The sequence below is a fragment of the Pecten maximus genome, chromosome 16 (genome assembly GCF_902652985.1).
Source record: "Pecten maximus chromosome 16, xPecMax1.1, whole genome shotgun sequence".
In the NCBI taxonomy this organism is placed as follows: domain Eukaryota; kingdom Metazoa; phylum Mollusca; class Bivalvia; order Pectinida; family Pectinidae; genus Pecten; species Pecten maximus.
This window is the reverse complement of record NC_047030.1, coordinates 22,301,759-22,445,937: the sequence shown is the minus strand read 5'-3', so window position 1 is coordinate 22,445,937 and position 144,179 is coordinate 22,301,759. Positions and strand designations below refer to the sequence as shown.

The 144,179-nt window shown below is 35.8% G+C and overlaps 8 protein-coding genes and 1 long non-coding RNA gene across 15 annotated transcripts in view; 2 read left to right on the top strand and 7 right to left on the bottom strand.

The window, feature by feature from the left end:
* The first annotated feature begins 43,326 nt into the window (after positions 1-43,326).
* Positions 43,327-48,354, top strand: LOC117345032. Of its 5 annotated transcripts, none has more exons than XM_033907960.1 (6): positions 43,327-43,509; positions 43,983-44,136; positions 44,531-44,684; positions 45,756-45,912; positions 46,212-46,308; positions 46,687-48,354. In XM_033907960.1, the coding sequence occupies exons 4-6, from the start codon at positions 45,803-45,805 to the stop codon at positions 47,335-47,337; spliced, it is 858 nt and encodes a 285-aa protein (XP_033763851.1). In that variant the 5' UTR covers positions 43,327-43,509; positions 43,983-44,136; positions 44,531-44,684; positions 45,756-45,802; the 3' UTR covers positions 47,338-48,354. The 5 variants fall into 5 exon arrangements, with proteins under 5 accessions (XP_033763851.1, XP_033763850.1, XP_033763848.1 ...); XM_033907959.1 differs by having other exon boundaries at positions 44,515-44,684; XM_033907957.1 differs by having other exon boundaries at positions 43,983-44,143; positions 44,515-44,684.
* LOC117344701 lies at positions 47,497-49,732 on the bottom strand. The gene is made up of 3 exons (XM_033907529.1): positions 49,528-49,732; positions 47,685-48,716; positions 47,497-47,504 (listed from the first exon to the last, which is right to left on the bottom strand). Exons 1-3 carry the CDS (start codon positions 49,730-49,732, stop codon positions 47,497-47,499), a joined length of 1,245 nt encoding a protein of 414 aa, XP_033763420.1.
* Positions 49,733-52,611: 2,879 nt separating this feature from the next.
* On the bottom strand, positions 52,612-84,164 carry LOC117344700 (solute carrier family 12 member 9-like). Its single transcript, XM_033907528.1, has 7 exons — positions 83,687-84,164; positions 62,273-62,407; positions 60,269-60,403; positions 59,659-59,813; positions 58,475-58,643; positions 56,666-56,673; positions 52,612-56,003 (listed from the first exon to the last, which is right to left on the bottom strand). The coding sequence occupies exons 1-7, from the start codon at positions 83,994-83,996 to the stop codon at positions 54,993-54,995; spliced, it is 1,923 nt and encodes a 640-aa protein (XP_033763419.1). The 5' UTR covers positions 83,997-84,164; the 3' UTR covers positions 52,612-54,992.
* Positions 84,165-93,164: 9,000 nt separating this feature from the next.
* LOC117345031 (gamma-aminobutyric acid receptor-associated protein) lies at positions 93,165-98,545 on the bottom strand. The gene is made up of 3 exons (XM_033907956.1): positions 98,354-98,545; positions 96,663-96,860; positions 93,165-95,208 (listed from the first exon to the last, which is right to left on the bottom strand). The coding sequence occupies exons 1-3, from the start codon at positions 98,441-98,443 to the stop codon at positions 95,143-95,145; spliced, it is 354 nt and encodes a 117-aa protein (XP_033763847.1). The 5' UTR covers positions 98,444-98,545; the 3' UTR covers positions 93,165-95,142.
* A 4,418-nt stretch (positions 98,546-102,963) lies between these two features.
* Positions 102,964-103,280, bottom strand: LOC117345030. Its single transcript, XR_004536325.1, has 2 exons — positions 103,205-103,280; positions 102,964-103,039 (listed from the first exon to the last, which is right to left on the bottom strand). It is a non-coding gene; the product is annotated as an uncharacterized LOC117345030 (long non-coding RNA).
* A 1,363-nt stretch (positions 103,281-104,643) lies between these two features.
* On the top strand, positions 104,644-113,470 carry LOC117345029. Its single transcript, XM_033907955.1, has 3 exons — positions 104,644-104,895; positions 110,038-110,214; positions 110,661-113,470. Exons 1-3 carry the CDS (start codon positions 104,835-104,837, stop codon positions 110,909-110,911), a joined length of 489 nt encoding a protein of 162 aa, XP_033763846.1. The 5' UTR covers positions 104,644-104,834; the 3' UTR covers positions 110,912-113,470.
* A 3,487-nt stretch (positions 113,471-116,957) lies between these two features.
* Positions 116,958-120,798, bottom strand: LOC117345028 (PCNA-associated factor-like). Its single transcript, XM_033907953.1, has 4 exons — positions 120,612-120,798; positions 119,521-119,601; positions 118,882-119,053; positions 116,958-118,356 (listed from the first exon to the last, which is right to left on the bottom strand). Exons 1-4 carry the CDS (start codon positions 120,655-120,657, stop codon positions 118,311-118,313), a joined length of 345 nt encoding a protein of 114 aa, XP_033763844.1. The 5' UTR covers positions 120,658-120,798; the 3' UTR covers positions 116,958-118,310.
* A 13,030-nt stretch (positions 120,799-133,828) lies between these two features.
* On the bottom strand, positions 133,829-138,141 carry LOC117344570. The gene is made up of 2 exons (XM_033907363.1): positions 137,736-138,141; positions 133,829-135,623 (listed from the first exon to the last, which is right to left on the bottom strand). Exon 2 carries the CDS (start codon positions 135,298-135,300, stop codon positions 134,122-134,124), a length of 1,179 nt encoding a protein of 392 aa, XP_033763254.1. The 5' UTR covers positions 135,301-135,623; positions 137,736-138,141; the 3' UTR covers positions 133,829-134,121.
* A 3,790-nt stretch (positions 138,142-141,931) lies between these two features.
* Positions 141,932-144,179, bottom strand: part of LOC117344880 (beta,beta-carotene 15,15'-dioxygenase-like) — a 44,158-nt gene continuing 41,910 nt past the window's right edge. For all 3 annotated transcript variants that reach the window (XM_033907744.1, XM_033907745.1, XM_033907743.1), the window contains one exon: positions 141,932-144,179. This exon is cut by the window's right edge and continues 983 nt beyond it. The gene's annotated coding sequence lies outside the window, so the exon portion shown is untranslated.

The following is a 144,179-nucleotide window of genomic DNA, read 5'->3' as shown; positions in this document are numbered from 1 at the left end:
ACAATAACACATATATTATGGGAATGTGACCATGTATCCAATCTTATTGAAAGACTTAGAATAAACATTATCAATAATAACCTTGGTTTAAGATTTGGCAAACTTATCAATAAACAACAAAAATTTTAATTCAGACAACCTTATAATTTTAATTATTAAAACAACATATATACAAAAGCAAATGCTTGGAAATGGATCTTAATCTTGATAATCTAAAAAAAATCATATTGAATTTGAGTTAAGAGCACATAAAATTCTCATTTCAACTATAATATAAAATAATGAACATAATATTACTCAAATAAACGATTGGTTACAAATTTAAGCTTTGTTCTAACACATCAATATATATTTCTAAATCCTTCAGTTGAGCAATGTATAACAAACCATATAAGAAGTCAGTAGAGTGAGTAACTTATTAACAAATATTTTTATTAATTAATTACTAAATCACTGACCAGTCTACAATGTCCTTGCCATATTCCATGTCTTGCAGTTGTTGTTTGCTCATTTTGTCTTTGTTGTTGTTGTTGCCCCCACCCCCCACCCCCCACCCATTGCATCATTGCATTCTTTGCTATTTTACAACGTTTCCATAAAAGATAAAGTCGGTATACGTTAATAATAAATTCAACTGCTTCATTTAGTTAATCTTATACATTTTGTATATCGTAATGTTTGTATATCGTAATATATTTTTATACCACCAGGGAGAATGTAATGGTGATTTAAATTATATTTTGTATGTAATGCTTCCCCTTATTCATATATGTATGTTTGTGTATGACTTGCAAAAAAATGGAATATTGGAACGGGGGGGGGGGGGGGGGGGGGGGGGGAGATTTTTTTATCTCATTTGCCAAAACATGTTAAGAATGATTGTAAACTAGTTGCATTTGATGTTGTAAGTCTGTACATTAATATGCCGCATGATTTAGGTGCAGAGGCTGTAAGATATTGTTTGGACAAATGTTCTGGATGTCATATTCATGATTTTATAAATATTGCTTTAGAAAAAACACATTTCAATGGTCACATCTATCAACAAAGTAAAGGTACGGCAATGGATACAAAAACTGGACCCTATATAAGCTACACTTGTTCTTGGGTATTTGGAAGAGAAACTTTATATAACAGTTGAAAATAAATTTGCTAATTATATAAAAGAAAACTTCATGAGATTTCTTGATGATTGCTTTATAATTTGAGAGTCTGATGACGATCTTACGGAATTTTTCGACATTCTAAATTCTTTACATCATGATTTAAATTATAATAAGGAAGTCTGTGACACTAGGATGCCATTTTTGGACATTTTTGTTGAACTTATCGGCAATACAATATTTATCGATTTGTAAAGTAAAACTACATATTCACATAACTATTTTGTTTACCCATGCTAAATGTACAAAACTGAATATTCCATATTGTCAAGCATCCAAATTAATTACAGTTGTTAGAGATAAGGAGAAGTTGAACAAGCGACTTGATGATTTGAAAGTGTACATTAAGAAAAAATATTATCCTACTGAAGTGATACAGAATGCTATTCAGAAAGCTAAGGAAAAGGGTCAAATTTCTGTTAACACCGATAAGCTTCAACATAAGGATACCAATTTCATACCATTTGTAACTACGTGTAATCCTAATAATTGTCATATGATATCTGTTATAAAACATTATGAAAATTACATGAAAAATAGTGAGAAAATGAAACATATTTTTGAAAACAACAAAGTTCAAAATTGCAAAAGACAAGCTAGGTATTTGAAACGTTTGTTATGTAAATCAAAATTTGTTATGCACACCCCAAAAGTGTCAGTGGTGTACAAAAGTGAAGGAAAACAAGTTGTTGTACATTTAAGATTCTCATTGTTTGTAAAAACTATACTTTAAAAATAGTATAGAAATAATATCTATTATTGCATGTTATTCTAAAAATACTATTTACATTTTATTATGCAAATCATGTGGTAAAATTTATGCTGACCAAACTGGGTGCGAATTAAGATTGCATATAAATGTACGTAGAAAGCGAATTAAAGATGATGAATTGAGATTTTTAAAAGTAAGCAAATATATGCACCAGTGTTCTGGGAATGATTTTTATGTTTATCTATTTGCAAGTTAAATAGTGACTATCTAGTTACAGCGGAGATGATAGAAGAAAAATGTTGTTTAAAATGCTAAATAATGTTATTGAATGTACAGTATTCCATCTGTCGCGACTTATTAAGTCACGTTATTGTAAACTTATGACGCCATCATAATTCATGATGTCATACATATCTAGGCAACGTACAAATAAACAAATGTTAAGTGCGACTTAAGAAGCCTGAGAAGGCAGAAATGCATAGCGGCAAAGTATCTGCCCCTTTATCAAGAGTAAGTTACAAACGATCACATATAGACATAGAACATGGAACACTTACACAAATTAAGTAGGTAACCAATGACAAAGATCATTATGTTTGTGAAAATGATCCCTTCGGTTTTCAATTTCAAAAATATTTTATTGTAAATACATTTTAACAAAGTACATTAATTACAGTCATTAAATGAGTATTTACAAAAGAATCAGACAACAGGCTATGCCTATATCAGTCTTCTTCTATTCCGGTAGATATGTACATTTCTAACTATAACCTAATTCAGCTTTCACACACACGCACACCCACTTACACACTTTTATATGTAATTCCCATTGAGAATATTGTTAATATACAGTTAACATATTTTTCATTATTAATATACAAATATCATATTATATCATATATGTGTATTTTTCACGAGTAAGTACAGAAACGCTTTGATAATCTTATATAAGAATCAACATTTATAAGGATGGTATTATTTAAATGGTCAGAATCATTATTGATACCATATAATAGGCAGTGCAAATCTAAGTAGCCTAATAAGTCATGAATACTAAAAATGTAATGTCTAATATTATCATACAAAGGACATTGAAAGAAAAAATGAGTAAGATCTTCCCTAGGTGCACCACAATTACAAGAAGTATCATCAATTAGGTGATCTTGAAATTTATCAAAATTAAGATCACTTTTAGAATTTCTTAATTGACATAAAATGATATTAAGTTTTCTCGGAACAGAATTGATAAACGTATTAGAGACAGGTGTATTAGGTATTTTTATAAGCTTCTTTTTAAATGTTGAAATTGACATAGAGTCTCGTAAAGAGGGATCAAGTTCATTCCATTTAACCATTGTAGAAGGAAAGAAGCTATTCATATAATTAGTAGTTCTTGACTGCGGAATATTAAAAACTCTATTATTTCTGAAGTTATAAGTATTATTTACATTTATAAAAGGTTGGATAATGTTAGCAAGATAATTTGGTGCGTAGTTATTAAGAATTTTGTACATGGAAATTAATTTATGATTTTGTCTTCGTATAAATAGTGGTTCAAGTTGGGTTTCAGTATAGAGTATGTGATGGGACGTGCCACGTCTGAGACCAGTAATTATCCGCATAGCTTCTAATTGAACTGTTTCTAGCAGATCCGATTCAGATTTAGTGCAGTTACCCCATACTACATCGGAATATTCCAAAATAGGTCGAATATAGGAAACATATAAAGTTTTTAAGGTGTTCCTATCGACAATAGTTTTTAAAATTCGAAGGATACTCAATCTGGAGTTAGCTTTGCTATAAATATTAGAGATGTGATCAGACCATGTGCCTTTACTGTTAAATGTCAGACCTAAGTGATTGTGGTGTTCAAGCTGTACAATTGGGGTATTATTAAATGAAAGTTGCGGATGATTGCTAGTGTGTTTTCGTGTGAAATTCATAGCTACAGTTTTATTTGGATTAAAAAGAATTTGCCATCGTTTTGCCCATTCAGATATAGACTCAAGGTCATTATTAAGCAAATTAGTAGGTGTCTGAAGGTCATCATTATCATTTACTACAACATAGAGAGAGGTATCATCTGCAAATAGTTTTATATGAGATTTGACATAGTTAGTAATATCATTGATAAATAAAAGGAAAAGAAATGGTCCAAGGACAGATCCTTGAGGAACCCCTGTAGAAATAAGTTTGGTCCTGGATTTATAACCATCAAAGATTACCCTTTGTTTTCTGTCAGATAAGTAAGCTTTAAACCAATTATATAATTTGCCTTTAATACCATAACTTTTTAGCTTATGTAAAAGTCCTAAATGCCAAACCCGATCAAATGCTTTACTTATGTCACAGAAAACAAAACGTAGATCTTTGCCTTGGTCCAGATTACTAGTTATAGTATTATAAATATCAGTTAATTGATTAGTTGTTGAGTCTCTGGGTTGAAATCCTGATTGATGTACACTTAACATATTATGACTTGATATATAGTTAAATAAATATTTAAAAATAATCTTTTCCAAAATTTTGATTAAAATAGATGTAATGGCAATAGGCCTATAATTGTTGAGGTCACTGATATCTCCTTTACCTTTATAGAGAGCAGTAACATTTGATGTTTTAAGTACATCAGGTATTTCACCAGTAGACAAAGTTTTATTAAATAAAAGCATTAGAGGATATACTAATGCAGAAGTGTTCTTTACAATTATAGGTAAAATATCATCAGGACCAGCTGGTTTGTTTTTGTTAAGAATGTTAAATTGGTCAGAGACATCTTGTTCGGTTATAATAATATTAGAAAGTTCAAATGGAGAAAGGGGAGGTAATTCAGGCAAGTCAGTATCAGTAATATCGGATGCAATTGAAGTAAAATAGGAATTTAGTGCTTCGGCTTTATCTTGAGGGTGGATTAAGATTTTATTATTACATTTCAAGGGTTTAGAATTAGTACTGGTGTTAGTTATTTTACCTATAGATTTTGCTATCTGCCACCCCTTCGGTTGATAATTAATTCGCCGAGGGCCTATTAGAACTCATTAGAAAACATCTTATGTGGTGTACAGATGGTAAAAGTAAACAAATAAATAATATAACTAAAAGGTTTAACAAAATAACATCGGGAGTTGAATAGATGTAATGGCAGCGCGTGCTATGTAGTGAATGTTTTTGTTCTTGTTTTTCTAAGCGGTAGGTTCATTTCGTCCCACAAAACAGCGGGTAGCAGTGACAATTTCGGGTGAAAAATCCCATATTACTGACTAGAATTAGTTTTTTTAACTTACATTAAATAAATTACTTATGAAGAAATGTCTGATACAGGCTATATGCCGATTCGTCATAAGCACAGCCGTTAAAAAGTATTAATTTTGAACGATAAAAACACAAAAATGAACTTAGCGCTATACAAACAAGCATGGTTCTCGCTGTCCCTTACTAAGATATATGTTGAAGCTTCTATTTATAATAAACGGCTTCCGCATTATCAAGGGGTTTTGCGAGATTTTACAATTTAGATTGTTTGGCATTTTATATTCTATACTTTTGGAGCAAACAGAGTTTGAGGATTGCAATAGATGTTTGCTGTTTCTACACTTAAGTAGGACTAGCTATTATGGAAGGGTCCGATCGCATCATCCACCATCACAATCCGTTGGTCGAAGTGCAACTGAAATTCGAAAAAAAAATTAAACACATATATCGTGGCAATCACATACTTTTGTCTCATTAGTTTTGAATATAAATAGTTCTATTCTATTTTGAAATAATGAAGAACACGGACACACCAACAAAAGCATATTTCAAACTCAAAATCTATTAAACAGGTTCAAAATATAAACATAAATAAATTTGATTTGAAGTTCATGATAAAGCACGAGGATAATAAGGTTAGGGGCTCCGGAAGAGTAAGAGTCTTTAGCTTAATAAACGACACCCGCAATACCAATCTTAGTCAAATGAGAGTTAAGATAGCTACAAAAGAATGAATATACCTATGCACAAGCATAAAGCACGCCTGACTTCAGATCGCATAAGAAATTATGATATTTCCAAATGAGACCATAATGTCGACTGTATTACTTTCAAATTGCCTTTATCAATCTGCATCTTTCGAAATATTGTGTTGTTCATCTCTCCTTCAGTAATCCAAACACCTACTTTATGTTTCTTGGAATTTTAGCTGATATGATGATATGAAACATCCAAGGATTCATTACAGAAGTGACAATGAACATGTAATAACTAACACAAATAATGGATAATTTCTCTCACCTATCTGTATGCGTGAATGATCACCTGGTGGTTGTAAACCTCACAGAATGGATGATGGGCAAGTCGAAGGTGTTCAGGATACAGAGGTGCTCCTGGGGAAAACAAAAGAGACTGTTATCAATTCTTCCAAATAAGCCTAGTCGAAAGGATATTGTTTTGTTTTTTTAAAGTACTTTTTTAAACTTGGAGTTTATCAAATAAATTATTTTTCGTATCAATTATAAACAAATAAATAATTGAATCATATCTCAATTTTGAAATTATATTGCATTCCTTAAACATAAATATAGATATGATTTCATTTAAACTTTTTCTGTAATTATTTCCAAGTTGTTTGGACTGCATGTACAGGGAGGTTTTTTGTGATCCATTATTGCTGTTTTCATTGTTATTTTAAATATCCGTGTCCATACATCTACAAACCTTGCAAAGAAACCGTTGCCTGGCAATGTGTGCAGAATAGGGTTTGTCCATCACGAGATGTGAAAAAATACGCAGCAAGGAGTTTGCGTCTGCCGATAGGTAAGTTTTCAGGTAATAGGGAAAATCTCTCGATGAAGGTCATATCCACTTGATTTATCTTAGCTGTGTTGCCGAACTGCAATGATAGTTAACATTTATAAGATTATGAATAATGAATTGATAATGTTGGTCTGTCCTGTGTTTCAGAATACCTAATCCCAAGTGTAAGAGTTGGGTTCGTCAGAACGAAGCTTGGCGAGTGCAGGTCAGTCAAACTCTAACAAGAGCAATATGTACTTACCCCGATGTAAATACACTTTGATGCATGTACAGAAAAATAAAGCAACATCCTTGATTAAGATAATAACTCGGTTAGCCTGCTACACTCAGCTGATACACATTATGACTTTTTTTCTGATACTAGCATCTTTTATTGAGTAAATATTGCATAGCGATCAAGAACAGTATAAACTTTTAGATAACGGGTATGTAATACACAAATTGAAGCAATGTAACCAGTAATTCAGTATAACAGAGGTCCAATTCATTGTAGAAATGGTATGTGTATGAATATGTATATGACATAGTCAACAGGGATAAATAAATTTACAATTATTGAGTCAATCTCTCTCTCTCTCTCTCTCTCTCTCTCTCTCTCTCTCTCTCAAAATAAAACGATTGTTGAGACCGATGTTTGAGGAAGCTTCTTTCAGGTCACAAAAACCATAAATGAATGAATGAATGAATGATCTTTATTTCCTCCATACATGAAAATGAATTATTTAAAGAAACATTACATACCATAAAAAATGTATACAAAGAAAAATATATAACATGACCAATTATATGCAAGCTAATTATATGGCAATCTTTCGCATGCCGCCATTCATAGGTATCTTTATTAAATTAATTGAAAGTGTATTTACATATTTCAACATTTCCCCTCATTTTGATTCTTATTGGATATATAATTTTTGCGATATTCAACATAATTTTTCGCCAATCTTCACAATGTTTGCTTTCTGTAATGCAAGTTTTTTTTATTATTATCATGGTAAAATAGTTGAACCGGGTCGGATACAGGTAGGATATCAACTATCATGTAAACAAATTTTGTTTCTTTCCTCATTCCACCATCTAATGTTTTAATATGTCAGCAGCAGCCATTCCACATAATCTATATACACCTTCTCAAATAGTCTTACATCCAAGTTTAAGTCAATATCTCAACCATTTTCTAAAATCAGTATGATTTGAAAGCTATGAAACAGACGATGGTCTTTCTACTCTGTATGAATAAATTCGGGTAAAAGACAAACAGGATGCGCTGTCGATATTATTGATCCACTGAATCTGAATCTCTATGGCAAAGGCGATAACTAACCCCTTCCTACTTATTTTTAGAGGAGCTATTTTTAATGTGATTGTTTTCCAGATTATCTTAAAGCACAGAAACAAATCCCCAAAATCGGTCATTCCGAACATTCCAGGTATTTTGATGCATTATTTCCATTTTTCTCAATTTCAACAAATGTATTTACAGAAAAGAATAGTCAAAAGGATTGGACATTGGGATTAGGCAGTCATCTAGTTAATGTGACAATAAGATAGGATATCAAGCAGACCTTGTCTTAGTACTCTCTTTCAGGTGACATCAGCATTAGCTTGTCTAAGTAATCGCCTTAAGGTGACAAGAGGATTGGTTATCAGACATAGCCTATTTTAGTTCACTCCTTAAGGTGACAAGAGGATTGGATATCAGACATAGCCTGTTTTAGTTCTCTCTTTAAGGTGACAAGAGGATTGGATATCAGACATAGCCTATTTTAGTTCTCTCCTTAAGGTAACAAGATGATTGGATATCAGATAAAGCCTATTTTAGTTCTCTCCGTAAGGTGACAACAAACAAGACTGGACATCAGGCATAACCTGTCTAAGTCCCACTCCTTAAGATAATCAAAGGATTAGACATCAGGCATAACCTAAGTCATCTCCTAAAGGTGACAAGAGGATTGGACATCAGGCATAACCTCTTTTAGTTCTCTCTTTAAGATGACAAGAGGATTGGATATCAGATATAGCCTATTTTAGTTCTTTCCTGAAAGTGACAACAATCAAGACTGGACATCAGGCATAACCGGTCTTAGTCCCACTCATTAAGATAAATAAAGGATTGGACATCAGGCATAACCTAAGTCATCTCCTAAAGGTGACAAGAGGATTGGACATCAGGCACGGCCTATTTTAGTTCTCTCCTTTAGGTGACAAGAGTTTTTGATATCAGACATAGCCTATTTTAGTTCTCTCCTGAAAGTAACAACAAACAAGAATGAACATTAGGCATAACATGTCTAAGTCCCACTCCTTAAGATTATAATAGGATAAGACATCAGGCATAGCCTCAGTCATCTGCTAAAGGCAACAAGAGGATTGGATATCCGAGATAGCCTATTTTAGTTCTCTCCTAAAGGTGACAACAAACAAGACTGGACCTCAGAAGTCCAACTCCTTAGGATAATAAAAGGATTAGACATCAGGCCTAGCTTCAGTCATCTCCTAAAGGTGACAAGAGGATTGGACATCAGTCATAACCTTTTTAGCTCTCCTTAATGTGATAGGAAATGGCACCGAAAACTATATATACATACGATATGATATATTGCGATCAGCGTGAGTAAATCCCTATGTATAAAGACTGGTTCAATATTCTTTCAGATATAATCCTTTTATAAGGAATAAATAAGATATAAAGTGAAAGATTTCAAATACTGGAAAAAGCTAATAAATGCTTGGTGATATTGTATTTATCCCCAAAACAGATACAGGCCATATTGTCAATATGCAATTTTACCGGAAGTAATACCGACCCCACCCATCTCCCACCCATATCTCAAAAAACAGTGCAATATCGCATTGAAGGGGAACCTCAAGAAATAATCCACCAACTCAAACCGAAGTTCTTACGGCGTGATCAGCACCAAACATTTTTACTTACGTGTATTCCACTTTCTTGAACGAACGCCATCATAACTTGTGTACCCTTATTGACGCATGTGCAAAGAATTGCCAAAAATAGTATTTCTAAGTGATAATATTGAAGCAAAATTAAGGAAACTGAAATTGTTTAAAATGGGATGTACGTTATAAATGCATTTGGTACACCCTTATATCGACAAGCACATCCTCATATCTCCCTGTTATTTTATATTAGGTATCTGATTGCAAACCTTACACGCCTGAATAAAGAACAAATTATCGACTACAAGATGATCAGATCACATAACTGTGTGTGTCTCCGTCAGTAGTCGACAAGGGTCATGGATATTGTGATAATGGTGACAATATCCTTTAATGTTGAAACATCCTCGACTTGTAAACGCAAAAGGTACGGGAAGCAGGAATGTTAATCTCAATGGAAATGAAACATCGTTTAGCCTTCTGGCTGTATGTAGTTCTCATTCAAGAAATTAAATAATGAAACCGAATGGAAAATTAACAATTATTCGGAAATTGAAAGCATCGGGCTGTCCCTGTTGGTCACGTCGTTTAAATAAAGATGGAGGTAAATGGCTGATGCTGAGTCTATATTACCACTGATCGCAAGTTCTGCAGGATACATCTGATCGAAATGGTCAATACAGTTTTGTTATAAAGATACAGGTAGGATATCAACTATCATGTAAACAAATTTTGGTTCTTTCCTCATTCCATCATCTAATGTTTTAATATGTCAGCAGCAGCCATTCCACATAATCTATATACACCTTCTCAAATAGTCTTACATCCAAGTTTAAGTCAATATATCAACCATTTTCTAAAGTCAGTATGATTTGAAAGCTATGAAACAGACGATGGTCTTTCTACTCTGTATGAATAAATTCGGGTAAAAGACAAACAGGATGCGCTGTCGATATTATTGATCCACTGAATCTGAATCTCTATGGCAAAGGCGATAACTAACCCTTCCTACTTATTTTTAGAGGAGCTATTTTTAATGTGATTGTTTTCCAGATTATCTAAAAGCACAGAAAAAAATCCGCAAAATCGGTCATTCCGAACATTCCGGGTATTTTGATGCATTATTTCCATTTTTCTCAATTTCAACAAATTTTTTTACAGAAAATAATAGTCAAAAGGACTGGACATCGGGAATAGGCAGTCATCTAGTTAATGTGACAATAAGATAGGATATCAAGCAGACCTTGTCTTAGTACTCTCTTTCAGGTGACATCAGCATGTCTAAGTAATCGCCTTAAGGTGACAAGAGGATTGGTTATCAGACATTGCCTATTTTAGTTCTCTCCTTAAGGTGACAAGAGGATAGGATATCAGACAAAACCTAATTTAGTTCTCTCCTTAAGATAACACGAGGATTGGATATCAGACATAGCCTATTTTAGTTCTCTCCTTAAGATGACAAGAGGATTGGATATCAGACATAGCCTATTTTAGTTCTCTCCTTAAGGTGACAAGAGAATTGGATATCAGACATAGCTTATTTTAGTTCTCTCCTTAATGTGACAAGAGGACAGGATATCAGATAAAACCTAATTTAGTTCTCTCCTTAAGATAACAAGAGGATTGGATATCAGACAAAACCTAATTTAGTTCTCTCCTTAAGGTGACAAGAGGATTGGATGTCAGACATAGCCTATTTTAGTTCTCTCCTTAAGGTGACAAGAGGATAGGATATCAGACAAAACCTAATTTAGTTCTCTCCTTAAGATAACACGAGGAATGGATATCAGACAAAACCTAATTTAGTTCTCTCCTTAAGGTGACAAGAGGATTGGATATCAGACATAGCCTATTGTAGTTCTCTCCTTAAGGTGACAAGAGTATTTGATATTAGACATAGCCTATTTTAGTTCTCTCCTTAAGATGACAAGAGAATTGGATATCAGACATAGCTTATTTTAGTTATCTCCTTAAGGTAACAAGAGGACAGGATATCAGATAAAACCTAATTTAGTTCTCTCCTTAAGATAACACGAGGATTGGATATCAGACAAAACCTAATTTAGTTCTCTCCTTAAGGTGACAAGAGGATTGGATATCAGATATAGCCTATTGTAGTACTCCCCTTAAGGTGGCAAGAGTATTTGATATTAGACATAGCCTATTTTAGTTCACTCCTTAAGATGACAAGAGAATTGGATATCAGACATAGCTTATTTTAGTTCTCTCCTTAAGGTAACAAGAGGATTGGATATTAGATAAAGCCTATTTTAGTTCTCTCCATAAGGTGACAACAAACAAGACTGGACATCAGGCATAACCTGTCTAACTCCCACTCCTTAAGATAATTAAAGGATTGGACATCAGGCATAACCTCTTTTAGTTCTCTCTTTAAGGTGACAAGATGATTGGATATCAGATATATCCTATTTAAGTTCTTTCCTGAAAGTGACAACAAACAAGACTGGACTTCAGGCATAACCGGTCTTAGTCCCACTCATTAAGATAAATAAAGGATTAGACATCAGGCATAACCTAAGTCATCTCCTAAAGGTGACACGAGGATTGGATATCAGACAAAACCTAATTTAGTTCTCTCCTTTAGGTGACAAGAGTATTTGATATCAGACATAGCCTATTTTAGTTCTTTCCTGAAAGTAACAACAAACAAGAATGAACATTAGCCATAACATGTCTAAGTCCCACTCCTTAAGATTATAATAGGATAAGACATCAGGCATAGCCTCAGTCATCTGCTAAAGGTAACAAGAGGATTGGATATCCGAGATAGCCTATTTTAGTTCTCTCCTAAAGGTGACAACAAACAAGACTGGACCTCAGAAGTCCAACTCCTTAGGATAATAAAAGGATTAGACATCAGGCCTAGCTTCAGTCATCTCCTAAAGGTGACAAGAGGATTGGACATCAGTCATAGCCTTTTTAGCTCTCCTTAATGTGATAGGAAATGGCACCGAAAACTATATATACATACGATATGATATATTGCGATCAGCGTGAGTAAATCCTTATGTATAAAGACTGGTTCAATATTCTTTCAGCTATAATCCTTTTATAAGGAATAAACAAGACATAAAGTGAAAGATTTCAAATACTGAAAAAAGCTAATAAATGCTTGGTGATATTGTATTTATCCCCAAAACAGATACAGGCCATATTGTCAATATGCAATTTTACCGGAAGTAATACCGACCCCACCCATCTCCCACCCATATCTCAAAAAACAGTGCAATATCGCATTGAAGGGGAACCTCAAGAAATAATCCACCAACTCAAACCGAGGTTCTTACGGCGTGATCAGCATCAAACATTTTTACTTACGTGTATTCCACTTTCTTGAACGAACGCCATCATAACTTGTGTACCCTTATTGACGCATGTGCAAAGAATTGCCAAAAATAGTATTTCTAAGTGATAATATTGAAGCAAAATTAAGGAAACTGAAATTGTTTAAAATGGGATGTACGTTATAAATGCATTTGGTACACCCTTATATCGACAAGCACATCCTCATATCTCCCTGTTATTTTATATTAGGTATCTGATTGCAAACCTTACACGCCTGAATAAAGAACAAATTATCGACTACAAGATGATCAGATCACATAACTGTGTGTGTCTCCGTCAGTAGTCGACAAGGGTCATGGATATTGTGATAATGGTGACAATATCCTTTAATGTTGAAACATCCTCGACTTGTAAACGCAAAAGGTACGGGAAGCAGGAATGTTAATCTCAATGGAAATGAAACATCGTTTAGCCTTCTGGCTGTATGTAGTTCTCATTCAAGAAATTAAATAATGAAACCGAATGGAAAATTAACAATTATTAAGAAATTGAAAGCATCGGGCTGTCCCTGTTGGTCACGTCGTTTAAATAAAGATGGAGGTAAATGGCTGATGCTGAGTCTATATTACCACTGATCGCAAGTTCTGCAGGATACATCTGATCGAAATGGTCAATACAGTTTTGTTATAAAGATACAGGTAGGATATCAACTATCATGTAAACAAATTTTGGTTCTTTCCTCATTCCATCATCTAATGTTTTAATATGTCAGCAGCAGCCATTCCACATATTCTATATACACCTTCTCAAATAGTCTTACATCCAAGTTTAAGTCAATATATCAACCATTTTCTAAAGTCAGTATGATTTGAAAGCTATGAAACAGACGATGGTCTTTCTACTCTGTATGAATAAATTCGGGTAAAAGACAAACAGGATGCGCTGTCGATATTATTGATCCACTGAATCTGAATCTCTATGGCAAAGGCGATAACTAACCCTTCCTACTTATTTTTAGAGGAGCTATTTTTAATGTGATTGTTTTCCAGATTATCTAAAAGCACAGAAAAAAATCCGCAAAATCGGTCATTCCGAACATTCCGGGTATTTTGATGCATTATTTCCATTTTTCTCAATTTCAACAAATTTTTTTACAGAAAAGAATAGTCAAAAGGACTGGACATCGGGAATAGGCAGTCATCTAGTTAATGTGACAATAAGATAGGATATCAAGCAGACCTTGTCTTAGTACTCTCTTTCAGGTGACATCAGCATGTCTAAGTAATCGCCTTAAGGTGACAAGAGGATTGGTTATCAGACATTGCCTATTTTAGTTCTCTCCTTAAGGTGACAAGAGGATAGGATATCAGACAAAACCTAATTTAGTTCTCTCCTTAAGATAACACGAGGATTGGATATCAGACATAGCCTATTTTAGTTCTCTCCTTAAGATGACAAGAGGATTGGATATCAGACATAGCCTATTTTAGTTCTCTCCTTAAGGTGACAAGAGAATTGGATATCAGACATAGCTTATTTTAGTTCTCTCCTTAATGTGACAAGAGGACAGGATATCAGATAAAACCTAATTTAGTTCTCTCCTTAAGATAACAAGAGGATTGGATATCAGACAAAACCTAATTTAGTTCTCTCCTTAAGGTGACAAGAGGATTGGATGTCAGACATAGCCTATTTTAGTTCTCTCCTTAAGGTGACAAGAGGATAGGATATCAGACAAAACCTAATTTAGTTCTCTCCTTAAGATAACACGAGGAATGGATATCAGACAAAACCTAATTTAGTTCTCTCCTTAAGGTGACAAGAGGATTGGATATCAGACATAGCCTATTGTAGTTCTCTCCTTAAGGTGACAAGAGTATTTGATATTAGACATAGCCTATTTTAGTTCTCTCCTTAAGATGACAAGAGAATTGGATATCAGACATAGCTTATTTTAGTTATCTCCTTAAGGTAACAAGAGGACAGGATATCAGATAAAACCTAATTTAGTTCTCTCCTTAAGATAACACGAGGATTGGATATCAGACAAAACCTAATTTAGTTCTCTCCTTAAGGTGACAAGAGGATTGGATATCAGATATAGCCTATTGTAGTACTCCCCTTAAGGTGACAAGAGTATTTGATATTAGACATAGCCTATTTTAGTTCACTCCTTAAGATGACAAGAGAATTGGATATCAGACATAGCTTATTTTAGTTCTCTCCTTAAGGTAACAAGAGGATTGGATATTAGATAAAGCCTATTTTAGTTCTCTCCATAAGGTGACAACAAACAAGACTGGACATCAGGCATAACCTGTCTAACTCCCACTCCTTAAGATAATTAAAGGATTGGACATCAGGCATAACCTCTTTTAGTTCTCTCTTTAAGGTGACAAGATGATTGGATATCAGATATATCCTATTTAAGTTCTTTCCTGAAAGTGACAACAAACAAGACTGGACTTCAGGCATAACCGGTCTTAGTCCCACTCATTAAGATAAATAAAGGATTAGACATCAGGCATAACCTAAGTCATCTCCTAAAGGTGACACGAGGATTGGATATCAGACAAAACCTAATTTAGTTCTCTCCTTTAGGTGACAAGAGTATTTGATATCAGACATAGCCTATTTTAGTTCTTTCCTGAAAGTAACAACAAACAAGAATGAACATTAGCCATAACATGTCTAAGTCCCACTCCTTAAGATTATAATAGGATAAGACATCAGGCATAGCCTCAGTCATCTGCTAAAGGTAACAAGAGGATTGGATATCCGAGATAGCCTATTTTAGTTCTCTCCTAAAGGTGACAACAAACAAGACTGGACCTCAGAAGTCCAACTCCTTAGGATAATAAAAGGATTAGACATCAGGCCTAGCTTCAGTCATCTCCTAAAGGTGACAAGAGGATTGGACATCAGTCATAGCCTTTTTAGCTCTCCTTAATGTGATAGGAAATGGCACCGAAAACTATATATACATACGATATGATATATTGCGATCAGCGTGAGTAAATCCTTATGTATAAAGACTGGTTCAATATTCTTTCAGCTATAATCCTTTTATAAGGAATAAACAAGACATAAAGTGAAAGATTTCAAATACTGAAAAAAGCTAATAAATGCTTGGTGATATTGTATTTATCCCCAAAACAGATACAGGCCATATTGTCAATATGCAATTTTACCGGAAGTAATACCGACCCCACCCATCTCCCACCCATATCTCAAAAAACAGTGCAATATCGCATTGAAGGGGAACCTCAAGAAATAATCCACCAACTCAAACCGAGGTTCTTACGGCGTGATCAGCATCAAACATTTTTACTTACGTGTATTCCACTTTCTTGAACGAACGCCATCATAACTTGTGTACCCTTATTGACGCATGTGCAAAGAATTGCCAAAAATAGTATTTCTAAGTGATAATATTGAAGCAAAATTAAGGAAACTGAAATTGTTTAAAATGGGATGTACGTTATAAATGCATTTGGTACACCCTTATATCGACAAGCACATCCTCATATCTCCCTGTTATTTTATATTAGGTATCTGATTGCAAACCTTACACGCCTGAATAAAGAACAAATTATCGACTACAAGATGATCAGATCACATAACTGTGTGTGTCTCCGTCAGTAGTCGACAAGGGTCATGGATATTGTGATAATGGTGACAATATCCTTTAATGTTGAAACATCCTCGACTTGTAAACGCAAAAGGTACGGGAAGCAGGAATGTTAATCTCAATGGAAATGAAACATCGTTTAGCCTTCTGGCTGTATGTAGTTCTCATTCAAGAAATTAAATAATGAAACCGAATGGAAAATTAACAATTATTAAGAAATTGAAAGCATCGGGCTGTCCCTGTTGGTCACGTCGTTTAAATAAAGATGGAGGTAAATGGCTGATGCTGAGTCTATATTACCACTGATCGCAAGTTCTGCAGGATACATCTGATCGAAATGGTCAATACAGTTTTGTTATAAAGATACAGGTAGGATATCAACTATCATGTAAACAAATTTTGGTTCTTTCCTCATTCCATCATCTAATGTTTTAATATGTCAGCAGCAGCCATTCCACATATTCTATATACACCTTCTCAAATAGTCTTACATCCAAGTTTAAGTCAATATATCAACCATTTTCTAAAGTCAGTATGATTTGAAAGCTATGAAACAGACGATGGTCTTTCTACTCTGTATGAATAAATTCGGGTAAAAGACAAACAGGATGCGCTGTCGATATTATTGATCCACTGAATCTGAATCTCTATGGCAAAGGCGATAACTAACCCTTCCTACTTATTTTTAGAGGAGCTATTTTTAATGTGATTGTTTTCCAGATTATCTAAAAGCACAGAAAAAAATCCGCAAAATCGGTCATTCCGAACATTCCGGGTATTTTGATGCATTATTTCCATTTTTCTCAATTTCAACAAATTTTTTTACAGAAAAGAATAGTCAAAAGGACTGGACATCGGGAATAGGCAGTCATCTAGTTAATGTGACAATAAGATAGGATATCAAGCAGACCTTGTCTTAGTACTCTCTTTCAGGTGACATCAGCATGTCTAAGTAATCGCCTTAAGGTGACAAGAGGATTGGTTATCAGACATTGCCTATTTTAGTTCTCTCCTTAAGGTGACAAGAGGATAGGATATCAGACAAAACCTAATTTAGTTCTCTCCTTAAGATAACACGAGGATTGGATATCAGACATAGCCTATTTTAGTTCTCTCCTTAAGATGACAAGAGGATTGGATATCAGACATAGCCTATTTTAGTTCTCTCCTTAAGGTGACAAGAGAATTGGATATCAGACATAGCTTATTTTAGTTCTCTCCTTAATGTGACAAGAGGACAGGATATCAGATAAAACCTAATTTAGTTCTCTCCTTAAGATAACAAGAGGATTGGATATCAGACAAAACCTAATTTAGTTCTCTCCTTAAGGTGACAAGAGGATTGGATGTCAGACATAGCCTATTTTAGTTCTCTCCTTAAGGTGACAAGAGGATAGGATATCAGACAAAACCTAATTTAGTTCTCTCCTTAAGATAACACGAGGAATGGATATCAGACAAAACCTAATTTAGTTCTCTCCTTAAGGTGACAAGAGGATTGGATATCAGACATAGCCTATTGTAGTTCTCTCCTTAAGGTGACAAGAGTATTTGATATTAGACATAGCCTATTTTAGTTCTCTCCTTAAGATGACAAGAGAATTGGATATCAGACATAGCTTATTTTAGTTATCTCCTTAAGGTAACAAGAGGACAGGATATCAGATAAAACCTAATTTAGTTCTCTCCTTAAGATAACACGAGGATTGGATATCAGACAAAACCTAATTTAGTTCTCTCCTTAAGGTGACAAGAGGATTGGATATCAGACATAGCCTATTTTAGTTCTCTCCTTAAGGTGACAAGAGGATAGGATATCAGACAAAACCTAATTTAGTTCTCTCCTTAAGATAACACGAGGAATGGATGTCAGACAAAACCTAATTTAGTTCTCTCCTTAAGGTGACAAGAGGATTGGATATCAGATATAGCCTATTGTAGTACTCTCCTTAAGGTGGCAAGAGTATTTGATATTAGACATAGCCTATTTTAGTTCACTCCTTAAGATGACAAGAGAATTGGATATCAGACATAGCTTATTTTAGTTCTCTCCTTAAGGTAACAAGAGGATTGGATATTAGATCAAGCCTATTTTAGTTCTCTCCATAAGGTGACAACAAACAAGACTGGACATCAGGCATAACCTGTCTAACTCCCACTCCTTAAGATAATTAAAGGATTGGACATCAGGCATAACCTCTTTTAGTTCTCTCTTTAAGGTGACAAGATGATTGGATATCAGATATAGCCTATTTAAGTTCTTTCCTGAAAGTGACAACAAACAAGACTGGACTTCAGGCATAACCGGTCTTAGTCCCACTCATTAAGATAAATAAAGGATTAGACATCAGGCATAACCTAAGTCATCTCCTAAAGGTGACACGAGGATTGGATATCAGACAAAACCTAATTTAGTTCTCTCCTTTAGGTGACAAGAGTATTTGATATCAGACATAGCCTATTTTAGTTCTTTCCTGAAAGTAACAACAAACAAGAATGAACATTAGCCATAACATGTCTAAGTCCCACTCCTTAAGATTATAATAGGATAAGACATCAGGCATAGCCTCAGTCATCTGCTAAAGGTAACAAGAGGATTGGATATCCGAGATAGCCTATTTTAGTTCTCTCCTAAAGGTGACAACAAACAAGACTGGACCTCAGAAGTCCAACTCCTTAGGATAATAAAAGGATTAGACATCAGGCCTAGCTTCAGTCATCTCCTAAAGGTGACAAGAGGATTGGACATCAGTCATAGCCTTTTTAGCTCTCCTTAATGTGATAGGAAATGGCACCGAAAACTATATATACATACGATATGATATATTGCGATCAGCGTGAGTAAATCCTTATGTATAAAGACTGGTTCAATATTCTTTCAGCTATAATCCTTTTATAAGGAATAAACAAGACATAAAGTGAAAGATTTCAAATACTGAAAAAAGCTAATAAATGCTTGGTGATATTGTATTTATCCCCAAAACAGATACAGGCCATATTGTCAATATGCAATTTTACCGGAAGTAATACCGACCCCACCCATCTCCCACCCATATCTCAAAAAACAGTGCAATATCGCATTGAAGGGGAACCTCAAGAAATAATCCACCAACTCAAACCGAGGTTCTTACGGCGTGATCAGCATCAAACATTTTTACTTACGTGTATTCCACTTTCTTGAACGAACGCCATCATAACTTGTGTACCCTTATTGACGCATGTGCAAAGAATTGCCAAAAATAGTATTTCTAAGTGATAATATTGAAGCAAAATTAAGGAAACTGAAATTGTTTAAAATGGGATGTACGTTATAAATGCATTTGGTACACCCTTATATCGACAAGCACATCCTCATATCTCCCTGTTATTTTATATTAGGTATCTGATTGCAAACCTCATACGCCTGAATAAAGAATAAATTATCGACTACAAGATGATAAGATCACATAACTTTGTGTGTCTCCGTCAGTAGTCGACAAGGGTCATGGATATTGTGATAATGGTGACAATATCCTTTAATGTTGAAACATCCTCGACTTGTAAACGCAAAAGGTACGGGAAGCAGGAATGTTAATCTCAATGGAAATGAAACATCGTTTGGCCTTCTGGCTGTATGTAGTTCTCATTCAAGAAATTAAATAATTAAACCGAATGGAAAATTAACAATTATTCGCAAATTGAAAGCATCGGGCTGTCCCTGTTGGTCACGTCGTTTAAATAAAGATGGAGGTAAATGGCTGATGCTGAGTCTATATTACCACTGATCGCAAGTTCTGCAGGATACATCTGATCGACATGGTCAATACAGTTTTGTTATAAAGATACAGGTAGGATATCAACTATCATGTAAACAAATTTTGGTTCTTTCCTCATTCCATCATCTAATGTTTTAATATGTCAGCAGCAGCCGTTCCACATAATCTATATACACCTTCTCAAATAGTCTTACATCCAAGTTTAAGTCAATATATAAATTATTTTCTAAAATCAGTATGATTTGAAAGCTATGAAACAGACGATGGTCCTTCTACTCTGTATGAATAAATTCGGGTAAAAGGCAAACAGGATGCGCTGTCGATATTATTGATCCACTGAATCTGAATCTCTATGGCAAAGGCGATAACTAACCTCTTCCTACTTATTTTTAGAGGAGCTATTTTTAATGTGATTGTTTTCCAGATCATCTAAAAGCACAGAAAAAAATCCGCAAAATCGGTCATTCCGAACATTCCGGGTATTTTGATGCATTATTTCTATTTTTCTCAATTTCAACAAATTTATTTACAGAAAAGAATAGTCAAAAGGATTGGACATCGGGAATAAGCAGTCATCTAGTTAATGTGACAATAAGATAGGATATCAAGCAGATCTTGTCTTAATACTCTCTTTCAGGTGACTCAGCATGTCTAAGTAATCGCCTTAAGGTGACAAGAGGATTGGTTATCAGACATTGCCTATTTTAGTTCTCTCCTTAAGGTGACAAGAGTATTTGATATTAGACATAGCCTATTTTAGTTCTCTCCTTAAGATGACAAGAGAATTGGATATCAGACATAGCTTATTTTAGTTCTTTCCTTAAGGTAACAAGAGGACAGGATATCAGATAAAACCTAATTTAGTTCTCTCCTTAAGGTGACAAGAGGATAGGATATCAGAAAAAACTTAATTTAGTTCTCTCCTTAAGATAACACGAGGATTGGATATCAGACATAGCCTATTTTAGTTCTCTCCTTAAGGTGACAAGAGGATAGGATATCAGACAAAACCTAATTTAGTTCTCTCCTTAAGATAACACGAGGAATGGATATCAGACAAAACCTAATTTAGTTCTCTCCTTAAGGTGACAAGAGGATTGGATATCAGACATAGCCTATTGTAGTTCTCTCCTTAAGGTGACAAGAGTATTTGATATTAGACATAGCTTATTTTAGTTCTCTCCTTAAGGTGACAAGAGGACAGGATATCAGATAAAACCTAATTTAGTTCTCTCCTTAAGATAACACGAGGATTGGATATCAGACATAGCTTATTTTAGTTCTCTCCTTAAGGTAACAAGAGGACAGGATATCAGATAAAACCTAATTTAGTTCTCTCCTTCAGATAACACGAGGATTGGATATCAGACAAAAAACCTAATTTAGTTCTCTCCTTAAGGTGACAAGAGGATTGGATATCAGACATAGCCTATTTTAGTTCTCTCCTTAAGGTGACAAGAGGATAGGATATCAGACAAAACCTAATTTAGTTCTCTCCTTAAGATAACACGAGGAATGGATGTCAGACAAAACCTAATTTAGTTCTCTCCTTAAGGTGATAAGAGGATTGGATATCAGACATAGCCTATTGTAGTTCTCTCCTTAAGGTGACAAGAGTATTTGATATTATACATAGTCTATTTTAGTTCTCTCCTTAAGATGACAAGAGAATTGGATATCAGACATAGCTTATTTTAGTTCTTTCCTTAAGGTAACAAGAGGATTGGATATTAGATAAAGCCTATTTAAGTTCTCTCCGTAAGGTGACAACAAACAAGACTGGACATCAGGCATAACCTGTCTAAGTCCCACTCCTTAAGATAATTAAAGGATTAGACATCAGGCATAACCTAAGTCATCTCCTAAAGGTGACAAGAGGATTGGACATCAGGCATAACCTCTTTTAGTTCTCTCTTTAAGGTGACAAGAGGATTGGATATCAGATATAGTCTATTTTAGTTCTTTCCTGAAAGTGACAACAAACAAGACTGGACTGCAGGCATAACCGGTCTTAGTCCCACTCATTAAGATAAATAAAGGATTAGACATCAGGCATAACCTAAGTCATCTCCTAAAGGTGACAAAAGGATTGGACATCAGGCACGGCCTATTTTAGTTCTCTCCTTTAGGTGACAAGAGTATTTGATATCAGACATAGCCTATTTTAGTTCTCTCCTGGAAGTAGCAACAAACAAGAATGAACATTAGGCATAACATGTCTAAGTCCCACTCCTTAAGATTATAATAGGATAAGACATCAGGCATAGCCTCAGTCATCTGCTAAAGGTAACAAGAGGATTGGATATCCGAGATAGCCTATTTTAGTTCTCTCCTAAAGGTGACAAGAGTATTTGATATCAGACATAGCCTATTTTAGTTCTCTCCTGGAAGTAACAACAAACAAGAATGAACATTAGGCATAACATGTCTAAGTCCCACTCCTTAAGATTATAATAGGATAAGACATCAGGCATAGCCTCAGTCATCTGCTAAAGGTAACAAGAGAATTGGATATCCGAGATAGCCTAGTTTAGTTATCTCCTAAAGGTGACAAGAGTATTTGATATCAGACATAGCCTATTTTAGTTCTCTCCTGAAAGTAACAACAAACAAGAATGAACATTAGGCATAACATGTCTAAGTCCCACTCCTTAAGATTATAATAGGATAAGACATCAGGCATAGCCTCAGTCATCTGCTAAAGGTAACAAGAGGATTGGATATCCGAGATAGCCTATTTTAGTTCTCTCCTAAAGGTGACAACAAACAAGACTGGACCTCAGAAGTCCAACTCCTTAGGATAATAAAAGGATTAGACATCAGGCCTAGCTTCAGTCATCTCCTAAAGGTGACAAGAGGATTGGACATTAGTCATAGCCTTTTTAGATCTACTTAATGTGATAGGAAATGGCACCGAAAACTATATATACATACGATATGATATATTGCGATCAGCGTGAGTAAATCCTTATGTATAAAGACTGGTTCAATATTCTTTCAGATATAATCCTTTTATAAGGAATAAACAAGATATAAAGTGAAAGATTTCAAATACTGAAAAAAGCTAATAAATGCTTGGTGATATTGTCAATATGCAATTTTACCGGAAGTAATACCGACCCCACCCATCTCCCACCCATATCTCAAAAAACAGTGCAATATCGCATTGAAGGGGAACCTCAAGAAATAATCCACCAACTCAAACCGAGGTTCTTACGGCGTGATCAGCACCAAACATTTTTACTTACGTGTATTCCACTTTCTTGAACGAACGCCATCATAACTTGTGTACCCTTATTGACGCATGTGCAAAGAATTGCCAAAAATAGTATTTCTAAGTGATAATATTGAAGCAAAATTAAGGAAACTGAAATTGTTTAAAATGGGATGTACGTTATAAATGCATTTGGTACACCCTTATATCGACAAGCACATCCTCATATCTCCCTGTCATTTGTATGTGATACAAATGAGTGGTATTTTTCCAGAATATATTATAAGTACAACCGGTTTGTTCGTCACATATAAATAGATTTATTAGCCTAAATAGTCAGACGATCTAAAACAAGAGAGACAACTCATACATGCAAATTGATTCATCATGTTTGATTCATGAATACTTTACAACAGTATGATTTAGGTAAAGAATATTCAAAAATTATTTGTAAAACACTAGAAAACTAGAACTGCACGAGTCAGGTAGCACACCACAGTAAGACAGCCTGGCCATGGGCAATTTTTTTGTTAAGCAAATAACTCCTGTATTATGATATGCATAAAAGATGAAAAAAATAACTGTACACTATAATTGGTATATTCAGTATGAATTAGTACATACAGGCTTCACATTTATTAAAACAAAAATCAATAAATTGGTTCCGGATTTTAAATATCCGGATTTTCCGAACGTGTGTTTACACAGGAAATTTAGTTTTGCCTACAGCGCAAAATGGAAGCCCACAGAAAAGGTAAGATAGCGGAAAAACTTAATTTACAACATATGTCCAAACAAGATTAATTCTGTCTTTGGGATAGAGATATTTAATTTTAACTAGGTTTCAGAAAAAAAATTGTGTAGAGAATTGTGCCATTTAGGGTCAAATATCATAATATTTTGCAATTTTTGAGAATTTTTTAAGCTGTTACCATGGTATTCACAGCTCTAAAAATCACAGAAAATATCAGTTTACTTATCCTTCAGAGCTCTATTAAAATTGCAAATGTTGTACAGATTTCAAATATATATACTTTATTAGAGGTTATATGTAAGGTTAACTGGCAATGTTTACATATCTAAAACATGTGCCATATTTTTCAGAATTTGGCATTTTTACTGTACACTGCTACCTCAATGGTGAATTGGAACTGTTAATTAGAGGCTAACTAACATATGAAAATTGAATACATTTAAAAAAAACATTCGACAAATTACTTTGCATCGTACAGTTGCTATAGCGTCATTGATTATCGATTCATATGAAATTATATATACATTAGTTTGAAATATTTTTGAAAATTTTACCATTTTTGTCATTCTATCATTGATATATATTTTAACATTCGTTTTACTTACAGTATACTTGTGAATGAAGACAGTTGACAAATCAGTACGTACGGCGTAATACTGTATGTCCGTTTATCATAAACTTACGGTCTAAAATATTAGGTATCTGATTGCAAACCTTACACGCCTGAATGAAGAATAATTTATCTACTACAAGATGATAAGATCAAATAACTTTGTGTGTCTCCGTCAGTAGTCGACAAGGGTCATGGATATTGTGATAATGGTGACAATATCCTTTAATGTTGAAACATCCTCGACTTGTAAACGCAAAAGGTACGGGAAGCAGGAATGTTAATCTCAATGGAAATGAAACATCGTTTGGCCTTCTGGCTGTATGTAGTTCTCATTCAAGAAATTAAATAATGAAACCGAATGGAAAATTAATAATTATTCGGAAATTGAAAGCATCGGGCTGTCCCTGTTGGTCACGTCGTTTAAATAAAGATGGAGGTAAATGGCTGGTGCTGAGTCTATATTACCGCTGATCGCAAGTTCTTCAGGATACATCTGATCGACATGGTCAATACAGTTTTGTTATAAAGATAACACATTACAATATGCCTATAGTTAACATTGAATGACTATGCAAGGTCTCTATTTCCACTATTAACGAAATACGATCCTGTCCAGTTCACACTTAGTTACATGCATATACTTATAACGCAGTTTGTCTTTCCTGGAAAGAAAGTGCCAAGCACAAGAGATGGAATGAGTTCTTTAAATTTATCAATGAGGAATGTAGAGGTAACTGTGGAAAAATCAACGAGCAAAAACGTCTTTCGTTAAATTGCAAGCATATGAGTACGATATGTTTAGCTCAAGTTTCATCATGGTATCTATTTTCCCTGCCTCAACGCCATCCGACAGGATTCGTGTTATAACACCTCGATTCTTGAATCTAATGGTCACATAGAATTTCCCTTAATAAAAGATTCATAGAAACAGCAAATCAAGTGATGTCAGTGAAGTGTTGCAAGCATATAAATCTCTACTATCAATTTCACAGAAGTAACTTTTATTAGGATTTTTTTAGCATCTATCATGGCTAACCATTGCTGTTGACCTGTAACTTATCAAGATGTTTGCAAAATTCAACAAAACATGCGAAAACTGCATGCTTCAGTGGGACATAATGAGCTAATTTGTATTACACGTATAACACAAAATAGCCATTCCGTTTTGTCTATACAACACAATAGGAGCATTGGATTTAAACACTGATTCTGTGTTGACCTTGAAATGCAAATGATGATTGTGAATATTATTACACAAATAGCATATAAGGAGGCATTTCAGACATCGAAAATGCTCGTATTATACACTATTAATAGCTCTGAACATAGCTATAAGGCTGCTTTTAGGATAAATTGTTCAACCGACGAGTTTGAGGTAAAAGATTAATATTTCTGAAGAAGACCCCAAACTCCACAGATTAACAATTTGCCTTAAAAACTTCGTTCTTAATATATCTTACAAGTATGATACAGGAACATTTTGTTGATTGAAATGCTCCCTTTATGCCATATTGGTGTGATATCATCCACAGCCGCCATTTCCCCTTCACCCAAGGATGCTTCAGACCAAACATGGATCAAATCCCTTTATTCCTGCAGAAGAAGAAGGATTTTAAAGAATATGCTATATTTACCTATTTGGCCCCATCCCCAGGCCCCAGGGGGCCAGACCAACCGTTTATACAAAATTGGTTCCCCTTCACCCAAGGATGCATCAGACCAAATATGAATAAAATCCCTTCATTTCTACAGAAGAAGAAGGATTTTAAAGAATTTGCTATATTTCCCCTATTGGGCCCCACCCCTCAGGCCCCTGGGGGCCAGACCAACCGTTTATACAAAATTGGTTCCCCTTCACCCAAGGATGTTTCAGACCAAACATGGATCAAATCCCTTTATCCCTGCAGAAGAAGAAGGATTTTAAAGAATATGCTATATTCCCTTATTGGGCCCCACCCCCAGGCCCCTGGGATGGCCAGACCCATCGTTTATACAAAATTGGTTTCACTTCACTCAAGGATGCTTCAGACCAAATATGAATCAAATCCCTTCATTTCTACAGAAAAAAAGGATTTCAAAGTATTTGCTATATTTCCCCTATTGGGCCCCACCCCTCAGGCCCCTAGGGGCCAGACCAACCGTTTATACAAAATTGGTTCCCCTTCACCCAAGGATGTTTCAGACCAAACATGGATCAAATCCCTTTATCCCTGCAGAAGAAGAAGGATTTAAAAGAATATGCTATATTCCCTTATTGGGCCCCACCCCCAGGCCCCTGGGAGGCCAGACCCACCGTTTATACAAAATTGGTTCCCCTTCACCCAAGGATTCTTCAGACCAAACATGGATCAAATCCCTTTATTCCTACAGAGGGAGAAGGATTTCAAAGAATTTGCTATATCTCCCCTATTGGGCCCCGCCCCTCAGGCCCCTGGGAGGCCAGACCCAACGTATATACAAAATTGGTTCCCTTTCACCCAAGGATGCTTCGGACCAAATATGAATAAAATCTCGTCAATTCTACAGAAGAAGAAGGATTTTAAAGAATATGCTATATTCCCCTATTGGTCCCCACCCCCAGGCCCCTGGGAGCCAGACCCACCGTTTATACAAAATTGGTTCCCCTTCATCTAAGGATGCTTCAGACCAAATATGAATCAAATCCCTTCATTTCTACAGAAGAAGAAGGATTTTAAAGAATTTGCTATATTTCCCCTATTGGGCCCCACCCCTAAGGCCACTCGAGGGGGGGCGGAAGCCAGACCCACCGTTTCTACAAAATTGGTTCCCCTTCACCCAAGGATGCTTCAGACCAAATATGAATCAAATCCCTTCATTTCTACAGAAGAAGAAGGATTTTAAAAAGTTTGCTATATTTCCCCTATTGGGCCCACCCCTCAGGCCCCTGGGGGGCAGACCAACCGTTTATACAAAATTAGTTCCCCTTCACCCAAGGATGCTTCAGACCAAATATGAATCAAATCCCTTCATTTCTACAGAAGAAGAAGGATTTTAAAAAGTTTGCTATATTTCCCCTATTGGGCCCACCCCTCAGGCCCCTGGGGGGCAGACCAACCGTTTATACAAAATTAGTTCCCCTTCACCCAAGGATGTTTCAGACCAAATATGGATCAAATCCCTTTATTCCTACAGAGGTAGAAGGATTTCAAAGAATTTGCTATATCTCCCTTATTGGCCCTCGCCCCTCAGGCCCCTGGAAGGCCAGACCCACCGTATATACAAAATTGGTTCCCCTTCACCCAAGGATGCTTCATACCAAACATGGATCAAATCCCTTTATTCCTGCAGAAGAAGAAGGATTTTGAAGAATATGCTATATCTCCCCTATTGGGCCCCGCCCCACAGGCCCCTGGGAAGCCAGACCCACCGTTTATACAAAATTGGTTCCCCTTCACCCAAGGATGCTTCAGACCAAACATGGATCAAATCCCTTTATTCCTGCAGAAGAAGAAGGATTTTAAAGACTATGCTATATTCCCCTATTGGGCCCCACCCCCAGGCCCCTGGAGGGCCAGACCCACCGTTTATACAAAATTGGTTTCACTTCACTCAAGGATGCTTCAGACCAAATCTGAATCAAATCCCTTCATTTCTACAGAAAAAAAGGATTTCAAAGAATTTGCTATATTTCCCCTATTGGGCCCCACCCCTCAGGCCCCTGGGGGCCAGACCAACCGTTTATACAAAATTGGTTCCCCTTCACCCAAGGATGTTTCAGACCAAACATGGATCAAATCCCTTTATCCCTGCAGAAGAAGAAGGATTTAAAAGAATATGCTATATTCCCTTATTGGGCCCCACCCCCAGGCCCCTGGGAGGCCAGACCCACCGTTTATACAAAATTGGTTCCCCTTCACCCAAGGATGCTTCAGACCAAACATGGATCAAATCCCTTTATTCCTGCAGAAGAAGAAGGATTTTAAAGAATATGCTATATTCCCCTATTGGGCCCCCCCACCCCCCCCCCCCCCCCCCCCCCCCCCCGGCCCCTGGGGGCCAGACCCACCGTTTATACAAAATTGGTTCCCCTTCACCCAAGGATGTTTCAGACCAAATGTGGATCAAATCCCTTTATTCCTACAGAGGGAGAAGGATTTCAAAGAATTTGCTATATCTCCCCTATTGGGCCCCGCCCCTCAGGCCCCTGGGAGGCCAGACCCACCGTATATACAAAATTGGTTCCCTTTCACCCAAGGATGCTTCGGACCAAATATGAATCAAATCTCGTCAATTCTACAGAAGAAGAAGGATTTTAAAGAATATGCTATATTCCCCTATTGGTCCCCACCCCCCAGGCCCCTGGGGGCCAGACCCACCGTTTATACAAAATTGGTTCCCCTTCATCTAAGGATGCTTCAGACCAAATATGAATCAAATCCCTTCATTTCTACAGAAGAAGAAGGATTTTAAAGAATTTGCTATATTTCCCCTATTGGGCCCCACCCCTAAGGCCACTCGAGGGGGGGCGGAAGCCAGACCCACCGTTTCTACAAAATTGGTTCCCCTTCACCCAATGATGCTTCAGACCAAATATGAATCAAATCCCTTCATTTCTACAGAAGAAGAAGGATTTTAAAAAATTTGCTATATTTCCCCTATTGGGCCCATCCCTCAGGCCCCTGGGGGGCAGACCAACCGTTTATACAAAATTGGTTCCCCTTCACCCAAGGATGCTTCAGACTAAATATGAATCAAATCCCTTCATTTCTACAGAAGGAGAATGATTTTAAAGAATATGCTATATTTCCCCTATTGGGCCCCAACCCTAAGGCCACTGGGGGGCCAGACCCACCGTTTATACCAAATTAGTTCCCCTTCACCCAAGGATGTTTCAGACCAAATATGGATCAAATCCCTTTATTCCTACAGAGGAAGAAGGATTTCAAAGACTTTGCTATATCTCCCCTATTGGGCCCCGCCCCTCAGGCCCCTGGGGGGCCAGACCCACCGTTTATACAAAATTGGTTCCCCTTCACCCAAGGATGCTTCAGACCAAACATGGATCAAATCCCTTTATTCTTGCAGGAGAAGAAGGATTTTAAAGAATATGCTATATTCCCCTATTGGTCCCCACCCCCAGGCCCCTCGGGGGCCAGACCTACCGTTTATACAAAATTGGTTCCCCTTCACCCAAAGATGTTTCATACCAAACATGGATCAAATCCCTTTATTCCTGCAGAAGAAGAAGGATTTTAAAGAATATGCCATATTCCCCTATTGGGCCCCACCCCCCAGGCCCCTGGGGGGCAAGACCCACCGTTAATACAAAATTGGTTCCCCTTGATCCAAGGATGCTTCAGACCAAATATGAATCAAATCCCTTCATTTCTACAGAAGAAGAAGGATTTTAAAGAATATGCTATATTCCCCTATTGGGCCCAACCCCTAAGGCCACTGGGAGAGGGGGGGCCAGACCCACCGTTTATACAAAATTGGTTTCCCTTCACCCAAGGATGCTTCAGACCAAATATGAATCAAATCCCTTCATTTCTACAGAAGAAGAAGGATTTTAAAAAATATGCTACATTTCCCCTATTGGGCCCCACCCCTCAGGCACCTGGGGGCCAGACCAACCGTTTATACAAAATTGGTTCCCCTTCACCCAAGGATGCTTCAGACCAAATATGAATCAAATCCATTTATTCCTACAGAGAAAGAAGGATTTCAAAGAATTTGCTATATCTCCCCTATTGGGCCCCGCCCCTTAGGCCCCTGGGAGGCCAGACCCACCGTTTATACAAAATTGGTTCCCCTTCAGCCGTGGATGCTTCATACCAAACATGGATCAAATCCCTTTATTCCTGCAGAAGAAGAAGAATTTTGAAGAATATGCTATATTCCCCTATTGGGCCCCATCCCCCAGGCCCCTGGGGGGCCAGATCAACCGTTTATACAAAATTGGTTCCCCTTCACCCAAGGATGCTTCAGACAAAATATGAATCAAATCCCTTCATTTCTACAGAAGAAGAAGGATTTTAAAGAATTTGCCATATTTCCCTATTGGGCCCCACTCCTCAGGCCCCTGGGGGGGCCAGACCAAACGTTTATACAAAATTGGTTCCCCTTCACCCAAGGATGCTTCAGACCAAATATGAATCAAATCCCTTCATTTCTACAGAAGAAGAAGGATTTTAAAGAATTTGCTATATTTCCCCTATTGGGCCCCACCCCTAAGGCCCAAAATCAAGGTCAAAATCCACTGAGTAGTTTAGGACTAGTAGCGATTTAAAGGAAAAGTTGACGGCCGGACGACAGACGACGGACGACGGACGCCGCGCCATGCCATAAGCTCACCGGCCCTTCGGGCCATGTGAGCTAATAATTGGGCGATATACATCCCCTTCTCGAATGTTGGTTATATTAGGGACTTTATAACCCTACTCTAATAATGGTAATAATAAGCGGCTCTCTATCCCTACCCGAATGTAAATATCAATGGATGGCGTTTACATCCATTCTGGGATATGAGTTATAATTAGCGGCTATATAGCCCTACCCAAATATGAGTAGTAATAAGTATCTAGATCTAGATATTGCTAATAATAAGCCAGAATATGTTTCTATCCAAAGGTTTCTTATAATAAGCCGCTATATATCCCTACCTATAGTTTGGCTGTAATAAGCCGCTATATATCCCTACCTATAGTTTGGCTGTAATAAGCCGCTATATATCCCTACCTAAAGTTTGGCTGTAATAAGTCGCTATATTTCCCTACCTAAAGTTTGGCTGTAATAAGCCGCTATATTTCCCTACCTAAAGTTTGGCTGTAATAAGCCGCTATATTTCCCTACCTAAAGTTTGGCTGTAATAAGCCGCTATATTTCCCTACCTAAAGTTTGGCTGTAAATTTTTGTTATAATAAGCCGCTATATATCCCTCCGTGAATGCGTGTTTTGATTAACCGCTACATGTCCCTATTGAAAGGTTGATTATAGAAAACCGCTATACACTCCCAAATTTTGCTATATTTAGCCACAAAGGTTTAACACCATTATATTAGGGATATATTGCTAATACATGTATCATTTTCATAAACAATCGTGCGTGTATATATACACAATTCAAGGTACCCTGCCCGTCTTTGGTTTTTAAGCTGAAATATAATCTGATAGATTTACACATACGTGATATATGTGCTTTTATCTTGATTAGACGCCTAATTTGAAAACAATACACTCTGTCTGTAATTCCAGAACGATTCTACTTTAAAGATGTTTTTCTATATATACTGTTTTCCTATACGTATTTCTGTACTACACATGCAATATAGGTCTCTGACTTCTGTGATGTTTACTCTGTCGAGTATACGTTAAGTAAGTGGGAGACTATCATGATCACAGAATAAAGTCCGCACTTAAAAATCACTTGTTTATTTGAAAATTCTAATTCAGAAATATTCAAAATTTATAAAACACATTTAATCAGATTCTGTTTCTTTCATATTTTTGTAAATTCTTTGTAATGTTTGGTGAACTGTAAAACTCGGCATCGAGGCGTGATTCGTCGTGAATATTGACCATATCAAAAGATCAACGTTTATATCTTTATAGTCAGAAAGACTCCCTGCTGATATCCGCTTTAAAGCAATATGATATGTACGCTCACAGCCCTATAGTATTTGCCCTATTTTATTTGAAAAAACGCAAAGGAAAACGATTTTGTTTACTCTAGGGATTGGTCTCCGAAAATGAAAAACAAGATCCGCCGAAAATGTTACGTTTGATGTTGCTATCAAAAACATCATTAGATAATAAAAGTTATAGTAACGAAATCGTGACCGTGTACCTATCAAACTAGCAGAAAATATGAATAAAATATTGCAGTTATTTTATTTCGCGGGGCTCTTATTTCGCGGTGGTCCCAGTAGGAACCAGTTGCGGAATAAATTTTCGCGCAACACCTCCGTGTATTGATGTAAACAAGGAACACATTTTGTGTTTATATATAATATACATTGTATATTGAAAATTTGATGGTATAAATATTCCTGGGTATCGATTTTTCGCAGTATATTCAATGACTAATTTAGCGAAAATAAATCCCCACAAACAGTATATGTACTAACTATGAAACCTTATTAGTGTCAATGAAATAAAATATAATCAATTGATATACGTTATAACGCGGGAAAAAACCACGTTATTACGGAAATTAACCCGCTTAGTTGCGATAATATGCACAAAAAGACGTAACAACGCGAAAAAGCACGTAATAACGCAAGTCAGAACACGTACTAACACGATAAATACACCTAATAACGTAAAGTGAAACACGTAATAACGCAAATCGAAACATGTAATAAAGTAAATCGACACATATAATAACGTAAATCGAAACATGTAATAAAGTAAATCGACACATATAATAACGTAAATCGAAACACGTTATAACGCCAATTAAAATATGTAGTATGAAACAGGCAACGCCTGAAAAGAGCGAAGCTAGCTAGTATGCCAGTGTACAACATAAAAATATAGTGATAAACGTTTCGCTTTTTAATTACAAGAAAGTAATAATTACGGGTAACCTATGAAGTTGAAGACGCGGCGTGAAAGCAGTATAAGCTTATATAATTACGTACTAGAAATGAAGGTAATTTAGTTTTGATCCTTACCTATAGAGTCCGTATAAAGCAGTGGGTCTTTGAAAATCAACACTTTTGGGTATTAATCCATGCATATACACTTCTCACTACATTCTACCTTAACGATTTTGTAGTACTCTATAAATACTGTTGAAAAAGATATTTTGGCCATTGTACTTTGACTCTCTAAATAATACAGCGTATTGCTCAGTAGTAATAACGACAGTACAAATAAGTAAATTTTTCGAGGCAATCTGCACCTTTACCAAGACTAAGGTAGATACCAAATGATCACACATAGACACAGACAATAGGACAGTTGCACAAATATAGTGGGTATGAATAGCAATAACTATCGTTTTGTTGTAAAAATGACCCCCTCGGTCGATAATTATTTCGCCGAGGGCCTGTTATAATAAATTAAAAAAACAATATACATATATTACACCTGAAGAACTTGCTCTCAAAACATGTGAAAGCGCTTGTGCTTTTCTGGTTTGTGTTTTTTATTATTATTACTATATAATATATATAGAATATATATATAGCTACAAATATGTGCCGATTTTGAAAAATGATTTTTAACATGAAACAGACAATGCCTGAAAAGAGCGAAGATATATGACAATGTACAACATAAAATTATAGTAATAAACGTTTCGCTGTTTAATTACGAGAAAGTAATAATTACCGGTAACCTATGAACTTGAAATGAAGGTAATTAAAGTTTTGATCCTTACCTTTAAAGTCCGTAAAACAGTGGGTCTTTGAAAATCAACTCTTTTGGGTATCCATGCATGGTCCTATCGGTGTGTTGTTCGGTCATCTAGCGGCTTGGTTAGGTTCTCACTACATTCTTCCTTAACGTTTTGTAATACTCTATGAATACTGTTGATACAGGTATTTTGGCCATTGTACTATAACTCTCTAAGGTGTATATAGCAAATGTATTTACGTCAAACATAATATTAGGTTAATTATATTTTAACAATGAAGTATACATATATCACGTCACCATTATAACTATGGAGCCTAAAACACGTAGCTACAAATATGTGTAGGTTTTGAAAAAGTTTTTTATAAACTTTCATTTTTGAACAAACTTTATGTAACATTTTGTACAATTATTTCAGTGATCTAGTAGATTTTAAAATATTTTGAATATTGTGTACTTGTAATTTCATTGTACTGAACCACTTTTATCATTTACTAAAAATTGGTGAGCAATTTAATTTGTGAAGTTCCATTTTGAATTAATGAATATATCTGTTTCTGTACTCTTAAAGAATATTTGTCAAAAAGGTTACAATTAAATATTTTTCCTTAAAAACTGTCAACCTAATGTGTAATTAAAGAATATATAAACAGCCTTAAATTTGTTTTATCTTGTTTATCAATGATGCAATAAATTGAATAAGTCAAATTCTTGTTTAGCAGCTTTTAAAGCATAGACCAGTTTAGAGAAGGCCCTACATGTAAAGTAGATTCTCTACAGTAGGCTTAGCTTAAGAAGTTATATTACCTATAGTACTCTATATTGTGTCTATCTAGATGTACAATTATTTTGCAGAAAAAAGTAAACTTTACTGTAAATTATTTTACTTTATGAAAAGTAAAAGCATACTTTTCTCTTTATCTTGTTTTTAAAATATTATTTAAATGAGAGAAAAAATTGCAGTTCAAATACTTAATGTTGCTCTGGCAGTGATTAAACAGTTTCAATAATATCTTTTTTACCTAGATTTGTACATGTCTGAAATTCAAATTAGATTTTAAGTGCAAAATAAAAACTAATTTGTTAGGGGAGGAATAACCAGATCAACGAATCTTGGCTGTGTTGACGTGCGGCTTTGTTGATAGTTGAAGCAGATGACCCGTGAAATGTGACCTTTGATGACATGATCTTTGACAGCCGCTAACTATCGATTATTTTTGACATACCGATTCGACAACCGGGAATTGTCGGTACTTTCCGACAACAATGAAATACAATTGCGACATCTCGGTTGATTTCCGGAAATTTTCGGAAATATGCCGAATGTTCCTAGTTCCGTCCTCGAAACCATAACTCGAGCTATATTCTATTAACACGCTATAAGAGATATTTTTTTATAAAAATAATTAGTCAGCATTAGGAACACACCAACTGGATTGTACGTAACGTTTTATAGACTTTTTATGTTTCTGTAGACATCTGCACCGGGCTCCTTACTGTTTCCATTTCCGGCAGAAATTGTCCTGGGTTCACTCTCAATAGTTAATTAAGACACATTATATCGAAAACCGAAACACGCTATGACGCGATTTGTCTGGTATATAAGCTGCAAAACTGCCATGAAACGTGATCGATTGCAGACCAAACAGCATCAGTTACAAAGCTTAAATAGCAATAATTCAACTTACAATTAAAACAATTACTCAGACGTTGTCGAAAATGTCTCTGATACTGCCATGGACCATGGACCCATCAGCTAGGTCTAAACACAAAGTAAGTGTTGTAGGCCTAAAACACTCGTCTCTGAATCACAGAAATTGTTCAATACATAAGATAGTTAAGGTGTTACAAAATATCTGGAATGGTGCTTTTATATAGCAACCCGATACTTAATTGTCTGAACTTGGATTATGGGTTAGATATTACCGACTGAGCTAAAGCGAAATTCGCCTTAGCGCGAAGGTAAAAGGCGATATAAGGTAGAAGGCGACAATAACAGTATGTACAATATTGGCAATTAAAACCTGCCACACTACGCTCCCCTTTCAATAGGGAACAAGCAAAACTTTTGAAACATCCCCTGTGTAAAGAAAGTTGAGCCAGGGATAAAATTTCTGGCAGCCACTGATTTGCCAGTATATTATGAAGTTACAAAATAGATATGTAGCCTGATAGGTAACTATCAATAAGAAATGTTGATATAAATTTCGTACGTCCGATTGGATTTTTTTTTTCAAAAGTTCAGGTCATAATGATAAACAGGTAAACATTTAAGCGATCCTCGGGGAACTGGTCCGCAGCTCTACCGACTGAGCTAAAGGGAAATTCCCACTATTGTAAAATTATACGGCAGCTGTTTATCACAATGTACACTATTTACAATTGCAATCTGCCACACTACTCCCCCCTTTCATATGAAAGTCATAGGAGATTGAGAGTCTTCCTTGGAGATAAAGAATCTGGGTTGTGGTTGTCTTCAGGGTGAGCACTTTATGAAGGAGGGGGTAGTTTGAAAGTAGAGAGTATAAGGTCACCTCAGACTCAGACTAGGGGAATAGGGGTAGGATGAGGTCGAGCTCCAGCACGGATAGGGTATTTTTATTACTCCTTCTATTACTATGTATTGTGTGTTGACGAGTTATACATTAGGTGACAGAATATTGGCTTCTCACTGGCTACACACATGGGCACTATGAGGTGATAGTGCCCGCTCCCTCGGGCATTTTGACGAGTAATTGATATATTGTGACGTCACTATTACATTGCGTCAATTATGACGTTGTGCTAAAAAAGACGTCTAAATGGCGGACAGGCTCTCTTGTACTGGGTTGCAAAAAAGTCCGTTTTCTGTTGAAAGTACACTAGCTGGTTCTATGTTCGATGTTCGTCTAAAATCAAAGAGAACTAAAGATGCGACAATATGCAGTATGTAGTCTTCTAATACGTAATAATGACTTTTTTTAGGGTTATTACACGTTTCGATTTACGTTTTTACATCAAGATTTACGGTATAACGTGTTTTTTCGCGATTGAACGCGTTCCAATTTGCGTTATTCCGTGTTCATTTCCACAATAACGTTTTTTTCTTGTCATAACGTGTATCAATTACCTATATTTTATCTTATTGTTACTAATAGGGTTTCGGTACTAACTAGAAGTATAAAAGTGGGAGTCCTTAGCCACCTTCCTCCCCTATATAATCCTTACCACCCCCCTGGCAACTCCCTAGTGGCACACCTTTCGACAGGGGTACCGATTGCGTCAGGTCATCCGGTGCACTATCACGGGTTCAGGGTAAGTACACTCCCGCCTTTTTTCAGGGGGTACCGATGATGTCACGGGTTGTGGGGACATTGATGACGTATTTGGGTTTTTCCCGTCTATTTTGAGCGAGAGCCAACACTCGTCCACCCTTACAAATAGTACCTACTCTATCATGTACAATATATCTATTTACAATTAGATGAGAGCCATCTATCACCTATGCTATAGTACTTCTGCGGTCTGTGTATATGTACGATCATTCTCATAACAAGGGGTCTCGATATTACACCTTTCTAGGATATTCGCTCTCCTACAAATCGGTTACATCAGACGGGCGTATTCAGGAATTCAATTTCTTGGGCCAGTGAAGCCATCTCATATAGCATTGTTTGTTTCTACCTTTGCAATTAGTTTTCATAATGATCATCACCTTTCACATATCATCGTCCCGAACACCTTTTTTTCAGTAGCTCGGACTGGTAAAAGCTTCCTTTGATCTCATCTCTGGCATAGTCTTTGACTCTATACATTGGGAAGCTTCCGCGTAATATCTTTTGAGAAATTATGAATGTCTATCCCGTCCATATTTCTCGTCATATTCTCGGGAGAACAGGTTTCTCCAGTGAGACAACCTTACTTTATTTCCAACTTTGAGCTAGAAAGGGTTTAACGATCCTTCTTATTTTTTTTTTACAAGACTGGCTGTTTTTTTGGCTAATACATTCTCCATCAGATAGACGTCTCCTTATCTTTAGCTGCATCTACGGAGGTCATACTGATCGTCCGGTGATACGTTTGATTATTTGATTATAGCTGTCGGCAAAAGTTTGTTATTATTTTTAACATATTCGTAGTTTTTTCTTTGCGTGAAATACCTGTACAGTCTAGATTTTATGGTCTTGATGACACCCTCGGCAACAGCGGTTTTGGTTTCTTTTTTGGCATAGAAATGTTGTATGCCATATCCATCCAGGAGCGCATTCACCTCATCTAAATTCTTGGCCCTTATCGGCACGGATCCGACCGGGTTGTCTCCCCCTCGTATAAAATGAGTTGTTTTTTTTAAAAACCTGCTTTGTACCCGATTCCGTTCGCGATATAGTCAGAGTAAACTGTTATCTTTTTTAAACATTGGCTACTCGGGAACACATTTAAGCTTTGTGCGTTGATCCACGTTGATAGTACGTTTTATCACACATGTAAAAAGTTGTTTTGGGGGTTTTTTTTTGTTTTGCTTCGTGTAATATATTTTTCTTTGCCATTGTTCTTGTTTTACCTATCATTTTACACCAGATATACTGTATCTCCGTGAAGCGTCAGCACTTTTTCATTTACGAACAATTCTCTATCGCATTCATTTCTTGTGATTTGTGACTCAATTAATTGTTTTAAAGAAATTAATCTTGATAGATGTTTACCATTTCCGCAGGAGCTTTGTTCGCAATGGCACTTTGTATCGCCCGCATATTTCCCGAAGTGGAACCAAACAGTTTCTTCCTAAAGCCAAAGTGAAACATACCTTTTACGTTATAATAACAACTGTTACACCACCATGCAATATAATATCAACTGTTACACCGTCATACATTATAATGACGACTGTTACACCGCCATACTCTATTATTACGAGTATTGCACTGTCTTACACTATAAAAGCAACTGTACATGTTACATAGTCCTACTGTATAAAAAGACTATTACATCGTCATACTCGATCATAACTATTGTGGCACTGTAATGCACTATATAAACGACTAAAAAAATTTGAATGTCGTATGTCGTATGTAGCGCTACAAAGCATTCAAAATCTGAATGTTGAATGCCGTATGTCGAGCTGAACATCATTTAAAATCTAAATGTTGATTGTCGTATGTCGAGATCCCTCGTTAGCCAGTGAAAAGACACAAAATATTTTTTTTAATGTTGAATGTCGTATGTTGACATAACTTCACACCGATGAATGTTTGATATAAGCAGCGATGTATCCCGAATAAGCCACTAAAACTCTCTGTCAGAATTTTGGTTATTATGAGCCACTATAAATCTCTATCCGAATGTTATTTATAATAAGTCACTATAAATTACTATCCGGATGTTGGTTTTAATAAGCCGTTATGTATCATTATCCGAATATGTGTGCCAATATAAATATTTTCTAATCCACAAACGTGAATCAGACATACCTACACTGAACACAGCAAGGGTTAAACACTAATAACATGATCAGATAAAATTATGTTATTTTCAAAGACATACGTGTATTGCATAGCACTGCATGATACGCGCTCGCCTTTTGTCTTTAAACTAATATCTAATGACATATATCATTGATTACGTTACGCCAAGATTATATCTTATGGACACCAATGCAATCTGTCTAATTCGTAACGATTCTACTAAAGCTATATTTAAATATAGTGTGTTGGAATTGGGGCACAAGTAATACGAATATCAAATCGTCCCTGACTTTAGAGCATTATTTGATAATGTGATATATACACGGCCGTGTACCTTAGGGATAATAGCCTTTTCGTGGTGGCGAGTCATTGTGATCACAGACAATAGTACTGCACTTTACACTACAAGCTCACTTTATTATTACCTATAAGAACAAGCTGACTGAAACAAGGACATGTCTGATTAATAAATAGTTAACATTTATGATACAATATTTATCGGATGCTGTTTCATTCATAAATAACTTTATATCATTTGCAATAGTAGATGGACTGTAAAACTCGGCATGTTTCGCCATGAGTTTAGTTCATATTAAAGATCAAACCAGCCTAACGTTTGTTGTTATGGTCAGAAAGACTTCCTGATAACATCCACTTTTAAGCAATATGATGCTCACGCTCACAGCCCTATAGTATTATTTTTGCGCTACTCTTCAGGGATAGGATGTGACCGATGTACGCACTGAACGCATATCTTTGTCCTTTATAGCGGGATACTGGTTGTGGTTTAATGTGCCCTACAGGTGATATAATTGCTCATGATTTCTGTCTTTAACGCTCTCTAGAGTCGTGCATTGGTTGTTCTGTACCTCTTCTGAAGCTGATTGCATCAAAGCTGTCAATCAAACTAACTTTTTAGATGTCCCCCTCCCACCTGCATCCACTTCACAGATAACCATTTTCTGAAATCTGTCCGGAGCAAAATCCTCATGTTTACACAATGTGTGATTACTATAGTCATTTAATTTTTTGTTGTCCATGTCAGGCTATTTGATTGGATGGGAACAACCAGTGGCGTTCTCTATCCAGCGTTAGTAACAACTCAGACCAATGCGGATGGTACTTAAACCATTGTTTTCTTTGTATTGTTTTCTATTGTTGTCGGTATGACATTCTCGTCAATGTGAGATTATCCTTTTTAATGAATATCTATTTGGTTAATATCACACGGAGAGAAAAGCCCTGCTTTGTACCCGATTTTTTTTTATACATTGATGCTACTCAGGAACACATTTAAGCTGTGTGCGTTGATAAATTATGTTAATGCTACAGCACCGGGATCCACGTTGAGAGTACTTATTTTACTACTAGAGGAAATAATGAATGATGGCAGCAAGACAATAAGCGTTTGTAGTTATCATAGTAGCCTAGTAAAGTTGAATATAATCAGCAGTAACCAACAGAAGGCTGAAGTATCATTTCATTTTCCTTCGATTTTCATATCATCTAACCTCTGCTCCAGTTGATCGGATATTAGATCCAGAAACCCATTTTTTACTTTCTTTCTTTTTTTTTTTCTTACTACCCCACATGATATATATTCGTTTACATAGTTTCTTTTTTAAAATAATTTTAAACAATTATTACATTCTTTCCATTTTTTCCCCCAGTGGTTCATTCTTTCTTCGTTTAAGTAATTGATTTTCTGCTCATTCACACTTGTAGAGTTTCAAGAAAGCGGGTAACATTATTTTTACCACGGTAATGGTAAAGTTAATCTCATCTATAGCCTCCATACCCTAATACATTTTTGTTTATATATACAGTAGATGAACAAATGAAGGTAAATTTGGTGAAATGATTTGATGGGGGGAAAGTTCGCTGGTCTATGAAGGGGACGGATGTAATTTCACAACCATGGTGGCATAAACCGTCGTAATGGTTCTCCCACATATCAATGATTGTAAAAAGAAACGCACATTTGTAAGTAGCACATTATCACTTACTTCAGCTAGCTAAGGGTCTCTCACTTATTTGGCTCTGAAGCCAACCGACGTTACCCGACGCCTGTCACAGGTTTCTCGCCGTGTTATCCTCTAACATCGTTGGAGTACCTATCAATAAGAATTTTATAGTGATAGGTATACCAACATGAAAAATACTACGTCTTAAATCCTTCAGCGCTGCAAATAGTTAGGCTGAAAAGGCTATAATTACACGATACATGGATATTCCAACAGATGATAACACTGCGATTGAGAAACGTCAGTTGGCGTCAGAACAACTAAAATATCCAGAGACCTTTAGCTACCGGAAGTAGATGTATTGATACAACTAAGTACAGAATAATTGATATTATTTTATAATTACGACTAATAGATCTTGTATACTGCTAATTCACAGCAGCATGGCCGTCTTTAAGCGATTCACATTTATAATCATCCGCGTTTATTTGGCCTTTAGCGACCAGAAAATATATTTCTCTACTCCCAGGGGATTTTACAGCCGGAGCTGCCATACAGGGCTAACAGCTTGCACGCGACATTCTTTCTCGCACGCAAAATACATTTCATTCACAGGGGCAATGTGCACTCTGTAGGCTTATATTGCCACAATCTAAATTAAAATATTTTTTAACTTAACAGTGCCAAGTTCCTTTGCCTGGGCCTTTATTTTCCAATTTTTGTCATATCGTTTTGTGAAATAAATAGAAATGACAAGTTGTAATATAGCATTTTAATCTATTTCTTTCAATAAATAATGTATTGCATGACAGTCATGTCAAAACTTCGACACGTGGTCCAGTAATGGTCCGAACATGTACAAACAGATAACAGGTAGTATAATATATTCACAATGGGAAAGAAAATCTTAAGGATTTCCAATAGTTTACATAACTGTTTCACACTACAATGTTACAGGCAGTATATATATATAGTAAGTCATGTACATAATATACAAAGCAAACTTTATTTCTTAAACGTCGCTTTGGTGAGAATTTAAGAACAAACACTCATGGCAACGACTAACCATAACATGTTTCACTCTCGTATACAAAATCTCAACTGCTGTTCTGATCACGTGGTACTTACATAAAAAATCTAGATAGCCTCACCCACTCTCAGACATAAGCCTTAAGAAAATTAATTGAGAGAGTTGCAGTTCTCTAGGCATTAACTGAGAGTTGCAGTTCTCTAGGCATTAACTACTTGTCTGTGAAAATTGTGAATTCTTTCAAAAATACTTCTAAAAGTTATGGTGAAGATTAAGACTAATTTCACTGATTTTCAAAAGAATAACCAAAAATGCATAGCACTTTTTTTTTTCTTCTTCTTTTTTTTTTTCTCAAAACGATGACATAATATTGGTTGAAAATTGTTCTCAATTGATCAAAATTTCTTGAAAGATTCTGATTTTTTTTTCTTCTTCTTTTGACAGTCTATGTAAACTTTTGACAGATCATATACATTCTTGCAATGAATTCTAAAATGAACATTGTAATATTCAACATTGAAATAAATCTACTGAATTTTAAAACAATTTGTCTGAAAAATCTCAAATAACGTATAGATGGCAGTGTTTATATTGTGAGGTTCTTAAAGTCATGTAATATTGCATTAAAACAGTTTAATAAATACATTATCAGATGTTAAAGATGTTTGGCGGCTTCAGTGATAATCAGAAATATTGGGTTGATAAAACCTGGTTTAACCTCATGCACAGTCAACAATGGGGTTCATCGGGGAGTTATCCCTCTTGACGTCACTAGGGGGCGCCCGTGTTTTAGTTGGTATAACGTAAACGTAAACAATATGGCGTATGACGGCTGGAAAGTTGAGCGGCTGAAGTTGGAATTAGCGAAGCGTGGTGCAGTATTGCGGGGGAGGAAAGCAGATTTGATTGAAAGGTAAACTTTGATATTTTGTGTATATGAATATCTTTCATCATGGTAGGTTTACTCATAAAAAGTGGAATAGGAAGTCAAATGCGAAGAACGAGCTGTCAACATGACAGTGAAACAACTTGACATGTGATGTCGAGACCCGATCACAATAAAATCGTTAGATGGTTCTCATAACACGAATAAATACAGTCTATCCACTTTTAGGTTAATTGACGTCGAAATGATTGTATGTATACCTATAAATTAATAATGGGCAAATAATTTTGTGCGGCGATAAGAATATTGCGTAGGCCTGTGAGATCCTATCAGGGCACCGATCGCGAGTAGGCACCAAGTATAACTACTTGTTGACAAATTACAATTCACCGAGTTGTCTATTGCAAATTATACTTAGAATATGTTTTCTGGAAAACTATGCTGTCATATGAAATGTAATAATTGTAAGTTTCAAGTGTATTGTTGCATATTATTTTCAGGTTAGAGGCATACGACAGGAACCACAACTTCAGGGACAATGTTGCGTTTTTACCAAGACCTCCTGCGTTGCCTAATTGGCCAGTAGGGATATTCGGGTTTCGGCAGTTGACACTTGACCACAAAAATCAATTGCCAACTCTTGGAATGGCACAGGTAGAAGGTATATTGCACATTTTATTTAATTATATTAAACATTGCTCGTCATATTTTTACATACATTGGTGTGTGATTTACATTGAGAAGCCTGCATATTCAGTGTATATAAAAATATTTATCCTTTGAATACATTCTGTATGATTATAACATTGATACAGTATTGAGTAACACAGTGATTCAGTAACAAACACATGGCTTAATCTTTACAGGACATAATATGTAAACATATGTAAAACTGTTGCAACAATTGAATTAAATTGGATGAAACTAACATTTTATTTATCATCATCACTGAGTTTTAATCATCATTTACATTTTAATATAATTTTGTTTGTACATAATCCTAACCTATGAATTATATAAACTTTTTTGTAGGTTATTTTCTGTATAGAATGGCAGCAGACAACCAATGCCAGTCAGACATTCAGGCTATTTCCAAAGGGAGCTTGCTAATGGAATCAGGAAGGGTTGAGGCATGCAGCTTCAAAGCAAATGGACATGATGTGTTTCTGACCGGAACAGTTGCAGCGGCAATGAAGAAAAAAGTAAGCTTACACAATTGCAATACACCAGAAAAAAAATCACATGATTTTAACTCTTGAAACAATGCTTCATGACTTAAGATTTGCAACACTGTAATTTCGTTCAATGTGGTATGGTTTTTACAGATTTCTTACAACTACAAGATTAGACTTGGGGCAAATGGTGAAATAATAAATACTGATTGTGAATGTCCAGCTGGCAAAGGTCCGTGTGGGACATGCAAGCATATCGCAGCTATTCTCCTTGTGCTTATCAAGTTTATTGAAACTGGTAGGCTTGCTATTCGGGGAAGTTGTACAGACCATCTACAAACTTTTCACAAACCGAAGAAGAATTATCAAGGCAATAACAAAAGAAGTGTTCGTTCAATTTGCTTGTGTTTTTTAACCAATCAATAAACCAGTGGCAGATAGTCATTTCTGAAATATGGCTCCATTTTATATTGCTGAATGTCCATTTACAAAGTTGAAGCTTTCAAAGAAACTCATAGTTTTATAAATCTGCCTTAGGTTAATTGAAAATGTTCAGTTCCTTTTCAGAACGTTATACTGATATGGTAACATGTTACTAAAGTCAATGGCCACACCCACAAAACTTTTTGTTGTTGTTGTTAGTAAATTGTTTCTGTTTTTCATTATTATGCTGTTTTTTTCATGGATCCAAAACATACTGTCATAAGAAATGATATATAGTGATAAGTTAATGATTTACATCATAATAACCATGTAATAAGCATTTACTTAAAAATAAAGTAAACCATATCAGCTACTTTTGATAACTTTTTTATTTTAGTTTAGTATATTCATTTCAGTATGATGGCTATAATTAACAGAATATACAACCTCAATTTAGGGGAATTTTACATATCTCTGAACGAATATATAATACATAAGTTCACTACATTACAACAGACCATGTAGGTCAATATAACACAACTCTCAACTCACTATTTATATATCTTTTTTTTTTTAAACATTTGTATAATTATTCGCTGTATGTTACTGTATTCAATATTGAACTTCACCAATGAAAACTTAAAAGTAACTAACATTAATCAGTTTTGGCTGTCACAGGTTCACCAGTAAAGGCTGAAGATATTGAATCCAACTTCGACATTAACATGGATGATCCAAGACCTGAGAGGTTCAGAGGCAATAATGGATACAACTCATTTGTAAGGAGCCAAGTGATCAACTATTGTGCAGTATCATCCAAGGACCTTGCATTTAGGTAAAATGATAAACACTTAATCATAGAAGTGCATTATTGTAATTAGATCTATTAACATTGGTAAAAATATTACATCTTTAATTCATTTTAGCAGCCATAAATTACCACTATTATAAGTTATCTAGTATCATTATACAATGATGTCAAAAGTTCTACAAAACTTTATCCATTCTATATCCAGACTAATACTTGATAGCAAAATTATAGACAATGCAACACCTTGTACTATGAAATTACTAAATAATATATAGTTGGAAATGAATGCATACATACAATAACATTCAGTAATTTTGAAACAGATATCTTATGCCGAAGGCAAATATACAAGTGGCAGCAAGAGACCATGACTACACTACACTACCAATGACAGAACATTGGGTTGATACTGGAACTAAGGTATGGTTATCAAAAATCAAAGAAATATGTTATATAATGTTTGATTTCCTAATGAGACATACATGATTGTCAAAGACTTATACTTAAAACCATTTTCTGCCACTTCCCTTCCAAAATATAAATACTGATAACTTGATGAGGGATATTGCAGAAACTGTACTTTTAAAGAAAATAATTTCAGTGAATGGGATCATAAAAGTAATACAGAGAGAGTGATTATACCAATGGGTTATTCACAAAGTTTATTATTAGTGAAGTTGTCGAATTCTTCAAAAGAAAAGAAATTGGGTTCAGTATGAGGTTCAAGTAACTCAGATAACCAATGTTTGGTACATTAATTAAATCCTAACAATAAAAATATGTTTCTGTTTTCTATAGGTGTCATCTATGGAAGAAGTCCTGGAGATTGAAGAAACTACAAAGAAGCAAAGTGTGTGCAAGAAATGGCACCAGGAGAGAAGATGGCGTTTGACATCTTCCAGATTTGGCGAGATTTGTAAGGCAACAGACCGTAGAAATAAGGAAAAACTGTGCCAGTCTATCTTCAGGCCAGCCAGACTCACTTCACCAGCCATCATCCATGGACAAACTTTTGAGAGGGCTGCTATTAAAAAATTTGAAGAAATTAATGGTATAACAGTCAACTTGTGTGGTTTGAGAGTGGACATTGATAACAACTTCCTTGCTGCCTCACCAGATGGCATAACAAGTCAGGGTGACATTGTAGAGATCAAGTGTCCATATAAAGGTAGAAATAATGCAATTTCTGTAAATAGCAACTTTCCTTTTTTAGGAAAAGATGAAAATGGAGACATGCATCTTAAGCAAAATCACAATTATTTTTATCAAATTCAAGGGCAACTCAACATTTGTAAGAAACAGAGGTGCTTTTTTGTAGTCTATACTTTTAAAGATATTTTTGTAGAGGAAATTTATGTTGACAATTCTTTTTGGTCAGGTAGTATGCTGCCAAAATTAGAGTTATTTTACCAGAAATACTACAGAAAATTTGTTGCAGGGAAAATGTAGTTTTGCAATCTTTAAGTTATATATGCCATAATTCACATAATGGCAAACCCAGAAGTATTTTTATGTTACAAATACCCTGTACAATGTTGTTTTAAAGTCATTACAGATGCTTTACAAGAATCATTTTTCAAATACTTTTTTCTTGGAATGGCTAGCCTGTTATATTCCTGGAACAAGAAAGATGATGAAAGGTTAAGATTTTGAAAGTCAACTTATTTAACTTACTATGGATTGTCTGAAGTTCTGAATAACAAAACATATATACAATATTCTAGATCCAAGAGCAACCTTTGAATGTGAAAGATTTGAATTCAATATTTTAAAGGTTTTAGCTAAGCCAATCACACGTTCAACATGAATTCTTTTGGAAGCAATGCGCCGATCTCTTACTACATCTTCTGCATCTAACTGACTTTTGCCCTTCAGCATAGTTGGTGTGTTTACTTTAACATCACGTGATGCAAACAGATCTTGCACCATGATTCCTCTGTCTGCCATGATACTATCACCTGAATCAAACATTGAACGATCATGTAAAAGACGAGAGCGCTCAATAATCTGACGGTCACTTGCAGAGCCTCCATAGGCATCAGATATGTAGGAAATAGCACCTTTTGGTGTGCACCCAACCATAGTCTTAAGAGTGTTTTTGTTTTTGTATGAGGAGAATGTAGCGCTCTGGGCATTGACATTGCGTGGCTTATGAATCGGAATTTCAGTTGCATCCAAAATAACTCTTGTATTGCTAAATTGGGAAAAGTTCTCTGGCATGTGTTCATCCACAATATCTCGTGAGGGCCAAATATCAAGTTCTTTCAATTGAAAATATAGAAAGTTTATCCAAACATTTAGCAGAGTTGAAACAGTGGTTTCACTGATATGAAAGAGATGACCAAGTTCAATGTTTTCTGTTGCTCTGCGTAACTTCATAAGTGTTAAAAATAACTGATTTTCTGGTGACAAGACAGAGGATTTGAACTGCAAATCATGTGCAGCTGGACCAAGTATATTAAAAAACAGCATGAAATGGTCGTAGTCATCGAAACCTGTATAGTATTTGAGCATCTTGGGACAGCTGCGATAATTTTCGATGGAATATCCTTGTCTTCCCCCTTGAATCTCGCACTGAACAGACATATCACTGAATGATTGACATTGATCATTTTCAACATGTTGAGTATTTATCATTATCTCAGGTTCACTTTCTATGATAACACTGTCTCCTACACTAGGGGTGGGCACTACATCACTAGGAGTTACTATGTCTTCTCGTCTCTTTTGACGTTCACTACGTGCTTTAGCAGAAGGACTGGCAGTATTTCTAGATGAGAGTAAGAATACTGAAGGGACAGCATTAGGTTTTAATCTTTTGCGTTCTCCTGAAATAAAACACCAAGTAAGGATAAGGTCTTTGATGAGAAAAAAACACTCGCAGTATTTTACTTTTGGGTGTTGCTAGATGTAAATTACACTTTGACCATAATTATATTGAACCCTTCAGATTTCATAAATGGTGAAATATCTATCTGGTGTATACCAGGTAAATGCATTATATTGTTCCTAATGTTCAGTTTGATATATTTATGTTATTGCTATCCCATGAAGTGATAATATTGTGTTAACTACATGTTCATGATGTTGTATCTTTAGTAATGTCTATATACATGTACATAAAATATAGATCAGTTAAACTGAATTATATTAACATGATCTGGTCATTTATTGGTGTCTTTATACATGCAATATAATAAAATGATATTAGGTTGGAAATGGAGTAAGTGTATTTTTTTCATTAACAGATTGGAAAACGCTTATGTGAATTAATGTTATGAGTGAAATGTTGTCATTATAACAGAAAAAACGGTGAGTTTCGTTTTCTAACATCTATTTCAGCTAAAACAAAATACATGTAGGTGTGTGATCACACTGCTGTATCCAGATAAGAAACTTCACGCAATTATGATTATGTATATAATAATTAACTGAACCGGAAGCGGGTAACATTTCGTGACAAGTCCCAACTTACAAGACAAAGGTAGGTTATATTACATGTATGCTGACACACGACATTTCATTCGGCATAATCATAACAAGTCAATCTTATCAATGAACGTTTTAATGTTCCTTTATAAAAGTTCGTCTTTCCTCTGAAGAAGGCCGTATACAGCGATAATATCGATATATCCTTACCGAGTAGAGTCTGTTGAACGTAGTCAGAGTCCAAGAAGTGTTCCGAACAGACCTTGGAATGTTTGCCTGGTTCCCATAAACCTTTAGTCTTTTCGTCGACACGACGAATAGCAACTCGCCATAACTTTTTAAGGTTTGGATCAGAAGGGAATGTATGTCCGCTTCCATCAGATTTACAACCGGGAACGCAACAATAATATGGCATATTTTACAAACGCTACGTAAAAGTTACACCAGCTTGACCTTTGTAAAAGTGTATTGGAACTCTTCAGTCTTTCGAGAACATACCAACTAGAGCACAAACGCCATCTGGCGGCAAAAAATGCAGCCGATGAACCCCATTGTATATTGCTATATTCTATTATCAAATTACCTTTAAACATTCTTATGTTCAATACTTCTCCTCATAATACCTAACAGCTAACAGAAGAATATGTTTTCACTCCTGTGACAAGAACAAGTTATGATACCACCATAAAAGGCAGTATAGCACCACAAATGGTCAGTGTTTATTATAGGGGCCATGTACTGTGGCTGAGTAGTTAAGGTGTCCTGACACCAGCTCTCCACCTCTGGGTCGCGAGTTCAAAACCCACATGGGGAAATTGCCTGGTACTGACTGTAGGCTGGTGGTTTTTCTCCGGGCACTCCGGCTTTCCTCCACCTCAAAAACCTGGCACATCCTTAAATGAACCTGGCTGTTAATAGGACATTAAACAAAATAAACCAAATAAACCAAAAGGTTTTATAATACACACATGTAATTTAGAATAATGAGGTACAGTTTCACAAAGTATCACAAATGATGGTTATTCAAGCAATCTGATTTATGATTAACAAACGAATTATATCTCACAATACTGGACACAGTCTTCAAATTAACATAATATACATTGTATCAATTCAATATATATGGCAATATATACCACATTACAACATTTTATCTATCTGGCCGATAATACCTTGTTTGTCCTTTGGTACCTCCGTCTATCCAAACTGTGGATACAACCACTCTACAAAAATAATGATGGCTGTCTTTGCTGATTAGAAATGAAAACATTCATACAGAAACATAATTATTTAGTCAGAAATCCATTTATCACAGAAATAACTCGGTACCATACACCCTTAATATAAAATCTGCTATAAACATGTGTTTGATAACACTTAATAGACCTGTGATTGCTTGCTGGTTTCCATTTTCAATAGTGACATAGATCAACTTTGTAGAGACATATTTTGTAGAGGCAATTACAACAGAAGATATGCTTTCTGTCAGACAAAATCATAACTTTCATTTCTACATCAAAATTTAGTTATGTAATTAACAGCATCTTACAACTGCTACCTACCTATTATCTTCATGAGATTTATTATAAAACTTGTCTTTTTTTCATATGATTGCAAGACTCATTTGTGGAGGTGCTGGGTTCCTATAGTATATGTGAAACTGCTATTGACTGAAGCGATAGAATCCAATCAGTGTAAAGTTTGGTTTTATAGGCAAACATATAAGATAGAAAACCATGAGCTATTCTATAGCAGAGCTTTATTTTTTTTATTTATGAAATCCAAACAGCTGTGATAGGATGTTAGCCTGGTGAGCAAAGGGTCGCAGTCTGACCACTGCGAGGAAGCTAGGTTGGTAAATGTTCGAGAGTTTGATAAGACTCATCAACGGTACAATAAGTAAGTTGATTTAAAGGCCCATAGTCCCTAATCCTTCGTTCCATTTCATTGGACAGTGAACCAAAAAAGTACCCTAATCCTTTGTTCCATTTCATTGAACAGTGAATAAAAAAAGTAAGATTTTACCTGGTGCCAAAAAGACTGGTAACTCTAGGTAATCATATGTTATTCACTACATGTAAGATATGGCATGCAAACTTTACAAAAATTATTATCATTATTTCATAATGAAATGGAAATTCTCTTACTTTATGGGTGACAATGAGGTCATGTATCTGAAGATTTATCAAAATGTTTATATTTGTAATCCTATATACTTAATAAAGGTTTGTTTACAACCGAGAATGACACAGGAACAAAATTTTAAAAGGGAGATAACTGTTCATTGTTTTAAAAAAATCAGTTTGGTTTTATTTTAGTTTTACGACGTATAAACAGCCAGTTATTTAAGGACGTCCCAAGCCGGAGTACCCGGAGAAAAACCTACGGTCACTACCAGGTAACTGCCCCACATGGGTTTCGAACTCGCGTCCTAGAGGTGGAGGGCTAGTGATAAAGTATCATGACACCTTAACCACTCGGCCACTGCGAGGCGCTGTAAACTCAGTAAAACGAACTGATGTAAATATCAACTATAATATTATTCATTCAGTGAACTGTTAAATCCTGATCAATTTAACTTTAAAAGTGTTGTTAATGCCTGATAATATGTGTCCATCAGTGTGATTATGTCTATAATTATAATACATTTTTCGGTATAGCCATATGATATTCTTTTGGCCCTGTATATGATGCGACAGGTGGCGTTACTGGTCAAGATGAAGTATTTGATCGATCAATGTAGCGGTAAATACAAAATGCAGATATGCAGTTAAAAAACGAAACAAAGTTAAAATTGAATGCAAGTGGGTGTTTCTTTTTAAATGACACATTAATGAAATTATATTCTTGATTCAAATGCAGACTTATTATCACCAAAAATGATTCAAACTGATATTATTTTGTTATCCGTGCTGAAACACACTAGTTCATTAATTTATTTAATTAACAGTTTTGCATTATAACCACCAGCATTAAAACTATGCCATTTATCTTTTTTAAAGATATTTCTTGTTACAGTATGTTTCACGTTTTCTCTGCCAAATCAATAATACAGTTATCTCCCCTATAAGTGGAAATCGAGTATAATATATTACAAGAATGTACTGACATCAATCTCCTTCTCCAACAAGCTTATTTATCAAATGGAATGTAATAAACTCAAGCATTGCACAAGAAGCAAAGAGTATGAAGTGTATACATAAACTATCATCCTGGTCAAAACGTTTCATAACAAAGGAAAAATAACAGAAATATAATTGAACACACCTAAAGATATTAAAAAAAAAATAAAAATGAAATAATCAAAGAGAAAACCTAATATCAAATTGTAGGTATTAATTGAACACCTCAATATGAACGATTCAATAATAACCATCACAGGGACTTGTCACCAATTCCTAGCCATAACATACATTTATAATACATATCAATATATAGACTGTGAGTTAAGAATCTTAACCAAGTCCCTGTGATGACTATCACAAGGCCACAGTGTTAAACTGTTGAGTCTTAAATCCTTACTTCAATATTGCCACTTGTACAGAACTGACATAAATGGTGGTCATGATCACAGAACATTGCTAAAACGAGTGCGAAAGAATAATTTCATTATTTTTTTTGGACAGCATTGATCCCATTACCATGGCTGTTACATAGAGTGACTCTATCTACTCTGATTTTTGAATTTTCTAATCAGACATAAACATTTAATCCATTTCTAATCCTTAGAATTACCAAATGAGGCTAGTGTAATCTGACCACTATGATAAACCCAACTGAGTCCAAGATTAAACAGGTTAATTTGACATGTTGAATCCTGACAGGGTGTCAGATTAGACAGGTCAACATGACAAGTTGTACCCTGATAGGGTGTCAGATTAGACAGGTCAAACTTGACACATTATATCCTGATAGGGTGTAAGATTAGACAGGTCGACTTGACAAGCTGTACCCTGATAGGGTGTCAGATTAGACAGGTAAACTTGACACATTATATCCTGATAGGGTGTCAGATTAGACAGGTCGACTTGACAAGCTGTACCCTGATAGGGTGTCAGATTAGACAGGTAAACTTGACACATTATATCCTGATAGGGTGTAAGATTACACAGGTCAACTTGACAAGCTGTACCCTGATAGGGCGTCAGATTAGACAGGTCAACTTGACACATTATATCCTGATAGAGTGTCAGATTAGACAGGTCGACTTGACATGTTGTACCCTGATAGGGTGTCAGATTAGACAGGTCGACTTGACATGTTGTATCCTGATAGGGTGTCAGATTAGACAGGTCAACTTGACAAGTTGTATCCTGATAGGGTGTCGGATTAGACAGGTTAACTTGACACATTATATCCTGATAGGGTGTAAGATTAGACAGGTCGACTTGACATGTTATATCCTGATAGAGTGTCAGATTAGACAGGTCGACTTGACATGTTGTACCCTGATAGGGTGTAAGATTAGACAGGTCGACTTGACATGTTATATCCTGATAGGGTGTCAGATTAGACAGGTCGACTTGACATGTTGTACCCTATAGGATGTCAGATTAGACAGGTCAAACATGACAAGCTGTATCCTGATAGGGTGTCAGATTAGACAGGTCGACTTGACAAGCTCTACCCTGATAGGATGTCATATTAGACAGGTCGACTTGACAAGCTGTACCCTGATAGGGTGTCGGATTAGACAAGCTTTGCTGCATACCGTCATAAAACATTTCTACAGAAATCATATCATGAAAGCCCACACCTGTGTATACATGTAGTACATTTCTAGGCAATTTAAGGACATTAACAACATATAACAACAATACATATGTATACACCATTAGAAATAGATATACACCATATATAAATGGGACAACTTGACATCACATGTATTTTTTGTAGAATTTTAATCTCTTAAACAGTAACAGATATTATCATAGTCTAACTTGCAAAATAGCTTATTGAATGAAGGTGTTATTGCAACATTTTCAATATGGTCAAAAATACAATATGGCTGTCATGATGTCATATCTCAAAATCTATAAGTGACCATAACTCCAACACTGCTGATTTAAAAAATTACAGCTTACAGAACAAGTAATTTTATATTAAAACTTTTTTTAGTCATATTTTTTGCTTAAACTTCTTTATTCAACTGCTTTCAGAAAAAGTGTGTTTTCTGAGTTGTATTTTGATTTTTTCATGGTTATGTTCTATAAAACCAGAAAACCTTATTTCGGTATGTAAAAAAAAACAAAGATTTCTAAAAAATATCAAAAAAAGTTTTCTTAAGACTAAATTTTTAACATATTAAGTGTATTAGCACAGACAGATTTCGAAGCTATTCTACTGTATACCTCACAACTACACCAATTACTGAAAATGTTAAGAGGCCCAACATCAAATTTACTATTCTTATAAAATTTGTGCTATTATATACGCCTGCAAAGCAATCAAACACCTAAGGGATGAGCTAGATCCACTTTCAATGGCTAAAAATATGTGTGGAATGTCTAGCAGCTATAGTATGAAATTCTAGATGTTATATATATACTCAGAGAGGTCCCTACATTTAGAAGCTTTACGCACAACCGAACAGCATGACTAGTGATGGCTTGATCAACAATGAGGCTCAGCAGCTTCATCAAGAAGTCCGATAAACATTCTCCAACATTTTAGTTTTACAAGGTCGTGGACGTGACGGGATGTAGTCCATGAACAAAAACGGTGGGTGGAAGGTTTCTCGACAACAACTCAAGCTGCTGAAGAAACTTGTCTCTCTCGGTTTCTCGGGCGTCTACACCTTGAAATTTGCTCTCTGGTGGAGGCCGTGGGAGATATAAGAACGACACCACAGTACGACTTGAGTGGGAGATGATCAACTCATTCATCTCCTTTATAAACTGATTTGGTGCCGAATGAAAATCTTGCATCCGCTCACTGTTCACCTCTGTCTCTTGCGGAAGCATGTGCATGAGGTGGTCCCACGTGACAATTTTGATCTTGGCGTAAATACGCAGCTGTTGTAAATAAGCGTCCAATTTCTGTTCCTTCTGAAGTGTGTTATCCGTTTGGGCATTAAGGCACAAGAACACACGAAGTTGAGTTTTGGCTTTCCATGGTGGGACCATCCTCAAGATGCAGGCAAACTGCAGCATGAAAAGACAAGTGTTGTCAAAGAAACTCGCAGTTTCTGGTTGAAACAAATTTACAGGCCATACATCTATAAACGATGTTGCTCTTGTGTCTGCTACAACTGTCTTGTTTAACAAATGAAAATGTCGACAAAGAATCACATTTTTCTGCAGTTTTAGAGAATCTTCAATCATCTGTACATATTCTCTGGGCTGTAGGCACTTATCTTCATGTTCTCCTCGTAAGCTGGAAAACAGACCTTCAAGATTCGAGGAAACACCATTTTCAACTCCACCCAGAATGCGTTTCTTTTTCTGTGTTAGCCTCCTGGCTAGGGAGTCTATCGGTTTGGAGGTGTCATAGAACCCTAGACACACTGTATTTGGTTTCATGCCCCCTAGCCCAGCTATCCTCACCAAATGTCTCATTCCCTCGACAACTGATGTTGCCATGGTGATCTCTACAAAAGCTTTGATTTTCATGCCATCTACTAAAGTCATCCAACGGGTTTGTTCTTCACCAAGTGGGTCCGTGTCATGGTCTTCCCAGCATCCAACCTTAGAACGAAAAAAAAATAATGATAAATGATGACACTTTCCCTCCTACAAAGACATTTTCTCTCTTCCGATGACATATCCCTCCTACAAAGATATTTTCCCTCTTCAGATGACTTTTTCCCTCTTCCGATGACATTTTCCCTCTTCAGATGACATTTTCCCTCTTCCTATAATCTAACTTCAGGTGTTTCGGCCTGTCTATACAATTTAGTAGTATTTTGTTACCGTAATATAGGAAATATGAGTTAATAAACTAAGAGCTACCCTCTAATGTAAGGGATCAAAATTATTGAAATTATTTTTTAAAAAGCCTACAGAAGGATTTAGTACAAACAACCAACCAAGAGATAGGCTTTTCAAAGTTTTTCAAAGTTTCCGAATTTTTTATTAAGTTATTGATGACTACTAACTTAAAGGTAATTTTTTCTTCCGAAACAGCAATATGAACTTAAACTGTCAAAATCAATTTTGTAGGATCCTTCCTGTAATTGGGAGATATACAACCATCCCATCTTGTTTTGTTTTGTTGTTTAATGTCATTTTGTCTTTGGTTGTCTTTCCTGATCTTGCTCAAAATAAAGTTACGTGATGAGAAAAGCCCTCTCAATCGTTTATCTAATCGCAAGTCTGACCAAATATTGTTTTAATTTCTTCAAAAATACCTGACATACTAATATAAGAACAGCTAGACTTTAGTGATATTTGTACAGGTTACAAAAAAATCATGATTCCGTGCTTTATTTAATTTAGAAATACATAGAGGATAACTAACAATGTCTTCAGTAATACCTAATACATTTCACAATTGGGGCTAATGTATCAGACATTTTGTTTACAAAAAAATGTGAAAAACACATTTTGTAGAATCTCAGTCATTGTACATACCTCGGTGAGGCATTATCTCATGTTTTCCTCGTAAGTGGGAAAAAGACCTTCAAGATTTCGAGGAAACACCATTGTCAAAATCCAAGATGACTGCCTGTCGGCCATGTTGTTTTCCTATTGGTCCCAAGAATTAGATATGCAGAACTACAGACCAAGGGGAACTTGCAAAAATGTTTGAGAAAGATCCCTTCAGTACTTTCTGAGAAATAGCGATAACAAACTTCAATTGTCAAAATCCAAGATGGCTGCCTGTCGGCCATGTTGTTTTCCGATTGGTCTCAAAATGCAATATGCATAACTAGGCACCAAGGGAAACCTACATATGAAATTTGAGAAAGATCCCTTCAGTACTTTCTCAGAAATAGCGATAACAAACTTCAATTATCAAAATCCAAGACGGCTGCCTGTCGGCCATGTTGTTTTCCGATTGGTCTCAAAATGCAATATGCATAACTAGGCACCAAGGGGAATCTACATATGAAATTTGAGAAAGATCCCTTCAGTACCTTCTCAGAAATAGCGATAACAATCTTCAATTGTCAAAATCCAAGATGGCTGCCTGTCGGCCATGTTGTTTTCCGATTGGTCTCAAAATGCAATATGCATAACTAGGCACCAAGGGAAACCCACATATAAAATTTGAGAAAGATCCCTTCAGTACTTTCTGAGGATTAGCGATAACAAGAATTGTTTACGGACGGAGGGACGGACGGACGGACCACGGACCACGGACCACGGACGCAGGGCGATTTGAATAGCCCACCATCTGATGATGGTGGGCTAAAAATGTATATTTAGATATTATATCAATGATATAAGCTGTACATGAGACACAATCTCAAAATTAAACAGGAATTTGGATTAAGGAACAAACATCCACTACAGTTCAGACTTTACCAAAATACCTAACACTATTCATGTACACAAATCGTCAATACAGTTATACTTCAATAAATAGATGTCCAGGTGAATTGTTTAAATTCAAGACTCTCATGTTGAACCTTATACTGTATTTTTTTTTTTTTTTGGCAAAATTTTCAATCCAGAACAAGTGATATATGTTTGTTATGTATAACAACAACCACACTTCTGAGTTCTGTACGTGACATTTCACCAATTGATATAAATTCTGTATCTTGAGTTATATGAATACAACCATTCCTCAATGAAGAGTGGTCGTTATCATACACATACGGTATCAATGTGATTTTGTATACATTACAGTAGATACTGTATATCAATGTATTTCATACATATACACATATGTATAAAAGTGATTTTGTATACATTACGGTAGATACTGTACAATGTATATTAATGTATTTCATACATATCATACACATATGTATAAAAGTGATTTTGTATACATTACGGTAGATACTGTACAATGTATATTAATGTATTTCATACATATCATACACATATGTATAAAAGTGATTTTGTATACATTACGGTAGATACTGTACAATGTATATTAATGTATTTCATACATATCATACACGTATGTATAAATGTGATTTTGTATACATTACGGTAGATACTAGATACTGTATACTAATGTATTTTATTACAATATATATACTTACTGAAGAGATTATCGTGAAATGTTTTTGATGACAACCCAGTGTACATCCCGGTAATGTTATTGTCCGAGGCGTTTGCCACTAGATGATTCGTACTCGGTATTTTTACCCCGAAAGATGATGTTTTGGCAAAAATGCTAATAAACACTGAGAGGGTACATAATATCACCAACTGTAAAATAAAAAAACATAAATACAGAATTAGTAGGTAGTGATGGGACATCAGAATCAATTATCAGTAATAATCAGAAAATATCCACAGTAAATATAGAGTTAATAGGTAGTGATGGGTCATCATAATCAATTATCAGTTATAATCAGAAATACCCACAGTAAATATAGAGTTAGTAGGTAGTGATGGGTCATCATAATCAATTATCAGTTATAATCAGAAATACTCACAGTAAATATAGAGTTAATAGGTAGTGATGGGTCATCAGAATCAATTATCAGTTATAATCAGAAATACTCACAGTAAATATAGAGTTAGTAGGTAGTGATGGGTCATCATAATCAATTATCAGTAATAATCAGAAATACCCACAGTAGATATAGAGTTAATAGGTAGTGATGGGTCATCATAATCAATTATCAGTTATAATCAGAAATACTCACAGTAAATATAGAGTTAGTAGGTAGTGATGGGTCATCATAATCAATTATCAGTTATAATCAGAAATACCCACAGTAAATATAGAGTTAGTAGGTAGTGATGGGTCATCATAATCAATTATCAGTTATAATCAGAAATACTCACAGTAAATATAGAGTTAAAAGGTAGTGATGGGTCATCAGAATCAATTATCAGTTATAATCAGAAATACTCACAGTAAATATAGAGTTAATAGGTAGTGATGGGTCATCATAATCAATTATCAGTTATAATCAGAAATACCCACAGTAGATATAGAGTTAATAGGTAGTGATGGGTCATCATAATCAATTATCAGTTATAATCAGAAATACTCACAGTAAATATAGAGTTAATAGGTAGTGATGGGTCATCAGAATTAATTATCAGTAATATACAGAAATAGTCACAGTAAATACAGAGTTACAATTTGACTGAACTACAATAGGTATGGGTGCATGCACTAGCTAACTTATTACCAGGCATTTTCTCAGATACCGTATAAGCTAGATCTCAAAGTTGAAAGAACTTTTAAGGGATGACAATAATATCCTACCAAAAAGATGAAAGCAGAGGTCTTAGCAAACATGCTACCACCGATGATACAGACGATGAGACAGAGAAAAAGGACGATGGTGGCATACAGGTACTTCCACCATTGTTCATTTGGCCTTGTGGGTAGACCTGTCTGGTCATCGGTCAGCATCGTGCCTGAAAGTATATAATGTAAGTAACTGGAACTGAACACTGATAAAAAACATTCATGCTTCATTTGAAAAAATTCTTAGCTGTCTAAAAATAATTTCTCTGCAACTGAATAAATACTGAAGGTAATGAACATGTGTATAAAAATTGTATTCTTCATTTCAAAATTTATAAATGAAAATCACAATTCCTACTTTCTTTTCATATTAAAATTCCAATATATTTTGGCCAGAAAGGCAATTCAAAATAGTGATATTATGTGAAATGTTTATTAGCAGAAAGCAGCAAAAGAGGGCACATAATTCCCATCAAATAAGTCACAGTCAATTGAAATCACAAGCAAAAAACTTTCTTTTTTTTTGTTTAAAAGGTTGTTGGAAAATGTTCACACACGATGTGACATCTGGTCTGTAATCATCAACTATAAATACTTAATCCTGACCAGGAACATTTTTCTTTACCTCCAGGGCCAAAATTTTCCAGCATTCCTTCTACAAAACCACTGACATATAGCCCTGCGGCAATCACGTTGGCCGCGAAAAACAGGAAACCAATGCTGCCACCAAACTCCGGTCCGAGGGCTCTACTTATCATAACTGGATAGAGGTCAAGGAACAGTTCAAATTCAATTCTGTCAAATTGTTAACTTCCAAATCTTTATTAAATATCGTGAAAATATTTGCATAAAAATTATTTTAGTTTTATTTCTTCTGATATCCATTTCAAGCGAAAAGCAAATATAACGTTTGTTTTATTTCATTCATTTCCAAGCTAACCAAAGTGCAATCTTTACACTCATCAGCTGTCAAACTTATCGCTATACCATACTGATAGAGAGGACACAAGGGAAGTAACTCTGATATATCACAATGACTTGCATCTGCAAGTGTGATAATAGTGAAAAAGTTCACACTTCTGATCTGAAATTTTAAAAAACTTTTAATCTCACAATCAAACTTGTTTTTAATTTTGTAAAATCTATTGTCCAAAGGCCACTTTTCATGTCAAAAATTCTTTTATCACGACTATATATATCTGATTTCTCCATTGCGCCATCATAACATGATCCGAAAGTGAGGCCATTGTCATTTTATAATATATACTTGTTGCATTTTTTACCTTATACAACTTTTTGTTGTTTGCATATACAATATGATTAATATCCAAAATAAATATAAATATTCTTTATTTCTTTCAAAATAAGTTTATTGCTTTAAAATTGAGTAAAAATGTTGATATTCATGTCGTGCACAAATCTCCCTTATTTTAGGCAAAACTCCCTTAAAATAATCATCAATTTCCCTTATTGTTCTCCTGAAAGTATGGCATGTATGTAATATGTCATATGACACAAGCATGAATGTAATTTTAATTTGTATTCCTGGAAACATTATCTGAAAGCAAGGAAGGCCTGTTTTATGGTAAATAATCATATCATGCCATATACATGTATAGAACAATTTGAAATACCAGATATCTCTTATCTTCCTTGCCATTGAGTAAACAGACATTAATTTCCCTATATTATTGATATTAAATGTCAGGAAATAATGAAGTGATTTTCTTCCCCATCTTGAGTGATAACCACAACATTTTGTGGTTATATATAATGCTTTAGTAACAGAAAATTATCAAATGTATGTACATATTTCATGTGTAACTGCAAAGTTAAGAAAGTTGTGATTTAATGTGATTTTCTCAGGGTCAGTCTAATATTGGCCATTATCATGACCAGGTTAACTGAAATACTGGAATCCCCTTTAGTATTTCAGTAACTAATATACTTATATATTTTAAGTTACTTAATCTCCTGAAATATGCTTTAAAATGTGATAGCTATAGGATTTTGACCAAGATCTGTGGAGGTTTAATGGGACCTTCATACATGCCATCATTTACAGAAAATGAAAAACCCACATCCAGCTTTTTGTAAAAGGATCAACAGAAACTTAAACAGATATTTAAAAAATTATCACAGTGACCTAATTCTACTTTGACCTTGAGAAACTTCAAGAAAGATGTCTGAAGCAATAATTGAATTTCTTGTACTGATGACCTCAATTTTGACCTTGAATATGGTTGAAAGATTTAATTTTTATTTAATTCCATTTTTGAAAAGTTGCCTCAATTTTGAATTTGGTTTAAATGCTTACAGTGTCATAAAAGCTATTAGTTATGTTATCAGTAATGGTGGCCTTTATTTTGACCTTACATATATCTGATCCTAGAGCCAGGGGAAGATGAAAGCTGCTATTCTATTCATAGTAACAGTGACCTAGTTTCTGATCTGAATAACTTTCCAGGGGAAACTGGAAGATACATATCTTTCTTTCTATAGTATGCCAAATTGTGATCTAATTTTTTACTTTCAACCAGGAATTTAAATAAATGGTCAACAAAAATATAAATAAATGGTCAACAAAGATAATAAAGACTTATTGATACAGTAAGTTTCTGAAGGATACAGTAGGCTCCTCCCCCCTCCAGAGCACCGTTTGTGGAGATGGCACAGATGGAAAGAACTGTCATTGCCAGAATAAAGTAAGCAAGCACCAGCTGGGCTACTGACTCCAGAATCCCTGCCTGCCCAACCAGGAACCCTGAAAAATAGGATATTAGAATTTTAAGTTAGTCAAACAAAACAAAACATATCATAACGAAGTTTGATGGCAAGGCCTTTTGGTCAAAGTTGTCCATGACTGCATGAGTCTGTAAAGTCAGAACTAACAGGAAGAATCATAACACTGTCACATGTACATATTATACAAATATATCATGGGTGTCTGTGCAATAGTACAATACAACATCGGTCGATTACCAGTACCGAGGGTCAAATATTCTGGACTATTGCACAGACACCCATGATATACATGTACTTGTTTTATTACATAATCACTAAAACACAGTTAGAATCACTGACATCTCGACTTTCCTGTAGACCTAGAAGTCGTCATGACTGACGTCGGCAGTGTTCACATCCAGGTGACTTATATTTAGACGCTTGAAAGGGAAGTAGGGAAATTTTGAAACATCACAGGTGTTCAATAGTTCGCATGTGACTGTGCAATAGTCATTTTAGCCATGCAATAGTTCAAAATATAGCTTACCAGGTATGTGTATAGTTAAGGAAAAACAAACAAATTATGTAATAAAACATATTATGTTATAGCCATGAATTGAGATGTTTAACACAAGCTGGTCTGCTCCTCATATTAACCTATGTAAGCTACACTCCACAGATTTAATTAATTCGAAAAAAAAAAAGTTTCAGCAGCATGGCCCTATGACTTTGAATGATAAGTAAACAACATAAACAAACTTTTATAAAATATCAATGGTTTTATCCTCTTCATAGACTGATAAAATAGGTCAACTGAAACCAAAACAACTTGTGAATGAATAATTGTCACATGTCATACCTGCATACACGTCTATGTATCATAATTTATCTTATTTTACATTTTTTTTGTCTTTCTTCTTCATGGACTAAAGGTACACTTATAGTTATCATATGTAGGCATATGGTAACATATGTGGTCTGATGGTACAAATTTCCTGCCTTCTATACTTTAATGCTGTAATAGGAATAAGTAATGAAAAATACCCTGCCTGTATACGTACCGGGCTTCGGACTAGCGACCTTTCGCTATCAAGGCAAACATCATACCACTAGGCTTAAGGGAAATTCACCCTAGTCTGAGCTAGTGAGGTGAACTTATACTCTCTACTTTTACACTTCTCCCTCCTTCACAAATTTTTTTTTACCCGAAGACAACTGCAACCCAGGTTCTAATTACATGGGAGCCTCTTAGTCTCCTATAGCTTTCACTTGGAGTGGTCAACGACACCAAATCTTTAATAGGAAGGAGTAATGAAAAACATCCTGTTCGTACCAGGCTTCCAACTAGCGACCTTTCGCTCTCGAGGCAAACATCCTACCACTAGGCTATACTCTCTACTTTTACAATACCATGATTGATTCATTCATTCATCCCTCATAAGTTCATAACAACAAATTAGTTTTTTATATCACATAAGTGTGTAAAGAAATATCATTATCATCTTAAAATATCACAATATGACGTCATGTGACAAATTTATACAAGACTGCACTGTGAGTTATCTTATCAGGAATTACGATATTATCCATCATTCACAAGTTTCTGTGACCTTTCACTCTATCCAAGGTCAGTACACATGTACCACCTTATTTGCTTAAACTACAGACAATATTTACATACATATCTCTCAGTACAGCATGAAGTCACCTCATGAAAGTTATCATTGTGTCAATAATTTTTTCAGCTTTCATTAAGAAAACCATGGCTACCTATTCATTTATGAAAAGATAAGTTTTAAACAACATATGTGGTCTTATTGAAGTGTGGGAATATGAAATTTTGATAACATACCAGATTGACCTCGCAATCTTATTTTGTAATAGTGAAATACCTGGACTGTGTCAAGCATGTCACAAGTATGTGTAAACAAAAATGTACTTGATACTGCGCCAATCATGACTTTGACTGTGTCAAGGAAGAATGAATTTTAATCAAACAAGAAAACCATCACAGGAAGAAATAAACTTTGGATGTCACTCTTTTTCTTAATCCTGAGTGTTTCTTAAACATTTTTGAATATTAAAAACATTTTTCCTCAATATTCTACAAAGACATATATGCTGTCATACATCTTTACTCTATAACTATGAAGGGGCTGCAATATCTCAGTCGGTTACAGAGCTGGCCACATAATCTCAGGTGACCCATCGGAGGTGCATGGATCAACGTTCTCTACCCATGGTTTTGGGAAGCTGAGAAACAGGCCAGTCTGTGCTGTCGTGTTGGTTGTGTCCTTTGGCAAGACACTTTATCCTAATTGCTCTGGATGGCATATGATGGGTCTCCCGTATGTTGCACAGTGAGGTAGTCACAAACTACTACAAAGAGACCCTCTGCATCAAAATGACCTGGCTTTTCTTGGGGCGATAAATCAAGCAAACAAACAAGCTATAACTACAATGTCTTTTTAGCTTGATTGTATTAAGCAATATATAATTAAAAATGAAGGTTTTTTTAATATATCTTTGATATTCAGTCTCATTCATGATAATGATTTTGGTATAAAAAAATTAACACATAAGGTAAACTGCCTTCATATTATTAACCATGAATACTATTTACTACTAAACAAATTATACAAATAGGCGAAAACGAAAATTATCATTCCCTGCCTTAATAAAATTCTCAACCCCTGGGTGAGAATCTTGAATGTCCAGCCATCCCTGAGTCTAGGGTTAGACAATCAAGAATCTTGTCCCTTTGAGGTGAGATTTCTTTGTCACCTATATATACATATGTATATACTCAATGTAGGGAAATAACTGACCATAATGCTTAATGTTTTGTACTTCAGTAAAGGCATGAAGGAAAATGAATACAATCATTTTTCTGAAAAGGTGAGATATGTTACAAAGCTCAAATTAATATACAAATGTATATAATCTTGACTACTACATACATGTATTGTTTACATGTATATATATGCATTTTATGTAGCTATACATATACCAAGCCAAAGCATATATGTATATTAAGGGGACATATTTGACCTTAATTAAGTGCACTTTCTTCCATTAAGTATCAGTATTTATGTATTAGTACTGCACTTTTTACAATGTACTGCATAGCTGGAACTTCTTTTTACCTGTTACACTGTAGATCTATATATAGCTAGTCTACAGCTAGTTGTAGTCAGCTATGTGCCTGTTAACCTTGAGTAAGGCTCATCTGATAAAACAGAGACCTAAATAATATACAAATTTATAACACAGAAATACCATGGCCACTACATTTAATTCGTATGTAACAATTAATGAACACTTTTATCCTCAGTACATAAAATAGCATCATGATGTACCTGATCGAAGGAATAAAAGGGTACTGAACATGGACAGTGCAACAGGACAGACGACCCCAGAGAAGGTACCCAATGTCCGTCTGCTGTCTTGGGAACCAGCCATACTCCGGCTGTCCCCTAGGTCGTTGCGGCTGAGGCTGCGAGGAAACTTCCATATCTGAGCCTGAGGGGCAGTGCCGGTTGAACCCAAAAGTGGTGTGTCCTCTTCCACACTGTGATCCATCGTTTCGTCTACTGAATTTATACTCAAACTATGCTCCAGTGACATTGCATGAGCGACACTGCATAAATGTAAGAAAGTTGAAATGTTTTCATAAAAACACTTTCTTCATCGGAATCAGATATTCTTACGATGTCCATTCACCATGAAATAAACATGACCGTAGTCGTCTGCAGTTCATTAGTCTGGTAATTGTGTCCTATTCATTGTCACATGACACTTTCCTCCATGAATCAAATGACTTTACGGTTCATACACCTCCGGTGACAAACCCTCATACAAGCGAAGATTCAAAGTTCACGAACGGGGGCAGTTACCCGGTAGTAAACACTAACAGTACTTCCGCAAACACATCAGACAGACGCTTGAATCAGACGTAAATTTTGCATTACTAGTACGCTTACATTTATGTGGCTCAACTGGTAGAACCACTTGAACAATTATTCATTCAATGGTTACTGATATGCAGCGATTAATGATAACAGGTTAAGCCGAGGACTGTTTGTAATACACAGGCCTTTGACGCAAATAACCACGAATTTGCATTATGTTTTCTTTCTTTTGGACAAGAAATACTTTCAATGACCTCTAGAAATATATATAAACTGGTGAGGGGGCTAGCAAAAATAACAATTACCCCACAAACACATCATATACAAGCCCCAGGTGTCACTAATTGGACATACTAAGTCGTAATTACGAGATAACTAAGTTGTAATTACGAGATAACCATGTCGTAATTACGAGATAACTCAGACGTGATTACGACATACTAAGTCGTAATTACGAGATAACTATGTCGTAATTATGTCGTAATTACGACATAAAAAGTTTACTTCATGTGGCACTAACCGGCTTCCGTATAATATTGACTGAAGTGTTTAGCCATTTTTTTATGACAATTAGCCCAAATTGTTGAGGTAATCTCCGGAGACTTGGTGAAGGTCGACTTCATCCATTTAAAGTCAAGGTCACTGCTTAATTCAGACTCTCTAAATGGTGGTAGTGAGAAATTGATATCATACATAAATGTAGTTGTACTCCTAAAAAAATTGCACACGAGACAACTTGAAAATACGTAAAGTGCTGTTACATTTTATCAAATATTTAAAAACAAAAAAACAAAACAAAACAAAACAAAAACAACAATAAAATAAGAAAATTATATAATGAATCGATTTTAAATAAACAAAATACTCAATAATAATACAAAATTGTGAAAATAGGGGGAAAAAAGTCTTGCTCGATGTCGTCTTTCTTACAGCTGGTACTCGAGTTGAAATTTTATATTTATCGTGTATACATCTTTAAAAACGTGCACAAATTTAAATACATGTATGTTCATCTCTATAAATAGTATTTTAAGTAATTTATAGTAATAAAGAAAAAAAAATGAACTTGAAGTTAACAAGTGAAGTATGTTTACCGTATATGTATAACATGTACATGGGAAAGTTCAGTCACTTTAAACACTTAATAGGTGGCCTTGGTGAGAATCGACATCTCAATAACACGAAACATCCACATGGTCGCTGACCTTAACGCGACATTACATACACATGTAGATAAATGGACAAACACATATATAAATGGATGTGTTGTCACGTATTGTTGTATACATTGTCAATAGCATTTCATTTTACGGATCTTAAAATGTTTGATACTGTAAATATGTGTAAACACTTCGTGTAAGAAAGAAAGAAAGAAAGAAAGAAAGAAAGAAGACTACACCTTGTGTATCAATTGATGCATTATTTGAAACACATTGATTTTTTTTCTCGGTATTTTTTTATCAAGCGCGTGACACTTTTAACTTCCTGATCAAATTTCTCCCAAGAAAATCCAGAACTCCCCATGTAAAGGTACAATGTACTTTTAACAATTTTGCACAAATGTTCTCATACTTGGATTATATAAACCTGGAAGAGAAAGATTTGTAACTCGACATAATGTCAAACTAAACCACCTCCCCTCACCTTTCACCGCCCCCGGGCTAACCCAGGTCATGCATCTAAGGGCTGGATATTCGCGGTCAAGTCCCTGTGAGTAGGCCCACAGGGGCTTGACATGTTCCTATGATTCGGAGTGAAAAAAATAACAGTAAAAATATCTAGGAGTCCGACCCAGGTGGGTTTTTTTTTTGTTTTGTTTTTGTTGTTGTTGTTGTTTTAATTCAGGGTCATAAGAACGTGTCGTGCCCCTGTGAGTAGGCCTAGTTACCAACATGTATCAACATTACAATATCTCCTATATATTTACACAAGCACACAGCTCAGTACATTATACACGTTTAGTATTATAGTGTTAAAATGTCTCTATATTGGTCGACTATTAACTTTGTGTTGTTATAGTTCATTTTGTCTGGCTAAATAAATATTGTTAAGATATTGAAAATATCCTGATAATGTCAAAAGGAAAAAAACGAGTCAGTGACGTACACGTAATTATTCTTCCGGAAAGGAGCGATATTAGAGCAACAGAAAATAAAGGCTTATTTGATACATCTACAGCAACCAGGAGCTGATGAGTAATTATGAAAACGGAAATATAGTTATAATTGCTTGTTTGAATAATTTACGTCTGCTTCTCCCACCTGCGAATAATTCGGTAACCATACACACAATATAATACAATAATTATTAGACTAAACACAGATCCCTGTGGTCCTTCAGGTTTCATTTTCACTCGTGAAAGTTCGTGAAACTAGCTCGAATTACTCGTCTCTTAGAGAGACTGGTGTTCACTGTACGTCTACTTTCACGGCGGTTGTTGTGTTCAGGCGACGTGAGGGAGCCGGTGGTCGAGCTCCTCCGAGGGTGCCCGTGTCTCCTCCCCTCTCAATCCGGTACGTCCACATGGCCGGATAGCTACCCTGGACGGACATGGACGCGGCTAGGTGGTCCTTCTCGGTCCGGTGTCGAACTCCATATTGTTTTCATTGAGAAATTGTTAAAGTATATTGCATGCCTGTAAGCAGTATTGGCTATATGAAGAATGGTTTCTGGTATACTCCTCCAATGACGGTAATGCTGTGATGTTGTAAAATTAAGCAGTTTGTCGTTATTGATATCTAAACTTTAATTAACACAATTTTGTATAGCTTTAGGGAATAACGTGAATACCCAATACAATGTTAACGCTATTCAAATGCAATAATGGTAATTGAAAAGTATTGCCTACACAACCACGTTAAACATTCACCACTTTCATGGAAAATCATTTATCCAAGCACAACGCTCCATCATACGTATCCATACGTTGTGCATGCCCGGCGTGTAAATTGTCAAAGACAACTTTCCATGAACTCCACATCTAGCCGTAGAGCGAGTTTGACCGAGGCATCAATTGACAGAGTTAGCTTTTCTTGAACTCCACGTCTAGACCTTATTTAATCTTACGCCTTATAACCTGATCCCGAGCTTTAGTCCTAGCTAGACATGTTGTTGCATTCCAATTTGTAATCAAAACTGTCACACACAAAACAAAACACATACACAAAACAGTCTATTACGGTATCTTTATAGACTAAAGCTGTTCCTTTATGACGTTTGCACGGACTAGGTGAGATATACAATGTAATGTTACATCACGGACAGTGTCTGATATATATTGGGTGTGTCTAATTGTACGTACATTCCTTCTCTGAGACATCTGACAACAATCCCTCTCTGGGTACATGTGATGTATTTTAACACGCTGGCTCTGTATGGTAGGAAAATTATGTCACAAACACACGTTACTATACATGTATGAACGGATCTTCTTATGTATATGGGAGAGGGCGCCAGATGTAGAATGTAATTAAAATTGATCACATAATCAATTTGTTGTCCAGTGAAATCACCCAGTCATATTTCTGCATATGTCACTAGTGTAATATCCCCTGGAGCGATTTTCATTGGCTGGGTCAATCAGAAATCGATTGTGACGTCATAATAATGACAATGACGTCACGCCATGAAAATCGAGGATGGCACAACAAAGTAACCGCCTCCGTTTGATTTTCCATCCTATTTTAATTATTAACAATCTGTCAAAATGTATGTTTTCCGAGTTCTATGATAAAAGTATCTTAAATATGTGTTCGATTCATATTTAATGAAACCCCCTCGAAGTTTTATATTTTATCGCAAAGGCTTGCAAAAATAAAAAGTTCTAGATCTACGACTCGTTTAATAAAATCTGACATGAAATGAACACTCATTTATAGCCTACATATATGCAAGGCATGACACTATCTTTTTATCACCTCACTCATGAAAGGTGTATACTTATATCCCCTATAGCGATCACTCTCATATACATGTACTCAACAAGACTAGTTGCCTAGTTAGGTGTACATGTGGGTATGCGGTGCGAGACGTGCTCGCCATGACGATAAAAGCGCGCGCTAAGGGCGATAACTCCTGGGCTGACTCTAATTTGCGTGTCTACTTTTTTTGTGATATATACTATAAGATTTAACAACTGCATCAAACCGTTTTGTCCTTGAGGTCTTACCTCATACTGTTGTGCTTTGGGCTAATTCCAGAACGGAAGTCAGGGGAATCGGAACGGCCATAAACACATGTGATATTATACATTTCAGTGTTACCCTGGTCATAGTTATATAATATAAGACTTCGAAGGTTCATATCGTGATTTTTATGTTTATTATCGGATATTTACAGTCTTCGAGGTTCGACAAATAACAAAAATGTAAATATCCGATGATAAACGTAAAAAAAAATCACGATATGGACCTTCTTAGTCTTATATTATAGGACTAACCCTGGTCACAAACTCTGGGACGTCGACTAAACATATAACTTGCTAATTAATTGAATATCGCTGGATATTTCCTACTGAATCGGAAACACCCGAGTGTTATTCTGTAAGTGCTGGAAAAGTTAGAAAATGTTCGATTTAAAAGGACTTCGAATCGAGTCAAAATTTCAAATATCGAGAAGACAACCTTAAATTTCCGATGAAGAAGTTTATATATATGCATACGCATGTAAAATCACATTTATTTTACATTGAATTCGAACAATATATGTATAAGTTATGACTTTAAACTAAATCCTCTCTCTAGAAAGTCGTCATATGATTCAGTGGAACATGAATTATCATTTAAAGGGCACGTTCTGTAGTACAACCAACGCACAGATGATGAATGGACAATGCTAATGTAATTTTCAGTTCACAACACATTCTATCATCTGGGTTAAACTGATCTATCAATAAAATCTGTAGGGAAATGTCGTTTTGCATGTTTAACGATAAGTGCCATGCTTTCTATATAATCACTTTCATTAAAACGTATTTGAATATCTTAAATCTGGTACACCGACTGAGAGTACCCTTTATGAGTGTAGGTCTAATATCACTTTATATACCCGGTACATATGGTGTTTAAATAACATGCCCTTCCTGTAGCACGCCGTGACAACATCACACCACATATTTATCACTCCAAGGATAGGAAGGCCAGTGTGGCTGATATGGAAGAACGGCTGATACGTCACAGGGACATCGTCATGTGTAATAAAATCTATTCATCTCTAGTTTGACGGCTGAACTATCCTTGGATGGTTGTTTTGCAAATATTGTTCTTTTAATTGAATTTATGGATGATCATCTGCAAACAGGTGATACGTAAATAAAGATTGTAAATATTTGTAATTGATTACAATAGTATGTATACTTGTATATTAGCATGGTTGCGAAGTTTAAAATTCAGACGGGAAACTCCCGATTCCAGCCTCCCTGTCAGTCTGTCCCATTCCCTGACCGTACTGTTCAAACATAGCCCGTAATCTACATCAGGTAGCCTCACTCTCAATAGCCTCTCATCAAATATAAGGTAGCCTCACTCTCAATAGCCCCACATCAAACATAAGGTAGCCTCACTCTCAATAGCCTCTCATCAAACATAAGGTAGCCTCACTCTCAACAGCCCCTCATCAAACATAAGGTAGCCTCACTCTCAATAGCCCCTCATCAAACATAAGGTAGCCTCACTCTCAATAGCCTCTCATCAAATATAAGGTAGCCTCACTCTCAATAGCCCCACATCAAACATAAGGTAGCCTCACTCTCAATAGCCTCTCATCAAACATAAGGTAGCCTCACTCTCAACAGCCCCTCATCAAACATAAGGTAGCCTCACTCTCAATAGCCCCTCATCAAACATAAGGTAGCCTCACTCTCAATAGCCCCTCATCAAACATAAGGTAGCCTCACTCTCAATAGCCCCTCATCAAACATAAGGTAGCCTCACTCTCAATAGCCCCTCATCAAACATAAGGTAGCCTCACTCCCAATAGCCTCTCATCAAACATAAGGTAGCCTCACTCTCAATGGCCCCACATCAAACATAAGGTAGCCTCACTATCAATAGCCTCTCATCAAACATAAGGTAGCCTCACTCTCAATGGCCCCACATCAAACATAAGGTAATTTCCCTCTCAATAACCCGTTATCAAACATAGGTAATCTACCTGTCGATAACCCCACATCAAACATAGGGTACCTCTTTCTCAATAACCCCACATCAAACATAGGGTAACCTCTTTTTCAATAACCCCATATCAAACATAGGGTAACCTCTTTCTCAATAACCCAACATCAAACATAGGGTAATCTCTTTCTCAATAACCCCACATCAAACATAGGGTCACCTCTTTCTCGATAACCCCACATCAAACATAGGGTAACCTCTTTCTCAATAACCCCACATCAAACATAGGGTAACCTGTCTCGATAACCCCACATCAAACATAGGGTAACCTCTTTCTCGATAACCCCACATCAAACATGAGGTAACCTCCTTCTCGACAACCTCACATAAAATATAGGGTAACCTCTTTCTCAATAACCCCACATCAAACATAGGGTAACCTCTTTCTCGATAACCCCATATCAAACATGAGGTAACCTCCTTCTCGACAACCTCACATCAAACATAGGGTAACCTCTTTCTCGATAACCCCACATCAAACATAGGGTAACCTCTTTCTCGACAACCTCACATCAAACATAGGGTAACCTCTTTCTCAATAATCCCACATCAAACATAGGGTAACCTCTTTCTCAATAATCCCACATCAAACATAGGGTAACCTCTTTCTCAATAACCCCACATCAAACATAGGGTAACCTCATTCTCAATAACCCCACATCAAACATAGGGTCACCTCTTTCTCGATAACCCCACATCAAACATAGGGTAACCTCTTTCTCAATAACCCCACATCAAACATAGGGTAACCTGTCTCGATAACCCCACATCAAACATAGGGTAACCTCTTTCTCGATAACCCCACATCAAACATGAGGTAACCTCCTTCTCGACAACCTCACATAAAATATAGGGTAACCTCTTTCTCAATAACCCCACATCAAACATAGGGTAACCTCTTTCTCGATAACCCCATATCAAACATGAGGTAACCTCCTTCTCGACAACCTCACATCAAACATAGGGTAACCTCTTTCTCGATAACCCCACATCAAACATAGGGTAACCTCTTTCTCGACAACCTCACATCAAACATAGGGTAACCTCTTTCTCAATAATCCCACATCAAACATAGGGTAACCTCTTTCTCAATAATCCCACATCAAACATAGGGTAACCTCTTTCTCAATAACCCCACATCAAACATAGGGTAACCTCATTCTCAATAACCCCACATCAAACATAGGGTAACCTCTTTCTTCATAACCCCACATCAAACATAGGGTAACCTCATTCTCAATAATCCCACATCAAACATGAGGTAACCTCTTTCTCGATAACCCCACATCAAACATAGGGTAACCTCTTTCTTCATAACCCCACATCAAACATAGGGTAACCTCATTCTCAATAACCCCACATCAAACATAGGGTAACCTCTTTCTCGATAACCTCACATCAAACATAGGGTAACCTCTTTCTTAATAACCCCACATCAAACATAGGGTAACCTCTTTCTCGATAACCCCACATCAAACATAGGGTAACCTCTTTCTCAATAACCCAACATCAAACATGGGGTTATCTCCTTCTCGACAACCTCACATCAAACATAGGGTAACCTCTTTCTCGATAACCCCACATCAAACATAGGGTAACCTCTTTCTCGATAACCCCACATTAAACATAGGGTAACCACTTTCTCGATATCCCCACATCAAACATAAGGTAACCTCTTTACAATAACCCCACATCAAACATGAGGTAACCTCCTTCTCGACAAGCCCACATCAAACATGAGGTAACCTCTTTCGATAACCCCACATCAAACATAGGGTAACCTCTTTCTCAATAACCCCACATCAAACATGAGGTAACCTCCTTCTCGACAACCCCACATCAAACATAGGGTAACCTCTTTCTCAATAACCCCACATCAAACATGAGGTAACCTCCTTCTCGACAACCCCACATCAAACATGAGGTAAGCTCTTTCTCGATAACCCCACATCAAACATAGGGTAACCTCTTTCTCAATGACCCCAAATCAAACATGAGGTAACCTCCTTCTCGACAACCCCACATCAAACATGAGGTAACCTCTTTCTCGATAACCCCACATCAAACATAGGGTAACCTCTTTCTCAATAACCCCACATCAAACATGAGGTAGCCTCCTTCTCGACAACCCCACATTAAACATAGGGTAACCACTTTCTCGATAACCCCACATCAAACATAAGGTAACCTCTTTACAATAACCCCACATCAAACATGAGGTAACCTCCTTCTCGACAAGCCCACATCAAACATGAGGTAACCTCTTTCGATAACCCCACATCAAACATAGGGTAACCTCTTTCTCAATAACCCCACATCAAACATGAGGTAACCTCCTTCTCGACAACCCCACATCAAACATAGGGTAACCTCTTTCTCAATAACCCCACATCAAACATGAGGTAACCTCCTTCTCGACAACCCCACATCAAACATGAGGTAAGCTCTTTCTCGATAACCCCACATCAAACATAGGGTAACCTCTTTCTCAATGACCCCAAATCAAACATGAGGTAACCTCCTTCTCGACAACCCCACATCAAACATGAGGTAACCTCTTTCTCGATAACCCCACATCAAACATAGGGTAACCTCTTTCTCAATAACCCCACATCAAACATGAGGTAGCCTCCTTCTCGACAACCGTATCCTTGATAACCCTGCATGTAACGTAATTACAGCCGAGCTTCATTAATTGTTACAGACCTTGGTAGAATAATTATTTTGATTTCGTTAAGTCTTATTGAACGTTCTATCAACATATATCGTTATCTAAGAGAACGTTGTGGTAGGTGTGAAATTCAGATATGATTTTAATCAGATGTCATAGTTAACTATCCTGTTTTACAAGGTTATAATACATCCGTATAGATAAAATCGTACCACACACGCATCACGTGAGATAACAATACTGTGACGTCACAAATAAATGACCTCATTCGATTGCGTCGATAGTATATCACATGTGTTATTTAAGGATTAACATCAATTATTTTTTCTGTTATACAGCGAAGCGGTTTATGAAGAGAGTACACTCCAGTTTTTTATGTTATGACTGTATAACAGAAAAAATAATTAATGTTAATTCTTATAATTTAATTTCGTCTTATACACACCAAGATATTTCACTTTCTTTGGCGAACTCTTTTCTGTGATAAATTATTACGCAACGTCATCAGCCAATCAAAAATGACGTTACATTTCGCAACGTCAAAAATTTTGTTATGGAGGTATAACAAAATTATTTTAGCCAATGAAAATGCGTGTTTCATACAAAATTAAATTATAGAGAAAATCTATTTGAGTCTTTGCAGTATATTTCCCATAAGCACGAGTTATTCGTTTATAGAACGCTTTGACGCTGATCTTTCAATAAGATATATTTCAAGATACAGATTTGAAAACAAGAAGACAACTCGTTCTAGTATTCATGTAAAATATTCCATAAACACATTATTTTATTGTACGTGATCCATCTACACATGCCTTTCCGCCATGAAGTGCGATCATGATATTAGATAAGATCTATCTAAGTCGACGATGACATCAATAGCGTGCACTGAATTATTTAAACAAAAAATAGGACGTATTGACGTTTTATGATTAAAAAATTGTCGACATGGACAGGTAGTAGCTAAGGCAGGTTTGGCTATAGGTGTAGACAATTGTCGACATGGACATGTAGTAGCTAAGGCAGGTTTGGCTATAGGTGTGTAGACAATTGTCGCTATGGACAGGTAGTAGCTAAGGCAGGTTTGACTATAGGTATAGACAATTGTCGCTATGGACAGGTAGTAGCTAAGGCAGGTTTGACTATATGTATAGACAATTGTCGATATGGACAGGTACAGCTTTTGCTGTTTACATTATAGACAGTAGTTAATAAAGACATGTGATAACTAAGGCTGGTTTGACTGTAGTTATAGACAGTAGTTACTATAGACCAGTGATAACTAAGGCTGGTTTGACTGTAGTTATAGACAGTAGTTACTATAGACCGGTGATAACTAAGGTTGGTTTGACTGTAGTTATAAACAGTAGTTACTATAGACCGGTGATAACTAAGACTGGTTTGACTGTATCTATAGGCAGTAGTTACTATAGACACGTGATAACTAAGGCTGGTTTGACTGTAGTTATAGACAGTAGTTAGTATAGACCGGTGATAACTAAGGCTGGTTTGACTGTAGTTATAGACAGTAGTTACTATAAACAGGTGATAACTAAGGCTGGTTTGACTGTAGTTATAGACAGTAGTTACTATAGACCGGTGATAACTAAGGCTGGTTTGACTGTAGTTATAGACAGTAGTTACTATAGACCGGTGATAACTAAGGCTGGTTTGACTGTAGTTATTGACAGTAGTTACTATAGACCGGTGATATAAGGCTGGTTTGACTGTAGTTATAGACAGTAGTTACTATAGACCGGTGATAACTAAGGCTGGTTTGACTTTAGTTATAGACAGAATAGTTACTACAGACCGATGATAACTAAGGGTGGTTTGACTGTAGTTATAGACAGTAGTTACTACAGACAGGTGATAACTAAGGCTGGTTTGACTGTAGTTATAGACAGTAGTTACTATAGACAGGTGATAACTAAGGCTGGTTTGACTGTAGTTATAGACAGTAGTTACTATAGACCGGTGATAACTAAGGGTGGTTTGACTGTAGTTATAGACAGTAGTTACTATAGACCGGTTATGACTAAGGTTGGTTTGACTGTAGTTGTAGACAGTAGTTAATATAGACAGGTGGTAACTAAGGCTGGTTTGACTGTAGTTATAGACAGAAGTCACTATAGACAGGTGATAACTAAGGCTGGTTTGACTGTAGTTATAGACAGTAGTTACTATAGACCGGTGATAACTAAAGCTGGTTTGACTGTAGTTATAGGCAGTAGTTACTATAGCCAGGTGATATAAAGCTGGTTTGACTGTAGTTATAGACAGTAGTTACTATAGACAGGTGATAACTAAGGCTGGTTTGACTGTAGTTATAGACAGTAGTTACTATAGACACGTGATAACTAAGGCTGGTTTGACTGTAGTTATAGACAGTAGTTACTACAGACAGGTGATAACTAAGGCTGGTTTGACTGTAGTTATAGACAGAAGTCACTATAGACAGGTGATAACTAAGGCTGGTTTGACTGTAGTTATAGACAGTAGTTACTATAGACCGGTGATAACTAAAGCTGGTTTGACTGTAGTTATAGGCAGTAGTTACTATAGCCAGGTGATATAAAGCTGGTTTGACTGTAGTTATAGACAGTAGTTACTATAGACAGGTGATAACTAAGGCTGGTTTGACTGTAGTTATAGACAGTAGTTACTATAGACACGTGATAACTAAGGCTGGTTTGACTGTAGTTATAGACAGTAGTTACTACAGACAGGTGATAACTAAGGCTGGTTTGACTGTAGTTATAGACAGTAGTTACTATAGACTGGTGTAAACTAAAGCTGGTTTGACTGTAGTTATAGACAGTAGTTACTATAGACCGGTGATAACTAAGGCTGGTTTGACTGTAGTTATAGACAGTAGTTACTATATACACGTGATAACCAAGGCTGGTTTGACTGTAGTTATAGACAGTAGTTACTATAGACCGGTGATAACTAAGGCTGGTTTGACTGTAGTTATAGACAGTAGTTACTATAGACCGGTGATATAAGGCTGGTTTGACTGTAGTTATAGACAGTAGTTACTATAGACAGGTGATAACTAAGGCTGGTTTGACTGTAGTTATAGACAGTAGTTAATATAGACAGGTGGTAACTAAGGCTGGTTTGACTGTAGTTGTAGACAGGAGTTACTATAGACCGGTGATAACTAAGGCTGGTTTGACTGTAGTTATAGACAGTAGTTAATATAGACAGGTGGTAACTAAGGCTGGTTTGACTGTAGTTATAGACAGAAGTCACTATAGACAGGTGATAACTAAGGCTGGTTTGACTGTAGTTATAGACAGTAGTTACTATAGACCGGTGATAACTAAAGCTGGTTTGACTGTAGTTATAGGCAGTAGTTACTATAGCCAGGTGATATAAAGCTGGTTTGACTGTAGTTATAGACAGTAGTTACTATAGACAGGTGATAACTAAGGCTGGTTTGACTGTAGTTATAGACAGTAGTTACTATAGACACGTGATAACTAAGGCTGGTTTGACTGTAGTTATAGACAGTAGTTACTACAGACAGGTGATAACTAAGGCTGGTTTGACTGTAGTTATAGACAGTAGTTACTATAGACCGGTGATAACTAAGGCTGGTTTGACTGTAGTTATAGACAGTAGTTACTATAGACCGGTGATAACTAAGGCTGGTTTGACTGTAGTTATAGACAGTAGTTACTATAGACCGGTGATATAAGGCTGGTTTGACTGTAGTTATAGACAGTAGTTACTATAGACAGGTGATAACTAAGGCTGGTTTGACTGTAGTTATAGACAGTAGTTACTATAGACACGTGATAACTAAGGCTGGTTTGGCTGTAGTTATAGACAGTAGTTACTATAGACCGGTTATGACTAAGGTTGGTTTGACTGTAGTTGTAGACAGTAGTTAATATAGACAGGTGGTAACTAAGGCTGGTTTGACTGTAGTTATAGACAGAAGTCACTATAGACAGGTGATAACTAAGGCTGGTTTGACTGTAGTTATAGACAGTAGTTACTATAGACCGGTGATAACTAAAGCTGGTTTGACTGTAGTTATAGACATTAGTTACTATAGACATGTGATACCTAAGGCTGGTTTGACTGTAGTTATAGACAGTAGTTACTATAGACCGCTGATAACTAAACCTGGTTTGACTGTAGTTATAGACAGTAATTACTATAGACAGGTGATATAAGGCTGGTTTGACTGTAGTTATAGACAGTAGTTACTATAGACCGGTGATAACTAAGGCTGGTTTGACTTTAGTTATAGACAGAATAGTTACTACAGACCGATGATAACTAAGGGTGGTTTGACTGTAGTTATAGACAGTAGTTACTATAGACCGGTGATAACTAAGGCTGGTTTGACTGTAGTTATAGACAGTAGTTACTATAGACGGTGATAACTAAGGCTGGTTTGACTGTAGTTATAGACAGTAGTTACTATAGACCGGTGATAACTAAGGCTGGTTTGACTGTAGTTATAGACAGTAGTTACTATAGACCGGTGATAACTAAGGCTGGTTTGACTGTAGTTATAGACAGATAGTTACTACTAGACCGATGATAACTAAGGCTTGGTTTGACTGTAGTTATAGACAGTAGTTACTATAGACCCGGTGATAACTAAGGCTGGTTTGACTGTAGTTATAGACAGTAGTTACTATAGACACGTGATAACTAAGGCTGGTTTGACTGTAGTTATAGACAGTAGTTACTATAGACCGGTGATAACTAAGGCTGGTTTGACTGTAGTTATAGACAGTAGTTACTATAGACAGGTGATATAAGGCTGGTTTGACTGTAGTTATAGACAGTAGTTACTATAGACCGGTGATAACTAAGGCTGGTTTGACTGTAGTTATAGACAGATAGTTACTATAGACCGTGATACTAAGGCTGGTTTGACTGTAGTTATAGACAGTAGTTACTATAGACCGGTGATAACTAAGGCTGGTTTGACTGTAGTTATAGACAGTAGTTACTATAGACACGTGATAACTAAGGCTGGTTTGACTGTAGTTATAGACAGTAGTTACTATAGACCGGTGATAACTAAGGCTGGTTTGACTGTAGTTATAGACAGTAGTTACTATAGACCGGTGATAACTAAGGCTGGTTTGACTGTAGTTATAGACAGTAGTTACTATAGACCGGTGATAACTAAGGCTGGTTTGACTGTAGTTATAGACAGTAGTTACTATAGACACGTGATAACTAAGGCTGGTTTGACTGTAGTTATAGACAATAGTTACTATAGACCGATGATAACTAAGGGTGGTTTGACTGTAGTTATAGACAGTAGTTACTATAGCCATGTGATAACTAAGGTTGGTTTGACTGTAGTTATAGACAGTAGTTACTATAGACAGTAGTTACTATAGACAGGTGATAACTAAGGCTGGTTTGACTGTAGTTATAGACAATAGTTACTATAGACCGGTGATAACTAAGGTTGATAACTAAGGTTGGTTTGACTGTAGTTATAGGCAGTAGTTACTATAGACACGTGATATAAGGCTGGTTTGACTGTAGATATAGACAGTAGTTACTATAGACAGGTGATAACTAAGGCTGGTTTGACTGTAGTTATAGACAGTAGTTACTATAGACACGTGATATAAGGCTGGTTTGACTGTAGTTATAGACAGTGGTTACTATAGACCGGTGATAACTAAGGCTGGTTTGACTGTAGTTATAGACAGTAGTTACTATAGACAGGTGATAACTAAGGCTGGTTTGACTGTAGTTATAGACAGTAGTTACTATAGACACGTGATAACTAAAGCTGGTTTGACTGTAGTTATAGACATTAGTTACTATAGACATGTGATACCTAAGGCTGGTTTGACTGTAGTTATAGACAGTAGTTACTATAGACCGCTGATAACTAAACCTGGTTTGACTGTAGTTATAGACAGTAATTACTATAGACAGGTGATATAAGGCTGGTTTGACTGTAGTTATAGACAGTAGTTACTATAGACCGGTGATAACTAAGGCTGGTTTGACTTTAGTTATAGACAGAATAGTTACTACAGACCGATGATAACTAAGGGTGGTTTGACTGTAGTTATAGACAGTAGTTACTATAGACCGGTGATAACTAAGGCTGGTTTGACTGTAGTTATAGACAGTAGTTACTATAGACACGTGATAACTAAGGCTGGTTTGACTGTAGTTATAGACAGTAGTTACTATAGACCGGTGATAACTAAGGCTGGTTTGACTGTAGTTATAGACAGTAGTTACTATAGACCGGTGATAACTAAGGCTGGTTTGACTGTAGTTATAGACAGTAGTTACTACAGACCGATGATAACTAAGGGTGGTTTGACTGTAGTTATAGACAGTAGTTACTATAGACACGTGATAACTAAGGCTGGTTTGACTGTAGTTATAGACAGTAGTTACTATAGACCGGTGATAACTAAGGCTGGTTTGACTGTAGTTATAGACAGTAGTTACTATAGACAGGTGATAACTAAGGCTGGTTTGACTGTAGTTATAGACAGTAGTTACTATAGACCGGTGATAACTAAGGCTGGTTTGACTGTAGTTATAGACAGTAGTTACTATAGACAGGTGATAACTAAGGCTGGTTTGACTGTAGTTATAGACAGTAGTTACTATAGACCGGTGATAACTAAAGCTGGTTTGACTGTAGTTATAGACAGTAGTTACTATAGACAGGTGATATAAGGCTGGTTTGACTGTAGTTATAGACAGTAGTTACTATAGACACGTGATAACTAAGGCTGGTTTGACTGTAGTTATAGACAGTAGTTACTACAGACCGATGATAACTAAGGCTGGTTTGACTGTAGTTATAGACAGTAGTTACTATAGACATGTGATAACTAAGGCTGGTTTGACTGTAGTTATAGACAGTAGTTACTATAGACAGGTGATAACTAAGGCTGGTTTGACTGTAGTTATAGACAATAGTTACTATAGACCGGGGATGACTAAGGCTGGTTTGACTGTAGTTATAGACAGTAGTTACTATATACACGTGATAACTAAAGCTGGTTTGACTGTAGTTATAGACAGTAGTTACTATAGACCGGAGATAACTAAGGCTGGTTTGACTGTAGTTATAGACAGTAGTTATTATAGACCGGTGATAACTAAGGCTGGTTTGACTGTATCTATAGGCAGTAGTTACTATAGACACGTGATAACTAAGGCTGGTTTGACTGTAGTTATAGACAGTAGTTAGTATAGACCGGTGATAACTAAGGCTGGTTTGACTGTAGTTATAGACAGTAGTTACTATAGACATGTGATAACTAAGGCTGGTTTGACTGTAGTTATAGACAGTAGTTACTATAGACAGGTGATAACTAAGGCTGGTTTGACTGTAGTTATAGACAGTAGTTACTATAGACCGGTGATAACTAAGGGTGGTTTGACTGTAGTTATAGACAATAGTTACTATAGACCGGGGATGACTAAGGCTGGTTTGACTGTAGTTATAGACAGTAGTTACTATAGACAGGTGGTAACTAAGGCTGGTTTGACTGTAGTTATAGACAGTAGTTACTATAGACCGGTGATAACTAAGGCTGGTTTGACTGTAGTTATAGACAGTAGTTACGATATACACGTGGTAACTAAGGCTGGTTTGACTGTAGTTATAGACAGTAGTTACTATAGACAGGTGGTAACTAAGGCTGGTTTGACTGTAGTTATAGACAGTAGTTACTATATACACGTGATAACTAAGGCTGGTTTGACTGTAGTTGTAGACAGTAGTTACGATATACACGTGGTAACTAAGGCTGGTTTGACTGTAGTTATAGACAGTAGTTACTATAGACAGGTGGTAACTAAGGTTGGTTTGACTGTAGTTATAGACAGTAGATACTATATACACGTGATAACTAAGGCTGGTTTGACTGTAGTTATAGACAGTAGTTACGATATACACGTGGTAACTAAGGCTGGTTTGACTGTAGTTATAGACAGTAGTTACTATAGACCGGTGATAATTAAAGCTGGTTTGACTGTAGTTATAGACAGTAGTTACTATAGACAGGTGATATAAGGCTGGTTTGACTGTAGTTATAGACAGTAGTTACTATAGACCGGTGATAACTAAGGCTGGTTTGACTGTAGTTATAGACAGTAGTTACTACAGACCGATGATATCTAAGGGTGGTTTGACTGTAGTTATAGACAGTAGTTACTATAGACCGGGTATAGAAATAAGGTATTTATATCATGGTCTGCCATTTTGATTTTTAGTTGATGTTTTATTTAAGAATGACGCACGGTAACGTTTACACCTAGTGCACTCAGGGGTCTTTGGAATCCGTTACAGAAAACATAAAACTGAGGATTACCTTTCATTAGTTCCAACAGAAACAGCCCTTAACCCCACTCTCACCTTTATGCACAGTCTATTAATAAACTGTCGCGTGACTAATGTAATTGGAAGCCCGAGAGTTTGCTTTCTTGCAGTATTTGACTGGTTACCATGACAACGAAAGCCTTAGGAACAATCTTACTAGTGTATCGTCTTCAGATGTGGAATAGAAAAATCGAAGCAAATACATCACACTTACCTGTACGGAGAAACAGCAGCGTACTAAACATTGATAAAGCCACAGGTGCAAACACACCGGCGAAGGTAGACAATGTTCTTCTGGGATCATCTGTAACTTCTTCTGAACCGTCGTCATAGCCACAACAAGGCAAGAATCCCAGCACGCGCGATACAATTCTGTTCCTTCCTACAAGTCTCACTATCTCGTACCAGCGTCCCTCTCCTGGAGACTCCTCCACCCCGGGTCCAAGTGTTTTATACCCATCATGCCTATGAGACTTTAGTGGTGATAAGTTTCGTTTGTCATCATCGTTAAAAGCCTCTGCCATTTCGTATGATCAGCTAAAATAGCAGACTAGCCGGTATACGCTATATTCCGGAGGCTGAGCGGGTTGACAATTACGAAACAAAACACACCATTTGGTATTTAAAATGTTCCTCAATGGATAGCTGTGTCATTTCATGTGTATAATAGCTATGTCACTTGGTTTTTATAAACGGACTTCAGATACCCATACCACACAGTGTGGTGTGTATGTACAATCATCACATGAGCAATCATCTACAATGGCAGTGGCGCGCTTTCCTCTGTGTGGCCGACACAGATTAAATAGTTCTGTTCTAATATCACAATACCTGTGCTTCCGATCTATTCATTTGCTATATCGTTGAAATACATCACAGAATTGACGATACACACGCTGTGATATATAAAGTAGACTTCTTGTGGTAGTTAGCTTTCCATTCGTGGTTTGACATTAAAGATTCGATCGATAAAACATCTAAATGGAAAGCGTACAGTGACAAGTAAATGGCGCTCCAGCCAAGCACGTGAAACAATGTCTATAAATAACGCATGTGATTATGTTAGATCTTATAAACATTCCATTATGAGGCGCGTGTACTCCATTTCAATTTAGATAGTTTATCTCTTGTTTGATCCAACTGATTAGATTATTCTATCCGTGTTACACAAGCTTCCTCAATTTATATGGTGTTATGTAGGATGTTTTGGGCATTCTCTCTTGTCTGACATATACTTAATTCAAAAATTACAAAACACTATAAGGTGAGTTATAATGCCATATCAGAACGTTTTTATTTACTTTTGAATGTAAAGGCAAATTTCTTTTTTTTATTAACACTTTCATCTGGTATAATGTCTGGAAATGTACCTTTCAAATTATCGATTCAATCAGGGTTAGTTTTAATTATGCACCATAAAGCCAGGTTTGGCTGCAGTTTATACACATGTTGTCCCTACAGCGTGGATTGTTGTAGTTATAAACAGGTCTAGTCCGAGTTTCCTCTGGCCCTGACACCATGTCTGCTACGTTATCGCAGCTAGGTATATGGCGCTTACACCAGACATAGTGTCAGGGCCAGAGGAAACTCGGACTAAAACAGGTGGTCACCGAGGCAGGTTAAACTAGTTATAGACAGGTCGTCTCTAAGGCAGGTTAAACTGTTGTTATTGACAGGTCGTGTCTTAGGCATGTTAAACTAGTTATAGACAGGTGGTCTCTAAGGCAGGTTAAACTAGTTATTGACATGTGGTCTCTAAGGCAGGTTAAACTAGTTATTGACATGTGGTCTCTAAGGAAGGTTAAAATGGTTATAGACAGGTCTTCTCTTAGGCAGGTTAAACTGTAGTTATAGACAGGTCGTCTCTAAGACAGGTTAAACTAGTTATTGATATGTGGTCTCTAATGAAGGTTAAAATGGTTATAGACATGCGGTCTCTTAGGCAGGTTAAACTGTAGTTATAGACAGGTCGTCTCTTAGGCAGGTTAAACTGTTGTTATAGACAGGTGGTCTCTAAGGCAGGTTAAAATGATTAAAGGCCGTCTCTAAGACAGGTTAAACTATAGTTATTGACAGGTCATCTCTTGGGCAGGTCAAACTGGTTATAGACATATGGTCCCTTAGGTAGGTTAACTGTAGTTATTGACAGGTGGTCTCTAAACCAGGTTACACTAGTTATAGACAGGTCGTCTCTAAGGCAAGTTAAACTAGTTATAGATAGGTCGTCTTTAAGGCAGGTTAAACTAGTTATGGAGAGGTCTTCTTTTAGGCAGGTAAACTAGTTATAGTCAGGTTTGGCTTTAGTTATAGACAGGTAGTATCTTAGGCAGGTAATTAAACTTAATAGCAGACTCGTCTGCATGACTTACGTTTTTGTTATAAATCATTTAAATGTGAATGCTTAATATACACTAAAATAGATGTAAAGTCGACTTTTTTTCCAAAACAGTAGAAGGTCATTGAAACCTCGAACTAGAAATGATGTAACCCTGGTGATTAGTGACATATACAGTGATAATAAAACCTTTCTCATCCGCCCTGTCATCAATATAATATCATGACGTTATTTGATATCTACAAACTGTAATTTGAACTTCAACATGGACATTTAAGCTGATTTTCCAACAAGACGTCGTGGTTTGGGACCAGACGGGTTCCATGGGACCAGCTTATAGTATTTTTTTTCCGAGCGTGTTGAAATTCGTTCTAATCGTATCAAATCTTGGTTGGCATGGCGCGGTTCCACAATCAGAAATCCGAATATCGACAAATTACACACATCGATTTCTATGGTTCCGAGTGTGTTCACTGTGGAGACAGGGCGGCGCTCCACCATAATCGCCGTAATTAAACCTAAAACAATTACACGGCTCTAGTGATTTCTGCTGAATAATCACTTTTAACGCTGTCTTACTCAATTGTAAATTAGAAAAAATATACATTGAGCCATTGAACGAACTCTATATTCCCAAACAGTTTTCCTTCGATGGTCGATACCAATGTTCTGCCGGCACATACGATTGATAAGATATAGATGAGTGTTATTCTAAACTCATCCTTTCCTGGAGACTGAAATGTTTCTTTAAAATACATAAGTTGATCTGTTTTAACTTTCAAAATAAAGGCTTCACAGCAGTACTTCACTGAAAACATATGTAGTTTTTCACATTTGGTATTACCCATAAGTTTAAAAAACCGATATGATAATAATGAATTGACAGAAATCATCAGAACCCATCCTAAATATTGTATAAGACCCATGTGTCCTTTATTTACTACAAGTACCGCGTCGACAGAAATCTATCAACAGATGGGGTCACGTAGGTAACAGACAAGTAACTAATTAACTGTTAATATTTACTTACTATAACGTACTTACTTCTTACCTACCTACCTACCTACCTACTTATTCACTCACTCACTCACTCACTTACAAATCAAGAAGACAATTAACTCTTACGTACGAAAAATTAGTCCACACTATCCAGCATATATTTAAGCTAACTTATAAAATCCCACCGCTGCCACCACGCCAAAAGTTATAGTACCGGCGAGTCAGATCCGGAATTTGCAAGCATTCATGAAACGTAGAGTGTTTATGTAACTTATAGTTTTCTAAGAATAGAATATTTGGAGGATGGTAACAAAGAGAACACCAAATACCCTTGATATTTCATAGACACATACATTTGTTTTATTTATTGATTTATTATTATTACTTTTTATTTCTGATTATTAGTATTTCTTTCTTTTTTATTATTATTTTTTTATCTAGCATCTGGTAAAAATAAATACAGGCTATTCTGTTTTCGAAGCACTACTGACGCCTCGCCATGGCCATAGATCGTGATTTTAGAATTCAGGCCAACCTTCATTAGTACAGGAAGTAACCATACACCGGATCTCTAACACGATAGGTAACGATCTGTTCTTTCTCATTATGACTTTCATGAAATGCAGAGCATGCATTTACGAGAAAATTTGTGTTAAATTTAATTCAGAATATTCACAATTACTTATGCAATACTCAGTCTAACGAGGCATCATTGATTTAGTACAGAAATGTTTTAGATAAGAGGTTTAATCCGCGCTTCACACATCAAATAATGAACTATAGCATTCTGGGCAGCCCTACCCTCGACCTTAGTTCACTTGATATTGTTATCTATGCTACAGTGGTGCTGGATCTCCGACAGGACATGTTTTGTAAGATCGATATGTCGTCAGACAGGCTATTTCTGGATAATGAGGAAGGGTCGACTGCGAGTCGGGCAACAAATGGCAGGTAATGTCTACAACGCTTCTGTGCGAGCTGGCCGAAGTTAGCCAAAACACTTCCGTTGCAGTTTTGACGGAACCGATCGAATTGGGGAAGCAGATCGAGTGACATCGTGCTACTATGTCGACAACGCTTCTAGTTCCTGTTTTGATGGAGCAGATCGAAGTAATCTGAGCAAACCACGAGATCAAACTGCAGATAATACCGACGATAAATGTATGGACTGGTTCGATACCTTCCCGGGTCGTAGCATGTGATGGGTCTTTCATGTGTTATTTATTGAGGTAGCCACCAGCTACTACCGTGGTACAAGAAGAGCATGGATCGTTATGACACTGCCTCGTTATCAAGTGTGTGGTGAAATCATGGCTCACGAAGTATATCAATCGGAAAACTAGCTCGCATGTTTACCGACATACACTGGTAGCCTCTCATCGGTATCCTAAAGTATGGGGTGTTATTATAAATTGGAGGGGGAGGGGGGGGGGGGGGGGGGCTCTCAAGCAGCTTCAGCGACTTTGGGGTATAGTTTGGTACTCTTTTGGAAAGAAAATGTCAATCTCATAAAACTAACATATATCCTTAAGTCAGTACGCATACAAATGTTACCGCCTGCGAAACGTCCGGAATTTCCCTGTTCCTCTTAACACACATTTCCCTAGGTCTCAAATCACGTAATTCTCAAGCCCATGGCCTTGTGAACTGAACCAACACACCGGATACAAGCCTGTCTTCCCCTGTCTGTATTTTATTTCAAATATAATCAATGAAATATCATGAATCAGAAAAAAGCGATAGCTGAGTCACAGTGTGACATCATATTACTCCGGGAAATGTGCTGATTCTGTACCGATATATACTTCCCGTCGACCTATTCCACAGTGCTACACATGATCACTCTATACGCGGCGACAGACTCTTTACATCTCCCAAGGGAATGCTAAGGTTTTTATTTCCTTCAGGGAAAACACACAAAATAATCAATATTACCTGTGTTGAGTGCATCCTAAAAACGTTTGGTCTAATTAAACATTTTATGTTGAACATTTAACAATGGGTCCCGAGGGCCTGTGTCGCTCACCTGGATATTTAAAGCAATTTTGACGAAATATATAACAGGTACTTGATCCCTCTGTCAGCACACCCGTTACATATTCCAATGAGTTTATTGATAGAGGATAGTACCTGTGTACGATATATTACCAACCCACCATAGATTGAACTCTTCCGTTCAGTTCCACGCCCGGTAGTTACTTCCTCATATATCATTTGGTTTCCAGTTGTAGTCACACCCAACTTGTCGGTCTAAAGCTTTATATAGAATTTAACGTTTACCTTCCAACTACAATTTTTGTATATGCGTTTTCCTTATGGCTATATCAGTCGAGATTGTCTGGCCTTCCCCCCCCCCCCCCCCCCCCCCCCCCCCCCCCCCCCCCCCCTGCTAGTTATATTCTAAAACAGCTAAATGTGTGCTTTGTAATGTCAATATTATAACCACGCCTGGTCCACTTACTCATGGAGTCCATATAGTGTATGAATTATCTATCCCGAACCCACTCCCTTTATGAATCATTTACGTATAAACCTGAATGCTTTTTGTTTTCATGCCTAGCAGTAGGACTCGTTGTGATAGCGTAGTCCTGGACGACAGACGGACGATTTCTGACAGATGGTCGTCTGTCGGAGAGTATTGTGGGTAGAGTTTGAATGTGGTGACATATTTTGATAATACATACGTATGTATATATACATATCGATAATAATAAAATCCGACCGACATTACTATTTTCAATATATTTTCTTTCTTCAAGGAGGAACTATTTGTTTTACTATTTTACTATATAATACCGTATTTGACCTAATAAGGGCGCAGGGCGCGGGTAATTGACAGTGGGGGCGCCCTTATTAAGATTAGTTATTCTGAAGTTTTATGAAACAGACTATACCTTATAGCAGAATATCCCAAGGTTGTGGAAACGGTAAAATATTCAGTCATAAAAATATTCCAGATGAAGATATCTATTCATTATCATATATTAAGCTTAAACATCACTTGAATACTCATGTAAACTTGTAACCCATGCCAGCTGATCTTTAGACCAGAGAACGTGTGTTCCACCATTTATGTTCAAATGGAACTCTTTTGTGTTCTATTTATAGAAACAGGTGATTTCCCAGATCATATCAGACATCGTTTTCTTTGACCTAATAATTGATTTACAATGTCTTTTACTAGCTTTCTGTTCTGAACAAAAGTAATTTATCAACAAGAATGAAGTCTTTATCTTCAAATGTGTGTTTAGTTTTGGGTGCTCTTTGCACTGACATGTCATCTGTAGCCTGTAGGAATACACAAAATGTGGCGAAAACATGTGTTCCAGTTACTTAATTTGCTGAAGAAAATTGAACACATAAAGTAGCAAAATATTTCACATGAATTATTACTTTTGAACACCATTTTGACACTCAGTCAAAGATTTATTTCCTTGAAAAAAGGTAGGGGCGCCCTTACTAGGGCAGGCGCCTTGATTAGGTCAAATACGGTATGTACTAAATCAATAGAAAACAGAGGTAACCCATTAGAAGTTTCTAATTTCGCCATTGCCATGATTGCAATGACGTTATGAAATCACCGACTTCATCATATATATCAATAGGGGAGGCAACTCAATGATCACATACAACACGTGTTTTTTAAATCATGATTTGAATGATTCAACCAAACTGAATGTTTCAACCTAACAAATTCCAAGTAACAAAAAGATTTCCGATCATACCATTAAAATCATGACATTTTGTTATAAAACTAAACGTAGATATTCCTGTTAAAAAACAAGAGGCCCATGGGGCCTGTATCGCTCACCTGGTTGGATTAGACCAAATGTGAAATAATGTTCATATTCAAGTTGTTTTATTTGTAAAATTCTAACAATGCTATATATGGTTATAGTGTGGGAATCCCAACTGCTTTAAAGATTAATGAAGTCCAGACTCTCTAAGGTCTGAAAGACCTCAAGAATTGTTTATAGAACATGCATTCATCACTTTATGACTAGTAGAATTACCTCTATTTCACCTATTGGGCCCACCCCTTTGGCCATTCGGGGGTCAGAGTCACCATTTATGCAAAATCTGTTCCCCTGTTTCTGACCAAATTTGGTTCAAATCCATTCATAACTTGATGGCTAGTAGCGATTCAAAGGAATTACCTCTATTTCCCCCACTGGGCCCCTCCCTTTTGGCCCCTTTAGGGTCAGAGCCACCATTTATGCAAAATCTGTTCCCCTTTCCCCAAGGATGTTTCTGACCAAATTGGGTTGAAATTCATTCATAACTTTATGACAAGTAGAGATTTAGAGGAATTACCTCTATTTTCCATATTTGGCCCCGCCCCTTTGGCCCCTCAGGGGTCAGAATCACCATTTATGCAAAATCTGTTCCCCTTCCCCCAAGGATATTTCTGACAAAATTTGGTTCAAATCCATTCATAACTTTATGACTAGTAGTGATTTAAAGGAATTACCTTTATTTCCCCTATTGGGCCCCGCCCCTTTTGCCCCTCGGGGGTCAGAGCCACCATTTATGCAAAATCTTTTCCCCTTCCCCCAATGATGTTTCTGACCAAGTTGGGTTCAAATCAATTCATAACTTTATGACTAGTAGCGATTTAGAGGAATTACCTCTATTTCCCATATTTGGCCCCGCCCCTTTAGTCCCTTTGGGGTCAGAGCCACCATTCATGCAACATCTTTTCCCCTTCCTCCAAAGATATCTCTGACCAACTTGGGTTCAAATCCATTCATAACTTTATGACAAGTAGCGATTTAAAGGAATTACCTTAATTTCCCCTATTGGGCCCCGCCCCTTTGGCCCCTCGGGGGTCAGAGCCACCATTTATGCAAAATCTTTTCCCCCTTCCCCCAAGGATGTTTCTGACCAAATTGGGTTCAAATCCATTCATAACTTTATGACAAGTAGAGATTTAGAGGAATTACCTCTATTTTCCATATTTGGCCCCGCCCCTTTGGCCCCTCGGGGGTCAGAGCCACCATTTATGCAAAATCTGTTCCCCTTCCCCCAAGGATGTTTCTGACCAAATTGGGTTCAAATCCATTCATAACTTTATGACTAGTAGTGATTTAAAGGAATTACCTCTATTACCCATATTGGGCCCCGCCCCTTTGGCCCCTCGGGGGTCAGAGCCACCATTTATGCAAAATCTCTTCCCCTTCCCCAAAGGATGTTTCTGACCAAATTGGGTTGAAATCCATTCATAACTTTATGACAAGTAGCGATTTAAAGGAATTACCTTAATTTCCCCTATTGGGCCCCACCCCTTTGGCCCCTCGGGGGTCAGAGCCACCATTTATGCAAAATCTTTTCCCCTTCCCCCAAGGAGGTTTCTGACCAAATTGGGTTCAAATCCATTCATAACTTTATGACAAGTAGAGATTTAGAGGAATTACCTCTATTTCCCATATTTGGCCCCGCCCCTTTGGCCCCTCGGGGGTCAGAATCACCATTTATGCAAAATCTGTTCCCCTTCCCCCAAGGATGTTTCTGACCAAATTGGGTTGAAATCCATTCATAACTTTATGACAAGTAGCGATTTAAAGGAATTACCTCTATTTCCCCTATTGGGCCCCGCCCCTTTGGCCCCTCGGGAGTCAGAGCCACCATTTATGCAAAATCTTTTCCCCTTCCCCCAAGGAGGTTTCTGACCAAATTGGGTTCAAATCCATTCATAACTTTATGACTAGTAGCGATTTAAAGGAACTACCTCTATTTCCCCTATTGGGCTTGGCCCCTCGGGGGTCAGAGCCACCATTTATGCAAAATCTCTTCCCCTTCCCCCAAGGATGTTTCTGACCAAATTGGGTTCAAATCCATTCATAACTTTATGACAAGTAGAGATTTAGAGGAATTACCTCTATTTCCCATATTTGGCCCCGCCCCTTTGGCCCCTCGGGGGTCAGAATCACCATTTATGCAAAATCTTTTCCCCTTCCCCCAAGGATGTTTCTGACCAAATTGGGTTGAAATCCACTCATAACTTTATGACAAGTAGCGATTTAAAGGAATTACCTCTATTTCCCCTATTGGGCCCCGCCCCTTTGGCCCCTCGGGGGTCAGAGCCACCATTTATGCAAAATCTGTTCCCATTCTGCCAAGGATGTTTCAGGCCAAATTTGGTCAAAATCCAATAAGAACTTTATGACTAGTAGCGATTTGAAGCAAATGTTGACGGACGGACGGACGACGGACGACGGACGCTGCGCCATGGCATAAGCTCACCGGACCTTCGGTCCAGGTGAGCTAACAAAGTAAGACGAAGTATAACAAACGTATAGGTAAATAAGAGTTATCTCCCCTTGCTATGACTACAGAAATCACAACATTCAAACTCGAATCACAATTAACAATCTTTTTTCCTTTATTATCAATTTAATAAAACATGTTCGGGATGAAACCAAATATATAACAGAGACGCAGTATATACCAGAACAAAAAATCCATCAGCTAGGTCAAAACGTCTGTCACTACAAGTAATATACACAAAATAACTAATACATAATTATCATCACCATGGACTCGCAAACACCGACCAATCGTCTTCAGTAGACATTGATCCTGTTTCCAAGCAACCATATGACCACACAAATTATAGATAACTAATAAAATTTGGTGACAATTTGGTTACAATTCCTCAAGATGATGCTGATGGATGAACAACCACTTCAGCATGTTAAAATGTGAATAATGTTTTAATTGGGAGACCACAAAATGAACTGCAGAAACCCATACATGAACAGTTCACCAGATTCAAAATTAATTTGAAATATTTACACGTGTTCAGTAAAGTAAGACTCTATTGAACAATTATAATTATTTTACATATGACAAGCTGTAGTTTTCCTTCCCAAAATTCTAAATGAATACTAACTGATTTTCTACCTCAGTAAATTTAACTACAAAACTAATATTACACATAGTTCAATAATCATCTGCTGTATCTATTGATCATTTTTTATTCATCATTTCTCTGTAAAATTTTGAATAAATTACTGGCATGCAATAATGACATTAGTATATGGAGACTCAATTTAGTCACAACGATCATATTTTGTATCCAAATAGTTATTTTTAACAACTCCAATTTGGGGAGAATTGACCTGGATCGTGAAACTATTAGTGAAGGTTAATTTAACAAAACATAAAATCAACTGTTTAGTATAATTGATTATGTATGAACATAAATATTTTGAAAGACGTACAATTGGGATAAAGTGACAACAATCAGCTTTAAACAGATAAAGCATACCTGACATAGCAAGACTTGCGATATTTAACCACATGTACATCTCATTGAAAAGTCAAATACATCGTACTGCAATAGAGGAATTTGCATCAAGGTTAGAATTACTTCTGTTTATTTCAAAGGAGCTCAAGGATAATGCGACTTGTCACTTCCAAGGACTACAGTATTGTCCGTTTGTACGTTCAGAGGAAAAGCTTGAAGAGATTTATACAGAATTAACACAATATAATAACATTTTCTGTAGATATATTTCACAAACATATGGGTTAAAACAACATAAAAATGTATACAACATGAAATAAAATAATAATTGTGGTATTAAAACATACAGTATTCCCTAACTTTGCTGTTTGTAACCAATGTCAAGTTCATTACCCCAAACCAGGCAACAGCGCCTAGCTTTGACCTTATGAACTTTGACTTCCATCAATTCTTTCTCACCGCATTGTCCATACTTGTCATACGAGATCACAAGACAAACAATGGCCATCAAATATTTGTATCTAATTCCAATGATTGATGTTTGTTTTTAATATAAAGAAAATAGAGTTTCTTCATCTTTGGTCAAAATTTTGAAATTGATATGTTTATTTTGGATAATGATCCAAAATTTTCTACCTGACGCAGTATTTCTACAAATGAAAGCAGAAAAACAGGGAAATTATTTAAATTTGTTTTCTCATTAAATCAATAAATTAATGAATGTAGATTATAGAGGTGTTTAAAAACTTTACCGGGATATCAAATTAGTGAAGCTTTACAATTACTAGGTTAAAATATAACTCTCTTAAAAAACAAAAAAAAACAACGAAAAATGCAGAATTTCAAATCAAATCTGGCCCTGTCCAGCAGAGAGAAAGAGATTAAATCACATTTTCGCACTCTCTTTTACAACTGTACATAACGTTGCCTTTTTTTGAGTACAATAACATGTACATGCAAAATTAAGATCACCAGTTCATAAGTAAAAGCAATGAAACGTTCCCAAGTGTTGTTTTTCCATGCTGATTGTGATGCTAATAACACCAGCCAAACACACTTCAATCACTGTCAGAAATAGGCAGGAGTCTCATTGGCCATACACACTCTCATCACTGTAGGCAATGTACAGGAAAAAATCCTCCTCGTGGTGCTCCTGGAAAACAAAACAAAAATGTAAATTAATACATGTACAGATGTAAAATATAAAAGATAGGATCTGTACATATCGCTGCCATCATGGTCTGTCTAAATATTGATTACCATTCCCACCTTAAGATGAACCACACGTTATGGATATATACAATGCATTAATGTAATCATTTAATGTATTTTTTAAACCTGATGACTTGTTCAAAAACTTTTACACAGTTTAATTACTTATCACTGGAAATTACATGATGTCAGTTGTAACTTACATTACAAAATTAACTTCTTAAACATTCTCTTGATTACACATTTTTTTCACAACAGCCATAGTCAACAGATGTTGTCACGCTTGTTACATGTACAGAATTACTGATCACACGACCAGGATGTTTAATTAAAACCTATCACATCATATGACGATCAATAACCCAAATTCTAGTCTCATAGTAATTATAGTCTACTCATATGTGCTTTTAAAATATATACACAGTCTTGTGAATATTTACAGATTTTTTCAAGCTATTGATTCTCCTAGCCTTCTGTTCCAACAAACTTAGGTCATCAAGTGAGATACATTTAAAGATGTAACTTTTGGTAGAAATTACTAAATGAAAACATGGCAAATTCCAATATATGGGACATTATGGGTATGCATATGTATATGGTGCATCAGTGCATTCAATGACAGTGACTTTTTTGGGGTCTATTTTAGGCCGATTATAGGCCCCTTTCCCTAGTGAGATTTTGTTCATATTTTGGCTTACGGTAATATAAGTACCAGGCAATTGCCCCATGTGGGTTTCAAACTTGCAACCCAGCGATGGAGGGCTAATGATAAAGTGTAGGGCCATCTTTACCACTCGGCCAGTGCAACCCCTCACAATAACATATCACTGTACAAAACTCTTACATTGTCTCAATATAAAATCCTGACATTTGGTTAAACAGAATCTTATAATCTTTTTTTCTCTGGTCCTTCATTTGTGCAAAAGAAAACATGGTTTAATGCAAGAACACATTTGCCATACAGTATGTCCTAATACAATAAGTTCATCCCTAATCCTACATCAAAACCTGTGCTTACCAAGTCTAAGAGAAAAAGAAACTTTAGATATTAAGATGAATCATCAGTCAGCTGGTCAAGACAAAGAAACTTAAAGATATTAAGTATCATCATGATCAGTCAGGTTGGAAAAGAATGTGGAAAAACAACCAATATACTATATAGGAGTAACGCGACACAGATACCACCATTTGTATTTGCGTTGATGTTATTCTCGCAACCACTAATTATAGGCCTCTGTGACCCATGATCATCCAAAGTGGAAAACATCAAAATATCAGAATACATTCTGCATTTACAGGAGCTTGCAGTTGGTTAGTGCACATGCACACAAATATATATATGGACCTCAGTTCAGTTTTATAAAGGCCTCCAGAAATTCTCAGTTTGAAATTTACCTGGTACAATGACCCCATTGTTGCACTTGTTGGAGGAATCACATTGTTTACGAAGAAGAAAAGAGCATCTTCTGGCCTCAGGTGTATCCGCTTTCTAATAAGGAAATAAAACTGTCCAACAGTCAAATCTGAGGGTACCAGATATTTCTTTTTATCTAAATCACCAACTCTTGCCTTGGGTGCTTTTTCAACAATGACCTGTAAACAGACGAATGAATTAAGGTCTATAATTATAAAATCAAACAATTTATAACGATGTAGCTTGCCAGTCTAGTCCTACTTGTAATGTACACGCTTTTTATAGACTTTATATATGTTTCCCTGGAGCAATTTGACTACATATCAAAATGTCAGTCTACATTTCTAAATATCAGCCTTAAACAGTATAAGAAATAATATATAATTTCTTCTTAATTTCCACAGAGAAAAATACAGACATAAAATTTGCTGATATAAAACATCCTTCTTATCTTCTAATTCATTTTTTCTATCAATTGTCATGATCGCTGTCTACTGACAGATTTTACTGTGATCAACAAACACATGAATAATAAAATTTCAGGTCTGCTTGAACTCCTTGTAAGCTATACTGTGCATCTAAATTACACATTGTTTGACAATAAATATATCAACTTGTATGAAAATATGATTAGATCTCCTTCTAACCCTCATTGATACAATTTGATGGTATCACAAATTACTGGCAGCAACTGCATTTTGTGATATTTCAATAGTCAATAATAATTTCAAGAAAATTCAACAAGTTGATAAGTTTATTTTAACAATATTCACATGTCTATAACTGTCGCAATTTTCATAAGCTCTGAATTTAAAATAAATCACATGAGGAATAGATAGAGATTGTAATTCAATAATTGTTATCGAGTTATACATTACAGTACTTCAAGTTCAGTGAATTTAACTTATTAAAATTAAAGCAATGATTTTGGATGGGGTTCTTTTTTTCTCATTTTGGGAAGAAGATTGATGAATTTGGAAAGATTTTTCAGGTGTAAACTGCAACTTTTGGCTTAAATTTGAAATAATTTGAATTGCAAATGGGGGCCCATGATAATGACCTGAAAACAATTAATAAACTTGAATTGTATTATCTGTACAGAAAACAGAAGCCTTGTGGACTAGATGGTGAGGGACTCAGGGAATGACGCGCATGGGAACAATGGGGAGCTGATCATCCGTGGCAGATCTCGAACGCGCTACGACTCGACTATATATGTAAACAAACAACAGCTGTCAGGGCGGATTAATATCTGTAAACTGACAACAATCCAAAATGGGTCATAATAACTAATTAACCACGAGGTTATGGTCTTGTGAAATATACAGAAAGCACAGGATAACATGCAGATTACTGGCAATATTCAAATTGCTTTATAATGGGTAGGATGATTTCAATCCAATCATGCAAACTGGCAAATGCGCATTTTGTTCACCAAGCAAAATCAAATACCAACCATAATTTGAACATGTTAAACAAAATATTCAAAATATCAGAGAAAAAATACATTATCGAGCATAAACTTCTGACTTAAATGATGACGATGCATTTAGAATTGCTATGACGTTGACTTCAGGAATGTACTTTCATTTTGAGCGCATCTCTAATGAGAAAAATTGAGGCGATCAATCTGCGCAATGTCATTGCGAATTTCTGTCAAAATAACACATACGGGAACACGATCGGGATACTTCTTTCTGATTTTCTCTCCCTCTGCCCTTCTTTTCTCAAACGGATGTTCTTCTTTGTACTCCCACTTCATTTTCGTGCGATAATGTCAATGATAAACACAAGACTGCTTTCCAGCTTACAGTTAACAACAAATATGGCCGACTTTTGTACCGATGTAAACAAATAATTACATCCGTGTTTAAAAGTAGTTCACTGAGTTATCTGATCATTTGTCCACACACACAATTTTAAAAGCTATTGAAAGCAAGTTTTTATAAAAGATGAAATATACTTGTATTAAAAATCCACTACCACATAGAAAACGCTACTGTATTATATAAATAAGCACACGTCGCGCAGTAATACATTTGCAGTCACAAGACCTTACGTCAGACTGGAACTTATTCATGGCTATTTTTGATTAAAGGGACGCTACCCACTTGGGATGTCGTCAGCTAGAGGATTGGCATTATTTTTTCTACGCAGGCACAATATAATACAGAGGTGCTTACCATCATTGCCTAGATTTAAACTTGATATATGCTACAGTTATTTTTTTTTAAATATTAAGCCATCTGCAGGCTCTTAGAATATGCTAATATTCATTTTTTTGATGTAAAAAAAATCGCCTTTATTAGTCTTACTCAAGCCCCGTATATCTATTGGAGATTTGCCAACATATGTCAATTTAGTTTAATATATTTAAGCTGTAAAATTTCAAACACTTTCATTAGGATTCGAAAAAAACCTGCTTCCTCAACCCTTAATTTTGCCAATTTGTTACAATCCTATGCAGTCAAAATGCAATCATTTAGAAGAAATTTAACATTATTTTTGCATGTAAAGCGCAACGATATATACAAAAAAAAACTGCTCTTCCTGTGATGTCGAAGCGAAACTCATTCTTTAATAATAATAAAAAAAAAACAAAAACAAAAACAAAAAACAGAGATTTGTTGTTATTTGAATTCATACTTTCAGATTTAGTTTGGTTTTTGGTTCGGTTTATTTGGTTTAACGTTTAACAACAAGTGTCATTTAAGGACGTGCCTGGGTTTGGATTCAGATTCTTTTATTTAATATATTCCTTGTGTTACAAGACACATTGAAGACAATAATACAGAATAAATAATAGACGTCTTGTTCGTTTTTTTTAGATGTCAGAGACGAATTATGTGTTAGCTTTTGAGTTCCTCCATTAGATTTTCGATCCTGTATTTCACCAAATAAAAAATATATTATTATATAAGATATCTTATTTGTTATATAGGTATCTTATATAATAAAATATATCATTCATTCACATCTCGTTACTGCATAAGATATCTTTTATAGAACGAGATTTATTTTATTTTAGGATTTTGTCAAAAAATCTCCTTCCCATATGTATGTACAGGTGTACATTGTATGTTACACAAGATATATCATATAAAAATCTAAATGAGATATCTTAGTTCAAATCTATATATAATAAATAATATAGCAAATAAGATATATATAATCCAATCCATTACCATATGCCTCATGTCGTATAAAAGTAGGAGATAGCTTTATGACAATAGATCGACATTGCTACGTGAATAAAAGTGAATTTGGCTTACCATTATAACAAAAGGTATGCTCAGTAACTTAAAAGTTTCCATGTAAAAGCACGAGAAACATCTTAAATTTTGTTTTATGTTGGATAATTTTAGAGTAAGTTTTTTTTTAATGTTTTTTTTTTGATTTGTTATTTATTTATTTATTTATATATTTATTTATTCCATTTTATTATTTTTTTTTGTTATTTTTTATTATTTCATAATTTGCTATAAGTTTGAGAATAGAGTCTTATCTATTTCTTTATTACTCATTTATTCATTTATTTCGATGTTAAGGAATATTGAAGATACTGAGAGATGAAATACTTTTTTGATATTTTTATGCAATTGTAAAATGTAAGAAGCATAAAGAAAACATTTACCTTTCATAATACGATTATTAATGATTATAAGTTATTTTTAATTAAGATAGAAATGCCCACAGAGGAGGGATTCTTATTTTGTTCTCAGATATAAAACCTTACGCAAACATGAATTCGAACCAACTACACTCGAATGTATTTGGGCGGAAGTAATGTCACAACAGACGAATTGTGATAGTAGATTTTACATCATCAAACTTCAGTAATACTAAAATTTTGAATGGTCGGTTGAACATGTATGTGATTAGTGCTTTGAAGTTGTTATTTTTCCATCTATGCTAGAAAATGATTCATGCGTCTGTGAAGGCTGCTCCGGGCAGTTGTCCGAATCCATAGGAACAAAAAAGTTCTATTAGAATCAGCTTGACTCGTCTCTGGTCTTGTGACCTTATAGACTCATGCGAGTTGCTCAATATAATCAAAATTAGGCCTTGTGATTTCCGCTCCTCTACGAAGTACTTGTATTGAAGTGCATCGTAGAGGAGCGGAAACAACAAGTCTTTTTTAAATTAGATTCGCGAGTCGCTATACTTTGAAACTGACCGGAAACCACTCAAACAGAGAAGGGAAGAGCAGAAAATGTTTACTCTTTATTTTATGATATTCACAATATACGCACAGACTGACTGACAAGCTGAATTCATCATACCTCAGCCAAGCTTCATTGGGGGATATGGTGAAGAAGACATGACACCAAATAACAGGAAGGTGTTTTTTATAGTTATGTCATAATAATTTTTCAAAGCAGACAATGGGAAAACATAATTAACCAATAACAAAACAAAAATAAACTCCAAAACACCAAATCAACACTTTCAATAAAATTAACACTTTCAACCAAATGAACACTTTCACACAATATTGACAGTTGCATGTTTTTAGAACAGACCTGAATATGTCACGGTGATACCCAACACTGGAAGTTAGATCATTATACCAGAATAGAAACAAGGATTTGGGACACAATCAGAACAATACATCACACAAGGCATACGTCACAACCCAGTATCGTCCCATACACATGTCACACGTCATAACCCACCATCAACCCATGCATATGTCATACGTCATGACCCAGCATCAACACATACACATGTCATACGTCATAACCCAGCATAATCCCATACACATGTCATACGTCATAACCCAGCATAATCCCATACACATGTCATACGTCATAACCCATCATCAACCCATACACATGTCATACGTCATAACCCATCATCAACCCATATACATGTCATACGTCATAACCCAGCATCAACCCATACACATGTAATACGTCATAACCCAGCATCATCACATACACATGTCATACGTCATAACCCAGCATCATCACATACACATGTCATACGTCATAACCCAGCATCAACCCATACACATGTCATACGTCATAACCCAGCATCAACACATACACGTGTCATACGTCATAACCCAGCATCATCCCATACACATGTCATACGTCATAACCCAGCATCAACCCATACACGTGTCATACGTCATAACCCAGCATCATCCCATACACATGTCATACGTCATAACCCAACATCATCCCATACACATGTCATACGTCATAACCCAGCATCAACACATACACATGTCATACGTCATAACCCAGCATCATCACATACACATGTCATACGTCATAACCCAGCATCAACCCATACACATGTCATACGTCATAACCCAGGATCATCACATACACATGTCATACGTCATAACCCAGCATCATCCAATACACATGTCATACGTCATAACCAAGCATCATCACATACACATGTCATACGTCATAACCCAGCATCAACCCATACACATGTCATACGTCATAACCCAGCATCAACCCATACACGTGTCATACATCATAACCCAGCATCATCACATACACAGAGAAACAAACCGATAGAAATAGATCGGATATAACAGATGAGAAAGAGCTTTAGTCAAATGGCACACGTTCTGACTGTCAAAACGATACGGGTACCGCTCTGAGTGTCAACAACCACCAAGAGACTTTAACAAGCTTCTTTCCGTAGACATGCAGAGTTAAACAAACATGCAGACAGACGAATGGACAGACAAACAAACCGATAGAAATTATCGGACATAACACATGAGAAAGAGCTTTAGACAAACGGCAAACGTTCTGAAAGTCAAAACGATACGGGTACCGCTCTGAGTGTCAACAACCACCAAGAGACTTTAACAAGCTTCTTCCTTAAACATGCAAAAAAAAAATGGAAGAATTGACATTCAAACAAGAAAATCAGAAAGGTGTGCTACAAGGTAGCACTTCAACCTGAAGCATTGGGTATCAACATGACCACCTTCAAAGTGACCACGCCCACATTCACACCGTCATGTTTAGTATGTTAAAGCTACATGGCCACATCCTTCAAGTATATGCATCCATGAATTATCACCATAAAGTTCATATATAGATCAGGGTCAGCATGCCCTTAACCTTTTACATGACCCGGAACCATATCATCCTCATCAAAAGACATCTTTCTCTTGACGCCTCTGTGTCTAGTACTGCTACGCACAGGAGATACTTGTTTGACCAATTGGTAGTTGATAGTGTCCGATGATGGACCGCAATGGTCAGTCTTGAGATTGTCCGGAGTTGACTGTTTGACAGGTACATGTTAAGGCTGTCATTGATACCTCGAACGGAAACGGTGTTTGTTTCTTTGGGCAGTCGCTTATCGTGAGGTTATAATCTCCCTAGAATGAAAGCAATTAGCCAATATAAATTCAATAATTAATCATTTTGAATCTTTCTCTCCTTTTTTCTTCTTTTTTTTAAGGGGGCGTACGCCGACTTTCTGAATCAATTGTTCTCCGTTTACTTGGCAAAGGAAAAGACAATATAAAATGTAAATCGTTTACCATGAGATCGAGATTGTAGTCAAAATCATCGTCGAGTTCAATCCCAGGGAAGGACTTCCTGTCAGCAATCACACTGTTAAAACAATAGTAGATATGTAACAAACAATCAACAAAAATGAAATGAGTTGGCATCAAAGTCCACATAAATTTTTCAAATTCAAAAATAACTAACAACATTGGTATGTTTAATGACACAAGTCCACGACTCATGAAGCTTGACCATTGACCTTACCAAAAAGGTTTGGTGTCTGGAGTCAAGGTCAGTTCCGTGTTCAGAACGGATTCTGCTTTGGACACCAGAACTCGCCTTTGAATAATGGAAGGAAAGAATGCACGAAAAAATAAAATAGAAAGAAACAATGGAAAGAACATGCATATGAAATTGGAATCAAAATATTCGAAGAATGGAAAGGACAGAAATAGAATGAAAGGTGAAAAAGATAAAATGAGACAAGTAAAAAGTTAATTTGATGTTAAAATTGTCTCTAAAAATATATCTGAGGTGAAAAGTTGACCACATCACTAGGCATGTGTGTGTCACATGTACCACTGGTTGTCATGGTGACGTTAAAGACACGTGATTCACGTTTGGTTGCCAAGGACATATTACATGTGGATTTTGTCCCGTTTGTTGCCATGACAGTCTCAGTTTCTGTAAAAATATGTTACATATATACAAAATGAAATAAAATAATCAATAACAAATTCAAGTTGTTGATGCTTGGAAGCAATCTCTATCCAGAGTTGTTTCTGTACTTAATGAGTTATAATTTAGGAACGATAACTCTAGGGGAAATGAAAATTAAGAAGGGTACGAATGAAAATGGATGTGTTCACCATGGTTGCAATTTTGAAAATTTTGAACCGATGTTGGTAACACCATAAACCTAAGAATTATATCATTTTCTTGTTAGATCACAGGGGCATGTGTAGCTTTATATTTAAAAAAAAATAGCCTGAAATACCTATATGTCAATATATATAGGTATTTCTTGCTATGTTTTTTAATATAAAACTAGACATGCCCCTGTGGTTAGATGTTCTCGTAATACTTTCTTTTAATTTCCGGTTTATTATTAGGATTCACGACGCAAATTGACCCAAGTAGACATGTTTACAATATTGTCTTTCTTGTTATGTACATGTTGTTGTAACAGACACTAATTCCGTCAATACATTGCTTGTTTACTATGTATATTCCGTGTATGAACTGGAGTGTGTGTTTAACTCGTAATTAGCATAAGAAAGGACAGGTCCTAACATCAGGCATGGCTGAACATTTATTGACATATTTTTGTAGTCTTCTAGAAAATTCTGACGTAAACTACCGTTTCATCAGTGATCCGTTTAAATGAGTAGTGTACATATAAATTAAATATACGTGTAATTTCATTATTTTTTTTACATCTTAAGCTAACCATAACCCGGATTCTCCAACATATCCATGTTCTTCTAGAATTACACACATTATGTGTATTTAAACACATAGTGCGTCTCACAGCTCGTCTCCTAACAATAGGCATACCCGTCAGAGGACATACCCGGTATAATGTGTGCACTTGTAAATTTAAACTTCCTGGTTTGGTAGTTGTCGGAGGAGATCCACCGTTAAGCATCTATAAACGTCACCATGTTTGGAAACCATCAAATATTTGTGATTCTTGGGCTTCTGTGTGTCTCCAAATTTACAGGTATGTTGATTAAGTTAGAATGAACCGTATTATTGGGTAACTATGTTTTTATTCTACATTGATCGTAAATATCGCGTAATTACGCCAGTGTTTTCATGGGTGTTGTACAGTTTGGACAGGTCTTAGAGAGAACCACTGGATTTCAATACGTATGGTGTTGCCTTAGAGATATTTCTCGGTTGTTATTTGCCAAATAAGCAAAGTATGCCACTTGGGTTTCCAATTTAGATCAATAAAGTGTTTACTACGTACGGAACTAAACAGACAATGACAGGGCCTGACGTACTATCCAATATTAGACAGAGGGGCGTGTGACAATAAGCAAAGGTACAACATGGACATGAAGACACGTAATAAATGGGGAGATGCAGCATGAAAATGGGGAAAGGCGACAATAAGGGGAGATACAACATGGACCGTGGGACACTTGGCAATAAGGAGAGACACAACAAGGACATGGGGACACGTAACAATAAGGGGGGATACAACATGGACCTGGGGACACGTGACAATAAGGGAAGATACAACATGGACCTGGGGACACTTGGCAATAAGGGGAGACACAACATGGACCTTTGGACACTTGACAATAAGGGGAGACACAACATAGACCCTGGGACACGTGACAATAAGGGGAGACACAAAATTGACATGGGGACACTTGACAATAAGGGGAGACACAACATGGACCTTTGGACACTTGACAATAAGGGGAGACACAACAAGGACATGGGGACACGTGACAATAAGGGGAGATACAACATGGACCTGGGGACACGTGACAATAAGGGGAGATACAACATGGACCTGGGGACAGGTGACAATAAGGGGAGACACAACATGGACCTGGGGACACATGACAATAAGGGGAGATACAACAATGACATGGGGACACGTGACAATAAGATGAGACACATCATGGACCCCGGGACACGTGACAATAAGGGGAAACACAACATGGACCTTGGGACACTTGACAATAAGGGGAGACACAAAATTGACATGGGGACACGTGACAATAAGGGGATACACAACAAGGACATGGGGACACGTGACAATAAGGGGAGACACAACATAGACCCTGGGACACGTGACAATAAGGGGAGACACAACATAGACCTGGGGACACGTGATAATAAGGGGGGAGAAAACATGGACCTGGGGACACGTGACAATAAGGGTAGACACACCATTTACCTGGGACACGTGACAATAAGGGGAGAGAAAACATGGGCGACACGTTCAGTGAGAGTTGTGAGACGTGTGACACAAATAAGAAGCTTTTGACCAGAGACAATCCTTGCATGATGTATGGGCAGAAGCGGAAAAAACGAGAATTTAGGATCACAAAGCTCCTGAAGTTTGTAATAGATCACTTAATGCATTATGAATATCTATTTTTGCCCTGATGTGACTGATGTCGTAATTGTTTGTAGGACATTCATATTGCATAACTGTGAAGTATCATTTACGTAAATACTCATTTATACACTCCATGTTCATGTTGATCATGGACGGGACTGATAACTATTATATATAAATTCTAAAGAACAAGTTATTGACGAGTAAGTTCTACGCCCTAAAGGATTGTAATTGATTCGCCCTCTCCACATTGATTAGTATATTGAATATATGTCCACAATTGTACCATCTTGTAAGTTGCAAGTTGTAATAGCAGTTTTATCTTCCACACTACATTTTAATACTGACAGACAGTAGAATGGGATTCAATTTTGTTTTTGTTTTGTTTTTGTTTTTTTTTTGTTTTTTTGTTTTTTTTGTTAACTTTAGGCCAAAGGCCAATCAGAGAAACTACATGCAATACGAGATACATACAAATTATTGCAGAGGCGAACAATTTTGAAAGTTAACGATAAACAGGTTGAAATGTCAGAGAAATCAATTAATTATGATATACATGTGTGTACATGTCAAAAGGACTCACTCTCAAACGGGTTCAGAATATGTATATGTACATACAAAGAATGTACATGTACTTATTTTACAGTCTTAATGTTTTCTCAAACTATGATGATTAAAGAAGATTATGCTGTCTTCCTATATGTTTTACATTATTCAGAACGAATAAGATATTCATTCTTCATTTCCTAACCTTAAGGTGGCGAAATACACTTGACTTAAGGACCAAGACGGCAGGAATTAGAATCACGGATAGGACGTGATAAGATATGGTGCATTTCCCTGACTTAATGATCGCTGCTAATTAATTAGATTGATAGGATGACGTCATGATACAATCGTAAATAATAAATAAACTTACACAAAACCACATAGAATTTTTTTTTTAATTTCGAAACATATGAAATGACTATTATGAAAACAAAAATAATAGATAAACTTACACAAAACACCACATAGAATACATATCTTTTTTAATTTCGAAACATATGAAATGCCTATTATGAAAACAAAAACAAAAAACAAGAAAATAAAAATTAAACAAACAAACAAAAAAGTCCTAAATAATGAACCCTTCAAATTAGAGGGGATTTGTACATATATCATTTGTGTATATACTGTGTTTACTTACCATATGATCTATTTGGTTTTGATTGTCAAATTATACTTCCTTCTCCATGCGAGTGGTGACGAATGAGAACGACATGCGTCACGCTTCAAATCAACTCAATTTAATCCTGCTGTATCACAGCACATACCACTATAGAAAGTTTTAGAATATTAATCAATAAAATAATTTTCGGGTGGGAAAATGAGTTATTCACATGATGCATCTAAACAATGGACTCAATGCCGATAAGGTCGTATAGAGACAGGTACCTAGGGACTCAATATCGATAAGGTCGTATGGAGACAGGTACCTAGGGACTCAATGTCGATAAGGTCGTATAGACACAGGTACCTAGGGACTCAATGTCGATAAGGTCGTATAGAGACAGGTACCTAGGGAGTCAATGTCGATAAGATCGTATAGAGACAGGTACCTAGGGAGTCAATGTCGATAAGGTCGTATGGAGACAGGTACCTAGGGACTCAATGTCGATAAGGTCGTATAGACACAGGTACCTAGGGAGTCAATGTCGATAAGGTCGTATGGAGACAGGTACCTAGGGACTCAATATCGATAAGGTCGTATAGAGACAGGTACCTAGGGACTTAATGTCGATAAGGTCGTATGGAGACAGGTACCTAGGGAGTCAATGTCGATAAGGTCGTATGGAGACAGGTACCTAGGGACTCAATGTCGATAAGGTCGTATGGAGACAGGTACCTAGGGACTCAATGTCGATAAGGTCGTATGGAGACAGGTACCTAGGGACTCAATGTCGATAAGGTCGTATGGAGACAGGTACCTAGGGACTCAATGTCGATAAGGTCGTATAGAGACAGGTACCTAGGGACTCAATGTCGATAAGGTCGTATAGACACAGGTACCTAGGGACTCAATGTCGATAAGGTCGTATGGAGACAGGTACCTAGGGACTCAATGTCGATAAGGTCGTATGGAGACAGGTACCTGGGGACTCAATGTCGATAAGGTCGTATAGAGACAGGTACCTAGGGACTCAATGTCGATAAGGTCGTATGGAGACAGGTACCTAGGGACTCAATGTCGATAAGTTCGTATAGAGACAGGTACCTAGGGACTCAATGTCGATAAGGTCGTATGGAGACAGGTACCTAGGGACTCAATGTCGATAAGGTCGTATGGAGACAGGTACTAGGGACTCAATGTCGATAAGGTCGTATGGAGACAGGTACCTAGGGACTCAATGTCGATAAGGTCGTATGGAGACAGGTACCTAGGGACTCAATGTCGATAAGGTCGTATGGGGACAGGTACCTAGGGACTCAATGTCGATAAGGTCGTATGGAGACAGGTACCTAGGGACTCAATGTCGATAAGGTCGTATGGGGACAGGTACCTAGGGACTCAATGTCGATAAGGTCGTATGGAGACAGGTACCTAGGGACTCAATGTCGATAAGGTCGTATTGACACAGGTACCTAGGGACTCAATTAGACGGACATTATATCATGTAGATAAAAAATTGTACAAAAGACATACAAGTTTATGTCGCATTAAAAAGGAAACAAAAACCGGTTTATCTTCATTTTTGTGAGGTACTGTATTGGTGTTTGGTTTGTGACCTTTTCGGTGACCCTTAAGACTTTTGAAGCTCCAGTTTGATCCTTGTTTATTGCGATTATTCTTTTACACGGTCTGTCTAGTATTGTACACATAGCACACTTCCTGGTGTAAATAAACAAAACATAGCAAAGCATGATTGTTTCTCATCGATACCATTATTACGACTTTTAAATTGTGATGTCGTTATGCTGCATAGTTGGTAATATTTGCGAGAGATTAAATTTCACTATATTCGCGGTCATCAAATATGCTTCGAAAATAAATTCACAGTAAATATTTATATATTATATAATCATAGGCATAGAAGTGTTTACTGCAGAAAGTTTTACAATGCGTGGTGGCGCGAAATTTTTAATTTAATAAGTCGCCTGGGACAAGCGCGAAATATGAGTCCCACGAAATTGAACAATTATACAGTAACAGTCGTGGTACAGGTTTGATACAGAGATCAAGTTCTTTGATTACCTTCGAGAATTCCGACTCGTCAGTATCAATAACATAAATAGTAATAAGGAGCATACTGGCCTAATCGTTTTGGTTTTTGGCTTCGTATTTCTGTAATTACAGTGGACCCTCGATAATCCGGACACCTTCATTCCCAGCCCAAACCGTCCGGATAACGAGTTTTCCGGACTGCCGAATTTCGTCAACTTTGTAAATAGTGTGTGTATATATATAACACCTAGATTCCAATGTACAGTATGTCCTATTGTTTTACAGCCGTCATTACAATATTGGAACCTGATTTTTTCTTTCCTACGTCATCTGTTATTTCGCCGATCGCTAATACACTCTACTAGTAGTCTTGTTTGTGGTTGTGAGGTAATACATTGTACATGTAGCGTGCCTATTATGATTGTTTTACAAGAATTTAAAAAATAATCGACACAATACATAATAGTCTATCTAAAAAATGAGATAAACATGAACACACAAGCATTATTAAAGTTCCAGTAAAATTCTTGAAAAAAAAGTTAGAATTTTATATATTTGTGTTTTAATTTGACTAGATGCCATCCTGTGCTATGGGTGTGCTACCTCCGACGAAGATGACCCATGTTTGGTTAACTGGAAGGGTTTGAAGAAAAATAGAATCAAGACTACGGAAGATAATGAACTTCAACCAAATGTTAAGAACTGTACGGGAGATCGGCCGTACTGTGTAATAGAGGAGACCGAGACAAGAGGTGGGTGTCTTCTCATTTGTCTATGATTTTATCTTAATTGTAACAAGCATTCTCATTGGCTTAAGATCTATGTTGTCATTACCATGACGAAAAGAATAGCGCTGCCGTTTGTAACATCGCGTTTGACTGGATGATACAGCGGGGTAACACTTCTAAAAGAAAAGTGAAAAAGAAAAGTGTTCGCCAGTGAAAGTATATTTCTGAGGGATTCTGTACACATGTAGGAAATTAAAATTATAAGGATTTACTAGAATATATTTTTGTTTCATGTACATACATGTAGGAAAAGTGGACACAGATGTCATGAAAATGACTGGATCCTGAAACAGACCTAGGTGAACATCCAAACAATTTCGAAAAGTTTAGACGCAGACTGTACAAAATATAAACCCTTATTACATTTTGAATGTTTTCTTTCCTGCACACATTTTTCTCTTTTATTCCAGGTAGCCTTGTCGCCTTCATTCGTGACTGCTCTGACGGAAAAACATTCTCCGTCCCCGTTCCCAATTTTAGAACGATAATTCCGGACAATCAAACAGAGTGTGGTTATAATGGCGGATATCTTTCCTGTATTCGTCTGTGTGCCGGTGAATTTTGTAATGGACCCTCGACAGCTGCTGGAGTGACGCCAAATACAGTTACACTCTTGTTATTATTTCAAGCTTGTTTCCTATATAAAATGTTAATTGAATGATATATATTTATAACAGTGAAACAGTCATTTGCTATTGTGGTCACACGCTGTTGTAAAACCTCTCCCAGGGTTCCTTGCGAATTCTCTTGGCCGCAATGCACTCTGGTAGAGATCTCCAAGGGCTCCCTGCAAATTCTCTTGACCACAATGAATTCTGGTAGAGAATCTCCCAGGGTTCTTTGCGGTTTTTCTTGACCCCAATGTACTCTTGTAGAGATATAAGTACATTTCTTTATCATATATATCCCAGCGTTCTTTGCTAATTTTGTGGACCACAATGCACTCTTGTAGAGAAAAGAGCACATTTATATCACAAACTCTATTTCTGTTCCGTTGTTTTCAAAGTTCATCTTTATAAAGCTAACTTATATCGAGAAATGCATTTTTTTATTAAATAAATTATACATGTAATTTGGGCATGCCAAGTTGAAATGCTACTTTTTTCTTCGCTTTGGTATACTTAATTTTTTTATAAACTTTATATCTAACAGGGCTCCTCACAGGAATTCGAAAATCAGTATTTTTATACGCGCGAAAACCAAAGCAAATTGTCTATCAGCAAATATAAGTATTATGAGTATCTGGTGTTTATTTATATAGTTATTTGTAAAGGACGATAATTTCATATAAAATGATATTTGTAATGTTTGTAAATCCATTATCTATATCTGTTTTTGTTCTTTTTTATTTATCTATTTTCTATAAATCTTCCTTTTTCTCGAATCAAACAAATTTAACAAAATAGTTTATATATAAAATTGATGAATATTTATTCAGATGTAGCAGCCATAACTATGGCGATGTGGGTATGTCTATGACGTTTGCATCTGAGGGCAAAAACGAACACATCAGCCAGACTCTCTCGAATGTTGACGCTGTACAGCTGACTAAATTTTTGTTTAATCTATCTTTATTGGGGAAAATTATTATAGGGAGGTGTCAATCAGACGAATCCTGATGCGTTGATGATGATAACATATTTTTTATAAATACAGGGTAACAGGTAGATTCTTTCGATTTAAAATAATATTTTATGCCATTATGCATGCAAAAGGTTTGAAAAAATAACCATACTCTTGTGGCACTGCCAATTTATTTTAATTTCTAATAAATGCCTGTTGTTCATTTCACGAAATAAAAAAATGTATTTTATCTTCCCTTTGACGTTTATGTGAACATAACAATATTTGATAATTTAATTCTCTTGAAAAGTACTTTGTGTATACATGTCCGTTTCGTTATAGGTATCCGTAGGCTAGTGTAACACTGTTCTTGTTAAAATCGTTTCCTGTTGTTTTGCTTCAGACACTTAACAATTCTATTTATATACGTATGTTATTCATTGAACTGTTTTGTTTACATGTTGTTTCATAGTTGAATTTTTTTTTCTTTTGTTCATAATATATATTTACAAATGCTTATTATTATATTTACAGAATTGTAAGTCCGTTAATATGATAAAGCTTGAAAATGTCCCTTTTATGTTAAAAAACAACTGTCTTGGTGTAATTTATAGTCCGACAAGGTTGCGTTGCAAGCAGCTGTGTCATTCGTATAGAATATAAATGCCATATATAGACGGTTTTGTGGCTATATCTACGTTTCCCGAGTTTTGTTGTTTACGTAAATACAGATTCCGATTAAAAGCAGGAAAAAATATATCATTAGAGTCCCGACATCAGTATGGTAACGAAATAGACCTTTGTATTGCTTCATCGCCATTGGTTGCGTTATATGACGTCATAATGGTAGCGAGAGCAAAGGCACAGGGCGCATTGCTAATATTCTGTCGGTTAAGATTTTACACCATGGCATAAAAACTGCAATGCAAAAAAGAGAAACAAACAAACAAAAACAATCAATATATATACTGTATATATAAGCTATCAATCAAAAATATTGTTTATATTAATCTGAAAAGTGTTTTACAGAATGTGTACTTAGCCATGACGTGACGACTCTATTCCAATTATGACCGAGATTCCCCAATGTTTTCCAATTGACGTTCGTTGCCTCTCGGAACTGGTCACCATATAGCAACAAATACTGCCGTAAAAATGGATGTTTGAATGTTCTATAATGTATCTAGGCCAAAAATATACAGGTTTTCATGTTCTTACCGTATAATCAATTAAAGGGAAACGAAACGGGTCATGAAATAATGAACATAACGTCATGAAATTGACACGGCTGAACTTTGCGTCATTTGTCATTTGCTTTGTTACAAAAAAATATTATGCATGTCCATACTGATTTCCTCGATATCTAGACGTTTTAGAGAAACCGTGCCATTAAAAAAAGCGCATTAGTTTCAAAATAAAGTTAAAAATGCCATATATTTATGACTATCTGTAAATATTTGTGGTTACAGAAGAATACTTTTTTTAGTTGAAAACCTTTACCAACAAGTAATTATTTTACTTTGGGGGCGTTTTTATTTCACCTAAATATGTCATGAATTGAATCATATAAACTTTCTTGCATTGATAGATTGTGATACATATTAGTTATGGAAAAATAACATGATCTTACCATGAAAATAAAAACAATACAACACATCATTGTGGTTTTTTCTTTTTATAACATAAAGGGGGAAGGTATATATGCCCTGTATATTTCATCACGTTCATGGTTCATACAGATTTTTAATTCACAAAATTCCAGCACTTTTTCTCAGTTTTCAAGGTGCATATTTTGTCCAAGCTCATACGGAATTTTTTTTTTTCTTCTTCTTTTTTCTTTGTAATCTGTAACTTGATTTTAATAACAAAAGAACATAACCATTCTTATTCTGTTGTGTAAGCAAAGAATTTAGAAGACCACGCTTGTAATGAATATCAATGTAGATGGTGTCTGGTTACTATAAAACCCATGAACTACATAAAGAAATCAATATAAAAAATAAAATTCCTTGTTTTTTTTCTAAAATATGTAAACATAGGGGGAAAATCAATGACCCTCAGCAAAACTGAAAACAAAATATGAATATTCCAGGACTTTTCAGGAGAAAAAAGAGAATTCCATGGCTTTTCAAGCAGTAATGAAATTCAAGCACTTCTATGTAACGAGTATCAGCGCTCACAGGGGGGATAACTCCTACGAGCTGTCATAGGACGCTCGATTAGAATTTTTTCTCGGGAGATCCTATTTATAAAAGGATTGAAACTCTTGAAGATTTGTTATATACTTGATGGTCTGCAACAGGATACCACTCAAACATATCAAATAAAGGTATTGGATTTTGCGTTGCATACAGCCATTTTTATAAAGGTGTTTTTTGTACAGTCCTAAGATCTATAAACACTTTGCAGTGTTACCACCGCGGCTCAAATGGAATAGAGAGATGATTTGTTCATATTAACACATGCCAATACACTCATAAATTACTTATTATTTTTGTTGCAACATGATTAGCCAATCGACATCAAATGTAGGTTAGTTAACGTTCTGCCCATTCAAAACGGCCATCTAGATTTGGATTTAGACACAATTTTGTTCTCGCTATTTCTTGGGAGGTATAAAGGGATATTTCTAAATCTTCACGTGTGGGTTCTCGTTCATCCCATTCAATTTTGAATCCGAGGGGAAAAACAAAATGGCCAACAGGCGGCCATCTTGGATTTTAAGTTGACAGTTGAAATTTGTTATCACTATTTCTTGAAAAGTACAAGAGGGACATTTCTCAAATTCATGTAAGTTTCCCTTGATCACCAGTTGTTCCCATTAAATTTATAGTTTGATTGGGAAAACAAAATGGCTGATAGGCTTCTATCTTGGAATTCGATAGTTGAAGTTAGTTACAGCTATTTCTTGGGAAGTACTGGAGAAATATTTCTCAAACTACACATGCAGGTTTCCCTTGGACTCTAGTTGTGCCAGTTAAATTTTGGGACTGATTGTTGAAACACAATATGTTGGTTCTTATGTGTTGTCAAATGACTAAGAGGAAAAGGGGGGGAAAGGGAAAAGTCGAGAAAAATCACACAAAAAAAGGACCGACGAAGACTATTAAATGGTGGATGCCAATACCCCTGTGACATCTGGAAAATGAAGTCAGGTCTATTATGTATACAAATAGCTGTTACTGTTCTCTGCTGCCAATTTGACATTACCTAAAACATCTGTCATAAAACAAGAGCTGTTGGAGAACAGCATAGCTCGTCTCGCAAATGCTTGTCAATAAATAATTAAAATATATTTATTGGTATGGTTTCACTTTTCAGTATTAATATCTATATAGTTAGTTTACTTGATCAGATTGTGTATTGTGTATTCATGAAATTTTCAAAACCATACCAATTTATATATATATGTAAATTATTTATTGACAAACATTCGGGGGACAAGCTATGCTGTTGTTAATTGAATAAATATATTAAATAATTGCTTTTGGACCTATTTCTTTTAATTTTTGATAAAAACTCCTAATGAGAGTTGTCTCCCTTGAAAAATGAGGAACCGTAAAAATTGTCTAACGTGAGTATTTTCACATTGTTTTTTTTTTCGGTTTCACTCAAAGAAGGGATAGTGTAACTTTAGAGGAACTCTTTTACCAAATATCAGCACCCTAGTACAATTATAAAGTGATGTGTTAATAGCTTTCAACACTTGCAAAAAATATTTCAAATACCTGTCCCCCCCCCCCCCCCCCCCATTTTTTTTTTAAATCTTTCAGTTTAACTCCAGCAAGGGATAGTTTAATGCCCACAGGGACCCTAATACACATGTATTACTATGCCTTTCAACACTCCCAACAAAAAGTTCAACGCAAAAATGTTCTAAGTCAAAAAAAAAAAAAAAAAAAGATTTAAAAAGAAAAAAATCCCTTTTTTTTTCGTTTTCCTCCAGGAAGGCAGTCTTACTCCAGAGGGACTCTTATGCCTAATATCAGCACCCTAGTACAATTATAAAGTGATGTGTTAATACCTTTCAACACTTGCACCAAAAACTTAACGCAGAAATATTCTAAGTCCAAAAAATTTCAAAAAATCTGGCCAACTCTGGTAATTTTTACATCACTACCACGCCAGATAATTGCGGCGCCCGGGTGTAAAGCTCCAGAGCGTCTTCGTTGCCACAGGTGTAAAATACGGAAATGTTTAATTTTCCTGTTTAACTATTACCAATCAATCCAATAAGACTTGATAATGTCAAAATATATAACACCGATAAACTGTGAGATTTGCAGTCATTTCGATCACAGATTTTGCTGTATATGTTGCATAATTCTTGGATTGGGGCATAATTTGGTCATACACGCATACACTGGGCGAATTAGCAAAAAATGAGAAGTGTTTTTCCTGTTCGTTATCCTTGCAAGTCATAGCCAATTTATCATTTTGTTCCGTGGTCAGGGTTATTTTCCTTGAAGGACAGCATTATCACATCAAAAAAGAGAAAACATAGCTCAACCGTTCTTCCGATCCAGTCTTCGGCGTTCATTTTCTATAGAAATTATTGTTGCCCGGGTGTAAAATTCATCGACGCCCAGGTGTAAGCACCGACGCCCGGTCAGTACAGTTGAACCCGGTGAATTAGGGTAAAGTGTCTTGTCCTAATTAAGGACACAACGACCACGACAGCACAGTCTGGTCTTTAATTTCTAATTAAGCAAGAGAGCTTTAGCCCTGATATTGTGCCAGTATGTGATGTGATGAAGACAGAAGGGCTAAAAATTGATCAAATAAGCAGAACAAACTTAGGCCTACTGTTGTAATTGAAGGAAGTGGCACTTCGCTTAGCATCCACATAAATGACCTAGAATCATTTCAAAGTTTCAGAAGGTAGAAGTGGGTAGAGTCTGTGATAAGATAGACCTCTTTGGTCACCTGCTTATTTTTTTCCTTCTTCTTTCAGAGATTCAAGATAACAACAGATTAATTGAATTATAAATTTCAAAACTTCTTTTTAACTGTGCTTTCACCATTTATTGACCATACATACATGCACAGTGATTTCCGTGTAGACAGCAGGATGTGGGGGAAATGCTGTGCTTTGCAGCTTTTTGAAAAATATTTTATAAGGTTTAATTAATAATCTCAAAATCTTAACATTAAAATACTTTATTTATAATTTGATACATATTCAATAGAAAAGCACTGAAAGTTCATTGTGAACATTGTGCCTGAATCAGATAAAAAAAATATTGGTATGCAAGAGGTAAGTTAGCTTCGAATTCAAAATAACAATTTCTCAATACAATGGAGACCTCATTACAGCTTACTTAATTACAATTACTGTAAAATGAAAACAACTATTTTCACTCTTCCAAACCATAGATGCCTATAGGTTTCAAACAGTTGACTCAAATCAACCTGTCATAAAGAAATCATTCAGTATGCATTTACCATTGGTCTCTCATGATCACAATATTATATTTTGAAAAACTGAATCTACATGTTTACGTAAAAATAACTATGAACAGTAAATAAAACTTATAACATTTCAGTATGACAAAAGTACAATTCATGATTTCTTTACGTTGCTTCTTTTACAAAAGATATCTTCCATTTGAACAATTTACACAGACACATATACTAGTAATTTTCATCTACACAGTTCATCTCTTGTTCACACGCATACACCAGTCTAGATCTGCTTGCATTACATTCTTTATCAAGCATATCCTTCATTTTGATCATGATGTCTAACAAGGTATACCAAATGCAAGCATTGAGCGAACAATGCAGAAATAAATGAAATGATCAAATGATTTTATGTGAGAGTGATTCTCTAAGATGTAAACATTATACATTAAATGGAAAACGATTCAAAGTCTGAACATGTAAACTGCTCTCTTGCTATCAAACAAAGGGCTGAAATCTTTCCATTTCATTCACTACACATACAGTAGACATTTTTTTTTAAAAACACAGATTAAAGCAAACATTTTATGCTCTTAAAAACTAGGAAACCATATATTGATATACATGGAAATCTGATCCAACATCTCTCCCAACGAAACTTAGTACAATGTTTTTCACCAGTTCCAGTGTTACATTGACAACATATGATGCAATACAGAACATATGAAATTGTCTTTCAGAGTTAAATTGTCTTTCAGAGTTAAATACATATTAATGCAGGGCTGAGTATTGCAAACAATTAATGGTCCAACGGCTTCAGTAAAATATTTCAGTGGACTGACTTTCATTATTGTGACAGTATCCTTCCGCTTACAACAAATGTTCCCGGATAATTAATGCGCCACAGCACATTGAAACGCCAACGTGTCTGTACATAACTAGAAATCACTTTGTCGCTGATAACACTTTGATTTCCTCATCTTCAATTCGTTTAAATATCACTCTACCCTTCATTTGAACTTGATCCAAGTGTAGCTGCTCTGTAAAGTTTGTAAAAGTCTTTTCTTGATGTTAAGTCATCTTTTTAAGATATTTCATGAATCACTATCTACTTCAATTTCAGCATTACTAGAGGAGGGCCTGAAATTAAAAAATGAATAATTGAAATTGACTAATCAAAATGAATATAAGACCTTAATTCCATAAAGCAAAATTGATGCATTTACATAATGCTGACAGAGAAATAATGGCCTGTTTCATAAAATCTGCAAAAAGACATCATCTTTTCACTTTGTTTCATATTTTGTATAAGTTAATCGCTACTATCCTTAACTTATATTAGCTTGTTTGCTATCTCATGTTTGATTTCAGTTCAAATTGTTATTCAAATTAATAATTGTATGCATTTAACAACAAGATGGACACCTTATTTTAATTTAGGCCTATAAAAAATAATATATGCCGGGCTTTTTTGGGACAAATAATAGGACCGATTCCCAATTGAAATTAGTGCAGGTGGAGGAATCTTTATAATTTTTTTAGATAGATTTTGCCAAGGTTATATATAGACATTTTAAGTAATCTTTACTTTAATAGTTCTTCCTTGAAAATGGCCAAAACATCTTAACTTGAGTTTACATTTTGTGATAATATCTTGATATTTACCCTGCAGAACTGCTGCTGCTTTCTCCTTTCTCTTTTTCTAACTCGGTAGGGTCTGAATTCTCTTTTTCTGTTGATTTACTTGGGGATTTTTTCAAGAACATGCCAATTCCTTTTTGCCAGTCTGGTGTTGGTCTAGGACAAGCTGGGTTGCCCCCAGCATACTTTCCTTTACCTATAAATACCAAATGAAAATGTTTAGTTCCATGTCATTATAAACTCTGGTTCACTAATATCACCTTTGGGAATGTGTCCCTGTCCTTAAACAGGATAAAAATCGTGGACATTCAGTATTTTGATAATTTTCAATCAATTGAAGAAATATATCAAAATTTAATAAAACTCGAACAAAGATCTTATCTTATTTCTTCAATGGACAAATTTCTAAACTCGGGTATATGAAGACCAAAGGAACCATTCTGCTGTATTTTACCCAATAAAATCCTGTTTCCTGTAATCTTAACGTCTCTTTCACTGATACTAGAAATTCTTCCAAATTTAATCAAAATCTGAGCAGCCATTCATGACAAGCAGTGATTTTAAAAAATTGTAGAGGGATGGACAACCGACAATGGATGACGTGATATGGCACAGACTCATCAGTACATTGGACAAGCTGTGCCAACATATATATATATTTACCTGCAGGAGAATCGCCCGCTGCTGATGATCCAGAACTGGCACTACTGCCCAACACTTTCCTGGGGGCTCGGGCAGCCACAACTGAAAATATACACAATTATTATCAATATCAATGTAACAACGAACAGTGCTAACAGACCATTATTATTAATTCATAACTTGCCTATAAAATGTAAAAATATAACTGGCACAGCTAGCAGTATGCAGGAATCTCCCTGGACCAAAAAATCATCGGCCATTTTGACAAGATTTCAGAAACCGTATGGCCCATGGGCCAAAACATAGAAAATTGAGGAAATTTGTGAGTTTTGGTGTGCCATTTTGGAAAATATGGGGCAAATGGCCCCCTCCAGAGTTATCCCCGAGTATGCTGCAGTGTAACACCAGGCTACATATACCCATATATAATTAAGTGATACACAAGCCTATGTGGTCAACTTTGCAGTTTTTGGATTATGATCGGAAATATATGAACTAGATCAACTTACCACTCTTTTACGTTTGTCATTTTTTTCAGATATCAACCAAGAATTGTTTCACTCACTTTTATTTTGATCTTAGCAATAATAATATAAACAGAAAGTGTTAGTTTTGCAACAAACTCTTGGGAAATATTACCTTTAATATATCTTATTCTTCCAGTGATTTCTAACATTATCATGTGTAATACTAAATAGATATATTTGTGTGGAAGCTAAGAGCAATGAGAAAACTGCCCGCAATTGGGCTCAAACTATAGCTAGCGACCTCTTACTCTCAAAGGAAACATCCTAATATCTTATCAATTACTGCTTGGCTAAGGGAATTACCCACTATATATATATATAGTCTAAGGTTAGCCCGAGCTTCCTCTGGCCTTAGGCCTGGTGTCAGGACCAGAGGGAACTCTGGCTTGTCTAATTAGGTATACTATATATATATATATCCACTCTTAGATTTCACTGAGGACCATTCATTTAGAGACACAACTGTGTGTAACAGTGCCATAAACTGGACCTTGATCTGTTGATAGTATTTTCGTCCAAGTCAAGTGTTTGCGAAATAGGCCTAATCTTATTTTTAATGAGGATACTAACTCTGACGCCTCTTACCTTTTCGAGATGCAGCACTGCCAGAATCAGCTTTCGTCCGGACCATGATCGTGGCTTTTCACGAGATTTAGTTTGGACAACTACGCCTACTTCTCAAAGTTCTCGATCTTGATACCCACGCCTATTTTCCGACTTCCCGCGATTTTATTGTTTACATCCGAATTCCCGCGGAAAAAAGCACCGGAAGTTATATCGAGAGATATAAAAATATACTTATTGGCATTAAAACTCAATTTATTAACCAACACTACTCTTTGATTTAACCAATAAAATAGTCTGAATATTATTCTTTTGTTTGGTAAACGTTTCATTGATAAAATGTGTTAAAATGTTAAAGGGGAATAACTCAAAGTAAATCTATCGAAAAGGTTGAACAACACCGTCACAACAGCAATTAACCTAGCTCAAACAGAGACGTGTGATACTGCGAGACACACGTCTCTGACTCAAAGAAGTTCCATGCCAAAAAATCCTTTTGTAGTCATTCTACAATAAAATATTTTAAACTAGACTGTCCATATGCCTTTTCAAATAAAAATATTTTATGACGGCACGTATTATCGGAATTACTTAAAAATTAATGTAAATCTATATCAAAATAAGAGTTATAGTTTAAAGTTAAAGTTTGTGTCCCCTGACATCGAAAAAAATGATATTTGCGATAAATCTAGAAATCCCAAAATGTAGAAATTGTGCCATTAATAAGAGAATAAAATCTTTTTCTCCCATAATTTTATTCATTATATTGAATAATTTGAGTTTTAATCAAGATGAAATCATGTAATAATTTGTATTCCAAAAAAAGATAAACCACGTCAATACATCAAAAACTGGAGACCTATAACTTTATTAAATATCATATATAAAATTGGATCAGGGGTTATTGCAAATAGAATAAAATCAGTTTTGGACATAATTATTAACAAAGATCAATCAGGTTTTATAGCAGGTCGATACATTGGGGAAAACACTAGACTTTTATATGACATTATGAATTATACTGAAGAAAATGATATTCCGGGGATGGTTTTAATGATAGATTTTGAAAGGGCGTTCGATTCTATTTCTTTTAACTTCATAGCAAAAGTGTTAGATTTTTTTGGTTTTGGAAATTATATAAAAAATTGGGTACAATTGTTTAACTGTAATGTAGGAGCTTCTATTAATCAGGGAGGGAATCTTTCATCATTTTTCAGAATAAAAAGGGGATGTAGACAAGGGGATCCGATCGCACCATATATCTTCATTCTTTGTGCCGAAATTCTTGCTATTAGGCTTAGAAATAACAAACATATTAAGGGGATAGAAGTTGATAATACAAATATTTTACTTTCACAATATGCAGATGACACATACTTAACTCTTGATGGATCTGAGGAATCTCTTAAAGAAACAATGAATGAATTAAATATTTTTGCATCAATTTCAGGATTAAAAATTAATATTGATAAGACAGAAATTGTATGGATTGGCAGTAAAAAGTATAGTCAAGAGAAATTTCTACCTGAACTAAACTTGAAATGGGGAAAAGAAAAATTCACTCTATTAGGAATAGATTTCAGCGTTGATCTACATGAAATGATTAAAATGAACTTTGATAAGAAAATAATAAAATTAAAAAATATTATTACTGCTTGGAGCAGACGTAACTTAACTCCAATAGGTAAAATTCATTTAATAAAATCATTAATGATCTCCCAATTTAATCATTTATTTATTGCTCTACCAAACCCAGGTGACAAGATAATTAAAAAAATAAACTCTATTTTATTTGAATTTTTGTGGCATAGTAAAGTGGATAAAATTAAAAGAGATATTATTGTACAAGATCACTCTCATGGGGGACTAAAAATGCTCAATACTCAAAATTTTGTTGATTCATTAAAAATTGGCTGGGTTAAGCGACTGTTTCAATCTTCAGGAAAATGGAAAACACCACTAGAAAAATATTTAGACCTAGATAAACTTATGAATATTGGAGGGAACTATATAGATCTATGCCAACAAAATATTAGCAATTCTTTTTGGAAAGATGTACTTAGGGCTTGGTCAAGATTAGATAACTCTACTAATATGAAAATAGTCAAAGGGAAGGCACTCTTGCATACACCTGTCTGGCATAACAAAAATATTACAATAGGTGGTGGAACAATTTTCTACTCTAAGTGGTATGAAAAGGGTATTTATGTCATTGGTGACTTCTTCAAAGATGTAAACAACAACACTTTTTTCTCTTTTAATGAATTTATTCAAAAGTATAGCATTAACACTAACTTTTTGAAATATAATGGAGTAATATCTGCAATAAAAAAATGTTTACAACACTTTGAATTTGATTCCACTAATTATAACTTTGTATATCCAGTTTTACCTAGCGATATTGCAATATTTCTTAATATTAATAAAGGCTCGAAGATATTTTATGATATTCTAAATTCAAAGAATGATATTACTGCTAAAGGGAAAGAGAAATGGTCTAACGTACTTGATTTCAATTTAAATGATTGGTGTAGTATATATACACTTCCTTTTACAGTAAGTAAAAACTCACGATTACACTGGTTGCAATTTAGAATATCACATCATATCTTAACAACTAATTCATTTCTTTTCAAAGCCAAACTAACAAACAATCCATTCTGTAACTTTTGTAACTCAGAAATTGAATCAATTGTTCACCTTTTTTGGGAGTGTGACCAAGTTCGGAATCTTCTTGAAGGTCTAGATATATTATTAGATGCATTATTTATTCCCTTTAGACTAAATAAAAAAACAATGCTTTTTGGTAAATATGATGGTGATTATAAAAATCCATCCTTTAAAGTAGATAATCAAATTATTTTGATTATAAAACAATACATATACAGAAACAGATGTCTGCATAAATCTTTAAATATCAACTCTTTACTCTATTGTATCTATGATCATTATAAAGTCAGAAAATTTTGTAGCTCTAAAAAAGGGGAAAAAGAAAAAAACAAATGTTTGGCTGAATGGAGAAAATGGGATAAACTTTTGCAGATTATGGAATAATACTTTTTTAATCTGTTTTATTGACTTATACATTACACATTTATTTGTATTAAATATTAATAATCGTATACATGTGGTACCTTCTTCTTTTGCTGGAATCCCAGTGTCCGACAATTGCAGTAAATATATATAATTGAGTTAATCTACATTTTTAGTAACAAGTCTACCATCCAGTCCTTTCCTCTTTTGGCATAAATTGTGTAAAGTATGATATTTATTTATTTTTTTTCTTTTTTTTTCTTTTGTACTCTCTTTGAATATTATACCATTGATGTTAGGTGTGTATGTATGTTAGGGTGAGAGGGTGAAACCATATGACGTTAAATATGAAAGGTTTTGAAAGAATATATAGTGTGAAAGCTGAACAATTGAGTGAATAGATGCAATATACATAAATTTGAATGTCAAAAAGATAGAATGTAGAGTGAGTGAGTGAGTAAGTATGTAAATGTTTCCGAAGTAAAATATTTATATGTACCTATGTATAATATGCCTTGGAAAAATAAAACAAATATAAAAAAAAAAAAAAAAAAAAAAATGAAATCATGAGAATCATTGACATTGAATATGTGATCGATAACGTAAGTGTAACTGTTGTGTTTGGTGACCAGATCTCACAACATATTATTGGAATTAATGGGGATCAAAATTTGCCCCTCTGTGGGATAACCTGTTTTTGTTTTCATACGATGATGATTATACTGAAAAGCTTATCAGAACAGGTAACAAAGACCTTGCAAAGTCCTTCAATTCCACCTATAAGTAGTGATGATGTCTTGTCTTTAAATAACAAAATACTTATTGACCATGTCGATTGGATATACCCTGTAAAACTTGAAATCAAGAACACATCATTCGTCAACATCAGCCGTTTACCTCGATCTATACCTATCACGTTACCACCAGGGGCAACTTACAACTAAGATGCATGATAAGCGGATTTCCTTCCCAAATGTTAATTTCCCATTTCTAGATAGCAATATACCTGCATCCCCCTACGGTATTAACATGCCCCAGTTGATTCGATAGTCAATAATTCGTTTCCACTAACACGATTTCCGTTGCAGATGTCGCTTACAGATGAAGAAATTAACAACACAAAGTTTCGAGAGAGGCAGGTTACGAAGACCATGGGGAAGTTTGATGGCCGGCTTCATGATCTCGGGGAAGCTTTATGGCCGTCATCATGATCTCGGGGAAGCTTTATGGTCGTCGCCATGACCTCGTTTGGAAACATTCTATAATGTTTTATTAGTTATCCAGTGGTTCCATTGTAACCATACATCCAACTCTCATTTGAGATTAAAACTAACCCGGATCAGAATTCTCCATGTAGAATACTAAGCCTATATTTTTGTTTAGCACACCTCCATATCATTGCCACTAATCCCAACAAACCTTTCGATCATCGCCACCTATCCCAGCAAACCTCCCTATCATTGCCACTAATCCTAGCAAACCTTCCGAGCATTGCCACTTATCCCAGCAAACCTTACGATCATTGCCACTTATCCCAGCAAACCTTACGATCATTACAAATAACCCCAGCAAACCTTACGATCATTGCCACTAACTTTAGCAAACCTTCCGATAATTGTTACTTATCTCAGCAAACCTCTCGATCATTGCCACTAATCCTAGCAAGCCTTCCTATCTTCGCCACTAATTCCAGAAAACCTTCCTATCTTCGCCACTAATTCCAGCAAACCGTCCTATTTTCGCCACTAATCCTAGCAAACCTTCCAATCATTGCCACTAATCCCAGCAAACCTCGAGATCATTGCCACTAATCCTGGCGAAACTTCCGATCATTGCCACTAATCCTAGCAAACATTTCGATCATTGCCATTAATCCCAGCAAATCTTCCGATCATTGCCACTTATCCCGGCAAACATTTCGATCATCGCCACTAATCTCAGCGAACCTCTCGATCATTGCCACTAATCCCAGCAAATCTCCCGATTATTGCCATTAATATCAGCAAACCATCCGATCATTTCCACTAATCTCAGTAAATCTTCCGATTATTGTCACTTATCCCAGACAAAACCCTTTTTATTTATTAACAAGAAAAAAATATACAAATAAATAGGTGCATGACTCATATTCGAGAAAAATTGATAGGAAATAAGAGAGAACTCTAATTCTAAGAGCTTTACTCCCATATTGTAATTATGCTTCTATATGCTAATTATTGAGTACAACACTTACATTTTAACTACAAGTATTTTACAATTCAATTTCATTTACACATGTATCCTGCAAGTGGTGCTGCCCAACAATGTAAATGACAACTTAACTCATTCTGGGGATCAGTCTTCTTGACTGCAGGATTTGGAAAGTGATATTTATTATTTATTAAATGATAAATACTTACACAATTTTCTGACATAATTTATTTATTCAAGATATTTGAGTTAGCACTTGATGCTGAAATATCTGTAAAACAAAATGCAGTCTACACACCAGTCTACACACCAGTTTACAACAGAAAAGAGCATTTCTTTCTGATATTTACATTTTCACAGTTTTTCTTATTTATGCTACATAACAAAATCCTTAATCTTCATTCATCGGACGTTATACGCACTGACGGAACAACCCGACGACTGATGGAATAGCAAAACAGTTGAGTCCAACTTTGCGGGAAAGGTTGCCAACTACAGGACGTAAACAGAATATAGTTTCACAATAACATTATCTGTTTATTACGGAAGCCCATTGGTGCCAAATGTTATATGTAAAAAATAAATATATTGCGTTTAAACGCAATACTTTTGCGAATAAACGCAATACTTTTGCGAATAAACGCAAAACGTTTGCGAATAAACGCAATACTTTTGCGAATAAACGCAATACTTTTTGCGAATAAACGCAATACGTTTGCGAATAAACGCAATACGTTTGCGAATAAACGCAATACGTTTGCGAATAAACGCAATACTTTTGCGAATAAACGCAATACGTTTGCGAATAAACGCAATAATTTTTGCGAAAAAAGTATTGCGTTTATTCGCAAAAGTATTGCGTTTATTCGCAAAAGTAATGCGTTTATTCGCAAACGTATTGCGTTTATTCGCAAAAGTATTGCGTTTAAACGCAATACAATTAATATTTTTACATATAACATTTGGCACCAATGGGCTTCCGTACCAATGGGCTTCCGTAGTTTATTCCATTTCCGTGAGACATTTTAAACATTTTCATATCCAATTCACATATTGTTTTAATTTGCATAAAACTTCATAAATAAAAGATAATAAATTCACAAAATCTGAAAATTTAGAACAAAGCGTATGTGTGCCGAGTCGGGACTTCGACCTCACTCACATCAACAATGTATTCCTACGCGCCAGACAAATGTTAACCGAAGTGAAAACATCAATTTCATTCGCGAGGCCAAACAGGGAATACATACTGGGAATGTGAATATTTCAATTAATATTTACACAAAAGCTTAAAGGTATGTATCGATGACATTGGTATCATCATTTAATTGTTCTGCACATTTAATTTGAACTGATGATTTATTCGATGGACTTGAATCGGGTTTCCCTTCAGATACAGATTTACCGATATTCACATTATTGACAAAGTGTTCTCGAAATCTTTTTCTCCGAAGAGCATTTTTCCCTTTAAAACAAATAATAGCAGATTCTTTAAGAGCTTGTCGGAATCTTGACCCGGTAACTAAATATATTATAAATGTTATACATTTGTTTGTATACAGCATGTAAAACGTCACAGAAAACAACAGTTTCGGCTGGATTTTACGATAGAAAGTAGGATTGTACTCTGAAAAGAACGTTTGGACTGTAAACGGAAATGTCAAAAGTAACAACGCGCACGACTCTCCTATTAACATAGGCGTAATAGTTCGCCATTTTTGATCAACCTTAACTGATGCACGTGGTGACGCTCCTAGCCTTTTTGCAATTTTTGAATTACTTTTCTCTAAATTCTTAGACGATTTCCACACAAAATATATTAGTATACCATTACTTATGCTCATAATAGCAAAACAAACCAACAGAAATGAGAAATGGAGCCACGGCCAGACAATCTCCCAGAAATACGTGTAAGCTGCTGTGGTTGTAAACACATTACACAGACGTTCCGTTTGATCCGGGTCGACCATTTCAGAACCAATAAGAAAGTGGAACTCTTTAGCTACAACAATCAACGTCATACAAACCACGGTTATTTTGGCGCGTTTGATGTTGTTCCCGCTTGCCATTCGTAATGGAAAGCTGATCGCGAATGCGCGATCTATTGTCATAGATGTAGTGATCAAAATTCCCAAGTCACAATTTCCCCATCCATAAAAATCTAGAAATTTACAAATCCATCCAGCCTTCTCCTTGTTGTAGACGCCCGGAAATGCGACGTATAACCAGTGTGTTAGCATGGAAACCAAAAGGCTCAGGGTATCATTGGCAGCGCCCATAGTCATAAAAACGGAAGTGGAGTGTTCGTTGAAGAACCGAGTGCGCATGACAACGATAATTAGGATATTGAACGTGACTCCAGTCACGATAAGGACTGGCGGATAAATGAGGTCGACCAGTTGGACATCAGAAAATCTGGACCCGTCTGAATCGTTGGCTTTACTTGCGTTTTCCATTTATTACGATTTTGTTATTTCTATTGATTGACTTCAAAATCCGTCATATTCTAGTTTCTTAAGTCAAAAAGAGGTCAATATGGCAGGGAGACAATGTTCTTAAATCTCTTATTTCCTCATTTGAAAAGCGCTTCCAATGATAATTCAGATTTAATCTGTTTTGTTGAAATCTGCCAAATGCAATAGACATCAAATATTTTTGAAATGTCTGGCGAAAAATTCAGTCAGCACAGATGTTTTATGAACAGTAGATACAATCGTCCGTTGATCAGACTGGTTGATAATTCGCATAGTTACCTTGAAACAAACAGAAATCGATACAATGTATAGCTAATTTGGGCCTGTGCATTTAAGAGGTTAATTACAGTGTTTTTACAATTCATAATTTTCCCGATTTATTTTACCAACTGATAAATTCAATGGACTTTCAATTAAATCTTATTAGCACTTTGTAATAACAAAGGCAATTTGATGGCTTTACATGAATAAAGTGAAAATAACAAAATAATGTATACAAAATAATAGGGGACCAGAAAACCCACGTGGTCAGACAGGTGACCGCATACCTTTTCACGTCCGATCGGGGAATCGAACCCCGGTCGCCTTGATGAAAGGCGAGTGTGTTACCACTGTGCCACCCGACTATGGCGTGTCAAATGTTGCAATATTTAATAATTCCATACTTATATTCAATATTTTATATTTATATTCAATATTTCATATCTATATTCAATATTTTATATTTATATTCAATAGTTTATATGTATATTCAATATTTTATATTTATGTTCAATAATTAATATTCATATTCAATATTTTATATTTATGTTCAATAATTAATATTCATATTCAATATTTTATATTTATGTTCAATAATTTGTAAATATATATTCGATAATTTGTAAATATATATTCAATAATTTGTAAATATATGTTCAGTAATTTGCATTATGGGATAGCATGGGGGTGAATTAGCGTATCCCGAGCCGAGCCCGATCACAGGTCCCGAGCCCGAGATTTGGTTTTTTTCCGTTTACTCCTCAATGGCTTTATTGATTAAAGTCATTTTTCTACAATAATTTGAGTTATTGTTTTTCAGCTAACCGTGCCAGTAAAATTTCTTTTAAGTATGTTGACATTATTCTATCCAGGGTCAACTGCACTCAATCCTTTGAGTCTGACCCTTGACTAGGAAGGAGAAGATAAAGTCGACGACTTTCAGTCATCAGGGGCCGGGATGATTTGGTGTGTAGCGCGTCAAGCGGGACTATTTACGTTTTTGGTTAATTAACCCAGAGACATGCTATAATTTTGTGATATATTTTTATACATACAACAAGTAAATATAGCTGGTTTCAAAAATATAATTTCAACATCAATAGCAATTGATTTCATTTCAAATCGTGATATTGTTTTGACAAGCAAGGCGGCGATCCCTGTACTAAGGACTGACAACTCGATCCCGTACACCGAGCCTGAGCTACAAGGATATTAGGACCGAGACCACAATTAGCTTCGCTATATGTTTCATTGTAACATTAAAATTCATAATAAATTCCCAAAATCTCATATGCAACTTTCCATCTCACCTGGCCAAGACCAACATCTGAGAAGCAAAATATGAAAATTTCAACCCAGCATGTTGGGCATTTTCAGGAGATAGCTGTCAAAATGTGTCACCAACGTGGATTATATACATCCGGGTCAGGGGTAGAGGTCAAATCAAGACTCATCACACAGGGTCCTGGAGCACATAATAAATGATCAATATAACAATTTTACATCACAAAACCTAGATTGACATCTCTACTATAAATCCACATTAAATTCATCAGCAAAAATCAAGTTCAAAGAGGCAGTTGATTTGTTTTCCTGAAATACATACATTTCTGAGGGGACTTCATTCGTGAGGCCTGAACCCGGAAGTACTTAATTGTGGTCTCAGTCCTATTGTATGACCGATCACGAGATCTGTGCATATGCTGATGTTAACTGAACCTTCTGCTTACTAATACCTATTACAAGTATATATACCATGGGGCCGCGGTGGCCGAGTGGTTAAGGTGTCCCGATACTTTATCACTAGCCTTCCACCTCTGGGTTGCGAGCTTGAATCCTACGTGGGGCAGTTGCCAGGTACTGACCGTAGGCCGGTGGTTTTTCTCAAGGTACTCCGACTTTCATCCACCTCCAAAATCTGGCACATCCTTAAATGACTCTGGCTGTTAATAGGACGTTAAACAATTAACAATGCGAGTCCAGTGATCGTCACTGCGGTTACAAAGAAGTCACGATTTGACAAGAAATCACCTGAAAATTTGTTGAAATTTATAGTTTTGAAACCAGTTAGGTTTACTTGTTGTATGTATAAAAATATCACAACTAAAAATTAAAGCATGTTTCTGGAACGTAAATAGTCCCGCTTGTGTGCGGGCTACACATAATCACAGCAACTCGAATTGTTGTAGAAAAATGACTTGTGCTCGGGCTCGGCTCGGGATACACTAATTCACTCCAATGATATCCCATAATGCAAATTATTGAACATATATTTACAAATGATCGAATATAAATTTATACATTATTGAACATATATACAAATTATTGAACATATATTTCCAAATTATTGTATATATATTTACAAATTATCGAATATATATTTACAAATTATTGAACATCAATATAAAATATTGAATATAAATATTAATTATTGAACATAAATATAAAATATTGAATACAAATATGGAATTATTGAATATTGCAACGTTTGACACGCCATACCCGACCGCCCAACCACGAGGTTTTTGTTGCCCGAGCGTTACAGCTGCACAGGTATCAACTTAATACGACCATTTCTATCTTGAATGACTTCACCTGATGACACCGTAAATTACCATTGTAAGATTAAAATATCCATCTCTTCATCCTAACTTATATAAATGTGAAGTTGTAGACATTGGTTCAGCACGTCAAGGGGAGACTCCTTCATCCGTAACGTCACTCAGCACGCATATTCAACATTAAATAACAACGCGGGAACCATAGTGACGTCACTCAAAAAGTAGTTCCAGAAATACCTCCGGTTCAGAAGCTTAGCGGGTGCAATCTGTCTTATCCTAGGGGTTGACAGCGAAATCTCTCGCGTCTAAAACAGGAGATAAGTCGGTGAACTATGAGAGACTGTTTTATCCGTTACGTAATTCAGCACGTCTAGGAGAGACTGTTTCATCCGTTACGTAATTCAGCACGTCTAGGGGAGACTGTTTTATCCGTTACGTAATCCAGCACGTCTAGGGGAGACTGTTTCATCCGTTACGTAATCCAGCACGTCTAGGGGAGACTGTTTCATCCGTTACGTGGTGTCATGCTAACTTGCTGGAACATCTTGTCATCATTTGGCAATCATCCGAGAAACTAATTGCTGATGCTGAGTAAATTCGATTCACGCCACTGTATATATTTCATGTGCGTCATAAAATCGCATTTCAAGCACGAGTCTATTTAATATATCTAGTTTTGTAGGTTATACCATGCGTGTATAGCTAATGTCCGATGACAATCATGCTTCAGCTGAATCATGCTGAAATGATAGGGTGGGAACGTTGCAAGCTATTAACATATTACAACGAAGCGGTAAACCGAAATTTCCTTAATTAATTCAGTGAAGTGGACAATCCGGATGTGTGTATTCTACGTTGTTGCTAATATGCTTTTTCCTCATCTTGCACTTTACCTTTGACCGTCCTTTTTTCATCTTAAAACGTAGGCTATCGTTTGATATACAATTTAGCATCAGATCTAGACTGAAGCGAATTAAATCAATTTCATAATGACGATAAAAGACTCTGAATTTTAAGCATTTGTCAGAACATTAAATGAAGGTCGATTCGAAAACATAACGGCCATATTTGAGATAAATGTTCCTTTAATATGTCAATATTATTACCGGTAAAAGTAAATATTAGCATAAAACAACTATGGCAGCTGAATCCGCCATGTTCCACCCGCTATCTCCCCGACAGAGTGTGTAAGACCAGGTGTACAGATCAAGTGTAGGTGGAGGCGATAAAATAAGGGACAGTGCTATAGATAGGTTGGGAGAGTTCGCCCTTCACCGTAGCAAAGACATACGTCTCTGGCCATAGCAACGCCTTAAATAGATACATCATGGAAGGGGCAGAGCTATAAACAGATAGGGAGAGTTCGCCCGTCACCATAGCAACACCCTAAATACTTTAAACCATGGAATGGGGTAGAGCTTTAAATAGATAGGGAAAATTTGCCCGTCCCCATAGCAACACCCTAAATATTATACGTCATAGAAGGGATAGAGCTATATAGGTGGGGAGACTGCATTCGTCACCATAGCAACGTCTTTAATACTTTACATCATGGAAGGGGAAGATCTTTAAATAGATATAGGGAGACTTCGTCCTTCATCATAGCAACGCCCTGAATACGATAAATCATGGAAGGGGTAGAGCTATAAATAGATAGGGAAGACTTCGCCCGTCATCGTAACACGCCCTAAATACGATAAACCATGGAAGGGGCAGAGCTATATATAGATTTAGGGAGACTTCGCCCGTCACTATAGCAACGCCCTAAATACGATAAACCATGGAAGGGGTAGAGTTATATATAGGAAGGGAGACTTCACTCGTGACCATAGCAACGCCCTAAATACTAAACATCATTGAAGGGGTAGGGCTATGAATATAGATATAGGGAGACTTCGTCCGTCACCATAGCAACGCCTTCTTAGCCGAAACGATGACCATTGGATAATATATATATAATTCCAGAAACTTGCAGCCTTACTCACTTCACTAATGGAATGAGTTCTCGTGATGCTGTTCCAGGTCAAATAGTATCATAAACTTTTACAAAACCTACATCACTAATAAAATGAATTCCCATGGTGCTGCTCCGGGTGCAATCTTTCATAAAACCTTACAAATGGGTTCCCAGTAATATCAGTTCGTTGCTTGAAATGCTCTGTGTACTGATGTTTTGAATGGTAAACCAAGATATGTACATACATGTATATACATTGTACAGTTAAAATGTAGAAAAGGGGCACAATAACATTCTTTGAGATGTACATGATTAATTTTCCATTTACAATTTACAATTCGAGGCTGAGAAGTCGTAGGAAGCTAAGATCGCCACTCCCCCATGCCCTTCTGTAGATGATGTCACAGTGTAGGAAAACATATTCAAATCACTTTATCCAGAAATCACGTATTTTTACTTAAAAAAGGAGAGAGAGTGATAGACAGAGAGAGTGATAGAATGAGAGAATGATAGACAGAGAGAGAGACAGAAGACAGACAGACACACAGACAGACAGACACACAGACATACAGACACACACAAACACACAGACAGAGACAGACACACACACAGACGCACAGACACACAGACACACAGACAGACATAGACACACAGACAAACACACAGACACACAGACAGACACACAGACAGACACACAGACAGACACACAGACACATAAACAGACACACAGACTATAGTTTCACAATAACATTATCTGTTTATTTCATTTCCGCGAGATATTTTAAACATTTTCATATCCAATTCACATATTGTTTTGATGCGCATCATAGTTTATAAATGAAAAAAAAATAATAACAACAAATTCAAAAAATGGGAAAATTCAGAAAAAGCGTGTGTGTACCGAATCGGGACTCCGACCTCACTCAATGTCAACAATGTATTCCTACACGCCAGACGTAAGTTTACCAAAGTGTAAACATCAATTTCATTCGCGTAGCCAAACAGAAAATACATACCGGAAATGTGAATATTTAAATTAATGTTTACACAAAAGCTTAAAGGTATGTATTGATGACATTGGTATCATCATTTAATTGTTCTGCACGTTTAATTTGAACTGATGATTTATTCGATGGACTTGAATCGGGTTTCCCTTCAGATACAGATTTACCGATATTCACATTATTGACAAAGTGTTCTCGAAATCTTTTTCTCCGAAGAGCATTTTTCCCTTTAAAACAAATAATAGCAGATTCTTTAAGAGCTTGTCGGAATCTTGACCCGGTAACTAAATATATTATAAATGTTATACATTTGTTTGTATACAGCATGTAAAACGTCACAGAAAACAACAGTTTCGGCTGGATTTTATGATAGAAAGTAGGGCTGTACTCGGAAAAGAACGTTTGGACTGTAAACGGAAATGTCAAAAGTAACAACGCGCACGACTCTCCTATTAACATAGGCGTAATAGTTCGCCATTTTTGATCAACCTTTTGATGTGGCCAAATTGATGCACGTGGTGACGCTCCTAGCCTTTTTGCAATTTTTGAATCACTTGTCTTTAAATTCTTAGATGATTTCCACACAAAATATATGAGTATACCATTACTTATGCTCATTATAGCAAAACAAACCAACAGAAATGAGAAATGGAGCCACGGCCAGACAATCTCCCAGAAATACGTGTAAGCTGCTGTGGTTGTAAAAACATTACACAGACGTTCCGTTTGATCCGGGTCGACCATTTCAGAACCAATAAGAAAGTGGAACTCTTTAGCTACAACAATCAGCGTCATACAAACCACGGTTATTTTGGCGCGTTTGATGTTGTTCCCGCTTGCCATTCGTAATGGAAAGCTGATCGCGAATGCGCGATCTATTGTCATAGATGTAGTGATCAAAATTCCCAAGTCACAATTTCCCCATCCATAAAAATCTAGAAATTTACAAATCCATCCAGCCTTCTCCTTGTTGTAGACTCCCGGAAATGCGACGTATAACCAGTGTGTTAGCATGGAAACCAAAAGGCTCAGGGTATCATTGGCAGCTCCCATAGTCATAAAAACGGAAGTGGACTGTTCGTTGAAGAACCGAGTGCGCATGACAACAATAATTAGGATATTGAACGTGACTCCAGTCACGATAAGGACTGGCGGATAAATGAGGTCGACCAGTTGGACATCAGACAATCTGGACCCGTCTGAATCGTTGGCTTTACTTCCGTTTTCCATTTATTACGATTTTGTTATTTCTACTGATTCACTTCAAAATCCGTCATCTTCTAGTCCCGTAAGTCAAAAAGAGGTCAATATGGCAGGGAGACAATGTTCTTAAATATCTTATTTCCTCATTTGAAAAGCGCTTCCAATGATAATTCAGATTTAATCTGTTTTGTTGAAATCTGCCAAATGCAATAGACATCAAATATGTTTGAAAAGTCTGTCGAAAAATTCAGTCAGCACAGATGTTTTATGAACAGTAGATACAATGATCCGTTATTTACAGCATGCCGTAGACCGGTTGATCAGACTGGTTGATAATTCGCATAGTTACCCTGAAACAAACAGAAATAGATACAATGTGTAGCTAATTTGGGCCTGTGCATTTAAGAGGTTAATTAGTGTTTTTACAATTCATCATTTTCCCGATTTATTTTACCAACTGATAAATTCAATGGACTTTCAATTAAATCTTATTCGCACATTGTAATTACAAATGCAATTTGATGGCTTTATATGAACAAAATAATGTATACAAAATACAAAATGAATGGACTATAATTTATTTTTGTTTATTTTTATATGTATTTTCATAAATTATAAAGTATTACAATTCTCTACCTAGTCTAACTCCCTACTTCTCTACTTAGTCTAGATTACCATCAAGTAAAAAAAAAATCAAAGAAATGAACATGCTCCCAATAATGACATTAAGAGGTTTCTGTTGAAAAAGGAAACTTAATTTATTTTGCGATCCGGCCGCCTTGGTGAAAGGTAAGTGTGTAACCATTGTGCCACCCGACCGCACAACCACGAAGTGTTTGTTGCCAGAGCGTTAAAGCTGCACAGGTATCAACTTAATACGACCATTTCTGTCTTAAATGACTTCACCTGATGGCACCGTAAATTACCATTGTAAGATTAAGAGATCTCTCATTTCATCCTAACTTATATAAATGTGAAGTTGTAGACAATGGTGCAACACGTCTAGGGGAGACTGTTTCATCCGTTACGTAATTCAGCACGTCGAGGGGAGACTGTTTCATCCGTTACGTGGTGTCATGCTATCTGGCTGGAACATCTTGTCACCATTTGGCATTCATCCGAGAAACTAATTGTTGATGCTGAGTAAATTCGATTCATTCCACTATATAGATTACCATGTGCGTCATGAAATCGCATTTCAAGCTAGCATATCTACTTCAGACGAGTCTGATTAACATATCTAGTTATGTATGTTATACCATGCGTGCACAGTTAATGTCCGATGACAGTGATGCTTCAGCTGAATCATGCTGAAATGATCAGGTGGGAAAGCTGCAAGCTATTAACATATTACAACGGAGCGGTAAAACGAAATTTCTTTAATTAATACGAAAGGAAAAATTTATTGAAACAGAGATTTTTTCATGACCACGTATTAATGCTTTTTATGAAATATGGTTAATCACTTTTAACAATGCATTCCGAAATAGGAACGTTTTCTTTTTGATGAACTCAACAACACCCTTTTATACATTGATCAAATCTTGTTTGTTGCCGACAATCTTGTTTGTTGATAAAAAATGCGGAGCGATATTTACGCTTGAAAATCACTATTATACGTCATATATATTAAATTATATTCAAATTTTCGTCTACAAGAGACAAACGTAAACTTTCATTATAGGTAGCAATATAGGCTTCAGTCAGTGGTTGATATTAAAATGACCATTCATTATCCATATACATCAGAAAAAATGGATGAAATAACTGCCATGGATAAACCTCTGTCTTCAGCACTGTTTCCTTTAATCATCGATTTATAGAATGATTGGTAGTAAATGGGACCCTCTTGATCGTTGGGATAATCTAAAGCATTTCAATTTCCTAGAATGATTAGTTTAAACAATATGTATTCATTACTCAAAATAGTCAATACATAAACAAATATTTTTATGGGATGGGCAAACATAAATCTTCGGAACTGGACCACCTTACATCACTATGAAATGAAATGATACTATTTACAGGTTACAATTAATACCAATAGACATATACATATACATGTGGTGAATAGAATTAGCAGTAGAAATAAACGACAGTGACGCCACCAGAATGATTATATTTTTGTTCTCTAGCGACTTGGCATGTTTCTTTCCAAGACAATATATAGCAAAGTCACCCTATTAGCCCCTTGTAATTACCGATAGGCATTTTGGGGTAGAGCAGATAGAATATTAGATTATATATATTTAATACTAATAATTATGTCAAATCTTACTAAACATATCGTACACGCATTTGTATGTATTCATTTTGAATGTAATAACTACCATATATACCTTCACTAGATATGTCTTGATTTGATAGGTATATCACATGACCTTATTGATAACATACCTGTATTAAAGGATTCTTTTGGATGATAAACTTCCACACCCATAATGATATCAAAGCGTACTTACGTTCTGTCTCCAAGTTACTCCAAGCACATCGTGTGATGACAAGTTCCGTTAAACTGCCCTTATGCTGAACACTACGATCGGAGTAAAACAACTTCCTGGCGTACAGTCATTCTAATCAATGGCATTGTTTGCATATTCAAGACATCCAAGCGGAAAAAAACACCGTGACATTTCAAGGAATAGAAATTCGGACTCCCTCACGTATGGAGTGAAAAAAATTATATTATCAAACTGAACTATTATTACTTTACTACACTACATGGCACTAAACAATCGACAAATGATGTTTTACAATATTTGTTCCATGTAAACCGTAATGAAGATGAGTCTTAATCAGCCATTCGATCCGTTGCTAATGACTGTACTCCATCATTAAAGGCACTCAAGCCCGGACTACGAAGCGCAGTAAAACCGGCTAGCCAGCATATCCTCAAATACGACCCAGCGGAATTCACTGAGGTTTGGAAACATGGGTAAACTTACACAGGACATTTCCTCACCAGCCCGGAAACGAGGCAGATGGATAAAGTGGACATTGTATTGACAAGAGGTCAGGCGTCAACCATTGGATTCAACAACCAGATTATAATCTATTATCGATCTAGGGAACATTATCATGTCTACCATCATAATATATTGGTGATTTTATGTTGTCTTAATAGCTTTTCAATTCCATTGTCATTGTCATTTTTCATTGTCCATGCTGTCTATAATTGATGCACGAGTTTCTGTTCATGTAGAAAAAAAATGGGCGTTGGAAATTATATGAATTTAACAAAACGCCATGGCAATCCGGAAATGTGTATTGTACGTTGTTGCGAATATGCTTTTCCCTCATCTTGCAATGTACCTTTGACCGTCCTTTTTAATCTTAAAACGTAGACTTTTGTTTTAATGTACAATTTAGCAGCAGATCTAGACAGAAGCGAGTTTAGTGAAGCGAGTTAAATTAATTCCATGATGATGATAAAGGACTCTGAATTTTAAGCATTTATCAGAACATTAAATGAAGGTCGATTCGAAAACATAACGGCTATATTTGAGATAAATGTTCCTTTAATATGTCAATATTATTACCGGTGAAGGTAAATATTAGCACAAAACAACTATGGCAGCTGAACCCGCCCTGTTCCACCCGCTATCTCCCCGACAGAGTGTGTAAGACCAGGTGTACAGATCAAGTGGGGGCGATACAATAAGGGACAGTGCTATAAATAGGTCGGGACACTTCGCCCTTCACCATGGCAACACCTTAAATATTATAAATCGTGGAAGGGGTAGAGATATAGATAGATATAGGAAACTTCTCCATTCATCATAGCAACACCTTAAATATTATAAATTGTGGAAGGGGCTGATCATGAGCTATAAATATATTTAAGGAAACTTCGCTATTCACCATTACAACACCCTAAATACTATACACCATGGAAGGGGTAGAGCTACATTTAGGTAGGGAGACTTCACTCGTCACCATAGCAACGCCCTACATACGATAAACCATTGAAGGGATAGAGCTATATATAGGCAGGGAGACTTCACTCGTCACCATAGCAACGCCCTACATACGATAAACCATTGAAGGGATAGAGCTATATATAGGCAGGGAGACTTCACTCGTCACCATAGCAACGCCCTACATACGATAAACCATTGAAGGGATAGAGCTATATATAGGCAAGGAGACTTCACTCGTCACCATAGCAACGCCCTACATACGATAAACCATTGAAGGGGTGGAGTTATAAATAGATATGGAAAGTTCGCCCGTCATCATAGCAACGCCTTCAATACGATAAACCATGGAAGGAGCAGAGATATAAATAGATATAGGGAGACTATAACCATAGCAACGCCCTAAATACGACAGACTTCGACCTTTATCATAGCAGTACCCTAAACACGATGAAACAACTTTGAAAGAGATATGGTATATATGTGCTTTAAGTAATGCTAAGATCTATGTTTTGCTTTATTGGCCGAAATGTATGACCATCGAATAATATCACGATCCATTGTATCATCAATGATTTCTGGTGACCTCATAATTCCAGAAACTTGCAGACTTACTCACTTCACAAATCGAATGTTACGGGTGCAGTCTTTCATAAAACATAATAAATGGGCTTCCAGTAATATCGGTTCAGGGTTTGAATTGCTCTAACTGCATGTGTACTGATGTGTTGGATGCAATTAATTAATTTTTCCATTTTGAATTGACAATTCAGGGTTGAGAAGGTCCAACTCTAAGAGTGTACATACAGACAGACAGGCAGACAGACAGACAAACAGACAGACATACCTATCAATGTATATCGTTCTAGTTATGGAAAATGTTTTATTAACTGCCATCAAGTTACACTGTAGTTCTAAATATTTGTAGTACCTGTGATGTCATGATTATAAGCTAGGATCGACATCACAGTATTGAACTACGGCACAATGGGGAAGTGTGTCCTCACAGCAGTAGATATGCTCACACTTTAATAACATATTTATATCATTTTCGCCTACGTGCGGACTGAAATGTTACCTCGATTATTGGTTTCTATACGTGTCCATTGATCAGTGTTTGGAACTCTGAATTCTATTGTTCGTTAACAATCCTCTATACAATACTGTTTAATCATTAATATTTGAACAGCTGAGGAATTCCCACCCCTCTACTTGATATCCGGATTATAATTTAGGTGCAAACAATTCATGAAATTTAAATAATGGTTAATTTGTTTGGAGGCGGAAGGATATGGTCATGTGACTTTTACGTATTATCTATTTTGGTAATTGTATTATCAATCAAACAATGACAATTTTTACGAAACTGGGATTTCTAGTACACTTCTAATGTAAAAATTATTTCCCCTTACTTTCGGTATAGTAATTTGTAGCGTATGTGTTGTGATGGTTACAGCGGAAATGACTTATTAACAATGTATGTACATATATATATATATATACTACAAAAATATCCGACATTAGTTACACGGACATTGAATACTAGTAACCTGTATCGTTATATTCATTAGTTACCCGGATGTAACATTGAATACTAGTAACCTTTATCGTTATATTCATTATTTACACGGATGTAACATTGAATACTAGTAACCTTTATCGTTATATTCATTATTTACACGGATGTTACATTGAATACTAGTAACATGTATCGTTATATTCATTATTTACACGGATGTAACATTGAATACTAGTAACCTTTATCGTTATGTACAATAGTTACACGGATACGACATTGAATACTAGTAACCTGTATCGTTATATTCATTATTTACACGGATATAACATGGAATACTAGTAACATGTATCGATATATTCATTAGTTTCACGGATGTAACATTGAATACTAGTAACCTTTATCGTTATGTACATTAGTTACTCGGGTACCACATTGAATACTAGTAACATTTATAGCTATGTACATTAGTTACTCGGGTACAACATTGAATACTAATAGCCTGTATCGTTATGTACATTAATTACACTGATGTAACATAGAATACTAATAACCTGTATCATTATGTACATTAGTTACACGGATACGATATTGAATACTAGTAACATGCATCGTAATATGCATTAGTTACAAGGATGTAACATTGAAAACAAGTACCTGTATCGTTATGTACATTAGTTACACGAATGTAACATGGAATATTAATAACCTGTATCGTTATATTCATTAATTACAGATAAGACATTGAATACTAGTAACCTTTATCGTTATGTACAATAGTTACACGGATACCACATTGAATACTAGTAACCTGTATCGTTATGTACAATAGTTACACAGATACGATATTGAATACTAGTAACCTGTATCGTTATGTGCATTAGTTACACGGATATAACATTGAATACTAGTAACCTTTATCGTTATGTACAATAGTTACACGGATACCACATTGAATACTAGTAACCTGTATCGTTATGTACAATAGTTACACAGATACGATATTGAATACTAGTAACATGCATCGTAATATGCATTGGTTACACGGATGTAACATTGAAAACAAGTACCTGTATCGTGATGTGTATTAGTTACACGGATTTCACATTGAATACTAGTAACCTGTATCGTTATGTACATTAGTTACACCGATACGTCATTGATTAACCTGTGTAACTATCTAGATAATTATGTTCATAGACCTAAACGACGAAAACACAAGATATTGAAATAAAATGATTTATTAAATCAAAAACATCTCGAAGAAATGACGGTTTCAGTCACAAGCTAAGAAGCTAAAGCAGAAAGTATACTTTCATGCTGATGATGAGGGCGAAGGATATACTTGTTCCAGAGATGAATTTTATGAATTATGTGACTAGTTTATCCACCAAATGATATCGACGACAGCAATATTCAATCTTTATATTTCAATTACACCCGCTTTTAATAACCGTACATTATGCTCACAAATCAATAACGACGCAATTTGAAATAAACATTATCCATGAAATCTATACCAGACTGAAAGATATAAAAAAAACTTGTGCTTGCCTTTATAAATGTGACATTGTTAGATATTCCGATACTTAACTTAGATGTTACAATACTAAACTTAGAAATAACAATACTAAACTTAGAAATAACAATACTAAATTTAGATATTACAATACTAAACCTAGATATTCCAATACTAAACTTAAACAATCCGATACTTAACTTAGATTTTCCAAAAGTTAAATTAGATATTACAATAATATACTAAGATATTACAATTCTAAACTTAGGCATTACAATACTAAACATATATATTACAATACTAAACTTAAGCAATCCGATACTTAATTTAGATTTTCCGAAAGTTAACTTAGATATTGCATTACTAAATTACTAAACTTAGATATAACAATACTAAACTTAGAAATAACAATTCTAAATTTAGATATTACAATGCTTAATTTAGACATTACGATACCAAACTTAGATATTACAATACTTAACTTAGATACTACACTAATAAACTTAGATATTACAATACTAAACTTAGAAATAATAATACTAAACTTAGAAATAACAATACTAAATCTAAATATTCAGATACTAAACTTAGATATTACAATATTAAACTTAGATATTCCGATTCTAAACTTAGATATCACATTACTAAACTTAAATATAACATAACTAAACTTAGATATTTCAATACCTGACACAGCTTTTCCGATACCAAACTATGACGTTATTAGACAATTATTACATATTTAGTCGACCCGCTAAATCATGTCGAATTAAAATGTAATTTGCAATACATGTTCAAATGTCACAGAAAGTCATGATTTATATACACACAAGGTGAAGTCCTTAATATTTCATGTCCATTATTGTCATTTGCTCAGAATTAAAAGAGAAATTGAGTTTTCATTAGAAAATGCGTTTAAAACACGTTTGGTTTCGAATTAGTTAATAAGAATAAGCATATTTTTCGCTTTTTAACAATTAGTAGAATTCATGCATGCTATTTCTGCGAGGAATCAAATGCTGTAAAATTACATACAAATTCATGCACACAAGTAATGCTATTAAGGGAAGATTGATATGTACGGTAAATACAATAGATGATATTTAATTCAATATTTTTACTAAAGAAATTAAAAATCTATCACAAAAAAGCCTGATCACATAACTTTACGAGGTAATATGACTATTTCATAAATATTGTCATAAACACATATAAAACACCATGAAGAATTCATAGGTAATTGCTGACGTCACAATTAATACATGTCGTCGCACCATTGTCTCTCTAGAGAAATGCATAGCGTCTGAGTTTCATATTATCATAAATATAGGATGTTAATGAGTTCTCATTCTTAATGAGTTCTTAATGAGTTTCAAGTTTTAATTCTTGCTCACCAAGGCTTGCAAAATAAAAACTGCTAAGTCTAAGACTCGTTTCATAAAATCTCAGGAAATGATGAATACCAATTTAAGATACTTTTTCATTAATTAACTCAAGAAACTGACATTTTGACATATCTTAAAGTCAAAATGTGGATGGAAAAATCCAACGCAGTTATTTTGTTTTTTAATGCACAATTCATGAAAAACGCTTGAGTGTATATTATACTAATGACATATACACAAAATATAACACGGGCGAATTCACGGCATAACAGGCCGAATATGTGATAAATATGCTTTATGTGTTAAACGAAATTTTACACTCGAGACTACGGCATACGGAATTTATTTTAATTCAATTAATTTAATTTATTTAATAAATAGCATATGATTCATGTAAGATAATCGTATTTCAATATGAAAATTCTTTCTCTTACAGGGGAATGTCAAAGGAGATTTTTGCCTCCCATGTATGTTGTGATATGGCGGCGGATAGCGGACATGAAAAGATAAGTATACGGTTTGCGTACAACGTCCATTTGACAGATCTAATTAAGAAATTAAAAACAATA

Coding starts and splice junctions, on each gene's coding strand:
- LOC117345028 (XM_033907953.1), bottom strand. CDS start 120,657: ATGGTCCGGACGAAAGCTGATTCTGGCAGTGCTGCATCTCGAAAAG. Junction 119,602..120,611: donor CAGTGCTGCATCTCGAAAAG/GTAAGAGGCGTC, acceptor GTATATTTTCAG/TTGTGGCTGCCCGAGCCCCC. Junction 119,054..119,520: donor AGCGGGCGATTCTCCTGCAG/GTAAATATATAT, acceptor TGGTATTTATAG/GTAAAGGAAAGTATGCTGGG.
- LOC117345032 (XM_033907960.1), top strand. CDS start 45,803: ATGGATGATCCAAGACCTGAGAGGTTCAGAGGCAATAATGGATACAAC. Junction 45,913..46,211: donor TCCAAGGACCTTGCATTTAG/GTAAAATGATAA, acceptor ATTTTGAAACAG/ATATCTTATGCCGAAGGCAA. Junction 46,309..46,686: donor GGGTTGATACTGGAACTAAG/GTATGGTTATCA, acceptor TGTTTTCTATAG/GTGTCATCTATGGAAGAAGT.
- LOC117344700 (XM_033907528.1), bottom strand. CDS start 83,996: ATGGCAGAGGCTTTTAACGATGATGACAAACGAAACTTATCACCACTA. Junction 62,408..83,686: donor GCTGCTGTTTCTCCGTACAG/GTAAGTGTGATG, acceptor CCTATTTTTCAG/GGTTCCTGGTTGGGCAGGCA. Junction 60,404..62,272: donor GGAGGGGGGAGGAGCCTACT/GTATCCTTCAGA, acceptor ACCTCTATCCAG/TTATGATAAGTAGAGCCCTC.
- LOC117345029 (XM_033907955.1), top strand. CDS start 104,835: ATGTTTGGAAACCATCAAATATTTGTGATTCTTGGGCTTCTGTGTGTC. Junction 104,896..110,037: donor GTGTGTCTCCAAATTTACAG/GTATGTTGATTA, acceptor TAATTTGACTAG/ATGCCATCCTGTGCTATGGG. Junction 110,215..110,660: donor AGAGGAGACCGAGACAAGAG/GTGGGTGTCTTC, acceptor CTTTTATTCCAG/GTAGCCTTGTCGCCTTCATT.
- LOC117344701 (XM_033907529.1), bottom strand. CDS start 49,732: ATGCCATATTATTGTTGCGTTCCCGGTTGTAAATCTGATGGAAGCGGA. Junction 48,717..49,527: donor CGTTCAACAGACTCTACTCG/GTAAGGATATAT, acceptor GTTTTATTTCAG/GAGAACGCAAAAGATTAAAA.
- LOC117345031 (XM_033907956.1), bottom strand. CDS start 98,443: ATGAAGTGGGAGTACAAAGAAGAACATCCGTTTGAGAAAAGAAGGGCA. Junction 96,861..98,353: donor AGTATCCCGATCGTGTTCCC/GTATGTGTTATT, acceptor GTCTGTTTACAG/GTCATTGTTGAAAAAGCACC. Junction 95,209..96,662: donor CAATGGGGTCATTGTACCAG/GTAAATTTCAAA, acceptor TTTGTTTTCCAG/GAGCACCACGAGGAGGATTT.
- LOC117344570 (XM_033907363.1), bottom strand. CDS start 135,300: ATGGAAAACGGAAGTAAAGCCAACGATTCAGACGGGTCCAGATTGTCT.